Source organism: Poeciliopsis prolifica, unplaced genomic scaffold (assembly GCF_027474105.1).
Source record: "Poeciliopsis prolifica strain line A6 unplaced genomic scaffold, Auburn_PproV2 SCAFFOLD032, whole genome shotgun sequence".
In the NCBI taxonomy this organism is placed as follows: domain Eukaryota; kingdom Metazoa; phylum Chordata; class Actinopteri; order Cyprinodontiformes; family Poeciliidae; genus Poeciliopsis; species Poeciliopsis prolifica.
The window spans coordinates 5,940,959-6,063,193 of record NW_026562407.1 but is presented as its reverse complement, the minus strand read 5'-3'; the positions used below and the strand labels follow the sequence as shown (position 1 = coordinate 6,063,193).

The window sequence follows — 122,235 nt, the reverse complement described above, 5'->3', positions numbered from 1 at the left end:
TCGCCTTTGGGGAAGCGTTCCTCAGAGAGCTGAACGTGTTATGGGTCAAGGCAGGCGTTGGACATGTTGACTTCTGGGTTTCCCAAATGGACCTTTCACCTCTGCATCCAAATATTGGATCAATGGAAGAGAATTGGTCACCAGCGGTGAATAAATTCTGAGTAATCTGGCATCTAAACCTTAGATGATTGTTTTTGAGAGTATTATCACATTGTACTCTTTTTCCTGTTTTAAATAAATAACTAATCCCCGCATTATTGCACTGCTTTGATGGGGAGTTTGCTTAGATAAGGGGTAGGAAAACCTTGGTTTTAATTTTGCACTATCGCTAAAATTTTGATTTATGTAAAGACACAACTTTGAGATGCTTGATCATTTTAGTTATTTAATTTGTTTCATCCATATTTTTGTCCATCCACTTTTCTCACTGCATTGTTTGGATGTTATGATGTCACAGAGTAGCCATACAAAGTCCAAAGATAAACTTTAAAAGACCTTCAAAAAAATTGGAAAAACTATTTATCAAGACCATTTCAAAAAAGAAAAATCTTTAGATTAGTTGGAAAATTAAAGCAATGAGAGGTTGCAGTTTCCTGCTACGTTCATATGCAATCTTTAAAGTCTTCTGCAATATTTGCGAACCTTCAGTTCTTATTCTATGCTGAATTTAAGAGCTATTGATTTTCCAACATCTTTGCAGGCCATGCAGTCTGCCTCTTCCCCGGCCTGCTGTCTGTGATGTTATGTAACAGATTGTAGGGGTTTCTGCAGCAGAGCCCTCTGCTCATTAAGGGGGAGCTAAATCAGCTGTCAGGTTTCCAATAGTCTGCCTGATATATTCCTGGCCTGCTGGGGCAGCTGGGTGGCTGTTTGCCTGCTAGCAATGCAATAGCCCGAGGCCCTGCAGCTCAGGAACTGCTGCTTTTTATTTATCTGGCCTCCGTTCTCATCCACATGCTCTGTTTGATCGCGAGCCTAACCATTAGCCTTCACCTTCGATTTTCCAGAATAATAATGGCCCGTTTTGTTCGGGGAGCTGGCCAAATTGTATTTACCACTTTAATCCCGAAGCTTTCAAAAATGATATTGAGTTATGCAGAAAATGCAAAAGATGGTGAAGGGATCAGAGTTCAAAGGTAAAGTGGAACAAAGGAACAAACTGTGGAAATTATACAAAATCTTTTCAATTATAATCATGGATAATATGTTGTGATTTGCAGTTTTAAAAAAAAAGTAACTGGGAATAAATGTTTTAATCTCTGTACAAAGCAGCACTTCAGCTAAAGAGCATGAAAACATAAAAACGCTGAAACATTGCTGTTCACTTTGGGTCAGACTATAGAAAGGGCTTATGGGGGCCTCAAATTTTAGGATGTTTCTGTAATGAATGAATGTTTTCAAGCATTGCACCTCATATAAAACTCAAAGGTTCTTTAATATGTGGAGTGGAGTTCTAACATTTTTCCATGATTATTAATGAAGACAATGCTAAAATTTTGAAGTTATTTTACATCTTTATGGCACCAACATGGAGCACAATACACCACCTGGGTTGGGGGGAGGTTTGGAATTCGGGTTGGGGTTAAAATGAGGGCTGAAAACTGGATTGGAACGAGGGTTAGATTGGGAACCCTTACATTCAAAACATAATCCTATTAAATTGTCCCAATTAAAGTTCCTAAACTAATCCTTGTTTAGTCAAACATCAAAGTTTATGCTTCCACATTAACTTTGATTGAGTTTGAGTGTTTTTGCCCAACACAGGCAAATTTTCAGTTTCTATCTAAGATTCAGATTTTGATTTTTGAAACGTTTTGAATACGTCTCCCACTGTTTCCAGTTCACGATTGTGTCCTAATAATTTAGCTGTTTATAACACAGCTGCAAATCCTCCTAATCTGCCAGACTGCCTCTATCCTGGCGCTCTGCCACATAATGACATGTGGCTGTTTCTTTTGAAGAACTTTGAGTTTGCTTAAAACCCACAAAGAAACCGATTCGACAGTCTGCAGGACATTAACAGCTCCTCACTTTACCGACTGATCATCATGTGTTAAATGAGTTCTGTGCTTCACCCCACACACAGCGTGGGTGGAAAAATTAGTTTTAGATGGACAGTTATTAAAAACCCACATTAACCCTGTATGATTCTGCAGTGTGTGGATTTTTATTTATTTATTTTTTTCTAACTCCAGTGATGTGCGGCTCTCGATCAAAAAGAAAGAAAAAAAAAAGAGAAGGAGGGAGCGGTGGGAAGCTATCAGCAGGAAAACCAAACACACACGCTCCCCAGCAGATTTTTACACACCTCCATTCAGCACATTAGCACATGAAGGGGCAGGGATGGAAAGTCGTTCCAGTTGAGCGTGGGTGTATTTGTGTGTTGACTCCAAATTGCTAAAAGGGCCCAGAGGCTTTCGATTGCATTAAATCTCAGAGTCAGCTTTGGAGAAACTAGTTCAAGGTACCTGTCCTCTAGAGTGGGAGACAGCAGGGCCTTCGTCTGACTGACTGGTTGACTGACGCCCACCACAGCCCGGCGCCAGTTTCGCTCTTTTGGAGATTGTTTTATAAGCCAGCTCCTTTTAAAGGGAGGCCAGTTGTGGCCTCAGGCCTCGGGGCGGGGAGAGAGAAAGCCTGGCGCTGAGTTGGCAAGACGCAGACTCATCTGACTTCCTCTTGTCTCCACTTTATTCCGATTAGTCACAATGGAGACACTTCAGTCCCAAAACATTTAACAGTTCGTTTTTCTAAACAGCACTAAGTTCATCATAAATTGTACATTTTCATCCTACTGCTGATAAGTTGAATGCAAAATTGTTTGACTATGTCTTGACTTAATAGTCAAGGATGCCCCAGTCCTTACCATGACATGTAATAATATAACATTCGCAATCATTAAATCAATCAAATTGATTGAAACACAATTAATTAAGTGACTAGATGTTTTACAATGCCCTCCACAATGGGCATTTTAAAGGTCTTTATTTGAAAGTGCTCAGACAGGAAAGTAGGTAATCAGAGTGAGAGAAAACATGTGGCAAAGGTCACCAGGCTGGGATTTGAACCTGCAACCACCACATCAAAGACTAAGGACTCCTTATGTGGGTTGTGCTTAACCTCTCTGCTACCAGAGCACCCTGTTTTTTGGCAATATCTTTACTTAATACATGACAAAAGGGTGGAGTCTGTTGGGTAAGTTTGTGTAAATTACCACAGGATCTGGAAAAGACCAAATCACTTAAAACCCTGAAAGTATCCGTGTCATTTCTTTTCATGACTCGTGTGATTCCATCCGGTCGCAGGCAGTTCAATTTGGTCTAATTATTTCTCACAGCATGCAGTTCAATTCAATCAAATTACTTTAAATCAATTTGAAATCCAAATGCAGTCAAAAATTGTTCTAAAAACAGAATCCCATTCAGTCCGGTTAATCTGCTTTGCATGCAGTAAACTTAGTCCAATTAAACTTAGTCAAATTAATGTCTCCAACTAACAGTCTTATTTGGTTATATTAATATTGATTGCATGCATGCCAGTTAATTACATTGACACAGGGTTTATTTCTGCCCAGTTATGGTTAAATTAAATGTAATATCTCCAGATTCATTGGTTGCATTAGCTATAATAAAGTGGGAATAAAACAAGAGTTGTCTAGCAGGGAAGCAAACAGAGTCAACTCTGCAAGAATCCATTCAGAAATGGCATTTTCAATCATCTTAATCGGACCAAACAGTTGAAACCTGCATTTGGATTGAGCTTAAACCAGCAGTGTGTATACTTCAGCATCATGTGCGTCACATTTGACTTTATTCAGCACACTGACATTGTGTTGGGGAGGGGGGGGTGAGAGAGAAAAATCCTAGATACAGATGAACAAAGACTAATATTGACAGAAAGATGGGGGAGGATTAGAAAGACACTCAGACAAGTAAACACCAACAAAGACGGCAGTGCGCAACGACGCTCAAGGGAAAACTGCTCTTTGAGAGGAGGAGAGAGACGGAGGAGAAAACAGTGATGGGAGGAGCAGGCAAAGAGAGAGAAATGCGAAACTGTGAAAGGAGAGGAGGGGTTCGAGGCAGCACTGCCAGTCTGGTAAAGGGTGTTTCTGTATTTGTGCTGTCGTGTCGGCGAACGAGGCTCAACACTTCCCCTGTGGAGTGGATGAGTGTAAGCGTGCCGCGGTTGGAGGCTGGGAGGCCGAGCTGTGATAGCATGTGGTTCGCAGGAGCCTCCTGCAGTTGGCTTCTTTATAGCGAAGGAGGCTTGTGGAGAGGGCGATCAGGGCTATGGACGCCGGCGGCTACGCGGGGGTCTTTCCTTTACTACGTTTTAGAGAGAGCAAAGAATTTCAAAGTGATGCGAAGGCAGTCAAGGACATTTAATGCAAAGTGAAGGATGCAGGCGTCTCCGGCAGGTTGTGGCAGAAAATCTGAAAAATCAGCCAATGAAGCTAGAAAAAATAAAAAAACATGACCGTAAAATACGTATAAGTATTTTTAAACTGCACCGGGAAAACACAATTTTCTTGATTGACACAAAAGGTAAGTAAAATAAAAAAAAATAAAAATAGCTATCGGAAAGAGAACATATGGTTCATTCTTGGGAACGTTTTTCCAGATGTTTGAAGGTGCTGCATTCATCTACAACAAGTAACAAGGACTGTCCAACCGTCACACCGCTTACGAAGGATCACATCGATTAACGTACTTTAGTCCAAAATGTGCAGATTGACCCCAAAGCAAAAACCAAACAGCTCATGAAGACACTGGATAAGGGTCAGCATCCACAGCGTGTACCAACAATTGAAAGAGCGCTCAGTAAGTGGTTCAATCCAGTTGCAGACAGTTCAGTTCAGTCTAAATGAACTAAATTAAGATTAATTAGTTCAATTAAATTAGTCCATTAGAAACACTGAGACAAAGCCAGGATGGATGGTTTTGTCCGAGGCCGTGTGGAAGTTCAACTTCATCTGCACCACTTCATCTGCACCGTGCTCTTTGTGCCCTTTAGGGGCAGGAAGTGAAATAATATTTGACTGAAATCTTAATCAGAAACACGATAACTTTTCAACCGTGGCTTGTAGTTAGCAGCAGAATCCATAAAAAGTGATTCAGTCTAATGTTGACCTATCCGGGACGCTGGATGATTTTCTTCTTCTTGTGTTGTTTATTCAGATTAGTTTCAATTCTGTACACAGCCTGTTTCATGCTCTGGGTTGCAATAGCAATGAGAAAATCTGAGAAACGAAGGTAAAACATAGAAGAATGAAAAGTCACGATCCAAAATATTTGTAAAATATTCCATGTGAAATGTCCAATTTGCAGTTTGTCAGACATCACTGGTCTGTGAAGATACCTTTTTGTCCCCATCCTTCTTTGTAATTCACCAGATAAATGGTGCAAATTAGTCAGGGAACATTCCTGGAGATTATTTCCAGTGTGATGGCTCTGCACTCACTTAGGGTAGGAGAACAGCTCTGTGTTGGCATCTCTAATGTCGCCATAAATGCAAAACATTTTCTGGTTTTCGTGCATGCAAGGTGAAAGAAGATTGCTACATCTGACAGGATGAAAACGGGCGCGTAAATTAAACCGAGGACAAAGTGGAAATTGATCCGAGGTGGCATTCCAGACACTCGCCATGCCCTTCTGTGGCTGCTTCACCCTCTGCAAATTGTTGTTTTTTCCCTCTTGTAGCCCCCATTAGGATGATAGATGAGAAGAGATGGAGAGGGTATGGTTAATCTTCAGGGGAGAGAAAGACTGGGGAGGGGGAGTAGAGGAGACGCAGTTGGGGGGGTAGGAAGAGACCAGCGTGGCCTGTACATAAATAAACAGGGCATTGCAGGACGGATGAAAAATGACTGCCATCGCCCCTGAAAAGATGGGAGGATGGGCGAGCGGGAGGAAAGGGACGGAGCACAGCACGACCGAGTGAGGGGATAGAAAGTGATTAAAAATCGCGAACCGCAGGGAGGATGAAAAGCAGGGAGAGGAGGAGGAAAAGTAACGAGAGGGAGAGCAGCGGGATCTTGGTGGGCGAGGGGAGGGGATTCTGGAGGGCTATATTGAGCTCAGCCTCTCTACAGGAGCTGCTTAATGAGCACAGAGATTTTTAAGTAATTATTGGTTATCAACCTGATAATAGTCATCGCTCTGGTTTTGCGTAGCAGACTCCTTATACTTATTCAATTACAGCCATTTTTAACAAAGCTCAAACTGTTTGGGACCAAGCCAACAATATCCTACTATTTCGTATCGTATCTCTTTCTTCTGTATTTGCTTTAGTGACTCATTGGTTAAACCAAAGACCGCAATGTGTTCAGGTATGAAAACAGAAAACTGCATCTTGAATCATTCAAATAAATAAATATTAGAAACATTCAAATTTTTGGTCAGCTACAATAGAAGGAAGTTCAACTGATCTGGAACTGTTGCGTCACTTGCCATTTTCGATTCCGTTGATTTTAATTCGTCAACAACTGATTGTGCTGGCGAGAAAGACGATTGAGGAGGAGCCAGATGTGCTCAGCAGCCTCCACGTCGCGGGGAAGTCGTCCATTTTAAGGGCCGCAAGCAGCAGGAGACCTGCTAGCTTCTCATTAGCAGGTGAGACACACTGATAGGATCTTGGGATACAGTCGAATGGCTGGCCAGACAGACAGATGGTACTCTGCTCCATTACTCAGGAATACAGCACTGCACTGGATACTTTCCACTCCATACACACACACACACACACACAAAGAGGGAGAGAGAAAGAGGGAGAAAATGAGCACTTTAGTCTTTTAAGAGAATAAAAGAGGCAGAGAAGCATGCAGAGAGGTGTTGGGAAAGTCTATAAAAGGACGAACCAGAGATGTGAGCGCGCTGATGTTGCAGCCTCAGGATTTATTGCCCGAACAATGCCCTGGGTTTTTGTTAATGAAACTGGTCTCTTTAAATAATAAAGCTTGTTTTCTACCCTCCTTTCAAAGTATTGGATTTAAATTTCAGATGAGTGCTGCGAGGGGAAAAGAGGTACGACTGCTGCGCCGCTGGAAAAAAAAAAAAGAAAAAAAAAAAGAGAAGTCAGCGCTGGCTGCTGCAGCGTCTGTTGATTCAGTCATCAATTACAGCAGCAGCAGTCGTGATAAATAAAAGTCAACAACTGACTAACAGCGAAACCCCGTCCAGCTGCTTATTGAGTTCCAGGCCCACAGCATCCGCCTGCCTGTACGCACACACACACACACACACACACACACACACACACACACACACACACACACACACACACACACACACACACACCACACACACACACACACACACACCACACACACACACACACACACACACACACACACACACACACACACCATTGATCTCTATAAGGTCTGCAAAGTCTACACGTTTGATCAAAGCTGGTGGAGGGTGGGGAGCAGTTTTCTGAAGGCCAGTAATGCTACCTGAGGAAGAATAAGAAGGTGGTGGTGGTGGTGGGGGGTGGGGGGGGGTCTCTGATGCCGTGACAGATCTGGATCAAGAGTACCTATCGCAGAATCAAAGTCAGCGGCATCAATATTTCATCAGAGAAAAACCAGCCAGTCGCTGTTCAACCTCTCTCCTGCAACCGTCTCGACCAAATGCTTATTCTTTCCTGTCTTTTGCTTTCCTACAGATTCTTTTGTGGGTTACAGTTGCCTCAGTCTTAGTTGCCCAACCTGTGGATCATAGATTTATATATTTACACCGTATCATGGGAGCTTACAGTGAAGGCAGTGGGAAAATATATATCTGTCTGCTTACTGATTTTTTTTTCTGTCTTTCTTTTTGTGGTCAGACTTAAATGTTTCATGCAGCGAAACGTATGCAAAGATAAGAACAATACAAGAAGCACCTTTTCAAACTATTATTTCATGTATTAAGACAAAAAAGCCAAATCAACTATATGGGGAAAAATACTAGTCCAGCGGCAGTAGAGATTTAATTCCTATTTATGTGCTTACAGATGTCTTCATATTTATGCATTTTTGACAGTATATTGATCGGTTTTCACGTCGACCTTAAGGTAAAGCAGTGTTATGCTGCACTGATCCTTCACAGGATGACTGCAACTGTTACCTCGGCACCACATCATGGTGCAATAATTGAGCTTTTTGGTTCGTTACAAAATAGAACGTGCAACCACATCCTCATGCAATTATCATGACGTAAAGGACAGATCCAAAGACCTGTGGCAAACACAACAGACATTTATTTCTCTACATGTTACTTCTAAATAATCAGCTTCACATAACTTATACTGGCTCACTCGCTCTTTCACCGGTTATTGCGGATTTTCCTGAACCGCCATCGTGCCGTGATAAAAGAAAAGTCAAATATAGATGATGAAGCCAGTCAAATGTGTTCAACAATTTCTGGTTTTTCTCTTGTTCGTGTGGGAAGCTGCAAATTTTAGTCTACATAGATGTGATCAATATTGAAGAAGGAGCTTCTTTCTTGGTTGGTAACCTCTCAGTTAAAGGTTATATTAAACTGCATCACTGTGGATTGTGGATCTGATTTTCTGGTTGATAAACACTGTTATCTACCTAAGGGTGAATATTTTCTCAGCAAGGGACAATAATTAGTGGCGGTAGATCACTGGACATAGGCACCGGTGACCCTGTGAAGGTATGCGTGTTCGGATAATGGATAGTGGGGCTGCGTCTGGGCATGCGTGAATAATTTTGATTCAGTAGATATTCAAACATATCATTTTCATGGTTTATCTCTTGAATAATTGCACCACTAATTACAATAATAGCTCATATAAATCATTAAAAGCGGCAAATTAATATGAGAGTCATGTAAACTTCCAATCTGTCCAGGTTCAACCTGTTGTTCGAATGTTAAAATAGGCTAAATAAAAGGCCGAGCTTATGGGATGTATATCATTATGGAACTTAAACAAGCTGAATAAAAATAATAATAAAAAAAATACTCTTAATCCTGTCAGTGTGTCAGAATCATACAACCTCAATGTGTCACAATCTGGATTCTTCTCCAATCCCAAAACAGGGAGGCAGCAGCACATGCTGTGCAGAAACTAGGCTACAGAGCGCTTAACATGGCACCACGTCGACTAATACAGGAAGAGGTTAAGTTACTCCCCGAAACACGGAATTAACGCAGGAGAGGGGAAATGAAAGTTTGCATTATTTTTAGAAGGAAATTATGTCTGTGGATCTCAGTAATTATAAAGCCATTCAGAACTAACTGATAGGCCTCGGGTTTACTCCAGCAGCCGCGCTCTTGCAGCCTTATCTTTACCCAGCACAACCGCACAGACTCCTACATCCATTTTAATATGGCAATCATCGGGCAAATTCTACACAGCGAGCAAAAGGAAAAGCTGGCGAAAGCACTTAAAATGGGATTCAGCCACCTGTCACCAGTATCAACGCAACTCATGCTTTCCACTCACTTCCTGATGAGACGGGTTTATTCAGGGTATTTATAGACCTTCTCCTCCTTTGTGTCCACTCCCAGGCGAGGTATTTGTGGCGATTCGGCTGCCGTCACTGGGCTGATTCGCAAACGTGATAAACGTACGCACAATGACTGAGCGCCGTCATTTAGAATGAAAACCATTGTCCAAGCCTCTGTTAACAAGGTGCTTTATTCTAGCTTCTATTCATTCCATAGATATTGTCATGCAATACAATGTAAAAGCTGAGCTTCCAGATTCAGCTGGGGAGCAAAAACACAGGATTTGCTTGGCAACTCTGGTGTCGGTTTGTTCGAATTGTGCGTCTTTCTGCTAAAGTACAAGGACAGAGAAAGCGTAAAAGACGGGGTGGGAGACTTCCCTGTAGAGTTTTTCCTTCTCAAGGTTAAGTTCTTCTGGTTTGACTCCGACAACTTTTCTTACTCAGAAGCAGTTCTGAGGAAGCAACAGCAGCCATTGTCTGGCTGTTGACTAAATCTTGTTGGCAGGAAAATCAAAGACGAGCTTCTTTCATCCAAATTCAGCCAGTGAAGAGGCAAACAAAACGTTTTTAAAGGTCGGAGCAGACAAAGGAACACAGCAGACTAATCAGAGGTAAAGTGGAGAAGTTCAAAGCAGGGTCTGGTTATAAAACATCACCTCAAGCTTCAAACATGTTACTGTCATGTATGGTACGACTGCAGCCTTACCAACACATGGTCATCCAGCTGAAGTGAAAAGGCAGGGAAGCACAGAGCTTTCTATGCATCTTTCTAACGCATAAAACCCAAAGTCCTTGGATAGACAATTATTCTATTTGCACAGTGTGTGTTTTTTTAATTTGTTTATGGTAGACAATAGCTGCGTTTTGATTGCCCATAAAACTGTGCAAATCGGAAAAACAAAAATAAATTTGGCTAATGGAAACACGCTGATTTCGGCAAAAAAAAAAAACAATGTTTTTCGATAAAAAGTTTTTGTAGTAGGATGAGTTTTTTACTGTTTTTTTTTTTTGACACTATCAAAATTGGTGTATTTTGCAAAACTGCAAGAGAAACGCTTTTTTCGCATCACACCAGTTTGTAAACAGGAGAGACGCACATGTTCAATGCGCTCATTGAACAATGCACTATTGGCTGCTCTAGAGGTTGCACAGTTCCTCAAAAGTTGAGTTTGTCTTTCAAAAAGTGTTGAGTCCATAGCTCCTCTGTAAAAATAGCTGAATGCAATTTCCCAAAAGTATTATGGACGGACGTCTCTGATGCCTGATGATGAGTGACTTGAACAGGCTTATTCAAAGCTGATTTTAATTGCATGCATATTTTAATGGAAAAACCAAAGTTCTTGGATGGACTATTATCCAACAATTGCAAAATTGTGACTTTTTTTGTGCACTTGTAATGAAGATGCAGGTAAAGGGAAAATGAATGCACATCACATCAGACCTTTGCAGGAGTGATGAGATTTGATGATCTGGGTCTAGCTTGCCTTTTTCGGCAAAGTGTTTTGTCATTTAAAAGTCTCGATTGTTGATTGCGTTGTCATTTAAAACTCAGTTAGTTGATTGCTTTATCGAATCAAATCTGCTGTGGTTTGCTTGCATCTATAAAACCGCTAATTCAGAAGTATCTGAGGCTCTCAGAGATCTCATTCCCGTTTTGTCAGCAGATGTGCAGCCTCTCTCCTTCCACTGTAATAAATCCATCTTGTAATTTGTCCTTTCTTGCTGTCCCCTTTCTTTCTGTCGTTCTCGTCTCCCCTCTTGGGTTGGCTTTGCAGCTTAGCTTATGGTTCCAGGGATGTTGTATTAATTAACTCGCCTCACTGCACTCCCATCAAGCTGCCAGTAATAGGCCCAGCTCCAAGTTTCCCTCCTGGAGTGCACCAAGATGGCAGTATCAGTAAACAACGCAAAATTTATGGCACTGCAGTCCCAGCAGTGAGGCCCCTGCTCCTCCTCAAGCTGAGGGACCACAGGCTGGAGCATGCGGGTTCAAACAGACCCTTTATTGGTTTAATATCTAAATGCAGTTTTTCCGTATTCAAACCTACGCCAACTTTTTTTTTTTTCCGCCTCAGTTACTTCTCTGATACCTATGATTTGTGACTGCTGCTCAGAACAGAGTGCAACCTTTTTCAATGTGCACAGCATCATTGTGCCCGTTGCTCAGCCCTGGAGCCGCAATAAACAACTTTGTCTACCTTCATATGTGGCAGATTTGAAATGGGTGCAAATCTCTGTCAATGCCAACAAGGTTTGACAAGCAGCTATGCAAATCACTCTGCTCCTCTGAGGAAGTGTAATGAGGTACAAAGCAGTGTGTGCGTGCACATGTGTGTATGTGTTACTGTAGCTGGAAATATCAGAAGAGCTTCTTGTGAAGTGCTGAGGTAACTCAAGGTGTGGAGATACAAATACAGCCCACGGTCCACGGAGACTCCCAAATCATATATTACCTTTCAGTAGATGGGTCACCTGATATATATAGTGTTGTTTTTCTTAGAACTGCTTACTCGTTTCGATTCAGAGTATCAACAGTAAAGCATTGAAAGAACAAAGCGATGCAAAAATCACTAACTCCTCCACTGAGGACAGTGAGACTGAAAGTTGGTTAGCGAAGAAGCTTTGCTGATCAAGGACTTTCACTGACTTCTTAGGCAAGTTGGACAGTTTGGGTGTCAAGACATTAACATAACCAAATCATAACCAAAGAAAACACAGGTGAATATTTTTGATAAAAGGTCAACGATACCCAAACTGAACACATAGCTAAGCTAACAACAGTTAGCTGGAAGCTCTCACATTGATAAAGGTACGATTTTGAATCAAAAATCAAAACAAAAGTTAAGAAGTGTCACAAAATAATCCAACTGATGATGAAGTAGTACATTTTAAGTTGATGAAGGATTTACGTAAAGACTTAACTTTCCTAGAACTGGCTCTAGCTACAAGATGCTGCTCCCTGATTGGTATGTTGTTGGTTACTGCTTTGCTGAAATACAACCTTGATCACTATTTCTTCTTCAGCAAAAGACAACTTGACCTCTTCAAGCACGTTGGTGCAGGAAAACTGGTCAATGATTCCAGGTGTGTAGGGCTGATAGCATCCTAATGGCATGATGCCCGAGCAGAATGCTTGCCTGAATGCATCACTATTTCAACAATAAAAAGTTTATTTTTACAATGTTTTGGAGGCTAGAAAACATAAATTAAGAGTGAACTGGTTCTAAGATGTCACGCAAAGGACCAAAACTGCCCATTACCACTGAGAATAACCCAGATTTGGCATTATTTTTGCTAAATTATGTGACCTACAGATAATATCCCTCGACTACTCCCAGTTGCTTCAAAGGCTATGCTTTATAGTCAGATGAAAGCAAAGACACATTGAATGGCATGGGATTTTGCTGGGAAACATGCATAGCAACTCTAACGCTGGCTGTCAGGGTTACATGAGGAAGAGCACAAAATGCGCACAATTGTTTCAGGAGGGTGGTACGGAAAAAAGGAGTTTGTGTTCTTGAGATCCGAGACACATAAAATTTTCTGGACAGAGCTGACGAGGTCTGTGGGAGCGAGGAAGCAAATCTGATTCAGTTACAGCAGTTCGGTCAGGAGGGATGGATGCAGTTTCCAGCAAACTTGTGAAAGGATGACAAAAAGATTTAATCCAGTTCATAATACTGTATGATTTGGGTTTAGTATTCTACCAAATACTAAAGAAATGTATGTTAACTTCTAAAGAAAAAGGTGAAGGGTTTTAAAAAGTGTTTAATTATATTTTTGTAGTATTTCGCAGATTGAACCAATTCAGATCATTCTGAAGTAGTATTCCTTACAGATCTGAAACAGAAAAGGTTTGCATAGCAAAATGGTTTTGTCTTTTTATACAGTGTGCTTAAGCATCTAGTTTGAACTGAATTGTGTGCTATATTACTGAGCAGAACTCCAGCAGAAAAGACACCGGTGTCGTCGCGTTAATGGGGTTTCCCACTTTGTTGTTGAATGTTTCAACCACTTGATCTTCATGTTTTAATAAAGATTAGGAGAGTCCAGTTCAAGGGCGGTTTTAACATTGGCAAAGAAGATTAAGCTTAGCCAAAAATAAATATAAAATAGTGTCCTCTAAATAAGGACAAAGAGAACAAAACAGCTGGAAAATACATGCAAAACACTGTGGATGACAAATTTTTAAATTGTCACAATTAAAAGCCAATGCAGCTGAACATGAACAGTGATTGATCTTATGTGTGGCTTTATCCTCATTTTGGGGGTCTTACGCTTAATTAAAATTAAGAGTGTGGGTTGGCAATGCTGTGGACCCTGCAGTGTTGAGGATCTAAGATGAGTTAAAGAACAGAAGACAAGAAAAAGAGGATGAGTCACTGCACCAGTAGTGCACACGGCATCTCCTTATTCTAAAGGCCAAGCACAGAAATACTCAGCTCTGCTTCATCTATAAACTATGATCTGAGGCTTTTTTTTCTGTTTTATTCTTCTTGTGGATGTGGCTTCCTCAACGGTAAAAATAGACCTCACAGAGGCGCACCCCAAAGTCAGTCGAGTCAACCATCATTATTCCAACGGGTGGATATCAAGTGGACGTACAAACTCATACCGCATGCATGTGTCGACACACCGTAATGATCCAGATGTGCGACACTCAAACAGCCACGCTGAGCTTTCATCAGGGTCTCATCAACACACTCAGTGGGACGTTTCAGTCTGCCAGGAGAGTCTGCTTCCAGGCCCGTCCTCATCTTGGAGACTGCAGCTCTGCTTGCTTTGGGGAAATCAGTCGAGCAACAACAAGGCGAAGGAGAAAATGAAACCAAAACAGTAAACACTGCAATTATCTGCTACAGGAGCTCCACCGTTGCCTGGAGAAGTTGTGAAAGAGTTAGGAATCAGAGGTCCGAACTTACAGGCGCTCCGTGAGGCAAAGCTGACAGTCTTGTTGAATGGAGCTGCAGCTGCTTCACAACTCCAGCGGGACTCTCTTCCCGACGAGATTTCCTGGGGATTTCACTCAAGTGCAGAGCAGAGACGAGTTTCGGGGACTAATTACAGCAGATAATCCCAACTGTGCAACACTCCCTGACATCACTATTTCTTTTTTTTTTCTCTCAGGTAACTGGTAAGATGAGGTTCTCTTGGGAATCCTAACGACATGTTGGTATAGTGAAACTTCTGCAGTTTATTAATTTATACAGTAAATAGCTGCACTGAGGAAAACTTTACGTCAATATTTTTACTGAAATACGTTTATTAAATAATTTCAAAGGAGAAAAAAAAACTCCAAATGATCAGGCTGTAAGTCGAGGTTTAATTCCTTTTAAAATATAATTTCTGATCAACTAAACTCTTTCCAAACAATGTTCTCTAGCAGAACCAGGAGTTGCCTACAGATATCAGGTAGAAATAATATATATATATATATATATATAAATATATAAAATATGTTAGAGTTCCCCCTCATAGGGGAGCTGAATGCAGTAAATGCCACCATATAAAATCTTCAAATGCTACTTTGTAAACTGAAATTAGAAGTGAGACATTTGAATTTTCAAAAAAAGATGAACTGGAATGCAAATGTTGAATGCATTGCTTCAGGAATCAGTTTCTATGTCGTTAACCCACCCGCATGTTTGACCATTGGCTTGACATGGAAACAAGCAACAGAAAACATGTCACCCAGGGCAGAGAGCCTTGTTGCATCTTTCAAAAGCCACTGCTGACACCACAAGCTTGTTTACTTGGGGAGAAGTTTGAAAACATTCCTTGAAGAATCATCCAACTCTGATGAGGGACCAGAACTCTAGGATGCAAGTTCCAAAAATTATAAAAAGTAGGAAAATATCTATTATTCGGAGTCATGAGTCATGCAACTGGTTGTGATTGATTGAAATACCTCCAGTTATGTTAGTTGTTTCCGTCTGCGGCACCAAAAATCAGATAAATGTTCAAAGAAGCCTTAAAAATCTCTGAAAACTATTGCTGAATTGTGATCCCCAGGCAGAACTTCATGATTCAGTAATGAAAAAGTCACCATTTTAACTCAGAAACTACTTCAGAAAACCACTGGGAGTAAACAAAGTTTGTTGTTCCACTGAGAGGTAAAAACTCTGCCACACGAAGGAAAGCAACAACAAAAAAACAACGAGAAACAAGAAGTGGAAGAGCGACCGTCTGCTCAGTCGGAGCTCATTTAAGATGCTTACAGAGTGAATTATGGTAGTAAACATTCCCTCTTTCCTTGCTTTAAATGAGCTCCTCTTATGAAATTCATATGAATTGCAAAGCCTAATTGGACCACTAGGATCTAATGAGCCGATCTCTTTTGTCCAACAGGGGAATCCAAAGTCTCAAGCTGCAGCATGAGCCCATTCCTAAACACCACTGTCTGAAATCCTTGTTTACTCATCTCTGAGAAACAGTTCCTGTCAATAACCATCCATGTCAGAACGTGCCTCATCCAGAGAGGGCTTCATTCGTCCTCCGTGGTTTGTTTAGAGCTGACAGCTCGAAATCAAGAGGCCCAGATTTCTCTTTCTGCTCTCCTCTGCGTGCCGGGGAAGGGCTGAGACTGAGACGGAAACGGTTTGCCGATTGTCGTCCTCGTTCCGGCAGATTGCCACAGCCACTATTCTCGAGGCCTGTTTTGCGTGGGGTGGTTAACGTGGGGGGAGGAGGGCGGTTGGTGGTTGAGAAGCAGAGAGAGGCGAGATTTTGCCGCGGCACCCGCGGAATGAGGAATGACACGGTTTCCCCCAAACGTGGCGCCTCATCGGGCTGTTACGGATTAGTTAAGGCTGTTATTCTAATCTGCGCCCCTTTTTTCTTTGCCGCCTCATTACGGAGCAGAGATGCCAAGGCCTCATGGCGAGAGTAATCTGTTAAGAGTGGTGAGGGTACAGATGATGGAAGCCAGAGCTGATCTGACGGAGGCTGGAGGAAGCCAAGCTCCAACCGTTTGTGGTGTAAGGACTTAAATCCAATCACCGAACATGTTTGACCATGGACAGCGAGAAATGGGAAGACAGCTGAACAAGGACGCGCGTCTTTGATTTCAGACACATGGAAATATGATGCAAAAGAGGAGCATTCAGCATTGTGCGTTCCACTGCATAAGCTACTCGGCTTGTCAGTCACAGGCAGAGACTGAAAATGAGCTCGCATTCGTTTTAGCCTTCAATGTGTATGAAAATATTCACACCCAGGGAGCTTTTCCATATTAACACCAGCAACTTTAGTGCATTTTATTCAGATTTAATGTGACAGACGAATACTAAGTAATGCAGAAAGGTGTAGTGGAAAGATTTTTCAAAGTTTTCAGAAATAAATATATAAGACGCTTGGCCTCCGTTTTGGCTTGAAACGGGGAACGGAATATTTGTATTCCATGCTTTGTATTCGTCTGTGTGTGGCGGCTCTTCAGAAACGTCTGCGGTTCTCCGAGTTGCTGGTGCACCTTGTCCAATCCCTACCACACTTATTTCTTACACTTAATTTTATGTTAAAACTAGTATGATGCTTGAATATGACAAGCATATTGACAACCAGTGGCTTATCTTCCTTTTGAAGAGTGTCCATTATGCTCTTCTGCACATCAGTCAAGTCAGCAGTTTTTCTTGTGATTGTGTTTCAGGCTGACTCAGAGTGAGAGACTGTTTGAAAATTCAGGAAACCTGAGCAGATGTTTTGATTAGGTTGTGACCCCAAAAGTTTCACTAATGATTCACTTTCTAAGACACTGAACGTTTGGTAAACCACAATCATCGAGAAGCAAAAGTTTGGTATTTGTAAATCAGTGCGTGATGACTGGCAAGAAAAGTTGCACTTTTAAGTGAACTGAACTGCCTTGCTCAGGGGCACATCAACATGTGGCTGGAGGAAGCTGGAATCGAATCTACCAACCTTCCAAACATAAGACGACTAGTCTACTTTACTCATAGAGCTACAGTCGCCCCAATATTCTACTCTTCTATGAGACGAATAGAATATTAAATATATACAGAATATTAGCTGATTCTCTGAATAATGTTTTTCTTCTGTAAGTTTAGTTGCGTAGCCAGGACAGCATTCTGTTTTACAGTAGAGAGGTCTGAAAACAATACTTTGTAATTTTGATGCACTGCTTTTTGTTAGTCAATTACAAATAAACTTTATAAAATACTTTTAAGTTTGTGGTTATAGCATGTAAAAATGCTCAAGAGGCATTTATACTTAAGAAGAGCAGGACAGCTTTACGTTTTTAAGACATTGTTATGCTTTGATCTAAACCGTTTCAGTTTCTCAGCCCATTAGGAAGCATGTTAAAAATATAATGCTGGCATCACCATATTTTATAGCACTTTTCTACAGGTTACAGTAGCTATGTATTGAACATTTTAAACTTTAAAGATCACTGATTTGAATTTAAGCAGAGGTCACTGATCATCACTTATCTTCTTATATAAGCGATAGATCAGACATCAGGAACCCTTCTAAAGGCTTGGACGTGCTTAATGAAGCAACCTCACATGTGGAGAAGGCGCTTGTATTTATCTGTGACACCGGGGCCATTAAAGTACTCATCCACTCCACCTCAATCAGCTTCGAGGCCTTTTCATTTAACAGCTTCAAGAGGGTTTCATCTGGGGATGAAAGACAAAGGGTGAACAGCAGTAAATCAACGGAGGACAAAGGAATAAAAAAAGGTGCTCCAACCATGTGGGTCAAAGCAAAACTGAGTTTTCCAGTGTTTGTAATGTAGGAGAAACTGGAAACTGATAAATCTGAATATCTGAATTAAGGTAATTTGTTCCAGTAATTCATATTAAGAGCCAGGCATTGTAAAAAGAGAAAGTTCACCCTCTATGAGTTCTAGGGTTTTCTCTTTCAAACAAAAAGAAAACGTCCTCGGATGTCCTCTGAAAAAGAAGAATTAAACTCAACAGAAGCAACAGACAGAATGAAGCTGCAAACAGCAGATGTATAGAAGGTGGAGGAGTGTAATCACCTGGGGTCAACAACCCAAAACGGCGATGGATTCAAGAGCTGGAGGAGTATGCAGGCAGGACAGACTGGCTGGAGAAACAGTGACATTTTATGAGAGATGTGTAGCTGTAAAACAAACATTGCATGCATGTTTGAATGTATGTCAAGCCAATGTTTATCTAAATGCATGATAATCCACAATTAAAATCCTGTTTTCTTCAACTGCCAATACATATAAGCTCACAGCATACACAGAGGAAAACCCTTTATAATGCTGGAGAATCTGCACAAGAGCGAGGTTCGGATAATAAATGAGCCCAGCAGAACCCACTTTGGGTTATAAATCACAGCAGACAGACCGTATGCAGATGTGTTTATGCACGACTCTGCTGACATCGGCAGCTCTGGACAAACATCTTTTATTTATCCCCAGTCCCATCACGTTACACTACGCTGGGCTTCAGCAGAAGGGCAGACCCAGAAAACATATCGAGGACACAGAGCCTAGGCTCAAAATCTTCATGTAAGGAGCCATGTGGGAGCTGCAGGTCAAAGCTGCATCACTTTACAGCTTTACATAAAGGACAAACAGGACAAGGGGTTTTTTATAGCTTCATAAATCCAACCAGGAGGTAACAAGCCGTCATAAAACAGCTATAAACACATTTCTTCCCAGAAGAATTAGCCTCAGGGTTGGGTGTAAAAGAAATCAGAAGCTGTTGGTGACAGCATTCTGCAAGAATATTTATTCATACCGCTCAGTTTTTTTCCATAATTTTGTCCTTTATGGAAGTGTGGCAAGAAGAAAGCCATTGCTGAAGGAAAAGCATAAGATGTTTCAGTGGTAATTGTCAAAAATCAAGTGAGAGAGATGGACACCTGGATTTTCTGGCCTACATCCACTTTATGCATGGTGGAAAAAACACCAACCCCAAAGTGAAACATAGTGGTGAACTGATTGAACATCTTCAGCAGACAAAGGGAGATAATCCTGAAAGAAAACGTGTTACGGTCTGAGGAAGACTTCAGATTGAAAGACCAGGACAACCGACAGCCCTAGAAACGAAAAGGTTTCGACTAAAAAGACTTGGTGTTTTTAGAAAGTGACAAATTAGTGATGTTGCATGGAAAAATACGCCACAATTTTCAGATTTTTACTTGTAAGAAAAAAAGTGTACATCAAGTCTAAATCTGATGCTGTTGTATGCCATTTTGAAAACAGCATGAAAGGATTATTAAGACTTACCAAACCTTTGCACGGTATGTATTATACAAGTGAGAAAACCATTTCCTGTTGATACAAACCGATCATCATTAAAGCCTTGTTAAGAATTACAAAGTGATTACAGCTTTATAAATTCAAATTTACTTTGTATCGAGTGGAAGAAGAGCTGATGTTTGAGAAGCTCTCCCAGGATCTAAACAGAAGCTGTTAGGTGGCTGTGCACACGACTCTAGAAACAATGTTTTTTTTTCAGGCTTTTTTAAATGAGTATTTTTAAACTGATTTAAAATGCATAATAATGAAGCATGAAAAACTAAATTCTCAACTAGATCAACAGAAACCAGAGAAGTGTCCCCAAAGAATAAATTTAAGGCACTGTAATACGAAACATGGAGGCTCTAGCATTAAGACATGAGGATGCTTTGCATAGTATTTTACATGGAAAAAAAGAAAAGAAAAAAAAAAGAAAAAGATGACTGGATATTTTATCTTGTACTATTCCCACTGCAATAAGTATATTTAAATTTTACTTTCCTAAACCTAACTTTTATTTCAAGGTTGTACCATTCTATTTCAGCGAAGCAGAGTTCCTAATATTGACAAAAAAGTGGATTTTTAAATGCCTCATTGGCTTTATTTTATATTCGTCTAATTTTCAGGACTCCTGGTTATAAAAAGTGATATTTCATCTTTGAAATATTTCTATTGTTTGGAAACATTTTGTTGGAACAGTTAGATCTGGAAGACATTTGCTTTGCCCTGTTAAGTAAAAACTCAGAAATGTTTCTTTGTGAGGTCAGAGTAAAGCACTACTTTCCAAGAACTTGTCAAAACATTTGCTTTGGCCCTGCTGAAGCAGAAACAGAATTTGTCATCAATAGCTAAAAAGATCAGCTTACGGCAGCTATTCGGTGACAGCTCTCGACCGCTAAGGCTAATCTTACTTTAGCCAGCAGAGTGTAATCATTTTATACAGCTCAAACATCTGCCGATCTAAGAGGTGATCCAAGAGCCAAATGTACCATCACTCATCTCCAAAATCATCACAAACTAAACCAGCAGCCCTTCACTTCCAATACCAGTACTTATGGGCTTAAAATCTACAGAAAGTGCTGATATTACAGAAACCTTTTTTCAGATTCAGAAGTGAAAGTTAAATACAGAAAGACTGGAGCAGCTCACAGTGTAACGAACTCTTCCTCTCATGTCACAGTGCGACATCTTCCTCCCGTCTCTAAACAAACCTATAAAGGCTGCATGCGCGTTCCACTAATACCGTTTTCAGTAAAACTGTTCCTGGCATGAGTGGGGAAGCTCTCCTTAAAATCCATTTCATCTTCAGCAACCATAAGCTGAAAAGTGAGCACTTTAATGAAATGTAGAATATTGATTTTTCCAGGGCTTCTACCTGAACTGAGGTCCAATTATCCATTATGGTTGCTTTGGAATAGGGTGTGAACCATCTCATCACCTGCTACACAGTAATTACAATCACCATCATGTCCTGTGTGATTGATCATCTAAACTCTGGACATGCATTTATGGAAAAGAGTTACAGTTGGAAAAGTTGCTCAGCAGCAATCATCGGGCGACCCAAACAAGCAGTGGAAATGAACTGAGAAACTGCAGATTTTGGAGACATTTCCAAACTACCAAATCAGTTCAAATAACTTTTAGTTACTGAAAGGTTTGAAAGATTCATCACCACCTTGTCCAGGTCTGGAAGAAGATGCAAACTGCCAGTCTGAAGAAAGGAAGCATTTTAGCAGGTTTAAGAAGAACTCCAAAGATACCAAAGCCCAAGTCTATCCAGCTGGAAGACATGAATCAGTTTCTACAGTAAAGAGATGTCAAAACAGAGTTTCAACAACCCTGCTGGTACTACATTTTACATTTTTAATGCAAATGTAAAATGTACTACTTTACATTTGTAAAAGTATTAGAGTTCACTATAAAGTTGCAGACTGTAAAGAGGACTTAAATGTAAAGTTTGCACAAAAACAAGAGAAAAAATGCTGAGAGAAGCAAAGGAATCTCTCTGCTTAAAGTGTTGACGATTAGGTTGAGAAAAATGAATTTTTGAACAGATTGCTCGATGGGTGTACGTCACAGGTCTTGTGACTTACCCATTATTTCCACTACTGATTTTAGAAACATCCTGAGGTTTTCACCTGAGGTCATGGATGTGATCAGAAGCCATAAAGTTCATAATTTGGATTTAAACAAAACTTTAGGCAACATATGGAGGTGGAATAACTAACCACCAATATATTGTATCCCATTTTCAACTCCAGGAGAATCAGTTCATCTGACTGACCTAAACAGCTGCTTAATGCTTAAAATTCCCAAACAGAAACTTTATAAGAATCCTGGATTTATTGTAGGCATCAAGTGGAATGGAAATCACCAATTGAAATCTAAAGAATAGCATTTTATTTTTGGCTGCAAAAAAAAAAAAAAGATCTCAAGCAATGCTTTGCCCTTCAAACTTATTTATTGATGTACTGAACATTGAAAAAAATCCAAAGTATCCAAACACAAAGTAAAGAACATGTACATCCTCTTAAATAGTCAAAAGATATTCCTATCCAAAAATGCTGTAAACCAAGTTCGACTATACAACTTCAAATAAATAATCCCATTAAGTAGTGAGATAGACGGGGTTTGGAGGGAGCGGTTTTTCACGCCGGACCATCAGCAAAATTCGCAAAGACCAAACCATCATCAAAAGGTTTCTAAATGAAAAAAGATTAACGGTAGTAAGTCGGGCGTGAAAAATGTGCTCCCCGTCTCCCCCACAGCAGCAAGTATCACAACTCATCTTGACTTAAAGTTTAACTTTTACAAGTAACAACAAAAGGAGGAAATAGATAAAGAAAAAAAGCAGTTGCAAAGAACTCTATAATGCATAGCATACTGCTCGTTCGAGGGGGGAAGCATGACTAGTAACTGGCTGAAACACCAACCAGGATGCAGGTGCAGTAATCAGTGCATCTAGACGTTTGGTCATGATGATCTTGTTTTAGAAAATTTAGCAGCCAATTTCTTTTTTTTTAAATGTTTTTGTCGATGTTATTGCAACTGCTTCACTGTCCTTCCCCAAACACTATAAAGCAATATACACCTTTTTACGATTTTAAAGACAGGTTATATGCATTACATATATATGAGTATGAAAGAAATCAAAGTATTTTCAAACTGTGGTTTATATCCATTCTTTACCACATAAATATATATCTATAATGTTTATATATATTAAAAAAAAATGTCTATACTTTAATACTTTTTTTTTTTCAACAAAGCAAGACTATCTACAGACCAAACAACCAACATATTTGATGCACTGAAATGCTAGTCCATAGGACGACAAATAAAATCTTAACCTCAGGAAAATTAAAGGCTTCAAAAACAATATCTTACATACTCCGGAAAAAAAAAAAAAGGTATAATCACACTTTCCAACAAAGTCTAACCTAGAACCAAAAAAAGGTCTGCTTAATACAACATAAAAAAAAAAAAGAAAAAGACTTATTTACAAAGCTCAAAGCTCAGAAGTTATCCGTTTGATTCTTCGGACTTTCTTTTTAAATGCGGCTGCCATCATCAGCTTATCCACAATCTTTCATACAAAGTATGTAAAAACCCCTAATGGTCGATATTAAGACAAAAATCCGCCTAATGATACCGTAGGTACACCACAAAAACACCATGAGCTCCATCTGAAGGAAATCTTAAGAGGAAGAACTGATTTTAATCCCCCAGAGCCTTTTAAGATCTCTCCTTACTATAATTTTGCATGCACTTTTTTGAAGCAAATAAATCTTTATCTTTATTTTTGTCAGTTTCCAAATCTAAAAATCAGAAAAGCGAGTTTGTAGTCGAGCAGGCGACTAGGATGAAGGAGGACCCACAAGATGATTTACAAATGAAACCAGCACTGGTGCCGATTCTGTAATCTAAAGGTAATACAAAGATCTCAAAAGGTATCTTTTACATCATAAATCTCTCCAGAAACATCAACCACTGCAAACTTTCCATTTAAAGTTCAAAAGCTCGCAAGGTGTCATATGAAGATATTTCTCAAAGTATCCAAGTCAAAATATTTTGTTCCAGGTCCAGTAAAAAGTTTCTCCAAATTTTTCTTTTATAAAAATAGATGCTTTTTTTTTTAAACCCACATCAAAGAGGTTCTTAGCTCTTTGGCAAGGTACTGCTTTAAGAATTTTTTTTGTCTTTTTATCCGTTAGGTTTACAAGAAGCAACATTATGCAGCCAACCAATTACCAACTCAGTACAATAAACTAACAGAAACTGCTCAAAATAAGTACTTGTTAACCACTCAAAGCGTAACGCACCGATGGCAAATCAGGACACAAAGAAAATTCACAACACATAACCTTACGAGACTAACGGTATCAAAAGTAATGTGCAAGAAAAATCAAGAAAACTGTAGTAACCCTGTAGGTGATCCATCTGTGAAGACGGCGAGATTCAATGTCAGGTTTTAAATCCTGCTGGGTTTTTTTATGCTTTAAACTAATTAAAAGATTCAAAGTGTTGCAATGAGGAAAAACAAAAACATTGTTGGACTCTAAATATGGATTACAAAGATGTTTTACTAATGTAGAAAGTTACGGTCAATATGCTTCCATTTTCTTTTCCCTTGGTGAGTTTTCTAGAAACAATCTCAGTGGGTTTTTTTAGGCTTTGTGTGTTTTGTTGGTTTTGAACGAGACTTGCAAAACTCTGTCCCCAAGGCGGTATCCGTTCAAGCTGGCAATGGCCACGGCCGCCTCGTCGTAATTAGTCATGGTGACAAAACCAAATCCTTTGCACTTGTTTGTGTTGAAGTCGCGGATGACCTTGACGTTTGTAACGGCGCCGAAAGGCCCGAACATCTGCCACAGGATGCTTTCATCCGCATCTGGAGCCAAGTTGTAGACGAAGATGCACCAGCCGGTCCCTGCGTGCCCCGGGATGTTGATGCCAGCCAGACTGGTCACCCCGTCAATGGCCATGGGGGAGAACCGGCTGAAAAAAAACAACAAAAAAGAAAAATCCCAAACATTGTTCAAGGCAAAACCAGAACAGCCTGTTTAAACAAAGATCAGTTAATCAAATCTGACAAGTGTCTACAGGGTTCACCCCATCCATCCTTCATCCTGAGTTATCGGCTTTTACCATTCATTGCAATAGAGAAAAAAAAAGTATTCAAAACCTTACTTTTCTATAAGAGACTGTGCATTAGATTGTGAATAATAAAATGGAAATCTTATAAAACCAAGTGAACATCAAAGTTCTGTCGGAATCTCATCCTGCACTTTTTCTTTAAAAACCCTTTAGTTACAAAAACCAACATGTTACAAAAACACTTGTTACCTCTTAAGAGGACCCAGACAGTTGAAATTGTGGACCTATATTTTAGCTTAAGTATAGAACATGAATTGCAATGGACCAAGAGGTCTGATTTTCAGGATCAGCTCTGAAGAGATCTCAACTCCCAGTAAGCAGTCAACAATGATTCTTTGTTGATATGATGGACATGTTTAGTGCAGCTGGAATAATGTAGCATTTTTAAACAGCTGGGCTGTAAGAGATTATTGGATATCCATCAACTACAAATGCAATTCCCCACCAACAGTGGTTGTTGCTGGTCCACAAAAACCATGTCCATCATCATCAATAAACATACTATGACAGCACATTCAAACAACAACAAAATAATCAACCAAGTCCTTTGTAATTGCAAAGAAGTCCACACAAATGAAATTATGAAATTAGATATATCATAAAGTTTGACCTTTAATGTAAATGAAATTAAAATTGTAAGGACTTAAATATCCTTACAATTTAAGATGCTTCATCCTTCACAAACAAAAGATTAAATGAGCATTTTTATTACTTTTTAAACTTTTACATATTGCATCTCAGCTTTGCAACTCCATCTGCAAAAACAAAGCTCAAAGGGCCATGCAGGGGTAAATAGGAGCAGAGAGAAGGTCACTGGTGTATCCTCAGTTTCAGGGCCCTTCAAGTAGCATAATTCTGACTATGGTCAGAAATTCCTTGCAACCTCTTCACGACTTGCTTTCATAAAACTAGTGGTACTGCAACATCAGCTGCCAATTTTAATCTTTATACATAACATTTTATAAGCACGTCTATCGCCATAGAAAGCTCCAATTCATGCTTGAAGTAGAATTACTTTCATGGACAAGTAATTCAAGATATGTTATTCGATAGCCAAAGACAAGCCTTTTCATCTATATTTACCTGAATATCTTAAAGAAATATGACCTAAGAAGCAACAATAAAACAAGTTGCATTTGTGTTTTGAATTTCAATTGTGATTATTTTTCTTTTTCAAACTTTTCATTGGATTTTTTGGTCAACACTGCAACAGTCTTAAACTGACCTTTTTGCTCAAGGCTCTTCAGGCTGAATCTCATACAAGTCAATACTTTATCTCACAAATCAGCCAGAAAATACAGCTTTCCACACTTGTTGTAAAACAGCTGCTTTTCAAGCTGTGATTCCTAAAAAAAAAAATCCTTGAAATCAAAGGCACGGCATAAATGAAAATCCATATCGCATTACAGTTTAAGTTTTTCCTCAGACCAAAAATAAGTGGCATAAAAAAAAGCCTTGGCCATTAGTGAGTGTGGTTTTGGGAAACAAAATTCAGAGTGCTTGGAAAGCCTATGAATTATTGCAGCAAGTGTCACACAGGATTAGCTGCTCCAGTTGGCCTCTCAGGGAACATCCACTGTGACAGGTGTGCTCCCAGCATCAAGGACCCACAGATAGATTTGGCAACGAAGACGTACGCAGAGAAGCGATGCTGACATGAAATCACAAGTGTATTGTTGCTGCTGATGGCCCTTTGAGCTTTCAGAAAGCTGGACTTCAATCACACTTGAGGAAGCAACACCAATACTCTGACAAATCCTGAAAGGTGTCTGATGCAACCAAGTTTAAACAGAACAGGGCTGTCCATAATAGATCAAGGTAGGAAAAGTGAAGCGCAAAATATAGGTATGCAATTTTGTGCAATAGCAGGGATGATTGCAAAATGTAGGTCTTTGTGATGTAAACACAGTAAACCAGATGTGACCTTCATGTGTCATGGTTCTTCATGCCTCGGTTTGAATGAGCACTTGAGGGAAAACTTCGATGGTGCAGTTTCTAATGTACGCTTATCCTTACACACACCAACCTCACAGTGACTTCAAACCAATCCCAGAATGCCTTTTATTTGTAATAAATCTCCATCTTGGGATGAAGTATATGTGAGATACAATGCAAATACTGAGTAATAATGTAATTAAAACAATCTGATACCACAAAATCTTTTTTTTTTTTTTTTAAGAAAACCTTCAGTTAGGTCAATGGTTTTGGATTTTCAAACATTCATCCATAAAAAAAACAACACTAAAAACTTTAGAGTATGAACTGATGAAGGTAAATTTCAAATTTTCAGAAAGCAATTATGCAAGTCTGAGCAGTAGCTAATGTATTTTAAAAATGGCAACATTTCACTATTTTATCTTTGTAACAGTAATAGTACATCAAAAACAAAAGTTGACTAAAAACTGAACTTAAACTTTTTGTTGGAACTGTTGCCATGTTTCTTTGAAGACGAGATGGGACAAAGGGCTGGGCGATATGGCTCAAAAATGCATCATGATCTGAGCATTTCTCATCAGTGACTAGATGATTTAGAGTATTTTGGACAATTAAGTCAAAGGGGGGGAATAATTTTTTTTTTTTTAAATTACATGACTTTTCCTTTTATCCACAATTTTCTCTTATGCCGCTTTGCATTTTCTTTCATTTTGTGGCAGTGTCAAAACTGAAAACTGCTCCCAGATAATTATGCACAACGTGTGTATTCTGTGAACCATTTCAGACATATTTTCTATTGATATTGGCCATGTGCATTGTAATAGCTATTGCCTCATCACCCAGCCCAAGTGGAAGCTTTCTGAGTATTGCATAGGTATACGGGTGGGAACAGGGCGATCTACACAGCAGCTTCACCATTTCACGCAAATTTGGTCATATGAAGGAATCGCAGCAACATGCACACTTTTACATACATTTTTTGTCTGATGCATTGCATTAAAAATTTGCCAACAGCGACCTTATGCACAAGGCCTTATGCAAAAGGCCCATTCTTGTAAAAATTGTGTGAGGAGTTCTCAAATGATACAAATTATTGTAACATTTGAGAAAAAAAATTAATTTATTAAATTTGTAATAATAATACAAAAAAACACTGGCAGTTAATTGTATGTCAAATGTAAAATAATTCAATAATATGATTAAAAGCAGTTACTGTGTGCAGTTTAGTAACACGAATCCCATCTTTATGCGACTGGTATCCTGAAGATAGCCATTTCAAATGGTATAGCTTTTAAGGCTAGTTTTTAAGAAGAGTCCCCCGCTCACAATAGACACCCTTACATCCATGGCAGTGTACTGCCAAGATTTTAACATCAGTTTTTATCAGCAAGTGTAACACCCTAACTGTGTGAAATTTTGGGTTATTTATGTATAACCAACAGAATTTACTCGGACCTTTTGAACAGAGTTTACAGATGTACTAAAAGATAGTCGGCTGGTTTTATTGGGCAGCAGGTAATTTTTAGAGACTTCAATTCAGGGTCCCTTTGATTGTACCCATTAGAGCTTCTCTTCTCACTCCACAAATCAACCTTTTGGTTTTACTCACCATCTTTAAATATTAATATTCACTCCTACTGAATTCTGTGAATAAATTACACTCAGTATCTGTTCATGCATTCTGTCAACGATCCCTTTTAGAATCAGGTAGACCTTGTGAAGCATCAACTACCTACACAACAAATAAGCCCTCCCACATTAGGTCAGTGATCCCTAAAGATCAATTAAAACAGATTTCAAAAGAAAATCTGATTACCTTTTGACTCCATAAGCCATGTTCAGCAAATTGTCCAACCTGAAAGAAAACAGAACAAACATTTCAGTAAGTCCAAAGCTTTGCTGAAAATAATGCATTTTGAAAAGATGACGGACGAAAAACGGTGACAATACAATGATTAAAGTCAGTTGGTCCATTCAAGGGAATCCCAGTACTATTATGACCTTTAATAACCTGCTGACTGTACTTATTTTTCAATAATCAACCTACACAGCTTAGTCAACAGCAGACATTCAGTTTACACAGAGCTTTTAAAAAGGGCTTTAGCAGCATGTTACAAGAAACTCTTTAGAGATCAGTATGGTGAGTGGGCTGAAAATGTTTTTAAATTAACACATCAACCCAGGATTCATGATTTTCTATGTCTGAAAAAAAATAGATAAAAAATGAGGGGGGGGGGAATGGTGGTGAATGTAATCATGGGGTTGAATCATTCGTTCAGGTGGTCTCTGATCAGATTTACTTCTGTTTAGATGTGTCCCTTTTACCTGAAACGTTGTGCCTGCTGTGCGAGGGGTCCTGGGTACCTTCGATTGGGAGACTGATACAGCTGAGACAGCAGCGCCTGACTGGTCTTCTGGCTTGGGTTGTTTGCAAACTTGACTGTAATGGGTTCGGTTGCACCGGGTGGCTTCTGACAGTTCAGACCCTTGATTGCCTCCTCAGCCTCAACTCGCCGGTCAAAACGGATGAAGCCGACCCCCCTGGAAACACCTAAGGAGAGCAGAAAACTTAGGGAACTAACCTTTGACAAGAAAAAAAGGTTATACATCCAGAACCCCATTTCATGGAAACAGGGATTACTGCTGCCAGTGTACACATGCAAAATTTATTTGTTTTAGGGTTTCTTTTACTTCCGTTACATCTTTAATTTATTCATTTTGCATTTACTGCTAAGCAAATACTTCTACAACCCTTAAGCCAAAGGACGTTTAAACTACAAATTTTACATGCTTGCCTTGATAGCAATAAAAAAAATAAATCTACATTTCATTGTCAGCTCATGTACAGTGGAGTTTCCCATTCCTCATGTTATAATTTGACAAACAGATGTATCTACATGAAAAATATATATATTGATATGAAGGGAGCACATCACCCACTCTTTAGTGAGTGATGTGTTGAAAGAGTCTAATCACAATTTTGTCTTAAATTTGCATCTTAGAGGAACTGTCTTGGTGAATTTGTGAATTCAGCAAGAATTTGTGTGAATGTAAAGGAATTAGCGCCGACTCTCAAATTTTAAGAAAAGGCACCAAAAGTTTGAGTTCACTTATGGCACAACCTGCAAAGGAGAACATGTGAACAGCCCTCGAATGTGTAATTTCTTTGAAGAATAAAGTTGCCCAATATGAATGCAAAATGATTCTGCACCCATCTATGGGGAGAGAGAAAAACAAAACAAAAAAATAAAGAATAAATATGAGCAGATCCATTTTGTCTTCTTTTTATAAGGATTCTGCTTTTTAAATGATGTCTGAGAAACTTAAGCAGACCTCGGAGAATGGAATCCAAAAATTTAAAGGGAAATGTGAAGAGAAGAGGCTGAAGTGGAAAGAAAATTTAAAGCACTGACTCCTGCTACTTTACAGCCACCACTTTCATATTCTGTCGATGCATATTTATAAACAGCTCTAGTGGAAAATTGCATTTTGGGGAAGAGTCTCACACCAGCACCTCTGATGCATTTCTCAGCTCAGGCCGTGTCTTTTGATTCAGTATCCCCAAAGGGAGAAGCCAAAAGGAAAAAAAATGCAAAACTTAAAAAACACAGGGGGAGGTAGTCCTATTCTACTCACCGGTCACCTGGTCCACCAGGATACGCGAGGTAATAATTCGTCCGTACTGAGAGAAGAGCTGTTCAAGTTCTTTCTGCGTCATGGTTTTTGGTAAGCCACTGACGTACAAATTTGCATCTCTGATGGAAGCGGAGCTTGGGCGCGCGTAGGAAACCTGCAGTAGGAAAGCTTACATGAACACCACAAGATAAACATCACAGCAGCACCTGGTGATTAACTCATTATAGACTGCCTACCAACTGGGTAGGCTGCTAGTCACCTTTGATATTCAATTGTAGAAGGGGACACCTTCAAAGCAAAGAGCTGATAACATTTACCTGCATCCTATTCAGTCACTAGAACCAGAGAAACAACTAGAACTTTTAAACCAATTTAAACTCTCCAAAATGTTTTAGCCTGCTAAGCCAGTTATTAAACCCATTTTCAACTCAATGACAGTTTAACAAATGCAAAACTCAATTGAAAAGCATTGGATACCGTTTTGAAGCAAAGCCTCATTTAAAATTCCTTTATTACACTGCAGTTTCAGGAAGGTGAATTAAAATTAACAACTATCATAAATCAACTGCTTTTCACCATCAATTGCCAAGTGAAGAAAAATGACAGCTACAAAACAAAGCTATACTGCACAATATTAGGTTGACTCACAATTGCTATAATACAACTAAATATTGTGAATGTGACATAAGTTATAGTTAAGCAACATTGTCTATTTTCTTATTGTGTTTTTTTTTTTATTATTATGACTTGTTTAGTATCTGTCACAAAAATCTATTTCTGTTCTGGAAATCAATTACAGTGAAAGTCCAACCAACAAGCTAATATTAGAAATGGAGAATTTGGTTAGAGACTAGAATCACAAGCTTTTCAGCTAGATCAATCCTTGAGAAATTAGAATTTTTTTTTTTTTTTTCTGACCTATAAACAACAAGGTGCCAGGCCACAGTTGTTGAAATAGATGCTGCAGATGTCATTGTTAGGCTTTCATTCAAGTTACCAAGACCTACAGTTAGACTTCAGAGGGTGCTGCCGTTTTGGCTATTTGGTACAAAAGATCATGCTTTTACTACTATATTTTTTACCTGTCAAAGGTGATACTTAAGTATTATTTGTCAGAAAATATTCTTTAAATAACTTCAAAGATATTTAACATTTTGGACTTCATTTTTGAAAACACCTGTAATTTTGAACACTAGCATTTTATATGTTCTTTGTTTAGAAAGAATTACAAACAGTCATCAGATCAACTGCTTAGGGAATCACTAGAAATGTACCTTTGAGTCAAAAGTAAACAATTTGGGCCACTTCTACTGAGCAATGGTCAAATCAATCTAATCTTTATTAAATTAACAGCATTTAACATAATTTTAAAAAGAAAATATGCTTTCAAGATCCAAAAGCAATAATTGCAGTTTTTAAAATTACATTTTAACATGGCAGTTCTTTATGACCAATATCATCCATTTCTTTCCAAAGTCATGACTTATCTCAATTGCGAGTAGCAATCAATTAATAGTGCATTACAAACACATTTATCCATTAACTGACAAGTAAGCAAAAATGCCTCACCAATCAATATGTCATTATACCCTTCAGTAGTCCAACTCATGATGCTTCGGTTCTCCAGCTCTTTTTTCAGGCAAGCAGACATTTAACCAATAAGTGGCGAGGAACGTATCCAGTTCAAATGCTTTATTTTACATTTTAAGAATGTTAGACAGGACCAATTTGATTACACTGAAACTGAGTGGTGCAGCTATTCTGCATTCCGTTTTAATGAAGTAATAGTGTAAAATGCCTCCTTTTATGATAGGAGAACAGAGTCAAAGCATTTGATGAGCACACCTCAAAATCTGCACTGACACAAATGCAAAAAGTGTAAAAGCTGCAGCTTCATGACCAGATCCAAAATACACTGTCCTTTCACCTCTGCCTCCATCAGCCTCACCTTCACACTTTATTTGATGCAAATGCACAGAGAGGGTATTCTTTCAGCAGACTACGGTTTATTTGCACATCTGAGGTGCAGCAAGAGAACTTTAGACGTGAGACACAAAGAAACATTACCATGTCCTACTTTCAGGGACACAAACTGGAAGATGAAAAAATGTGACTGCTCTGCTTGTGAAAACAAAGCAATATGGTTTCTATTATGCCACAGCGATACCAATTTTTTAAAGCTGAAACAAAAAAATAAAGCAACTTACAGTTTTTTCAAGCAAAAGTCACAAAAGATTTACTTCAGTAAAAAAAAATAAAAATAAAAATGAGTAAGCTTACTCTGCTGTCCACATTCCAAAAGAACTACATAGAGCAAATGAGTTTTCCCCCCACAAGCATGTTGAGTGTCATGTTGTATGATGAATGCTAATGGCAGCTGCCTCCCTGTAAAGGCATACAGCAGAGCTAGTTCACATGCAACCATAGAAACAGTTCTGCTCTACTTGATGCCCAAGCAAAGCCGTCTGTGCCCAGATTAACAATAGGCTCCCTTACTGCCCCACATTGCTCCAGCATTATAATGCCTCGGCTCAACTCAGCAGAGATGAGCAACACACACTGGAGGAGTTCTTTTATACCTTGATGACTTACCTTGATGGTTTTAGTCTGAAGTCTCAAGCCGTTTAAGGTATTGATGGCTTTTTCTGCATCTTTAGGATCCACATAATTGACAAATCCATAGCCTAGGCTCTGCCCTGCAAAACACAGAAATAAAACATTTCAGACTCAAAGTGTAAAACTGGGTAAGAAAAAAGAAAGCCATTACAAAGACTGACATTTGAACATAATGTGGAAACAATGACTTATGAACCATGGGTGAATGCAATTGTAGAAAAAGATCCAATGCCATTTTATGGAAGCCAACAGACTGAGGTAAGTTGCAGAGAACAGCGTTATCTTTGTCAGGTTATATAGTTATTCAGGTCAGAAGTCAATTTTTAAATGATCTGCTTGAAAAACTGGTAGGAATCTCAAATATGCTCAACAACCAAAATGTTTTGTGTTACAATGGACAACAAAGAAATATTTTAATTTATTCAGCTCATCTCAAACAGCACAATAACTCAACCCCCCACAATGCACAAACACAAACTAGAGCTGCCCGATTTTTGAAAAAAAAATGTTGCAATGGCAACTATCTACAGATATTGAAATAACCATGAGATTTCTTCTTTCCTTCATTTCTCATCCGTGTGTCCATCACTCTGTGGCCTTTTGCATTTTGGACAATGTCACTTGTTCGTACTGCTGTGAGAATGCACGTTCATAAGTCTTTGAATACATTAGCTAACAATTATTGTACTCCAAACAGCCTGTTGCACTATGAATATTGCTCACACTGATAGGCTATTGTGCAAACTTAAATCTGAAATCACTCCAGCATTGAGGTGCCCCAGTTTATTTTTTTAACCTGTCAACTATTACCCTGCATGCCAAGATCTAAGGGATCGACTTTTTAAATGTCAAAGGGGAAATGTCAGTGGATGTAATCTCTGTGCTAAAAGCAGGACATAACTACACTCTTAAACCAACACCACAAGCAAAGTGGAAACAAAGTTTGAGTCACTGGTTAAAACCACACAGCTGTATTGTGCTTTCAATCCCAGAGCGTGATTAATACCTGCTCACTCATCCATTCTGCTATACTGTGAAATAACTCCACAGACAGTTAACTCCTAAAACATTTATATTTTCATGTGAACTTTTTTTCTTTCAAGTTTTCAGCGTGATAACATTTCTCGAGCCAAGATTCCGAAATGGGTCTGGATCTTAAGCTGCCATTTGATTACTCTGCAACTGACATACTCCCTCCTGGGTCCTTTGTTAAGTTTGCAACCACAAGAGGGGAAAAAAGGAGAAAATGCACACCAGGGTGCCGTGCACAGTCTGACACAGAAACAATAGACCTCCTCGCCCACCTATTTCTCCCAAATCGTATCAACAAGACATTTGGAGAGGTGTCTGGCAGTGAAAGTCCTTTCCAGAGCCAAGCACATATGAGACAGCTTCCACAGGTCCTTAGTGCACTAACAGGATGGTTTTGGGCAAGTCAAACTGAGTGGGAGTGTATTTTGTGATCAACTCAGCATTGCCCATTGGCATCAGTTTAAAAAAAAAAAAAAAAAAATCTTGGATCCCTGGTTGAGAAGATAAGGACTATTAAAATTTGATTGTTGAACCTCCCCAGGATTTTCCACTCTCACCAGATGTTCCCATTCTACCAGGCTGAGAACTTTTACCCTTTGTCAGTTTTTCTATTATAAAAGTTTCTCCTGAAAAAAACGCAACCATTCTTTCTGCCAGGCAAAAAATTTAACCCTAAATCCATTCAGCAGAATGAACCATCCAAAGTGGAGAGCCGTTGTTTGGAGATATTCAATAACTTCCCGCAAAGAAAGATAAATGAATTATATAAAAATGCAAATCATGTACTTAAAAACAACTACACATAAAAGCAACAACATAAAATTACACTGCAGTCTTCACAGTAGATCAATAAACCAGCTAGTTTAACAGCTCACTATTAAACTAGTGAAAATAAACAATTTCAAGAAAGATTTTATACATAGCAAGAGAAGCCTGAAAATTTTACCATGAGTGTAAAATAACATGTGCTTTTAATCTCTTCTTATAAGTCAAAATACAAAATACTGCTACAACTTCTGCAAAAAATAAAATAAAATGGTATACCTATGATAATAGGTTGATGTAACAATAATTAGTTACATCAACATTTAGTCTACAAATGCACATCAAGTGAATAATCAATGCACAAAAAGTCCAACTGTCTTCAAGATACTTTAATTGTAGCCTTCGTAAAGCAGCAGATCACGGAGCCAGCTACAAAGAAATATGGAGGTTTGCTTGAACCTGAACTGAGGGCATAGATATAGTCAAAATGCTTCTCCCTCAATAATGGATTATTCAACACTTTCTATTATAAAATATGACCAAGGATCACAGAACACATCATCACAGCATCCAACATTGAAGTCACCTGCTGGCACAGGGGAAAAACCTCCATCTACACTGCAGGTATACCACTGGGATATGTTCCCAGTCACCTGACAGCTCACTGAGTCACATGATCACTCCTTATTTGGCATCTGGACCAACTTGGATGATCCGATTCAAAATCTCTAAGTTTCTCAAATTAGGACTAGAGTACATTACACAAAGTACAGATTTTAGAAAATACTCTAGAGGGGTTGAGATATTTAGATTTTATTTACATTATGAAAATGCTAAATTGGAGGCAATTTGATGCTTTAGCAGAACAGAGTTTATATAGAAGTCAATGAGGGGATAATTATTATCCGAGGCTCTATCCCAAATACAGCCAACTGAAGGGAAATTTTTTTTACAAAGTCTTCTATTTTCATAAATTCCCATTTTATGCTCTAGAAACTAACGAGGAATAAAATCCAGAAACTAAGGCAGGCAACTTGTATTAACAGAAAAAAATAAAATCATAATTTAAGGTTTTCAAGGCCACCTGATAATCTTGCATTCCAATTTATTATTAGTTTATCCCAGCACAAATGCAGTATGTGGAACTTTTTTCTTCCTGACATACTTCAAGTGGCTGAGCCATTCCTTCTTCCCAGTACTTTCCTTTGTGATATTGACCTGCATAAACCTATCTCCAATTACATAACTGTAAGTGCATAATATTTACAAGTGTATATTGAAGCAGGAGTAACCAACACTGAAATGCTTTTCCACAGTCTGTTTGTAATGCTGTCAAAGTATTGGAACAAAATGGAAACTTAACCTGTAAGAGATATAACTTAAGATTTTCTGCAATTTTAGCACAAGTTCACACAAAGTAAAGTAAAAACCAAAGTTTTGGGTTCTCATGAAGAATGAAAAAACAAAATAGACATTCAACATATTGTTCCAATTAAAAAGCGTACCTCAGACACTAAACAGGAAACTAATGTTAATGTATCAAGTTGCTTTAAGTATCTCATTCATACTTTATTTCATTTCCGTTATCAAGTTCATGAACTTAATTTCACCTTTCAAGGCTGGATTCAATATAGCCAACAGAAATGCATAGAGCCTTTCAAATGAGCAAAATGACACTTTCATTTAAACCTGCAGGGCATGTTGTAATGTACACGTTAAGCCTTTACTGAACCGATTTGTTTCGGGAAATAAACACCCATATCATCTTTTCATAACTAAGAAGCATTAAAACAAACCATTGACCAATCTTTAGCTGTCGCTAAAGTAAAGAGGAGACTTGCTAAGATAATCTTTCAAACACCCAGTTTTGAGTAAAATGTTAGTTACTCACAGTAGGAGAAAAAAATTTACAAAATGACTGAGCCATCCAAAGCATGAACATTTAAAGAAAAGAGGAAACACACATCTCTGGTGATTACTAAACATCTGATGTAGCACCCGTACACAGATGTAGGCTGGCTTAAAGCTGTCGCCACAGGGCCAAGGGAGAGACAAAAGCAACAGTCTGAAGGGGATAGAGGGTTTTAAGTAGAGCTAAATTCAGAGCACCAATCCAGAGAAATTTTACTTTGAGGCTTTGAATAATATGAAGCTGCTAATTATTCCCAAGTCAATTCAAGTCTTGAAGTAAAAAAGGGAATTTTTAAAAAATGGTACGCGTTGGTAAACATAGTGTTGGGTTCCAGACTGGCCATAAATTCAAAATTACAACACATTCAACAGCAACAGAAATTCCTGCACCAAAATCTTTGAGGGTGGCCTAGCAGCAAAGATCCAGCAAAGACCATTGAGGATTGTTTGTGTTGCATGACACCACCTGTTTATCCCTTTTAAATGTAAAATATAAATCCAACAAGCCAAGTGTTTCCTAGGGTGAAAAAAACATTACTTTGATGCCAGTGTAAATCTTGCTCAAAGTTAACATCCAGGCTACTTAGAGAAGGTAAAACCACATGAAAGCAACTTACAAATGAAAGTGGAATTTAACAGTTTACAGAAGTCAAGTTAAATGTACAAAGAAAAACGGCTGCAAACTGATGTCCTATTATACAACTGTACATCTTTGACCCTGAATCAGATCCAAAAACAGAAGTAGCTAAACCTTCTTCATGACTGACAAGAATGCAGTAGCAGTTTCTGGATAAAAAGTCCACTACTAAACATTTGTCTTTTCCAGCAGTTATTCAGCAGTACGTACAGTAGGAAAACCGGCTGACCAAATGTGCTCAAACTCCGCTTGGGTTGCAAGGCGAGTGGCTAGTCTCAGCTGGAGTTGCTAGGCAATGGCACAGTGGGAATCAATTGTGACTTAATCGAGAGATTTTTGAAAGAAACTCCTTTTCCAGACACTACACATTTTTTTAGTGTCTTAGCAGACTTAATACAGAGATCTGAATAGAAGTACAGAACATGCAAAATGTGAATTTTGCATAATTGGTCCTCTTTAAATGTCCCAAGTGTATAAAAACATACAGTAAAGCTTCCCAGCAAAAAATAAATAAAACAAGGGTGCACTAGAAAACAGACATTACCTGTTATTTTGTCTCGAACTAGTTTGCAGGATTCGATTTCTCCAATACTTCCAAACAAACTCTTCAGCTCCTCCTGGGTCATGTTCTGAGGCAGATAGTTGACTATCAAGTTAGTTTTACTGTCCTCTATGCTCCCCGACTCTACTGGTGAAGAACAGTTGTTTGAAATAGTCGAGGGACCATTGCTCGTGTTGTTGCACGTTGGCCCATTGGACAGCTGTGTTTCCATGGTCGCAATTACCTGCTAAAGAGAGAAGGAAAATTATGTAAATAATACTATCACTGATATTGGTAATAAAACAGTTAAGAAAGGAAGCTCTTCACACGTCAAGATAATGATTTGTTGAAGTACAACAAATATTGGCTGATTGGCATTGACCAAATTTATATGTCAGAATGACTATTGTGCATTATATTTTAAAAAGAAGGTGCGACATTCAGTACAGAACAATTGCATATCTTAAAAAAAAAGGATCTTGACAATTTCACAAGAGAATTTTTGTTGCTGGTTTAAAAAAAAAGGCCCTTATGAGACTTTCTCATATAAAAATTTATAACAAAAAGAAAAACATTCAGCACAATTAAATAAATATAGCTATAAGCAGCATCGTATTACTACTACCGGACACAACGCCTTTGCATGATCAGCGAGACAGCCTGCAACATGTTTATGTATGAAGAGTCATCCTTTATTAACAAATTCACCATGTGCAGAAAGTTGATCTGCATAGTTACAAAAAAATATATATTTCTCTTTAAACATAAAACATACAAATATAAATTGAAAAGAGTGGGACAAAGGTTGAGACCATACCAATTCAAAACATTGACCTTTAAGGAAGTTTCAACCCCAACAGTGAGAAATTTCCCCAAAATTTAAGCAGAAATACTTTGGTTTGAACATCAGAATACAACAATGCCAATATCATTGGTATGGCCTGAGCAGAAAGCAAAAATGACCTTTTGGCCAAATGATTTCAAGATGTGAAAAATGGCCACAGACCCCAGTCCAAGGCTCAGGCGCCCACGAACCACTTCTAAGCAGAGAAGCCACATCGCACAGTCTGACTGCCATGTTAGTTCGGAGTTGTCGTCTGAAAATGTGGACACAAAAAGTATGTCACGTTAGAGAAACAAGGGTAAAAAAAACCCAAAACCAAATAAATAAATAAAACATGATTATTGTAGGAAGGTTGACTGAGAAGGCCATTTTATTACAGGCAGTCCATGCACATACACTTCAATAAGAAAAACAATGTTTAAGTCAGTCAGAAGTTATGCAAGACCTGCCTTAAGATGTCAAATGTTTTTAACTAAGAAAAATCTGATTTCAACAACAGCATGGACAAAAGACAAGTGATCTGCTTTCTACAAAGAGCACACTGAAGCACATAAAAAAAAAACTAATTCAATGGTGATTTGACAAACATTTCAACATCTGCACATATATATCTCTAATTTGCAGACATTCAGAGCACAACTGAATCATCACTGGTAAAACACCAATAGTCATGAGGAAACCAGAGTTCCAATCACTAATAAAGGTAATGCCATTTTAAATTCATGGTTTGAAAGCTAAGACCTTGTCATACAGATAACTGTATGCTCTACTGACATAGATAACTTAAATAACCTATTAATTCTCATTTTACTCAAACAGCATAAGACAAGAAGGTGTAAAAAGCTGCTTTAGTGGAAACCAATAAGCTTGGTGAGCTTATAGTCTGCCTTAAGTTTATGCATCAGAAAATGTGAGTTAGTAAATAATCATATTATCAGCAATAGGAATAACAGTTGCTTTTCTGTTTTAAATAAAAGCAACTAAATGTTTACCCCAGTTTATTATCAGCATGCTGGACTGCCAGACTACTTGCAGTGCTCTTGCAGAGCAGGTTCACCTCTAGCAGTATTTATATGATCCCTCTATGACTACTGCCTTTTCAGAGTACTGTACCCATGTACACTAAGTATAAAAGGCTAAACGCTTGCTCAGCTCACGCTCAACAAAAGCCTCAAAGAGCATCTATGAAGGCTAAATGCTCAGAGGTTTCTGTTGAGCGAACGGTGAGACAGATTCAAGCGCATACATCTTTGTAAAGAAAGAATAATGCGCGTCATATTTCTGCCATGTTTGTCAAATAAGTGGCATGTACTTTGCCATGCCTGTGCTTTTAACTACATAGAGCCGATGTACATGAACCACACTAGCAGTCAGACAAGTCTCTCATCCAAATACTGCCTTTCGCTTGAATAAGTTACCAATCACAACCAGCAAACCAGAACCTGATCAGATAAAGATTTAGAAAATCACAAGACATCTTCAAACACTTGAATTTTGTGCCTTATATTTAGTTAAGCATATAAATACACTTACTCTTTGTTAATAGTAGGTTACATTTCTTTTACTTTTAAATGTGACAGCCATTACATCACTTGTTGCAAGATTCATGATCTGATTAATTGGTATTTATTTTATCAATTTTGCATTTGCCTTTAAATAGTTGGTGTTTAATAGCTGTCGATAACATCTTCTACGTAATAACCTAGTCTTAATTTCAAGTCTCCTGTCAATTTTTCACATTTTCTAACAAAATGCAGTGGGCCGCTGGTGATCTGCCCTACCCTGCCACTGCACTTAAGTTTTCTGCTCAATGTACATCATTAAAGAAACCCTTTAATAATGTACATTTGAATTTAAAATTTTGTGTAATACTACAAACCAGAAGGTGTACTCAAAGCTCTTGTACGATAAACTCATGTGCTAATGTAACATCATTTAAGTGATTTATCAAAAAGTCAAAATCAGAAAACCAGCAAATCAGCCATGAAATAACCTTTGTGAGCCTCATAAAAATGCCATTGTAATTTAACTTCCATGCAACATGCGGATGAACCCTCCCTCAACTCCCATATTTACTACAAAAAGTAACCAATAAGGGGCCATAAAAATAAACTTCTAAAACTGAGTAAAATAAGATCCGTTTTGGAGTCAAGACAGTATTATGCTGCATTAGTGAACTCTGTCTTCAAAGTATCCTTAGAACATTTCTGCCTGTGACTGAACAGCATCCATCTACAAACAAGCACAACTTCATCTCAAGGGAAGCAAATTGCAGAGGTCTCTGTGAATTAAGAGGCCAGAAATTAAATGCATCAAAATGTTAGAAACACTGATTACTTTTTGAAGAAACACAAAGCAGCGACATGTGTCCAAAATCGACTTCATAAAGAGATTTCTGACAATTTAAAAGTAAAATACATTCAGTGGGATGTTTTGTGCACATTGAGCAGAGCCAAATTTAAAGCCTTTATATAGTAGTTGCTTTAAAGTTGTTGGTCTCAAACTTCCAGTCCTTTCAGCTTGGAGGTTAGAAGTGATGAAAATGTCAGCCTGTCATAACTCAAACACCAATTGATTTTCTTTACTCAAGCACAGAAAACAGCTTTTGCCAAGTGAACAGGCAAAAACCAACAATCCTAATCAAAATACCTAAAAAATACCATGAAATGTGGAAAAAAAAAAAGATACGTTTGTTTTTAGTCATGTCAACACTTTTCTTTGGATACTAACAACTAAACAAATGTCTGCTTACCATTTTTAAGCTGCTGGAATTTGCAGCTTAAATTCCAACTAATTTTGTGTTAGAGCTGCACTATGTAACATACATTTTTTTTTTAAATATTTTTTTATGTCTATCACTATGTCATAGCAGTACAACATGCTACACCTCCTTTCCCACAAAAGAGAATACCATGAATGTGCAGTCTAGAAAGAATGACCACCAATGACAGCAGATAGTTTTTCTTTAATCGTAAGTTGTTTCTCTGCTCTTAGCATATTGAGCAGTGTGTACACAAGGATGACTGACAGCACCAAGAGAATGGAAAAAGAAAAAAAATTTCTCAAGTCTTCACATACCAACCCACATTTGCTTCATCATAAAAAAAATAATTCTGAACATAGCTCCATTGAAAGTTTTCCCATGGAATGTCATATGAAAAAGATCATATTTACTGAAATTTGCAGATGAAAACATGGCTTCACAATGAATTCCACCTGGGGAAATATTTTCAGGTGACTGGCATTTAAAATTATACCATTTTAATGTTTGTTCTTAGCATTTACAACAAAGCTCTTAGCTGTTATATGAAATATTCAAACAGATGTACCCATTGCTCTAGATACAAAATGTTAAATATTAAAGCTCAGCTCAAAGTGTGAAGCCTCGAGTGTGGGAGGCATAAAGCTGAAAACATTTCCTCATGTACATCTGTACTTATCTTAATACAGAGGGACCTTAACATTTTAGTGAAATTTGTAGGCATTTGCAAACATGTGTTATCAAGGCAGTAATTTTTGGGGTGTGATAAGTGGTGAGGGTCTTCACACATTTACAAAATCAGGCCATAAACTGTGGGAATGCCACTTTCCAGGATTTTTTTTTTTTTTTATTAATTTAGCAGTCTTTCATACAGTAAGGGAAAAAGTGGCTCAACTTGTAAGAGACACCACAATGCCATTGCATGCAGTATTGCAATTCAAAACATTGACTGGAAATATTTGGTAGCCATAAATGCAGAGTTTGTATGCAAATATTTTCAGCAGGTTGGACAGACTTTTTTTAGTGGCACAGTGGAAAAGTTCAATTACTTTTCCACTGTGTAGAAGGCAGTCAAGAAATGGGGTGAATCACTATCTGAACTTTCAGCAACAGTATCTGTTTCAGTAACAAAATATTATTCAAGTATGTTTTACATATCTCGCAGGACCGGGACCTCGCATTACGCAAATACAATAAAGGCACACCAACAAATAAGCATTTTCAGCATAAAAACTGAAGTCTGTTATAAAAAGATCAAAGGAAAAAGCATTTGTTACTTCTACAGTAAATACTGAAAATAAAAATGGTGTTCTTTTCAATTGGATCATTGGTATACTTCCTCAGAGTGACAAACCTTCATACAGACAATAGAAATAGAAACAATAGAAATTTCCATTTACCATATTTTCCAGACTATGAGTCACAGTATTTTTTTCAGTTTGGCCAAGGGTGTGACTTATACTCTGGAGCGACTTATGTGTGGAAATTAACACATCATTATATCACATAACATGTTACTTTCCCAGTAAACCGCAACAGGGCGCTCTAGGCCTGTGTTCTACTTCCGGAGTTAACGGAGTTGTTTAAAAGCGACACTGAGGAGAAAGATTTCATTGCGTCTAGTGATTTGGAGATGGTTTGGTAAAATTGTTAGCATGTTATTTATGCTATAGTTATCTGAATAACTCTTGATATGTTATGTTAATTTACCAGACACGTTCTCAGTTCCTTGTTCATGTGTCATGTAACGTTAGCATATCGTACAATTATTCAGCCTGTTGTTGCCTCTATTCTATTTTTATTGTCTTTCAAGATAACATGTCTGTTCTTGGTGTTGGATTTTATCAAATAAATTTCTCTCAAAAATGCGACTTACTCTCCAGTGTGACTTATATATGCATTTTCCTTCTTTATTATGCATTTTATGGCTGGTGCAACTAATAATCCAGAGCGACAGGTTTTTTTTGCCAACACAAAACATGTAGATGGCAATTTCTGCAGCTAGGCAATCTCAAATTAGCTCTGTATGCAGAAAAACCAAAATGTCTGCTATTCACATCTGCAACATACTTCATTGACTATGAATATTTAAATAAAAATGCTGCTCATGCTTTATAATCACGTCGACAGGTTTCCAGATAAATTGTAGTAATGTGGAACGTTTGAACCAGTCTCCCTCTAGTCTTGCAAATGGATTGCATTTTAAAAAAATATATACAAATCTTGAAAACCACAGAGCTGCATAATGTGACAAATGTCTCATTTGTCATTAAAAAAACTGAAATGATTGCGCTAATGTCGATGTGACCAAAGTGTGCTTTGGTTGCCTTTATCTTTAGGTAACAGATGTGAGCTAAATCATTTTAGGATTTAAATCTTTCATGGTACAGTGATCCTCAACAAGTCTCTGTATTTCACCACATCCAAGCAGAGATGATTGTCTAGAGCATATGTAAAACTTTTATCTACCATGTTTGAAGTGCAGTGCAAAATATGAAAATGCTAAAGGTCATCACAATTCCTTCAAATAAGTGGCTATAAATCTGAGGCACGCAAGGTATTGCTATTACAAGAGATTAACAATAACTATAAAATCTTAAATGCTTTAGTCGTTTCATTCCATTTAAAGTGATTATCACTTTTTTTGCCAAAGTTGTCAGCATGTGGACAGTGGTTGCAGTGAGAGAAAAATAAATAAATAAATAGACCCAATCTCAGTCTCCCTACGTGTCCACATACTGATTATACTATGTTTTATGAGACTCTTTGGTCTGTCTTTGCTGTTATTAGTGTATAAAACAAAAAAATAAATAATTAATGCTTAGCCTAAGGGTTCTGGGGGAAGAAGAAAAGCCTGGTGGCCTGCAAGTCTTACAATAGAATGGGTGAAACCCTCTTGGAGCTTTTAGTCTGAGCACCAAATGCAGCCAGCAGACTGAAAACTGTTTTAAAGAGCAATATAGGTCTGTCGAGTCAAATGCATGAATGGCAAACAAACCAAATCATTCCAAGACCAAAATATTCAACTAAATGTTTAATTGCTTTAAACATTTTAGCTGTCGATGTAAGCATTACATCGGCATCCAAGATGCATTGATTGAATCAGAATCATTCTTTATTGTTGCAAAATACCGTATTTTCGGGACTATAAGTCGCTCCGGAGTATAAGTTGCAGCAGCCATCAAATGGATAATAAAGAAGGAAAATGCATTTTTAAGTTGCACCGGAGAGTAAGTCGCATTATAGAATATATTTGCTGAACTTCAATCTAGAACTACACAGCACCCTGGGAGATCTAGGCAGAAGAAAGGCTTTAGCCACTCAATCTCTCAGTCAGTTAAGCAAAGTGAGCATCAACTGACTCACTCATTCACTCTTTGGTTATCTAACAACACCCTGTTGGGTAACTTGCACAGCAGCAATTTAAGGTTTCTCCAGCATCATAACTGCTTAACAATAACAAAAAAAAAACAAAAAAAAAAAACAAAGCCCATTGCATGAAAACTGGACAAAAGAGGAAAGGTCAAGCTAGTATGGCAGAATTTCAGTACTTTGTCATCTAAAGTGAGGCTGTTGTAAACAAATATTTTAGTAATCAAGTAGTCTATCGATTATTCTTACAATTAATCAAGTAATCTGATTCAAAAGAAATTATGAAATTTAACATTGGTAAATCTGGCATAACACCGGTGTTACTATCGGATATCAATATCAGACAATTTTTTTCATTTTTGAGCATCCTATCGGTGACATTTTCGTAGCTAAGAAAACCTGTAACAACAAATAGCTCTCTTTCTATGGTAACCAGAAGAAAAGTTATTCAAAGATCCAAAATTATTTCAAATTTAAGAATAAAAGAGGCAGGCTCATAAATATAGTATAGATAGTACAAAATATCTATACTCGAGCTTTTAGTTCATGTATTCATCTTCAGTCAGTTTAATAGATGAATTGTTACCTTGCCCCATAACTGTGAAGCTTTGGGTTTAAGAATACGGGAAATGTCGCCTGGAGCGGGGGGTAGGCAAGCCAACGAATGCAAGTCCGGTAGACCATGGGACCAAAGAATGAATGGGGGGAGCAATACGTAATATTTACGTAATCTTCGCTTGTCACACTGAGAAACTCATCTATCAGCAATGTACCACCAGGATGCACTCCGCTACCCGTTTGTTGAGACTAGAATGATACAAAATGTATTGTGCGGTGTGTCCACAAAGTTACACTAGTACTGTAAACATCAACTACTCAGCCACCCGCCGTGTTCAGTCTATCCGGTCACCTGTATAAATACTCCTGCAGCACTTTTTCTACCGTTCGCTTTGAACCAGCAGCTCCCAGAAGAGAAAGGCTGCCATATTCCAGACATCAGAGCAGTCATTTTAAGGCTACTTATTGGTCCCCCAGAAACAATGAAAACCCGGGCATTATCATCAATCAATAAAATACCCACGGCCGAGCTAGAAAATTGAACATGACGCCGCTAACACTTGGCATTAGACAACAACTCAGAGGTGGAAGTCAGAGCTCCGCGCAACGCAAATATTCTGCCCGGAACACTGTGCGCTAAATTATAACATACATTAACGAAGCTTCAAGGCAGGTAAATTTTCTTTTGAGGAATTTTAATAATCGAGGTACTTGAATAGTTCGAGGAATCATTTCAGCCATAATTAAAAAATATCTATAGTTTACAAAGAGTTTCTTGAAGTAGACTGCTGGAGAGACAGATACCTTAGTCAAGTTAATATGAGCTCTTCAGACTCCCAATGCACCTTCAAAGAGAAGGGACAAAGCAATAACAGTCTTCAATTTATATGCATTAGTACAATAAATCAAACATTATCTGTTCTTTTTAAGATCTTTAATTATTCTTCATAAGTATTTTAACTCAGCATCTCAACCTGCAAACTTTCTTGTGACTACACTGACCTTGATAACAGCGGAACTGTGTCTGGGTGAAGGTGCCAAAGTATAAATGCTCACTTGAATTAGAGAAAGTATGAAATGTTGGCAATTACAGACAAAGAACTGGTTGTAATTATCATTACAAAAAAATCATAATTTACAGAAAAATCCAATGTCCAAACTGTAGTATTCATTGTTCTGCAGTGTATGAATGTAGGCTTCATACACTGCACAACCGACGATGCATTGTACAACATGAGTCATGATTTACACGCATGTCCTTAAACCAAGGTCAGAACCCAGAGAACTACATTCCGTTTACAGCACCAACAGAAAGAGCAATAATGCAGAACACTTTAACCCTAATGGCTTCAACTACAAAAGATTTACTTATGGAGAAGATGAACCTCGGAAAAGCACCGAGAATCATTTAGCCTGATAACACGGAGGCCATCCATTATTCAGTGAGATTAATTTTTCTGTAGGAAGAGGAATACATTTACCACATTATCTGCCACTAATCTCAGATATTACCACAATCTACCCACAATATAACTCCAACAAATTTGATTAAAGCGATTACAAAATTTAAAATGTTGAAGTTGGATAGTAGAACAATGTTCTATCTTTAACCATTGTTTCCAAGTTTAGTTTCATTTCTGAATTACTGTTACTCGACCCTCCACTCTCACAGCTGTAGAACTAAGGTATAGTGAAAGATTACAATCTAGCCGAGAACTTACCCACTTTGTTTACATAAACCTTGTGTTCTCCAATTAATTTCTACATATTTAGCAACATTTTCAGAATATTAAAATTGCAATAAGTGCTTCAGAGTTTTACCATTTCTCGTATGAAACAGATAAAAATTAAGCTATTTAAATTTCAAGAGGTTGTAGACTTGTGTTGAACAGTGGTGCAGACACCATCATGCGTTTTTTTATTTTAACAGACTCCACCTTGTTAATTGCCAAACACCACTGCTGCTGTTGGCGGAGGTGTTTGTAATCTCACCATTTCATAACCATCTCCTGCTTTTCCAGGTAGGATGGCTGCGTTTACTGCCAAATGTGTTGCACTAACAAAGCACCAGCTTTTACCAGTCAAGAGAATGCTTTGCCAGTCACCTCCTTTCTGCAATATCTATGAAACTTTTAAGAACAAGATCCCATAGCATATTGATTCTGCATTGTAAGGGACTGACGTATGCTTTAGTTGAGGGACAACACAAAACTAGAACATTCTAGTTTTGTGTTTTTGGCATTTGAAAATGCCAAAAAGACAAATTAATATTTTTCCAATGTCAAAATAAAGTTTGCACACACCTCACACCTAGGACATAAATTATTCCAATCACTCTACACAATAAAATTGAACAAATATTAGTGTTGCATTTATTATAAACTACAATAAATCTGCACAATATATCAAATTGCAGTATCATTGTGTGCAATGCAGCAAGCAAGAAAACTACTTGGATGCTATTTTTGGTACTTTATTCCATTTCAAGAGCCATGCACTCCTGCTGCTGATATGGGTAACATTTTTGACCAGTTGGACATTCAAGTGCCCTTAAAACCCACCTATGATGCATGGGATGTTAAAGATCAGAGTAGGACAGATGTCATGTAATAACAGAAAAGTGAAAATGTATAATGCAATTTTCAATGATAGCACTGCAAGTAAGTATTTATTCAATATTCTTCAGTCTTGGTAGTAGGTATAGAATTAAGATTCCTTGGCAGGGAATTTAAAAGCAAAGAGTAAGTCTTCAACATCTCTATCCCATATTAAACAATGAAGAACAGATGAAAATATTTTTTAGCATAAGATTTACTATTCTAAGATATTTACTCAAGCAGCTTCTTTCATGTTTATGGTATCTGGTTAATTAGGCAACAAGAACATATTGTTAACTTCAGTCTTCATTATGGTTTTCCTTTTATTCTAAGCACAAACACAGGCCATTGTTCCAATTGATATACTGCCACAAGACAGCAATATTCCATTAGATAAACCCTTGGAACAGTAAGCCTGGCACAACGCCCCTTTCCAAAAAAAATATTTAAAAAAATAAATAACTCAGTCAAGGCTTTCACTTCACAGCATTGTCTTCATGTAGGCATCTGAGTGTAAAGCGTCTTGCTCCAGAGACCGCGTAGTTTACCTCAGAAACCAGGTTAGAAAATAACCATAAGGTTCTTTAGTTATACTCATTATTTCCACCTCCACATTTTCACCCCAATGAGTGGAACATTTCAGGAGGCATTCAAATGTAACATGTTTAATTAGAGATTAGTTCAGATTCCACTGCATCTATGCAGGAAGAGATGGAGGAGGGAAAGATTTTTGCAAAGTCATGTTAAGTATATTTCAGCAAAATATACTGAACATTACAGCCAACTCTTTCAGTGTGACATGCAACTGTCAAACTTTGATGGGCAAGCTGGTAAGCTAAAGAAAACCACAATGTGTGTTCATAAATATTCCAAGATAAGTCATCTTACTTCTGAAACAGCAAGATGTTCATATATTGATATTAATTTCAAGTAAAAAAATGAATAACTCTAAACCTGATTGATGTACTTAAGTTTTGGGGTCAAAGCACCACATCTAGGAGGACACTGAAACTGTCCATATTTTAATTTATCCATACAAGGTCTTAATGCACAATGAATCAAGCATTTTAATAAAATAAAAAAAGACTACTCAGAATATGGTATAGAGTCTTGCAAGATGCATATTTTAGATACAGCCAATGATTCAAATGATTGAATTAACCAACAAGAAGATCACATTCAGCAAGTAATGTGATATGACCTTCACTGAAAGTAGGACTAGGCCATATGTCATTCAGTGCAATACCATTTAAAAAAAACTGAACAAAAAAATGGCAAAACACTTGACCAGGAAAATACATTTTATTGTGATATGCTTATTTCTTGACAAATACTTTACAAATACCATACAGCGATATTCAAGTTGTAAAGGTGAAGGCAAACATGGCTGTACTGCCATAGAAAGAAAGAAGCTGGTTTACACCCAGGTTGGACTAAATGTGACAGGATTCGCTTCCTTCTTGAAGCAGGAAGGGAGTTTTTACCCTTTTTCCAGCTCATGAAAAGAGGGTAAAAAAACCATTTCCCATCTGCAGCTCCACGACTCAACTAGTGAAAAGTGAAGGCCTGCAAGACTGGGGTTAACATATATCAGGGATCCCTAAAGTCGGTCGAGGGCCAGCATCCTGCATGTTTCAGTTCTCTCCCTGATTTAACGCACCTGGATCGAATGATGGCTCTTTAGAGGCCTAAAAAGAACATTGATATTCTGTAAAGCAGGGGTGTCAAACTCCAGTCCTCAAGGGCCACTGTCTGCAGTTTTTTGATGTGCCACAGGTCCAAAACACAGGAATGAAATGGCTTAATTACCTCCTTGTGTAGATAAGTCCTCCAGAGCCTTGCTAATGACCTAATTATTCTATTCAGGTGTGGTGCAGCAGAGGCACATCTAAAAGTTGCAGGACACCGGTCCTCGAGGACTGCTGTAAAGGTTGTCACTACCATCAAGGAGAGAACTAAAACATACAGGATGCTGGTGCATGTTGCATGCACCAGCATGCAACATGAAGGCTACTTCATTCAGTTACCATGAAGATAACTGAATGACAAAGGCCCACCAACCACCTCTGTAGACAGTGCACCTATGGTTCTGCACTATACACCCAAATGGACTGCAGAATTGTAATATTTTCACTTTAAGGATAATGCAGATGTCAAAAACAAAGTGCCTCCTAGGAACATATGTTTGACCAGCAATCCTTTTCAAACCAGGAGTCTGAGGAGTGTTCACGGTTCTGAAAAACATAAACCCGAATACCACAATATTCCACCTCAGGAGGCTCTTCTTCTACACCAAGTTGCTAGTTCTTCTATGGTCGTATTCTAGAATAATTTAAGGTAAAAAAAAAAGTTTTCAGTATCAAGATAAAAGAGTATATAGGTATGAACCACAATGTCACCATCATAAGGACAACACCAAAAGAGATGCATTTTACGGTATAATTGATTTTTTTCTATTAAACTAAGTTTCTTTAGGCAAACTATGCCACTTGCTGGCATAAATAAGGAAGAGTATTTGGCCAAAATCCACAATCAAGTTGTACAGTTTCAGCAGACTTCCGCATAATATCCATTCTGTGTTAAAGAAGCTAATTAATGTATAACCTTAAAGCACTCCTGATATGCCTTCCCCTTCAGATAAAACAGTCAAAAATAGCTATAATCCAGATTATCAATGTTTCACAAATTCTCAGATTTATTCCACAGCCAGATTTATGTTTTTTCACCTGGTGCATCACATCAGAAAACAAGATGAAATATTTGCGAAAAAGGTGCTTTATTTCCAGATTAATACAAGGCAGAAAAATGAAATTACATAACACTACCTATACAATTTTATGCTAAGCATGACAACAACTGAGATCAGATGTACTGATGATAGAGTACTCAAAGTGAAGAGGTACAAATCCCAGCTACTTGCTCCTCAGAGAATTAAATTGACCAAGTATGCGTGACAAGAAGCAGAGCAAAAAAACCTGCCAGAGTGCATACACTGACATGCACAACCTGTCCTTGAAAACTAAAAGCCCACAAGTAACAGTTCAAAATATCTGTTAAAACCACAGATATGACTTGCTTACCGACACACTAAGTGTACCGAGGCAAATGCTGCAGTTTACAGTCCTGCATCAAAAAAAGGTCTAAATTCTGTGACAAGAAAATTAAAGCATTGATGGTTTTTGGCTGCTGGAGCAAAGAGCTTTAAATTAAAGTCACGTTATTTTTACAGCCCATAAACATCCATTTGTATTTTTATGTAGATTATATTTTATTTTCAAGCAGAATAAATTTAATAATTTTATATCTGCAACTTTAATTACATTTCTTTGTATTTTATTACCTTGCTTTATCTACAAGGCAATCAACACAGAATGTACTTAACAGATCTTAAAACTTGCCATTTCAAGCAAATCAACCAGTGACTCAAACTATCCACATAGGTCCTTTAAGTGCTGAAAACAGACAGAGGCACTTCTTAAGACCAACATTATATTTGAGAACCAATTCTAAAGAATAATAATAATAATAATTAAAAAAAACATCCTTTATTGGGAACAAAAACATTACTTCAGTATCTTGCGGAGCCTTTTTGTGGGGCACCACCACATCCAAAAGGCCAATCTTGGCCCTCCACCACACTGTGAAATCACTAGACGGTTTCTCAAGTCAAATTCTGTGCAGCTTGATTTAAGACCGAATGTTTCTTTTTCTTTAAAAAAAAAAAAAAACTTTGTTAGGAGAAAACTGTAGACTCAACAGGTCTATCAACAAAATGTCAAAAGCAAATCTACAGCCCTTTAACACCTTTTACATTACATTGTTCCATAGACTAAATGAATTCAGAGATTTTTTTGTTTAAGATAAAGAACTTGTACATGTCCCAAACCAAAACAATCATTTTGACTGTTTGGGGGAGGGGACAAGTCATGTTTTAAATCCATTTCTTTTTTATGCTGACAGAAACTGCAAGGCACAAAAGCCCATGAGCATGAGATATTGCGTCTGTGGAAGCTGTTGTAATTCACAGAGTGTTTTCAAGGGCAATGCATTACTGGCCTGCAGTGACGATCTGCCCATGCAGAGGGAGGGCCACCCGGTGGCCAACAGACTAAATCTTGTGCAACATCCAAACAAGCCGTACCACACTAGAGGAGGCCATGTTATGAAAAGAAAAGGTTACGGATGACCATTTAGGAAGGACAAAAGACATAAAATTGCTTCTCTTTTCAGCCATCCCCTGCATACTAACCTGGTTCTGATAGCGACACACAATGAAATACAGAGAAAAGTGATGTGTGGCCTCAAAGTCCTACATTTTAGTCGCTGTCAGCAGCCTTTATTTAGAAAGGCAAACGTAGTCGCAATACACAGAGACAGCGACTCTTATCTCATGTCCTCAGCAGTATAGGGGTTGCTGAAGCTGGAATGGTTGCAGAAATACAGCAGGAGGAAACAACTAAATACAGCAGGAGAAAACAACTAAAAACAACAGATATTCATCGCATGTTCATCTGCAGCAACTTAATTAAAATGAGTTCTTCTGCGCTCACAAACGCTAGTTTAAATAACAGACACTATATAACATTTCACAACCATACAGTTACTTCCAAAAATGATTTCAATATTAAGCTGTATTTTATATACAGCTTCTTAAAATGTCCTCAAATTTGGCTTTAAAATGTCCTCAAAAAAGTGCATCTTGGCACTTTCAGGTCAGCATCTTTTCCCAGTCAAAATTACTTTGTCTTAAAAAGGTAAAGTTATATTGAAGAAACTACAAAATCTTTAGACCATAAAAAACCTAACCAAATCCTTACAGAGAGATCCCATATTTTAGTAACCTACTAGTAAATTTTCAGAGCAATATGCAAAAAACTAATTTACTGAAATTACTATCATGTTAAACTCCAAGACAGAGGGGTAAGATCACTGCTGCCAAAATTAGTGATTGAGATCAAGTGGAGTAGATATAAGAAAAACACAACACTAAAAAGTTCAGTGATTACAATGGCCAAAATTAATTACATAAATTACTGTCCAACTCACTGCCAATATAACTTAGCACTGCAATATGAGGGACATGACTAATTTTATTTCCTTTCAGTCTCACTAAAAGTGCTTCCAATGTTAGAAACTACTCGACACAGGTTTTTCCATTTATTTCTATGCATAACGCCCAGAATTTTCTTTAAATATGTCCAAAAAATGACCTGCATTTATTTGAGGGCCGAACAGAATTTTATTGACCTCTGATCCAACTTTGAGGACCCAATCAAAAATATGTAGGATATAAAAAGATGCAAATTCAGAATCAGGAAAGCATCATTGTATTCAGATTTCCCAAACTAGTAATTTTTCCTGAATTCAAGTTCTTGTTTGTGAGTATCACAATTTATTAACATTCTGGACAAAAACTGCTTGTGTGACAGGTCTGTAAAATCTGAGGTCCCCTTCATTTGAGTCAAAATTTACTGCATTACCACCTGATCTGTTTTGGATGTGTTTAGTCATCTGCTGTTCCTCTGCAATTGATTATGGTGCCTTATCGGAATCAGCAGCGATAGGCACCCAGTCCAAAAGAAATATTGTGACTTTATGTGTATAAAGTTACCATATCAAATAATTGATTGTATGAGTTTCAGTCCGTCAAACATCTGCTTGTAAATTTACTGCCTCATGTTTCTTTTCCCCTCCATCAGCTTATTTTTTATGTCAGAAAAATGTACAAAACTTTGAATAAATCAAAACTACTGAGTTGGGGGAGAGGGGACCCCAACTAACTCATAAATATTTTTACTTTCCCTTAAACATTCTCACTAACATGCTGCTCAAAAAAAAAATTCTCAAAAGTACAAATTTAACAAAAAATACTTTAGAATGTTATACATAGGCCTGTCATGATAACAGATTTTGCTGGGCGATAGACCTTTTTACATTGATTTAATGGAAATTACATAATACATGCAATTTTTTGCCAAAGAGATTCACTTTACTTTCAAAAGAACACTTAACACTGGGACTGATACACAAAATAAATAAAAACAAAAACAAAAATAAAATAGATTCTCAGTCTCCATTAACAATAAATGTACTTGAATAAAAACTAAGCAAAGTCAAAGTGGAAATAAATATTACATTCCACCAAAAGAATGCAGATTATGAAGTCTGTATGGTATATTGCCCTTCAGTAATCAGATTTAAATAGTGAAGAATCCGACTTCCTGATGCAATAGTTCAAACTACAGGATTTTTTACCCCGGATGACAATCTTAGAACGTTATTCGTTCTGAGATTGTCACTTGTGTGTTACGGTAGATCGTCGTGGACGCTCCTATCTAAATCAAGGATTTGCCCAGACTGGGAGAGTGACGCAACCTGTTGAATGTGACCGGTAGCCAATCAGAAAGCGCGGATTCTCCTCGTGCTTTCCGGGGTGGAAACACGGAGGAAATCCCGAACAGCTGACACGGTGCAACCCGAAGTCCAGCAACATGGATGTTTATTCAACAGTTCGTGCAAAGAAAGTATAAATAACTAGGGGAGGAGTTGGAGCGAAATTTGTACCAGAAAACCCGGTAACTTTTCAGCTGTTCTTCGTTAACGTGACATAAATAGGTTTTGATTCAATCAGGACTGACACTAGCCACATGCATTGCAGGTAGATTGTAGTAAGGAATTGATTAATGCCTGGTTTCAATATTAGTGAAGTGGACTTATTATTTTGTGTCCATTGTTCTCGAACAGAGAGAATTCTGTCGGCTCATGTGTCTCTCAGGTTTTGATAATGGGCCGACAATCCGCGACATAAGATCGTGCAGCGCGCTGGGCATTACACTAAGAAATAAGGAAGGGAGGGTCAGTGGAGAGCACCGGAGTTGAGCCTTTTTTCATTCAGTGTCATCAACAGTAAGAGGAAAAAAGCAGAAAGAAACGATATAGACGATAATTAAAATGAGGTCGATAGTTTTAATTTATCGTGCGATTAATTGATTTATCGTTTAATGCCAGGCCTACACATGATCTTGATATTTAAATGTTAACTCAGGCCATATCCAGCTGTTAGGATTAGCAGGCACATGACGTTTAAAACAGTATATTGACAAATCGTTTACACCAAAGGCAAAACTGGACAGAAAGCTAAAATTTTGGTTAAAGAGAAAAAAAAATACTTCTATTTTAAAAGGCTTTAGCCGTTTCTCCAAGTAGCTACATTAGCATTTCTGCTCGGCTCAGACTAAAGCAAGGTTAGTACAGGGTGGGGGCTTTACAGTGTGCACGTCGATAATATTGCACAAGACAGTTTGGAAAGTTGTACTTGTTCATTTTGATTTTTAGCCATCTTGAACAGTTTCATGCCAAAAAGCTAAGGCTACACGTTTGGAGTGTCATTGTCCAAAGCTAGAAATAACTCAATATCACAATTAAATGTTCTATAATCATGTATCCAAGCGCTTTTACTTGAGAGAAGATAAAGTCGTTCCTTGTGACAAGCGTTTTCAGAGATTAGAGCTTGAATCAAAATTAAGATAAATATTTTTGTAAGCGACTCAACAAAACAGCAACGACAGGATTTGTTCACAGATTAAACTTGAAATGTTAGCAAACCAACCAAGCAAACAGGAAGTGAAATTGTATTGGGGACTGCAGTATCGCCACAAAACGTACTTGAATTAAGCACAGAGCGGGTTCCAATTCTGAGCTGTATTTGAAAAAAATTAAATACAATTTGGAGTCTGGCGTCCGAAAAGCCGAGAGGATGGAGGCGCCATGTTTAATTAATGCGTTGCAGCTGTGCTCCTGCGACTAAGCTAGTAGTTACCGTTAACTCGAAAAAGAGCCAATAGCGCAAAGAAAAATGTTTAGCATTCTATTTGTTTAAAAAAACACAATTAAAACAACCCTACTCATAAAGCTCCAGGAGCGGATTATATTTATAAGCGGCGTTATTTCTAAAAGTATGGCGAGCTTTAGCAGTACCGTCATCAAAAGCAACAACTCCCGTGTTTTCTGGTTTAAATTCAAAATGGGTTCGTTTGGTCATACTCGAGTTTTAAGTTGGCCACCATTTTTAGGGAGAATCGAGTATAATAAGGCCAAAGCAACACCTTACGATAGGCAGACACAAACTGCTAGCTGCCCTGCTAGCTAGCAAACCTCCTTCCACTTAAACAGCCTTTAGACGGAACAGGCGCACCACCAGAGTGACCATTTCAACTCCACTGTTGCTACGTGTCTTACCTCGAGGTGTTGAAGTGACGCCGCGGGTATTTAATGAAGTCCCTGCAGACAAATGTTTGGTCGTAGTCTTCGTGAAGCATATGGGGGCGGTGGCGGGAACGCTCGCGTCCTAAATAAACTGATCAGGGCGTTAGCCAATCAGCAGCCATGCAGAGGGTCCATCGCGAGTTTATTCATAACTAGATGATGAGCTGCAGCTGCAGGCTCTGCACAGAATGCGTCTCTTTTTCGGAAGCCGCCTCGTTTGGCAAAGTAAAAACCAAAAAAAAAAAAAGAATAAAAAAAAAGATAACTTTGTCGGCTAACAATTCAACATAGCAAAAGTTTAAAAAACAGACAAAAATACAACTGAATTGTTTCATGTTTTTAGCTTGTGTGGAATATATAAACACAACTAGAGATCAATCCGTGTAAGTTATTTTTTTTTAATAAGTTATTTATTTTTTAAATAAAATAAATAACTTCTTTTTAATAAAAAAATAAATAACTTTCACGGATTTTGGATCTAAAGTTAAGATCCTTTAGAGCTTAACTCTAAAGGATCAGAGTTAAGATCTTTTAACTCTGAAATTGCAGATCGCTCTATACTGCCCATCTGTGGACATCGGGCAAAAACTACCTAGTAGGAGCAGAAGTTGCACAGTGGTGCCATGGAAAATCTGTCAGAGGATCGAGTGTCTGTTAGATATTTGTTGTGAACTTACACATCTGCATGATCCTGTAAGTAGTAGCCTACTATCATGGCACTTACGAATAATGAAAAGAATCGTTCCAGCTACTTGTCCGTGCTTGCTAGGCTTTTTATTTCACTCAACACATTTTAAATCATGCTTTCATTATTTATTTTTTCGTTTTTGGTGCCATTTTACACATTACTGTATTAATGGTCTTGTTTTTGTAGTTTTAGAGCAAAGACTGCTATTAAACCTTGACTAAAATGTAAAATTTGTTTTTAAAAATTGATACATCATTGAAAATAAAATAGACTAATATGATCATGTGTAAACATTTGACACATTAAAAAAAGAAATGGGTTGGTTTGCAGAAGCACATCACTAGGTGTTTTTTTTTTTTTTGGGCATTTTGCTTTAAGTTTACTTCAAGTTTTATGACCAACAGCGGAACACCCACTAATAATATTTTTTAGTCACCTACTGTGTATTACTATGAATTACCTTGATCCACTGGCTTTACAAATGTACAACTGCAAGCATTAACTCTAAGCAAACCAGATATTCCTAATATATTACATTGGGAATACATTCTTGAAAGTAGCCTCTCTCCAGTGACTTCCCCCCCCTTCCACAAATAGACTTGACTTGTGCAGTCACACCTGCACGGAAATTCAGAAAGAGTATACACAATGTGCCTATGAAAGCAAGAACTTCATCCAGCAACTCTAAGTGGCACAACATGCAGGCTGCAGAGTGTAACCTACATAGCTTTGTTCATGTCAAGAGTTACACAGGATATATTCATTTTTTAATAAGTTAGTGTTTGAAAATAAAGCATACATACAAAGAGTTGATTTCCAGAGGCTTGTTTTGCACCTAGTGAAGGCCTCTAGAAGATAAATTATGTTTTAAATTAGCCTGTTGTAGAGACCGTTTTCCAAAAATCACTCTTCCCCATGTTTCAGCACTGCACACGATAGAAAAAAAGCGTTACCATGAATCCCTCGTTGATTACCCGAAAGCTCTCCAGTTCATAGTTGAAAATCAGCCGTCACATGAATGCACCACAGTGACTCCCCCCACCCCCCACACACACACATCCCCGTCACGTCTGCATGCAATAAGATGATCTGCTCTGCACACCAAAAAGGACCAACCGAAACAGACTATTCCAATGTCTTGATTTCAAAATGCTTGAAGCGAATGAGCAAATGTGCAGAAAAAGATCTTACCGTTTCTATAAACGAAAGTTAGGGGCGTCCTTGGGGCAAACAATCTCTGAATGAAACACCTGGTCAAATGATGTGGATTCCGCGCTCTCTTTTTTTTCTCTCTCTTTTTTTTTAGTTCAAACTTGGAAACATAACCCCCCCAAAAAAAAGCCAACACAAACGAGATAAAATGAGAAAAATAAAATGTTTTATTAAATTAAAAAGCAAAAACAAAAAACAGGAATGATATCGTTTCAGCAAATGCACGAAACAAAAAGGTAAAAGGGAGAAGGAGGAAGGGAGAGGGGGGAAGATTAAAAAAAAACACAAAGCCAACAGAAGAAAGAAAAAGGAATCAAATAATGAAACAAAAAAAGAGCCCGGCTTTCTGCCCCGTGTCTCGCTCTTTACAGGTGCGCCACACAAATACGCCACATCACTGGAGTGGGAAGCGACGCGGAAGAGGAGGCTGTCTTTAAAAGAAGCTAGTCCTGCCGGGGAATATATGCGGACCGCATCACAGCGCGCCTATATAACTCTCCGCACTCGCCGTTTCGTCCCATTCAACCTACTCACGAGCATGCGTCGGACGCGGAGGTATACCCGGAGTGGCTCCGCGTCCACTGCTCGTTGCGTGCGGCGGCTCTTAATCGCCATTGGCTCTTCGCGCCGCGCGTCTGTCCTGGATCACAAGCTGCAATTCGTCCCCGAGACAGTCACTCAAAGAGACAGCGCGTTTATTCCTCATCCTCTTTTCTTTCTTCTCCCTTTATATGGCATTTGAAGTCAAACACCGTTTCACTGAAGGACGGACTGGCGTCATTCGTTTCACTTTCAACCCACATTCTGCATTGAAATGACCCGGTTGTCATTTAGGGTGCGCTACTTTCAACGTGTTGGCTGTTATTTGTATCCTTGGATTAAAATATTTAAAATAAAATAGAAAAGAAAAACTATCTCCATCGCCCTTTGCCCGCCTCTCTCTGTCCGTCTTTATCTGGTTCATTCACATAACGCATCATCAGAGTAAATAACAGCAGGCATCAGCGTGTGATTCTGCCGCAAACCGGTCTATCCGCTAATCGAAAGCTGCTGATTTCAGCACCACAGACAGCGCCGCGCTCGCACATAGACCGCCTGCAGGGCTCTTCAGTCAGAACCGAGTACAGTGCAGTTCAGGGTCCAGCACTCGCATCAGAAACATGAATAGGCGTTTTACGTTACGAACAGACTGCTAAAAGCTCCAGTTTAAATCACTTGCGAGGCCCTTTGTACAGCCTGAGCGGAGCAACAGTTAGACAGGGAGAACAAAAAAAAAAGTATTTCTGGGCGGGAACCTACAAAACTCCTCACATAGAAATTAGCTTTGCCAATTTATTAATTCCAAGGCATCCTAAAACTCAAACAAATGACAAAACAAATGTCATGCCAATATGTTCATACAACTGACACACCAAGATAAAAACCTCTGCAATCCACACGCAGTGCTAAGTCAATGAATTATGAGTCCACCTGTGCGAAATTTAGCTTATTATAAAATAAAGTCAGGTGTTCTTTGATAACCCAGTACTTTTGTTTAGAGAATATTACTGAAAAACAGCATCATTATGTCCAAGGAACACAGAAGAAAGGCAAGAAGCCGTTAAATGAAAATGATGACAAGTTGCATTCAAATTTGCCACAGGTCCAAACACAAGAAGATGCTATGATCAGGTGAGGTCAAAGTTCAACTTTTTGGCCCACATGTAGATTGTTACGGGTGGGGGGAACTTAATACTAAATATCATCCTAAATACACCATCGACACAGTGAAATGAGCAGGTACCAGCATCATGCTGTGGGTATGCTTTTCTTAAGCTGGTAAGAGTCGATGGAAAGGTGGACATGGTCGTAACAATTCAGGATTTAAACCTCTTGGACGTTGCTAAAAACTTGAGAAAAGGTGCCGGAGGTTTCACCTTCCAGCTGGGGGACTAAACATAACCATGAAATGTTTAGATCATATTTTGAAATGGCCGCAGTCAAGTCCAGACCCAACTAGGGGGACCCTGTAGTACTCACAACAAATCTATGCATGTACACGGAGAATAGAATAAAAAGAGTACATGGTTTCCAAATAATAAAAACAGAAATGTTTGTTATATTTAACATCATGAATCAATAGGGGAATCCTTTAGGGGTATATCTCAAATAGTGTGGCATCTAGAAACTGAAACCTTCACCCATTCTGTTTCTCAAAACACTTCAAGAAATTCAGATGACTGAGAATCAATTAGACAACATCCATTTTCAGTTCTCATTATGGACTGGAGAAGAACTGGTTAGATGTTAGAACCACCATTCTAACATCTAAAACATTTCATGGTGTGCTGGGAGTAATGCTTTGTTTTTGTTTTTTTGCCACTTTTGTAAAGGCCAGATTTTGTGGAGAACATAACTAACAGCTGTCCTGTATACAGATTCTCTCATCTTTGGTGTTGCTCTCTGCAGCTCCTCCAAAGTTACTGTATAGCTCTTGGCTGCTATTATCAATGCTATCCTTGCCCTGCTCATCAGTTTAGATCAATGACCTCGATTGGTTTGAAGTTCTGCCACATTTTTTCCATTGTTAGACTGTGAACAGAACAGTGTTCTCTGAGACTTTCAAAGCTTGAAATGTTTATACTCTCACTGTTTTAAATGTCTCAACTTCCTGTAGGCCTGTCTGCAGTGGCTTAATGATGCTGTTTTTCACCAATGCTCTCTAACAAATCTGAGGCTTTCACAGATTATTAAATTCCAATAAATTACCTTGAAGAGGGTGGCTGTGCAGTGACTAAATGGGAAAGAGTTCAAGGTGTATTAATACTTTTGCAAGGCATTATATTTATTCCTTGACCTAATGCCAAAATTAACCAATGGCAGCAAGCCCAAATCCAGACTGACCAAATCACAGCCAATGTAAAAACAGCAAGAAGCACAGCAACCATAAATCAATTCTCATTTATAAGTAATTTCGTGCTCCTGATTCAGTGCTTTTTGCAAGACTGTATACTTGATTAAACAAGTAATTCAAAAACACAAAAGACACAAAAACTTAAGCGCAAAATTGTTTGTCTTGAGCCATTTTTAATTAAATTTGAAAAATGCAGACATGCAAATTCCATTTTTAATCAAGAATTTTGTAGAAAAACTATTCCAATTGCAGCTAAGATACGTGCCATCTTTGAATGCTATGCTATAACTGCTAAACTTGAGGCCCTGTTCTAGGGAGGAAAATGGCAAATCATACCATATTAGAGTTAGCGTGGATTGTAGTATTCCATAAAGAAAGCAGAGAAGTTGTGATACAGTGTCTGAAAGTGTTGAAAGGAGAATTTGCCTGCAGATCTTCTCGGAGCTTGTGCTCGTCTTGGCAGCTTTGCTGACAGGTACGGACTGAAAAAGGGGAAAAACAAAGATTGTTTAAAAATGCACATATTCCAAGAAGGTGTTACCAGAAAAGATAAATATCCAATCTCTGCTACACCTCACATTCATCTAGCACAACCAAACAAAACTTCTCTTTGTTTCACATAAGGCTGCGAAAATAGTGCTCCACCAGTGCGTTTCAGAGCAATTTTGTTGCTCTGAGCATCACTCTTCATAGTATGATGTAGGTCCAGCTTTCTGGCTCACAGTAGTTGGTATTAGCATGTGATCATGATGTAAAACCTGGAAATCCTTTTCAGATGTCTGCTTTAAAAAAAAATATCTTTTTTTTTCTTACTGCCAACATTAAAGAGAGGTAAAGACAAAAGCAATCAGAATCAAGACGTTTATGTCCAGTCTCGTTCCTGAATCTCCTTGAAGTTATTGTCCCTCACAAATATCAGATCATTAACATTTAGACCTCTTAAGATGAAAGAAGGACCTAAGCCTATTGTCTCTTTTTATGGTACTTTGTGAATATTCAGCACTGTGCAAAAATATTCTCTCATTTCTTCATGTTGTCACACTTGTTGATGCTGCGGTTGCAAACAACCAGCTTATTTGAAACGTTAAACATTTTCCTACCTGCAGCTTGTCGATTTACTGAACTTAATGAGTGGAAAACAACAAGAATAACCAAGTTTGAAGGACAGGAAGTGCATTTTGGCATAAACAAGTTGATTCTTAAAACAGCTGTCAGTTGAAAACTTTACAAACACACTACATAAAGAACATTTTTTCTCATATGTGGCAGGACTTTGTTGGGTCATTACATATTTTTTAAAAATATAAGGGAAGTTTGGATTAAAAAAAAAACATGAAAAGGCAGACCAAGTCAAAATAGAAATTTCAAGAGATTTTCTGGAAGCCCACCAAAAAACTGCTGATCAAGACACAAAAAAATGTCTCATTGAACGCACAGATGCATTTTGGGGGGATCTTATGTGATGGACCAACACCAACAAATAAAAACTGAAAAGCATAGGGGGCATTTGTTTTTGGCACCCTATACGCTGTAATACCCCTAAAAAAAATCCCAACTAGCCTCTGAGGTCACCTAACTCAGGAAGAGAGTCAACATGTGTGTTATTTAACCTCAGAATCCAGCCATTCTATAAACTTCCTCACTGATTTCTTAGGGATTGTCATTTCACAAAAATTAGGTATAGATCTACTGTGTAGATGCTTAAAGAAGGCCAAGCTATTCAACTGTAAACTATATACTAAGCTTTGAGCATTTCAATTGTTGAGCCAATCATCTGAAGACAGAAAGCAAGGCAAACAGGCAAACCCACAGTCATCCACCTAAAGCCATCAAAGGGAGTTTCAGTTACTGAAGCAACTACGGAGGAGCTGAAGCTATCCACAGGAAAATAATTTGTCGAAAGGGTATCATTTATCGGCCATTATCAGAACCTATTTCATTAATTTTGGGAGATCGGTAAGAGGCTGATTTCCATCAAACACCAGGCTTGTTGGAAAACATCCACTGCATATCGCCCTGAAAAAAATGGTAGTGGCAGGCTCATGCTGCTGGAATAATTTTCTTCAGCAGCAACAGGGAAGCTGGCCAAAGTTGATGGGAAGGTGGATAGAATCAAATACAATACTGGAAGAAAACCAGTTAAAGTCTGCAAACGGTTTGAGACACTTAGGTTCACCTTCCAGTAAGACAACCCTAAACATACAGCCAGAGCTAAAAGGCAATGGTTTATATTAAAGCTTATTCATACTGTAGAATGGCCTAGTCAAAGTGCAAACCTCAAGTCAATTGAGGTCCTCAATTGAGGAACTGATGCAAGACTTGAAAACTCACGTTCGAAGACAGTCTCCATCCAAAAAAAACCTTTAACTGCAGCTGAAGATGGCCATGGAACATAATGGCCATACTTCTCAGGTTTTTATTTTCTGAAAACCGTGCATCATTTCCCTGCAACTGTTTTAGTTCATCGTGGAAAGTCAAAATAAAATACAGACTTATGTGCCTTATGTTTTCTTGTTTAATTTTTAAAGTAAACCCTTTCGGTCCAAGTATCCTGAGTTACCTCTTACAGCCTACATTAAATACCCAAACACAGCACCACAGTGTCAGTCTCAGTCGTTCTGGCTTGGGACTGAACAAACAGCCGGCAAGTACTCCTAGAGCAATGGTGTATTAAATGCTATGCTGCTCAGGAGAATTCCCTGCGTGGCAGCCAAGGCAACAATCATTAGCAAATCTTACCAGCTTCCTGCAGCTTTGGTCCAGCACTGTCTTGCTGTCAGGGCCTCGCAGCACGCTCCTGGCCAACCACACCATACCCAGGGAGCTGTAGGAAATCAGCCGTCTCCGTTCCACCAAGGAGAGCAGACATATTAGGCTGCGAGCTGCAGAGAACCCTCTGGGTGAAAGATTAATTAGAGCTGACAAATCGCATACTATTGGAAACAAGCCCAATACATCACATAAAGATGGCTCACATGAAGCAAATGAAAGTGATTCAGTGGCTCCAAGAGGCCTGAAGTATTCCTCCAAGTCCTGTTGAATTATGGTTAGCACACTCCTGCTTCCCGTCTTGTGAAAAAAAAAGTATTCAACCAGGAGTGTTTGGCTCAAGAGCATGCAAATCTAATGCATTTGTTCACCTTTTTTTTCTCTCTCTTAAACATACATACAGGCAGCAGCTGTTATCAGTTTGACACCCAGTTTTGCTGCTTGTATGAAATTTACATACTCTTCTCAGGGGTTCTCAAAAAGTAAAATCATGCTGAGTTACCTGAGAAGTTGAACCTGGAGGCTGGGTTTGACGTTAGACCCAAGGTAACAGCGTTCAAGTTAAAAACTCGGAATTTCAACATGGCGACGCCCATAAACGTCGTTTACAATAGTTCTGGCAACCATACATATTTTTTTTTAACTTTACATTTCATAAGCCAACACCACTTTACGTTTTTTTCACATTAGGGTTCCAGGTGCAACATGTACCACTGATTTTGGACGTGTCTTGTAAAGCTTTTTTTTTTTTCACCACTTCTCGCTATCGTTAATGCGAGGAGCGGCCATTATGAAGCGCGAAGTCCGCCTTACAAGTCCAAAATGGGGTTCGTTGGAGTTGCTCCAGCGTCATAGGGCGTTGCAGATCATTTATCCGACTGGGAAGACGAGATTTCCCAGTTCCGTGCACAACTGGAACGCAACATGAGCTCGCCATTTCCTGGTAGCTGTGTGCTGTCCAAGAGGGTGTGGCCTTAAAGGGACATGACTCCAATAAGCCTTCCAGCATAAGAACAGCAAAAAAAAAAAAAAAAAAAAAAAAAAAAAAAAAAGTGAGTACGTTGAGTCCAAGTAAACATAAACAGGGTGATTGAGAAAACTCTTTTTTATTAACACAAAATAGTTAACACAGGAACTATATTGTGGCATAATGGAAAAAAATATGCAAATGATGTATATTTTTGTACATTCTTAATTAAAAAGACAGATGGAAATTTTAGCTTCTGGAGTTTTTGCTATGTTTTTTTTGTGCTATATGTGCATATAACTTCTACAACAGAAAGAAACTAGTAATATTCATTATTTTGCTGGAAATAATAGGCTTTGTTGTTTTCAATGAGTTACTTTTTTCCCATTTGCATAGGTGTGTACAGTCACAGATGACAAAACACTGAGTTTAATCTACTTAAAAGTTCAAACAATAAAAGTAGGCTTGGACTCCAAGCCTAACTTTAAACAAATAGAGGTCAACTTTATTTTGCAGTCAGAAGAATGAAAACATCTCTTTGAACTGAAAAGATTGCTGACCTCTTGTCTTCAATTAGGCTGTGATTGTTGAAAGAAGAGGGCGCTCTTTTCTGCACCGGTTGTAACAAAATCAACCTTTGGCAGATATTGTAGAATTTTCAGCTAATCTGATGGATTACTGGAGATATTTTCTAACATTTTTCTCCAGCATTTCCTTAAACTTTGTTTCTTTATCTTTAGAGTGTAAAACCTACCTCCTCTCTTGAATATGTGGAGACATTATGTTATGCGAAAAGCTTCTAAAACAATTATCTTCTAAACTAAAAATCCTCAAATTAAGGCAGTTTGCATACAAAACTCAAAAGTCTCAATCGATCCCTCAATTCTTATCTTTTCTCTGCCCACTGATGATCAAAAGAGCTCCTCAGTCCCTTGCATTCCCTCTAAATGTCAAAGGCAGATTCTCTCTTGACCTTGACTCCCTTTCTGTGAACCCGGTGGCATCCTGTGACGATGAGAGGCCGGACATTTCATCACGCAGGCATTCTTTTCCCACAGTATCTGCAGAGGACTGAGATGTCAATAGTACTTCCCTCGAGACATTATTGGACGCCGTGCTGGAGCCTTTTGTGCAATGATGGTCCCAGTGTGGCATGGAGGTGATTATCAAGACTCCCTGCTGTTGCCAGAATAAAAGCATCCCGAGATGAGCCCAGGAAGATGCTGCAAAAAGAGGATAATAAGTAAAACTGCTCTGAAATATCCCTTAGAGTGAGTCATTTTTTGTCTTCGGTCCCAAAGATTGCAGTGATTAGAGAAACAGAGGAAGGATCTTAGATAAGTCTGAGGTTGGTAAGAAGATCTTCCTCTTCTGATTTTAGTGGAGGCCATTTAACTCGGCAGGCAACGCAGGAAGTGTTTCTTTTGGTATGTTAAATCGTTCTAAAATGGAGAAACAAAATGGGATCACTCAGTTGTGCAGGAAATATTTGTTTATTTCTAGATTTGTCAGCAAATGACGTGCATTTGGAAATCTGGAAAAGGGCTTTTTGAGTCTGCTTTTGATATGTCTTAAGTGATTATTTCTGTTAGTTTGGATGATTCTAACTTACAGCCAAGAAAAACAAAATCCTACAATACATGAAACCGAAAAAAAAAAAAAAGATTTTTTGAACCTAATACTTTAAATTATGGCCTATACAGGCCCACAGTTGTTGATACACTACACAAAGAGAGTCAAATAACAATGATTGTACACTGCTTTGTCAAGGATACATATTGAAAATGTACTGCTTTGTTTTTGCACTAAGTGTCTGAGACAAAAATAGCAGACATCTCCTCCTGAAGAACATAATACTGAAAAGTAATTTGGTGATGTGACAATGTGTCCAACTGTAATGCAAGCACACATGCACACACAATGAGAGACAGTACAAAAAGGCTCACAGGGTCTGAGATCATGTTCACATGTTTTATATTTCCCAGTCAATAGCAGAGGTAGATGACGGCGCATGACGTCACAGAGTTAGGTCATCCAATGCTGGTCCTGCTGGGAAGTCGATGGTCCCAGAGTGACTGTTAATGCTGGGTTATATCAGACTGGCTGATGTCATTGTAGAAGCACTGAGGCCACAGGGACACAGATGACATAGTGATGCACCGGCACACCACCAACATGACATATTTGAGGTTAATCGAAAAATATTTTTCTTTTCTTCTTGGTATTTATTTCATTCTGACTCTGTGTCGAGACACAATTTTGCGCAACGCACTAAAATGAGTTTTAGAATGGCTTCCAAAAATACTGAAACCTCATAAATGTTTTCTGGCATTGTAACCAAGAACTGTAATGTATTTCATAGAGACATCATAAGGCAGACAAACACAAAGTAGTGCACAACCATAAAGTAAATGATAAAGAATACATGGTTAAAAAACAATTATCTTCACAGGATAAAAAAATCTGAAAAGCGTGAAGGGAATTTGTATTCAGTGCCATTTCTCTGGAACACTAAAAGAAAATCAACTGACTTTGAGCTTTCCTGGAGCTGTGGGGCGTTTTCAGGGAAGTGGAGTCTGGTTAAAGCCGATGGAAGATGCTGTAGACGACGGAAAGAGAAAACAAATGCAGGGTTGCTCCCTACTATTTGAGAAAGAGAAAAACGGTTCTCCTTCCAGTTGACCGGAAAAAGGCAGTAAACACCAGATAATGGAATTTCATTTTTTTTTCTGTGAAAAAGTTTGAAAAACAATGCATCCGCTAAAAACACAAAAAATGTAATAGTTGTAATGTGATAAAATGGGAAGAAGCTAAAGCAGTGTGAACGCCTTTGCTAAGGCACTGTATGTTATTTATGAAGCATTTTGGTAGCAAGCCATCAGCAGCTGAAGGCATTGTGGGATGCTTAAATGAGTCAAAAAGAATGACAGTGAGCTGTGATCTTTTTGTCAGGGACTTTAACAAGCTATGCATGTGCAGAATGAAACTGTTTTCGTTCTTTATTTTTTATTCAGACAAACCAAATCAGTTTTGTTTATTTTTTGTGTTTGCAACACATTAAAAACACTGTCTCACTAATAAATCATCTTTGGTGTGGTTTATTAAATTGTATTTCATTAAACAAAAAATAAAAAATAGGCCTGAAACAACCAAAAATAAATAAAACCTGAAAACAGTTTCTTTCATCTTGTTCCTCAGAGAAAAAAAAAAACAAACATCTCACTGTGAAGCAGAGGGAAGTTCTGGATCTTGACGAAAATGGGGCATGAAATTTCAATTACACACGTCGAGATCCTGAGTAATTTGTATGTTTTTCTCCTTCTTCCAACCCCCAGCATGGACGAATGCTGAGGAACCCCTGACCATGAAGCGCCTTGTTCTGCCTCTGGAGTAACCCGGTCTAAACAGTCTGATTGCAGAGCAGGAAAAACAGCTCGACTCTGAGCGTAGGACGAGCAGACCCAGGTGAGGCAGCGATCGATTTGGTTGTCTGCAGATAAAATAAGAAATCAAGGGGGTTACGGGGATGTGAAGGGGGAGTTGTGACAGCGCTCCCTGACAGGCCTTCGGAGGCTCCAACAGATCTGAGAGGGAATTTCCCAGAAAACAAACAAAAGGCATCATTAAAGCAGCGACTTCGCACACTTTCTCTCCTAAGTAGAATTTGCTCTTTGCCTCCCTTTTAAATCCAGAAGAGGTTGCCTTTAAGATCTCGTTTGATGGAAAGCCAATTGTCCTTTCCTTCAGTCTCTGGCGTGAGCTTTAACAAGAACTGCCCTAACTTTTCAGAGAAAATAGTCCAATTTAAGGTAGTTATTTCTTTGTATCGCCAGCCAAAGCTTTCTGGAGCATTCTCAACAAAGGCAGTATTTTATTGTGCTTTAAAAGGCGCTGGCTTTTTATTCCCTCACCAACAGATTTTCAGTGCAAAAGGGGTCAAACCAACCAGTGGAAAGTTAACCATGAGATAATTTACCACTGATTCATTGAAGTTCTTAAACAAGGTCTTCTCAGTAACTCTAATGAACAGAACAATAACAAACCACAGGTCAATTTGCACTCCTTGTTTTAAAACTGGCCCCAAGCTGCACAGCCTGCCCGCGTATCTTTCTTGCCCTCCAATCAGGTTGAGAAAACGAGGGACATACAGCAAGCAGCGCAGGGAGAGCGTTCCGTTACCTAAATTAAGGCTTAAAAGCATGAAAAACTCCACTCGCACCGAAGCCACACAGGCACGATTAACTGCGCCTGACGTCAGGTGAAATCCGTTTTAACCTTCAGCTCTCTTTGTTGTGATGTTTTGACGGTTTCCATGTGAGAAAGCAAAGAACTGCCGCTCCAAAATGTCAGCTTTTCACAAACTGAAAATGTCTACCTGTTCTCTGGTTTAAACAACTGAATCCAAATATTTGGAGAGGAACTTGCTTCGAGAAGATCCTCTTCTTTTTCCACATATCTTAATTTTTAAATGATGGACCCTGCAAATAGACCAAGCAGCTTCATACCATATGTGTACACTGTAGTTATTAAGAGATCAAGGTGATCAGTGACAATACTCAAGTAGGGTTATTGTACAATGCTTAATTAGAAACTAGAAGTGCAGAATGTTACGAGGAAAAATATCTCGATACATGACACGACCACTTGCAAGTTTTGCTACAGTTTTAATACATCTGACATCGATCATAAGTTGGAATCCAAATGAATGTATTTTTCTTGTAAGTTTCTCATTTCATAGCATCAAACAATATTTTACTTTGAATTTATTTGTATGCCTTCAGTCTTGAATTTCAGCTTTGGTTTTGTCTTTTTACAAATGTAAGTATTTCTAACATCATTAAACATTCATTTTTTTTATGGAAATTATTGTTATTTTGCACTTCTCCCAAACACTACAAAGTTTCATTTGATTTCATGCTTATCTGTCTGTTCCGAAAAACGGGTCGGCCAAAAATAAAAAACAAAAAAGATTCATTTGATTCCCCTTTCTCACTACGCATTTGGTTCATAAGTAATAAAAACCGCTACACACAAGTAGTGTACAGAATACACAATACCTTGTGGCATACATAAACAATTGAAAAATGTTTTTTGTGCACACTGCACAAGTTGTGTTTGTCTGGCGTTAAATTGAAATTGATAATCTGAGAAATTCTGCACCTGCTATATGTTGTTGCTTCATGCTTTCAAGGCCTCCCAAGGACACCTAATACGATAACACATAAAACTTTGTCAAGCCAGGCATTACAATTGGATGAAACATTTTTCAAAAGACAGCATATTTTTATTTGTGAGAGCATTTGCAAGCATAAATCATTTCTTTTGAAGACTGAAGGGCTTGACAGCTTTGCTGTGCACAAAAAAAGCAAGGACTTCTCAGCCCGTACAAGGTGGAGCAATTTGGGCTAAACTGACCTGGTCGGGGTCACAAAATTACAAAAATGTGCGACTCGATGGCATTTTGTCACGTGAAAAAGGACTGAAACCCACTGACATTTCACAAATTCATTTGCAAGTTTTTTCTCACATCTTTTGAAATCTCCCACTGAAAATGTTAAAAAGGCAGTTTTACCGCAAAACAACTTACAGAAGGCATAACGACAAGACTAAAGGGTTATATCCGTTGAAATGTATGTAAATGTTAAAAAACGTAAAAATGTTGACACTGATTTTCACTCAAATTATTTTCTTTGTTTATTCCTTTTAAATTACAAAAGGCCACTTGCTGTAATTCAAGGTGTTCTTGAGCTTCGCCCTCAAAAGTGGCACATAATTGCAATTTATTATGCATTAGTCAAATCATAGAGTCAGCCAGGACATTGCAGCTCTCCACATGAGGAGCCAACATTTATTCTCAAATTAAAGGGAGGAATAATAATGTTATAAACGCAGGTCAAACAAACAGTTGATAGGATGTTTAATTATTCAGCCATGGCAGTTTGCTGAGATAATGGCTTCTCAGACCTAATGAATTTAACTAAAGAGAAACGTGATGGCTCCTGTTTTGATTCTCCATCCGAGCTTTGATTTGCCTGGGAAGTGTTGCCTTGGTGCATCTCCGCATTTAATTGCTTCCAGCCAAAGACATATTTGTACAAATTCCACAGTGAGGCTTTACAAGATGAATTAATCACCTGCCTCATCTATTATTCCTCCATTTTAATGAGTAAAAACGGATCCAAAGAGGACAAAAAGGACCTGATCACTATTTATAACTTGTGTTAGCATGTGAGTTCAAGCACTTTTGTCGAACTGTATGAACATTGGGTTCAAATCAATAAATATAAGGAACTTTTGAAACTTTTTGAAGGTTTTAAAACTCTGCCTTTGGTGCATCCAGCTGATTTTGTTAAATCAAGTTGAAATTGGACGTACATTTTTATTTATATTTTTAGCTACAAGAAAATATTTAAATCATTTCATTGCAAAGAGAAGTATTAGAATGGATTTTTGTTTTGGTTTTAGGGAGAGACAGGAACGCTGCCACAAAATAAGGAAGTTATAAATCACAAAACATTTTCAATACTGGTCATAAATGAGAAATCGCTTTTTCGTGTGGAAAAAGGACAAAAAAATTGTATATTTTGGTTTTTTTGTATTCTGATTTAATTGTTGTTTTGTTGAAAGACATGTTCCTAGCAGCTGATTGTTCCAGTAGTGTATATATGACTCTGATGACCCATACACTGAGATATCTGTCATTAACCGACACCTGAATCTGCTCAGCTCTTGAAAGAAACTATAACACTGAGCCTTCACAGTATTTTATTAATCTAAGGCCTCCTTAAGATTTTCTGTAATTCAATCATCTGCTAAATACTAAATTGTTAAATCAACAAGAGAAACAGACAAACCAACATACCCTGCTTTGAAGGCGTAAAAAGTTCTCATGAATTTATGATGAAGTACACAAGCTGATGCTGCAGAAACACGTTTGGGTGACAATCAGAATGGCGAAGACGCAAACAAAAATCTATATCCATTACCGTTTCGGAATTGAACATCCAGTAGAAAAGGTAATCTCAGTCTTTTCAAGAGACACAGACAGCAATCATATGTGCCTGCATGTGATTACAGGGAGCTCAATTAATGTTGGCTCAGGGGACAGTTCAGTCACAGAGACAAACATTTCCCTGTCACTGCCTACGTGACTTGCAATCACTGGTCCATCTTAGCTCCACTGATTGAGTTCAACAAGTTTGGAATTGTGGACGTCAAACCTACCTGCTTTAAATCACTTACAGCTGCAACAATGTAAAAACGTTTTTACTTCCTAACGGGTCTCTTGTTTCAGCTTTTTTATCACACCTGTTTCATCAAGATTGTTGAATGCATTTTAATTTTAGACGAAGGCATCCTGAGTATGTGCAAAAGCTTTCAGATGATGATAATTTTATTAATGAATGGGAAACTGTCCGAACTAACCCAGTCCTACGTGAAAAAGTGTTTGTTCGACCACTGATTAAATCATGACCTAACTCTGACCTACAATATATCTTTGTTCAGATTCAAAAGCCACAGCCAGGCTTGATCTAGAAAAAAATGTAACTCATTGAGTACCTATCTGACAATGCGAAGTGGGTTAAAATATCTCAAAAAGCAGGCATGAGAACAGGGGAGTCAGTGTGATGGTACGGGCCTGCTTTGTGAGGATCCGGTCAACTTACCACAGCTGATGTGACCATGAACTCGGCTCTCTAGGTGAAAATCTAGAGACAGGACAATATCCATCCATGAGTTTGAGACCTTAAGCTTAGTGCACTTGGACTACATCACAAGGATTCAAAGCAAAAACTAAAATAAAGGTCTAACCGTATTCTGATGCTGACATTCATTAAACAGGGAATTCGTGCTTACATAGAACAGGAATGGTTTTAAGAAATAAAATTATTATTTTAAAACAGAATTTGAATCTGAATGTTTTAAGTCTGACAAAAAGCAAAAAGTTATTAACCTAAAACGGGTAAAATACATTTTCATAGCACATTAATTCTGAATTTTAGAGGGGAAGATGATTTTGTAAAGACATACATGCGAGCAAGCATACGCGTGTGTGTAAAAATTCCACAGTTTCTCTGAATTGTACACCACAAGCAGCTGTGTGTTGTCCTGTAACGCTCATCTATGCTCTCACATGTATCCCCCATTCTCATGCAATATTAAACATACTTGTGTTTTCACAGTAAAAAAAAAAACAGGTCCTGCGAATTCAACCACGCACATTTTACTATCTGGAAATATCACATTAAAGACACCTCATTTAAAATGGAAGCATAATTGAATATGAGATTTTTAATGCAAGATCCCCCGGCACAAAGATATCAGAAGCATCCCACATTTAAAAGTGTCTCTAATATGATTTTCTGATAATACGGCTAATGCGGTGCGCTTAGGCTGATCAGAATGGGCCCAGTGCCGCCTTGGGAAGATTAACCTCCCAATGGCATGCTTACACTAAAGAGGCAGACAAAATGCTTCGGTTGCTTTGATTTGTTGGGACTGAACCTGAGACTGAATAGTGAAAAACTGTCACTGAAAAGGAGACAAAGCAATTGAAATGCTGTCAAGTTCTAATAAAAACAAATCCCACCTTGCATACCACTTTTTGTCTTAAGCTAGCCAGCACCTTGATTTAAAAAGCAGAAAAGCAGCAAAAGGTTAAATTCAATTCTTCTGTGCTGAGCTAATTCCTGATTTGGATATGAACCGTTTCCCTGTAATACAGCAGCAGAGTCTTTGTTGCCATTGGTAACCTCTTTTAGCACAACCACTCGCAGTCCAATTAAGTGAATGTTAATTCCTAATGCTCATATTTTAAGCCGTGCCTGCTGAAATGTAATTTAGAGCATGTTGCCGGTGCTTGGTGCAGCCTTCTGCCCTCCCGGCAGGAGAAGGCAGGCGTTTTTCAGCAAATCAAAATCAATAGCTATCTAAAGGAGGTGAATCTCACAACATTAATCTCCTGGATCCACCGGTGACTCTCATTGTCATTAATCAATGCTTTAAAGCTTAGAAATTTGGCAATTAATCTTTAATTCTCTAATGGAGAACACACACACAATCGGGTAAACAGTGGGAGTGGGTTACGCCGGCTCTGAGCTTATTCAATACGGGTCTAATGAGGTCTATTATGAGTCAGATCTGGTTCTTTTTGAAACAGCTGAGTGTGCAGGAAGAGGGCCTGTGAAGTGGAGGGTGCAAGTCATTATGCTCTGTATTTTGCAAAATGCACAATTGTAAGAGGGAATATGACTTCAATGAGAATTGAAACTGATGGAGATAATCTGTTCCTGCCCAAAAAAAAAGAAGAAGAAGAAGAAAAACAAGCACCCAAGCTTAAAGGCCATCACATGTCCAATGGCATTTCATGAACTCCAGATGAACTTCGGTACAGTCTTTTAAACATTCTCCCCTTTTTGTATGCATGCGAATGTAATTTAATGATTCTTTCGCCTGCTCAAGTCAATAAATAATCTATTGTGGCTCACTTTGCATCTGTGCGATTTTTTATTAGACAGGTGGATCCAGAGTAGCACCTGCTGAGCAAGGGTCTGAACAGAAAAAAAAAAACAGAGGAGGTAGGAAGGGAGAAATCAGTCAAGCCTGTCGCATTGACCTACTTGACAGTGCTGAGCTGAACAGTGAGAGCATCAGCAGTCAAAGTCTTTCTCTTCTTGCCTCCCTTTGCTTCAGTCCACCTAGTATTTTCAATATGCCAATTGTCACTATGGCATTTGAACAAAGATAGTGCTTAAGAATAAATGCTCCCATTTTGTTCATCAGGAAATGAAATGAGAAATATCGATTCTGTAAGATAAACTTGAGACAATATCAGCCAGGAGAACAAAAATTCTTTCGCGGACCGTTAAAAGGCAGCAGTGTTGGACTTTGTCCAGTTCTCTGACCACTAACAGTATTAAGCAGAGATGTGGTAAAGATGTGGTAAAGTCACATCTCAGGTGAAGGAATTTCTATTAAATGGGCTAAATTAATTCAGCACTTGACCACTTAATGTGCTTCACACAGATTATTCTCCTATTTGTACTCACAAACACAAGCATGTTAATATATTAATATTAAGACAAGTAAACAACTCGGGTTAAGCGCCCATTGAGCCCATAAGCTGCCACTGCTTCTGCTAATTGTTCTCACTTGATCTTCATATCAGGCATTGAGCTCTGGTTTCTTTGTTTAATTGCTGGATTTATTGGAGAGGAAGAATTTTGCGATTGATCAAACTAAAACCATTTAATTTATATTTTTCAAAAATCTTGATTTAATGGTTGACTACAAGAAGAGCAAAATAGCTTATGAATACTGAAATTAGATGCTATGGTTCACTCCACCTTTAGTTTTGTAGTTAAAGAACGGCAGAGTCAATAGTGGTAAATTTTCATTTTTGCTTATTAGGAGCTTTGCTTTGAATTTCCCCAGAGTATGACTGCTTAATCAACTTACGAAGCGATGTATTTCTCAAGCCTTGAGTGTTTATCTATATACTGACAGTAAACTTCGGAGGTGTTTGTATATGTGATTGAAGTTCCCCGGCAAAATTAAGTTTCTAGAGTTATTTCCTTTCCTGATATAAGACAAATATACAAAAATAAATAATAAAAAAATAGACGTAAAGCAGGAAGCCAGTCCTCACATTGTTCGCTTAAAACTTTACATTTCACTCGTTTTATTCTCTGTCATGGCAGCTACTGCCGACATGGGGGAACAGTTTAAAATCAAACTGGCAGGAGTCGACAGCTCCGGCGTTTAGGGAGAGGAAGAGAGACAGAAAGAGGGTGAGAGGAGGAGAGCGTGGAGGAAGAAATGTGGAGGCACAACAGGTATTTCTGTCAAACTCCAGGGGTCTACCTCGCTGATCCCTGCCTCTCATTAGAAAAGAACGATGACACACACGCATTTTGGGTAGAAGAGGGAGGATTCTGGGGATGGGAAAGAGAGGACAGTTATAAGAGAGGAGAAAGAAGAAGAAGAAGAAGAAGAAGAAGAAGGGCAAAGTGAGTTCCAAAAAGCCCTTTCTTTGACAGAGTTTGATATGGCTCAGATATGTATCTGGGGCTGCTAAAACAAAGCTTCAGAGCGGGGTTGTAAATGGAAGCTGCGGCATGACAGGCTGCAGGGTGAATTCCCCTGACCCGCTGACTTACCCCAGAAGGCCGTTTCTGGAAATCATATTAAGTGAAGTGCAAGCTTGGGGAAGCATCGCCCCCACAACCAAAGGAAAAAAAAAAAAAAAAGGAAATGCATGAACAGAAGGAGTAAAAAGAAATCCACCACCTCCACTAATACCATGGAATTACTGCGAAAGTGGGAGTTTGCAAGTCTCACCTCACAAAACTCACTTTTCCGCAGGGTTAGGGGTGTGGGGGTGTCCCGCCAAGAGGAACACAGTCACAGACTGTGTGCTGAAGGACTAAAAGCCCACCAGCTGTCATGAAAGCGCTATCATCAGGAGCAGAGACAGTCTGAGAAGCTGTCAAACACCAGGTAATGTACCAAAGACCCTGCTGTCTCCAACAACACAGTGTTATGCTCCAGCGAGCATTCAAGGACCGCAATGTCACAGTGTGCACACAGAGGAGCTCCGTGAAGTGCAAAAATAGAAAAACTTGACACACACCCAGAAAAAACAAAATGGCCTCCTGTCAAGGTGGGGTCAGCAGGAAGTGACTGCAGCCTTTTTGTTACACCACAAAAATATCAAGCAGAAAGTTCTGTGGTGTGACATTCCATTTGACAATGTAGGAGAAGGTGCTGGGTTCAAATCCCACTCAGGATCTTGCAGTTATGACAAAGAAACGCAGAATATTCATAGTCAGATTACAGCCGGGTGGACATGACGAGTCAGTGAGTGAGCTATATCGTTTTGTATTTGGCCAGCAAGATGTTTTTTGCTGTGGCCTGAAAGCACACAGTCTCACAGCTTTCTATTTTATAGCACAGTCAAGTAAATGTTGTTCTGGTTATGCTGAAAATGCTGAATATATAAAAACTAACTGATGCCTTGAAATTGGGATTTTTTCTCTTTGAGAAACTCCTGCTCCTTCCGACATGCAGCCTTCAGTCCACCATCACAACAGTCTTTCTCTATTAAACCGCCAAAAGCATTGCACTGAGATGTAGTTTGTACGCTAACGTCAGCAGATGTGCAGTTTCAACAGGTGCTTGCTAACTCCTGCTGCCACTAGTCTGAAGGAGCAGAATGGAAAAGGCATAGGGAAGGTATCGCTCTGTGAGGCCGAAGCTCAGCTGGAGACTGAATCTCTGAGAAAATAGGCGGCGCTTTGTCAGAGAAAGTATTTAGCTACTACAGGAGATTCAAGGATTTTTCAAATACACATGAAAGAACGAAAACAACATTCCGGGAATGTTTTTAATGAGGGAATAACATTGTGACGTTATGTAAACATCAAAAAAAAGTCAATTTTGCATAACCTTTTCTCCCCTCTCAGTAAAACGCATTGGGATGCACAAAACTTCAAAAAGTTTCACTTTTTTTTTTCCTCCAGTACACAGAATGTTTTTTCTTCTTCAAAACCTCCGGGGGACTATATGGATGCTTTTCAGAAAATGTGAGACAGAACTATGTGTTCTTTTCAGTCAGCAGTGATTTTCTACTTGAAACTCTCTCGGTGCCATTTTCGCCAAGTCTCTTACTTATTGTCAAACCTTGAACACTGACCTTAGCTGACACAAGTGGGGCCTCTATTAAGCTTGATGTTTGTGCCAGGTCTTTTCGTCAATGCTTGGAGTAATTTTGGTGGGTTAGCCATGCCTGGGATGTTAACCTGTGTTCCATATTTTCTTCATTTTTCAATAAAGGTTCTTAATGTCCTTTGGAGTCCAAAATCCAAAATATGGCTTCTGAATTTTTTTTTTTTTTGAACACCATGCAACAGCATCTCATTTTCCTATGTTAGTTCTGTCCATCATTGATTAAAGCACTAATCAATGAATGAACTGATTGAATGAAACTGAACTAAAATTCAAAGGAAATCACAGTTAACTAGTATTTTAAGAGGAAGATTACTTTTTCACATATTTCACACTGGATTTTCTCTTACTTCTTCCAGAAATATCTGTGTGACGTTAAAATAACTTTGACCTGTTAGATTTAGGCATGACAAAAATAAAATAAAAACAAGAAGAAATCAGTGAAGGGGATAAAAACATTGTCCTACTCTGACCTCTATACACCAAAGTCCTGGAGGTGCTCCACTCTGCTGGTGTCAAACTCGCTCTAATTTTCACATTTCTCTATTGTTCCTGCATGTGTTAAATCATCCTACAGAAGATTCATGTAAATGCATGGTGCAAAGGAACTCCCCCCCCCAACTACTTTTACTAAAATCTGACCTGCAAAATACTTTTCAGTGCCGATCATTGGAGTTCAGCTCCGTGAGATGTATTGAAAGCTCATATGACGCTGATGGCGTAAGCTGAGGAATAGCAGGAGTGTGCTCACCATGTGAGACGTCTCCATTTCACTGTACGTACTGCTAGAGCAGGAGACACACTGCCTAGGGGAAATAAAGGCAAAAGTGGTGACGGTGGTGGTGATCGAGAAGAGGGGGGTGGGGGGGGGGGTTCTTGACAACCCATGAAATTTTTAATCCTTCCACACCCCACTTTTTTAGTGCCAAACTCAATTATTGATGCATGTATGATCTGTCCACAAAGCTGCAAGCCTATAAGAGGCATGTTTCCCTTCACTACTGTTTATCACACTGCGTCTTGTTAAATATCTAAATGAACAAGGAAGTAGCAACGCCCACGTACTATTGGAAGGAATAACATTTGAATGTCAGAAAATAATTCTTGCAGTAATATTTTCTAATATTAGAGACATTGCAAAGGCCAAGCATGGCCATGGGGAAAAAGGAAATGACTTTGCCCATGACAGTTCATAATTCCATTTCCAATATCTTTTCCTTTAAAAGTTTAAGGTCGCTCTTGATGTACTTGGCATATCTCATATATGTCTTTTGAAATGAAGTCCTCCTTCTCTACATTTTCCTTTGTCATTCAGCATTATGGCAGCTGACAGCTGAAGTGAAGTCTCCTTTATTATTTGCCAGCCGCTCTTACACCCCTGCATAATCACTCTGAATGCACCATAATTACAGCTCCCCCTGAAAAAAGGGTATTGGACTTGCAGCTTTATTGAGAATGATGAACCGATGAGCGTCGACTTAAACAGCGGGACCTCGGCTCCTGGCTCGACCTGCTTTGGGGGAAAAATGGATTTTGAATTATCTATGGATGGCATCCCTACTCTCAGACTGCAGGTCTCAGTGAAAGTCAATACCAGTCCTTGTCACACCAAGTAAAACAACTTCAATTCAAATCAGAGCAAACAAAGAAACTCCCAAAGGTGCTTCACTGGTAAAATACAAAGCCGAAAACTCCTGCTTCACCTTAAACACCGACTCCTTACTCTGCAACAATAGAAACATCCATCCTTTGTCTTCCTTTTCTCCGAGATCGAGTCTCAGGGCACCTGGGTCCAGGAACAAAACCAAGATATCCCACTCCCCAGTGACACTCTACAGACTTTCTCTTTTTTTTTTAGTTGAGAAGAAATATATGATCATAGAAAATATTATTTGGGGTTAGTATTACGTCTTTCCTTAGTTGCTAGATCTGCCTGAGTCTTATATTCCAAGAAAAACCTCCTACGAAGCATTTTGACCAGATACTTCAACCTCAGCTGACTCCATCATTGACGGTATGTCTTTATGGATGAGCCTCGTTGTCCTTTGGAGGTATCCAGTATCTTGTTGATTTTTTCATATCTCATGACGACCCTCATAGGCCAGAATCTAAAAGGATAGAAAAACTCAGCGCTGTCTGTTCATTCTCCAATCCAAGCAGCCATTACAATCAACAAGACTACACAATACTTGAACTGCTTCCTCTGAGACTGACTTCCAGCACAGAAAGATCAATCTGCCTTTTTCCATTAAGAATGGTGGCTTTAGGCTTAGAAGAGTTGGAGAAAAATCTATGAAGTTTTTTTGTTTGTTTTGTTTTTACATAGCAATTCTTTACAAGTACATTCGTGTAATCATATAGCAGTTGCTGCTGCGACTCAGACTGCAAACAGAGAGGCTTTGTTCTTGCTGGCTTCCTGTCAGTGGGTATGCCACTGTAATCTATGGCATCCCACCCACACATAGCAAGCTCATGTTGGAGCTCGACGTTTTCCACGTTTTTCTGACGACTTTGGCTGGCCATTTTGAAGCCATTAGTTAAGAAACCTGCCCATGAATTTCCTTTGTCTCCGCAGTATTTATGACCTTGTTTTTATGTCCCCATCAAGCCATTCCCCTCTGTATTCACACTCTGAATCAAATGATAAATGATTGACCCATTCCGAGGCAAAAATGTGTGTATTCATAAAAAACAGTGGGGAACAGAAATCATCTGGCTGAGGAGAGACAACTAAAAAAAGGAAGGCTCAGACACAAATGCCCTTAGGATGAGTGATCTTTCACTGAATGCTGACTCTTGCCAATTACAAACCGCCCACATCCCACTTGTTGTTAAGAGTAATTAGTCAGGGCCTGCCCGTTTTCCGGGAAGGTCTTGGGAGATGAGAGAAATGTGCCACAGGTCAGTCAGCTCAGTAGAGGGTTCAGTGCTTTGAGAGCCCCACTCCATTCAGCTCCTCACTTGGAAATGTGTGGGCTGCACTGAAGTGGAGTAATGGAGTGAAGGTGCAGCACGCTCAACGCCCTGGAGGTCAGCCATGATCATCATCAGACAAGAACCATAAAGGATAAAAACAGGGCTTTTTATTCCCTTTATTATCTGCAGTCTACATTGAAGAGATGAGTTAGATGTGTCAGAGGGTTAGCAGAAAATGATCTACCTTGACATGTGAAATACATTTCACTCTCCTGATATCTGCTGTTGCTGTAAATGTGATAACTATGGAACAATGACCTGATGTTGAATGTATATGTTTCGGAGATAATTTTTATGTTAAGTAATTCATAAGACCAGAACATGAGGGTGGGCACGGAGGTAAGGTGTTGGTGGAGTGGTTAACAATGTAGAGTGCAGAATTTGGGGATTGAACGCCTGCCTTTTCAAAACACAATCCCACCCACAGTGCAAAAAAAAAAAAAAAAAAAAAATCAAATCAAATCAAAAGATCCCTATCATAGAAAACAGGAAAAGGAGAACACCATTCAGAGCAAAAGTTTATAAACTCTTTATTGTATTTTTGGAGCATTTTTGTGAGTCATTATAATGAGTCATTATGTGTCCATTATCTTGATTAGATTTTCAAACAAGCTTTCTAAATCTATTGGTTAAGGGCTTGTTAAACTTGCAGAAAAGTTGAAATGTGTTTCTTCACAGGAAAAAAAATTGAATTTTTAAACAATATTCAGAGCTTTCATTGTGGTGTTGGATAGTGTCCATAGCTAAACAAAGTAGAAGAAATGAGTGAAATGGCAATAAAACTGAAAACAAAAAAGAAACCTTTTCTTGTTCAGATGCAAGGCAATAGCTTGATGACCTGAATTATATCCAAGTTTAATCAGATTAAACTTACTTTGAACTATTTCAAGTTAATAGTTCAGAACTTGCCAAATTTTGTAGTTTGAGGAGTCCAATAAAACAACATAATCTGCTGAAAAACCCACACTTTAAAAAACAGAATGGTGTATTAACGCCATGAATGTCCTACAATCCTGCCAATGGTCACTACAAACAGACTGGTCACTGCGGTGGGAACACAAGTCTAAGTCGCTCCCAGAGCTGAGCAGTCTAGCCAGAACTGTTCAATAAGATCGCTGTTAACAAGTGAATCACCTGATGAAAGAAGGCCAAATACTGTGAGCTGCTGTTCAGTGCATAAGCAAACCCACATCAACCTGGAACTTTCTCCCTGAACAATGTCACAAATGGACATTATGCCCTGAAGTAGGATGAGGTTCTGTCTTTTTCCAGGAGTGCCAAAGCTGAGTATGAACTAACAATTTTTGGTCGATATCCCTTGACATCAGACACCAGCTTTAGCTCATGCGCCAGGGGTGAGGTGAAACTGTCCCTAGAACAAGACTTTGCCACAAGAAATGGGCACACTTAGCCCCCCTTACATGGAACACCACAAAAGGTCTGCTTCCAGGAGTGTGTCCCAGTTTCTTTTTTTTTCTCAATTTTGCCTCGAGTTTGACCTGTCTCCAAAGGTTAATTTGCCATTAGAGACACCATATTTGACCCAATTGAAGTCCAAGACCACACAGACACCAAGATTGTTTCTCTGAATCATGTAAAGACAGATTAAGACTGAAGCAATCAAAATACAACAAAACATGATAAAATAATGAGATATTTCTGGAATATTTGGATATATATAAACTAAACTGAAAAACCAAAAAAAAAAAAAGAATTTATAGAAACCACCAAAAATAAAAGTAAGATATAGAATATATTAAAAATAGAGCGTGTGTTATGTCAACACTCATTTCAGAGAAAGCAGCTGCAACAACAGTGGTGTCCCCTGGCTGTGACCTGCTGTCATCACATGATAAATACCTGCCGGTGGTTGTGGTCGGCCCAAACATGACAAGTACTTTGGGACGCTGTTGAGAGCTTTGCTTCGGCCTGCTGCGAGGCCCTGACTTCCACTGTTTGTCTCTGTTGACCTGTCTATTCAACATACTTACTCCGTTTAAACACGGCAGATGGTGCAGGTCACCCATGTGCAAAACAGGTCATTAAAACCAAATCTCAAGGAGCCACAAGAACCATCTCAAATCCTTAGGGTGTTATTGGGCAGGCGAGATAAATGCCCAGTCTTCAAATGTTTCTTTCCGGTGCTTTTTGTGATGTCTGAGCTTCTGCTGTACTTGCTCGTGGCCTGCGTGTGGAAGAGGAATGCATTAGCAACATTGTGAGCAATTTCTAGTCACCCATCAAAATGCGGCTGTCTGGTAATTGTTGTTTAATTGGCACTGAAATGTTGTTTTCTGGCTAGACAAGTTGCAAAGAACAACCAGGGGGAACTGCTATTTGTTTTGTAAGAAGCCACATTTGATTGCTTTTTATAACTTGATAAGTTTATCTGTTTTATGGAAATGTTTCACAAACTATAGTTGGGGATTTATTTTACAAATTACCACATGTTTTGGTTTTCCATGTTTGCTTTTAGGAACATCTATATCCAAGGGTATAAACAATGATACCATTTGCTTTGAACACTTTGGTTCCACAGGGACCAGATGTATCTGTGATTGAAACAGGAATTCCTTAAAGAGTACCAGGTATGTTTTCTTCTTCATTACTATTTTGACATAACAAAATGCTTCTGCTTCTTCAGTGCCTATTAATGACTGTGGACCATCCCTTCTCACCCACCCTCCCCTCTTGGCACAAGATAGCATATGTTGTGTCAAAATCAAAACTCAGACTCCAAGTCGTCCCGTCTCTCTCGTCTCAGCTGGTGGACTCTTTATCTCTTCCTGCATCCCAATATCTCCTGATCTTACTCTCTCTTACTTTATCAAGGCAGTGAGACCCCCTGGGAGGCTCTGATCTCTAGTGCACATCCTGAAGAATTAATGACTTCTAATGTACCAGTTAATGCAGAGAAGGCGGAACATCCATCATAACTGACAATTTAATGGTGCTTTCATAGATGGGTCACTCACATCTCTCTCATTCTCCTTCAACATTTCCCCCCCCTTACTTGCTAACACATGCTTTTAGTTATATAGCAAATGCACTAGGCAGACTCTTGCTTACTTTTTGCTAAACGGTTCTAAAATGCCCACTCTAAAAGAGAGCATGCTTTGAATGCAAACAGTTGACCTTTTTGTGGTAAGTTCGAACGCCGTCAAAGTTCCCTTTTTTTATTTAGTGTTTTTCACATGTTACAGCCACAAACTTCAATCTTGTTTGGGGGGAGAGGGATGGAGGTTATTTGCAGCTGTAGACACTCAAGGCTTATGTGGGAGAATTTGTTGACAGGACAGCTGTTAGTCTTGTATGCCACAAAAAGAGCCTCGATGGGAGACCGGCAAAAAGGTAATAATAAATCCCCTAAACGGTTTCCTATATAGGCAACCCCAGCAAACATGTGGAAGAAAGAATATCTGGTTAAATAAGACCAAAATAAGACTTTTTGGCAACAATAGAGAAACTTTCTTTCAAGGAAAACAACTTGAATGAACCATCCAGAGGATGAAAAGTGGTGCTGACATCATCATGCTAACCCTACACATTTAACTAGAGATGCTTTAAAGTAGTTAAGGTCAAAAACCAGCAGATGTTTGATTATGGTCCCGTGAAAGTCCAGATCTAAATCCAATTGACAATTTGAGACAAGACATGAACACTGCTATTCACCAATACGCTTCAGCCAATCTGATTGAGCTGTACAAGTTTTGCAAAAAAGAATGTGTAAAAACTTCAACCTAAGTTACGTGTGCAAAGATGGCAGAAAAACCAAAAGACCTGCATCTTCAGTTGCAGCAACTGCTCACAAGCATTTTGTAAAAAGATTGAAAGAGCTTTCATGTGTTATGAAACAATAAAAAATAAACTCCCAGAGAAACTAATTAATAAGGAAGAACTGGCTTTTAAAGTTGAATTTCTAACTGAAAACTCGGTTAAATATAATCTGGGCACTCAACACCTTTTTTAGAGCTCCTTTCAATAAGATTATATTCTGCTGAGAATAAAAATGTCAAAAAGCATTTCCTCCATTTGCAATTTGCACAAGAACTTAAAGAGACTCTGAAATGTCATTTTGGACTAGAAGCCCAAAATTTGACCGACAGTACTTCAACATTTAGTTGTATTTAAGATTTTATAAGTTCATATAAAAATGTAAGCATGGTGAGTACACCAAGCTTATCGAGGAGAGGAAATATTCACCAAGTTGCTCTACAAAATGATCAAAAGTTAATAAAATGCTTGGTTGTTTATTAAAAGTTATACATGGAGTGTCATCAGAGTGTGCACGCACACAGCAGTCTGGATGTGAGACTCAAAGCACTTCCTCTTGCCTGAAGCTTCAAAAGGCAAATAACATTACCATGCAAAACCGTGCATATTTAACTGAAACTGGTGTTTACAGCCAAGTTTAGACCCTAAATCTTCAGAGAAACCTCCATATGTTGTCACAAACTCAACTGGTTGATGCAATGATTAACAAAGTCATGAATTTAGATAACTCTGATTAAGTTCCCACTTCCCTTTTAAATCAGTTAACATTTTTTTTTCAATAGCAATAAACTGGCTCTGAACTAAAAATCTTTTATTTTTAATACTTTTTCTATTCCCTCATCAGCTTTTTTAGACTTGGAAGTTTGCTAAATACAAACGCTACTTTGCATTCTAACGTCTTATCAACCTTTAACATTTCTCACCATTCAGTGAAAACCTGACTTACAAAGTACAGCCTACTCTAATAATATGCTTTTTTTCCCCTTTATGTTCTTTAAGACTATAAAAATAATCCTCAATAGATATGCAAGGTTAAGTCAAAGTCGAAGGTTTTAAAGGGCACCTAATTTCTTGCTGCCTTAGCTCGACAATCTTGTAGCTATTTCTTGACTATACCAAAAGAAATAGGATTCATATGTAGTACAGACTAATTTGGTATTATTTGCTTTAAAAGTGCAGCAATCTCATCTTTCAGCTTCCTCATTAAACAGGTAAGGCACCTTACCATCAAGCTGCTCTAATGCAGATAATTGTCAGTGAACAGAGAAAAGCTTGGCTGCAAAGCCTCTCTGACTTGATATAGAAGCCCAGTATTTCTGGGAACAGATTGCACAGGCAGCTAATGTCCCTTTCAACATGTCTAAAATTATGTTCAGTGAACTGTCCAATCAATGGGATTGTCCAGTGATGGGAGACCGGGCCACATTCCAGCCAAGTGGCTTTGTGGTTCATAATGGCGAGCTAAATTCATCGCAGCTGGACCGAGTCTGCAGGAGGATGACAAAAACAGATAGCTTTCACTTTGCTATTTCCTGACGGAACAAACAGCATTTAAGTGTTGGAGAAAAGGAAAAGGGGATTACACAGAGGGAGTGTACTCAACCTGCTTCCCTGAAAAAGTTAGAAGACATCACAAAAATGGCAAAAGAGAAAAAGATACAGACCTAAAACACAAAAAGATGGAAATACCTCGATGAAAAAATAATAAATGAGGATTCTTCACATGACAAATGGGAATAAATTTGAACGTTGGCAAAGATTAAGGTTGAAACTAATGATTTAAATCAACAGTATGTAACTTTAATAAATAACCAGAGTGAGGAGCAGATTCCTAGTGTTTGCTTTCTATATTCTTTAGAAGTCTTTGGACTTTTCATACAGGAAGGAACTACACTGAGATGTCAGTCATACTCATATGTCTCAGAGGACAACCAGATGCCAAGTCAGACAGTGGTAAGTTACACAAAAAAACAAAACAAAACAAACAAACAAAAAAACACTAGAAAGATAGACAATCCAGATAGTGCAGGTGACCAGTTGTGAACTTGCTGTGTGAGGCCCTGTAGGCAATTTATTCTGATGCAACATGTGGTAAATGACATCTTCCAAGGCTGATGTAACTTAAGTGAAGAAAGATTTTCAAAATAACTCTAACCAATATTATTGAAACATATGCAATATAGGAGATTGATCAATAAATACAAATAAAGCAAAAGCTGGAAATGTAGAAACAAATAATAGATTTTTTGGGGAGGGTTTTTTTTTTTTTTAACAACACAATAACAATAAAAATAACTTACCAAATAAAATAATGCATTCAGTCTAGTTGTGCTCTCTGGGTTTTGGCGAACACGTATGAAACCGACTGGGACGTCTCCTCACAAAAACAAACATGCAGCCTGAAAAATAAATTTGGATACAACTCCAGTGACTGGTGGCTGGTGAAGTTCAGCTACTTCATAAATACATGCGATTCAAAAAAGGGAGGTGAAAAAAAATCTGCACAGTCAAAATCTGCACTAAAAAAGCATATATATATATATATATTTTTTTTTTTTTGGGCATACTACACCATAAAGTACAACCGCTTTGATTTTAACTGACTTTTACATTTCAGTGGCCGAACACACACAATTCGATTCTCATCTCTCTCACTGCTCTGTCTGGGCTTTCACACATTGAAGTGGATTTGTCCAGTAGAATTTCAAGGCTGTTCCAAGGTTATTTGCTGTACGCTTAGCAGAAATGCCATTGTCTTCTGCCTTCTGCCTTTATGTGAGTGATGGACGTATTCTATTAACCTTTTTATTCTAAAAATAAAATATTTGGGTATTAACTTTTTATTCTAAAAAAATAAAATATTTGGGGGTATTCTGTTGTACTTTTTATTCTAAAAAGCAAAATAGAATTTTTTTTCCATGTAGTTACTCTAATTAAATAAAAAATCAGAGAAACTTTTTATTTCCAAAAGTTTCTCTATGTGGAAACAGTTTTTATGTTTTCAATTCTCTGCTTGTATCACAAAAGAAGATGGCAGTTGATGCACTTCCTCCTCTATTTACTGTGTGATAGCCATCAGCTTCTGGATAAATAATCCTGTGCAGACAAAACAAACATGGCGTTTTGCAAGGTGGTAGAATTTAACTTTGGAGCACACAATATGCCAAGAGAATTATTGACCAAACTCTGCTGGAGTTTGCTCAATAAGACTTCTAACACTTTTAGCACAATGTCAGTTCAGAAATACTAAACTATTCCTGTTAGTTATGACTGACAGTTCTTTTGCTGTTGAAGGACTCCATCTTTTACAAGGTTAATCAGGTCAGAAGTAGAATACTAACGTGCAAGTGCTGACCAGCCACATGAGCGGCTGAAAAAATCTTGGTCATTATACATCAGCAAGCATATCGTATTGCAGACTATTGAATATGCAGTAACAGGGCTTGCAACTTAGCCAGGCATTAAATAGGAAACATTATAGCCGCTTTTCAGATCTTTATTTTAGTCCCAATTGCTCTGAATTTCACTATTAGGGGTAAAGGCCCCTTCTTCTTTTACATCTAACCAGATTCCGCTGGAATATCAAGTTGTCATGGGCGCCTGTTTTCCTTCCATTTTTAAACAGCAGCTGGAAATAATATGGAGCCCCTTGTGCTTGGCACACAGAAGATAATAAAAAGGAAGCAGACATTTGTGTGTTTTTGTCCCCATTTTACTTGCAAAGCAGCAATCTGAAGTTAAATAGCCGTCGGTAACCAGAGGCTGATGTTTAGCACAACCTCATTTAATTCCTTTATTTTTTTTCCCCCCTCAGTGAGCTCTCTGCTTCAAAAATCACAGGAAATTGATTCCATTATCTGTATCACTTTTCCTCTGTGCGCAGCACCTGCATATGAAACGCTACGCACCCGCCATCTTAACATCTCTGCCATTGAAGTGACATTACTATTGTCATGGCAACAAACTCCCATCTCCGCTGAGAAACTAGAAAGCGAGGCAGGTTCATTTCTAAATCACCTTTCATAAACCAGGCAACACTGGGAGCTCTACGTTAGGCAAAAAAAAAAAAAAAAAAAAAACACGGGCTGGTGAAAAGGCAAAAAAGACAATAGGCAGAGGGGCTTAACAGAAAGAAAATAAAAATAAAAACTTTATGGAAGTTGACAAAAACACTTTAGGAGTAATTATCATGAGATTACCTACACTGGGAATAATTTAACACCTCAGTTTCCAATTGAAAAGAACTGAAAACTGAAGCACTTCAATTGTTCAAGCATCAGTTATTCAAAAGTGTAAATTATCTTCTGATGCAGCGACTTGCAAAAGTATTCATACCTTTCTGACTTTCCACATTTCTGTCTCTTCATAGTCACAGACATCAACGCATTATGTTTAGTCTTTAGTGAGTCAATAGTGCAACATGATTTAGTGCCTGATTGTGATATAGAAGAAAATTGATAACGTGACATATTTCTTTCAAAAATAAAATCTAAAATGGCGCGATCTGCATTAAATTCAGCTTCCATAAAACAATAATTTAAAGAATAAAATTTTTCTGCAAACACAGAAGTCTGTCTTTGCTAAAAGTCTAGAGACTCAAGTTCAGTCAGACTGAATGGAGATAATCTATAAAGACTTTAACTATTCCATTCAACCAACTGAAGAAGCTTTGATTGTGTGTTTTGACCTTTTGTCCAGCTGGAAGGTGAAACTCTTTTGCAGCTTCTACCCAGCATTACCTCTATTTATTTACCTCTAACCACCTTTCCAACTCTCACCACCTCATGTGGCCCTGCATCCCCACAGCATGATGCTGCCATCACCATGTTTCACAGTGGGACTTATGCATTCAGGGTGATGTAAAATAGAAGAATGTATGATGATATACATATGCTCTGCTATACATTTTGCAAAATGTTCTCTATATATATATATATATATATATATATATATATATATATATATATATATATATATATATATATATATATATATGATGACAGGCAATTAGACATTTTATAGTCAGGGCGTAAGGATTAGAGAAAATGATAAATAAATTCAAATTTGCATGTATAAATGTAACTAATTTTAACAACAAAGAATAAACAGCACAACTTAAAACACCACAGTGGGAGTCATAATTGACATTCAATATGAAATTTGGCAGTAACATCTTCAAAATACCTCCCTGTTGATCATTTTGCTGCTCCCCGCATATTTCTGTCTACATCTGTCACAGAAAGGGCCAAGTGCGAGCGGAACAAAAGGGCTTTTGATGTGCCCGTACTCAAGGACATCAGCACAGCACCTTGCAAAATCTAATTTCCGAGGTGTGAAATCTCCTCATTCTCTCCCGTGATAGCTACATTTCATAGCTAGAGCTAATTATGGGAGCTGTAATTTCTTCAAGCACTCAAGTCTTCAGCCGGCGAAAATACAAAGCACCTCACAAAATGACACGGTATAATTAGTATGGCAAAAACAAACGACTTTTAAGATATTGGTCATTATATTGATGATAATTTTTTTTTTTGTCTGGAGGAGTGGGAGGCTTGTTTATATTGTCTATTTCTTTGCATGTGAATGCCATTTGGGGATACTAAAATGTTTCTATCCCCCTTAATATTCTTGCATGTTGTGCTTTTAACAAGTGCAGCTGCTGTTCTTTCAACAGTAAAACATATAAAATAAATAAATAAATAACCAGAAGACTTATACCAACAGTTTACTTGTAAAACAAACACCCTTTTGACATTGTCTTCTTAAAAAGAGGGCCTGGACATATTTAAGATTCACTGGAGTTGCAATCTGCATGCTAAGGCCCATCAATTTTTCATGGCTCTCACACTATGAGCACTCACAGCCAAAGGGGGGTAATGCAAAATTGATTTGTGTATTAAAACTGCTTAGCCAAGCAGGCATCACTGGGAAATGTAGTGATTACCCCTTTGGGAACTTGAGAAGGCCAGGCGTTGCCAAAACGATTGGAAGGAAGATTCTTCGTTCAATATTTAAAGAATAACTGTGATTTATTTCAGAAGAAAAAGGAAAATACAAAACAGGGTGGCATTTCAAGGCTTCCGCTGGGAGAAATAAATAATTTTCGGCATTTTCTCTTTAATAATGTAAAGCTGCTAAGGGACGGAGCACATAAACACATTTTATCAATGCATAACAAAAACATCGATAATCTTCCTGACAAAGTCGTGTCAGCATCACAATAAATGATGTCAAGCACAAATGGAGTCGAGTTCACAAGAAATAAAGCCTGGCAGTAATGTCACAAGCGCTGAAACACCATTTATTATTGAAGCGGCGCCATTGATCTCACAACTGTTGTTTTAGTAATGCAGGTAGGAATCAAGCTAAGGACATTAATGTGACGGCATAGACTTTGACGCCTATGGTGGGGTCACCATGATGGATGCTTGGTGGCTTGAGGATGATTTTTGTACCAACAAAGAAAAGTTAAGTTTTATTTAATCCCTTAGTATTATTTGTTTTAGAACTTTAGCTCAATTCTAAGCTTATTTGCTCCAAAATTTGTTAGAAATGTATGTACACCAATGAATGTTATATTGATTCAATTTAATAAAAATGATATTATTAGGGAGACGGATAATACCAGAAACAACAGCAATGACAATTAGGAGCAATAATTTGGTGCAAAATCTTTTTTTTTTTTTTTTTTGGTAAATTTTCCTTCTCTACCAAAGTTAAAAAAAATGTTGCAAAATAAATTGTCCTATAATTTCTTTCTGTTTTTGCTTTTTCAGCACTCCTAAATCTCTCAAATCATCCCATTTCAAAAGGCGAAGAAAAAAAAATGGGCATACAAACAAATAGTTTTCAAAGGATAATTTAAATCGCTGGAGGAATCCAAATCAAGACAGACCTGTTTTAAAAAACGATATCCCCTTCAACTTAATGACTGGTCTGCTACTCATCAATCCTAGTTGCTTCCTATGATTCCTTTGCTACTGCTGTGGGAGAATTTTGGCCCATTTTTCTTTAGCGTCTGGTTTTAGTTCGCCTACACCTTGCAAGGTCTGTAACGCACATTTCTGTATTAAAAATATCTTAACTGGTCTGATGTAATATTGTAATCTTAAATATCCTGTTCTCATTAACTCAAATAATCATAATTAACATAACTAAAGGCTTGAAAACCATCAGCCATGGTGTTAATAAGCCATATAATGTGTTCAGCTGACTTTAATTGAAACAGATTAACTTTTCAACAATAATCTGATTTATTATGGGTTCGTATTAAAGTTATGTCATCTGTTTCACCTCAAACTGAAATGTCCGTATCGGTGGAATAGGATATTCACAGTGTACAGTTGCAGGTGTCGTTACATTTCCTGTTGTTCTTTTGAGTCAAATGAATTCTACGTCTCTATGTAGTTTTATCTTGGCTGAGTTTGCCGGCTGTCACTTTGAACAAGAAGCAATCTACTGTAAACAGGTGTTGATTATTTAACTTTCTAGAAAATATATATGTATTATTTTATTTATTTTTTAAATCAGACATGCTAGCACAAAGACTAAAAAGAAAAGACATTCAACATTTGCGAGATCATAGCATCAATCAATAATGTTTCATGCCTGACTAAAAGCTTCTCACATGAATGCCACAAATCAGTGGTGCTGACATTGATGTATGATTTATCATGTTTCATTTAATGGAAAACTCACCCTTACCCCTCAGGCTGTCTTGGTTGTAACAAAGAGGTTCGGTTTCTCAGAAGGCACTTTATTCAGCAGGGTAAAAACAGCCCTTTTTTTTTCTGCTCCTAACAGAATTACCCATGTCTGCTCTGAATTTACAAATGTCTACTTTTGTAAAATAACCTTGCCTGACTGCACAGAAACACCACTAGCACATACATATTTATCAAAGCACATCAGTAGGGGTCATCAAATGAGCAGCGCAGATCTCGTCCAGCTTCTCTTCCCGTTTAAACAGAGTACGTCCTTGAGTGTCAGAGGAGGCGAGTATACCTGCACTCGTAGAATATTTACCAGTCCCTCATTTGGCAGCGTTATCAAAGGAATCCCTAATGTGGGAAAATGAGCTTAAGTTACAAGCTCTGTGCGCTGAGTTGACAAGAACAGAATTATTTTTCAGGTAATCCTGAATTGTTCATCAGAATGATTAAAAATGTAGCTTTTTATCTATTTATTTTTTGGCTTAATGATGTTCTGTGACAAAAAAAATAAATAAAAATAGTGTAATTTGGCAAAAAAAAAAAAAAAAAAAGCTTTCATAGAGGCTGGAATTTGCCTTTTTTTTTGCATACTCAAAATTCACAATGTTCCCGCAAATTACACCCCCATCAGCTCACCCTCCCACATCATGCTTTGACAAGTCTTCAGCAATGAAAAGCACTTAAAGGTCATTTTTAACCCGTGATATGCAGAAAAAAAAAAGCAGCTTAACTCCGATAAAAGTTCCTTAAACATTATTTGAAAAAAAAAAAAGAAAAGAAGAAAAAGGAGCCTTCTCGTGCGATTGTAGCTGCCAAACAAGTGGTGAGTCATCATTGGTTAATGGTCAGCTCAACTAGCTGGAGCTCAACACAAATGGAGTGCCATTTCTTGATTATTGCTGGTGTCGCGTATGCTTAATTTAGTGGCGACCTGCATGTCAAAACATGTCCTCCGCTGAAGACCACCCGGGGAAGTTGAATAGAGACTGAACTGATTTGGTGGGCTGCTGCAGCAAAAGGAAGTGTCGGAATATGACATATTTACCAGTTAATTAGGTTGGACGCATGCATTCACACAAAGTCCTTAAATGATGTGGGCGTAAATCGACTCTCAGAATAAACTGCTGGAAAGTTCCAGCAAATACAGCAATTCACGGCTCTCTTCACCCCTCTCCCACTCCACCCTGATGCCGTATTGTTTCGGCTGAGACAGAGAGAAGGAAGCTTTTTGCTCTCTGCAAAAGGACTGCAACCTGTGGTCGAGAATATGACTGGAAATGGCAGCGCAGCTTTCTTATCCATGTTTGAAAAGCAGCCGCTGACCTTTATGACGGAGAGCCGAAACATGTTGTGCGCTACATCTGGGCTCTGGGTTTGGCAAACTCTGTGCTTTTCAGCGATTATGACAATATTTGTGATTACCCCCGCCTGGGGGAATGATCCCAGGGAGTATTTACCAGGCACGCCTTCAAGGCTTTTCCGACATCTCAGCTCACATTTTGGTGTAGGATTCTTCCTTGCATGGCTTCAGAAGGTCTCTCAATGCCTGTAATTTTGCTACTTAAAAGCAATTAAATCCATTTTTCAGTTATTTTGAATACTATTTTGCTGCTTTTCATGTCCGACAAGAAGGCTACACCTCAAAAGATAATGACAACTGTTCACACAGTGTTGTATTTTTGTTGAGTTTAATGGCGGGAAAAGTGTGATGTAAAAACAAAAAGGCGGAATCAACAGAGAAAAGCATCGTCGTACCTGACAATGGCATAAATGTACCATAATTTCCGGACCATAAGCCACCACTATTTTTCGCATGCTTTAAACATTGTGATGTGGCAAATATGCAGCTCTTTAAAAGTGGCTGAACTGCTGCGTGATGTAGAGGACAGCACAAGCTCAGGAGCGAGACGGAAGCCTTATTCAGAGTGACAACGAAAGAGAGACTGAAAGGAGTGTGCGTGAGGCCACGGATGCCTGCGGGATGTCGTTGGTTGGCATGAGCGAAAACCATCGCCACCCCTGACTCACACAAACACAAACACACATCACCTGCACAATGTACCTGACCCACACAAAAACATGTCACATGAGTGCAATTGTTAATAATAATAATCAAATCACTTGCAGAATAATCCATCCTGCTAACAATGCAGAATTGATGAAGGCAACATTTTAAGTGGCCTTCATTGGTGTAGGATTTCATGTAAAATGAGCCAAGATCATTTATTTGACAGAAAGATATGTTATATATTATCGTTAGTAGTTTGAAAAACTAAGCTCTAGCTTTTCATCAACTGTAAGCCACAATGATAAAAGCGCAAATGCTTGAAAATCGTCCCTCTGTATGTATTGAATTTAATTAAACTGACAACCTTACGAGGAGCACCGGTACAATATATTAAATATGTGCAAATCATTCAGAACTATTTATGCTACGCTTAGAAAGAGGGAAAAGTACAAGAAAGTGTCATAAAACTACATTTTAAAGCTGCCTATCTGCATTTTGATATAATAAATCACAAGAAAAAATATATAGTTTACTAAAATTTCACAATCAGCAACAGAATAAAGAGAATGTAGATTTTTAAGGTTTATTCTATGTATTCACTTTTAAGCAAAAAAAAAGAAAAGAAAAAAGAAAAAGAGGACACATTCACACTCTTGAGCCGTGATGCAAATGTATTTCTTATATCTTTTTCAACCGTCAGGCTGCAAAGACAGATCTGTAAGTGCACTATCTCCAGAACGTGGGAGGATCTTATCTAACCTTTCCTGCCTCATGAAAAATTCAGTATCCTGGCCACCAATCTCCGCGGTCTCAGGATGTTATGTCCGATACAAAGACGGGGCTGCTGGGAAGGGAAGAGGAAATTATTTTGGACTGCAGCGCTGTATGATCAGTGATATCAAGGCAAAAGACCTCATTCAGTCTTATAGCACCCTTTAGAGTGTGCATCCACGGCAGTCGGATCTCATCGACTGTGCAGTGTGTGTGTGTGTGTGTGTGTGTGTGTGTGTGTGTGAGGCCTCGGGTTTGTGATGGGGCTTTGTGATAGGGGTGGCAGGTTATATAACAACGGGGGGGATGGCGGGGGGTGCAGAGGAGTTGAGCGGCAGACCGTGGCTTGACAGCTCTCTGAAAGCAGAGGGAAGGTCTAACACGGGTGAGTGACAGATATGTCGAGATAAAGCTTCCTGTCGGTCCCCAGCAAGTGTTGCCCACTGTCACTGCCAGCCACCGCCTTGAATTTACCCCTGAGGGGACTCACAGACGGATCTTAAATATGATGCGACTCTTCCACATCAGAAAAACCAAAAGTCTAGTTAGCAAAGACACGTCGAGCTTCTCTTTCTTAATTCCCAGTAAATCTTTTCTTTTTTTTCTCCTCGTCTTTAGAGAAACTTTGTTTAAATATTAAAGAGAAATAATTTAACATAGATTCGTGCAACACTTTGATGTTTGCTGACAGAACAGACGTGCAAAAATGGACAATTTGCCCCGGGACAGGTTCGACTCTTAACTTTTTACTCAGGGCATTTTTGTCACAAACGCCAATTTTACTGTTCTGAGTTGTCTTTTGTAGACATTCTCCGTGGTATGAAGAGGTGCAAGATGAATATTTATTCATCTCAGAGGTACCTGAGGAGAACAAAACCAGAATCCTCTGGATAATGCAAGAAGGCAGGTGGCTCGGAGAAAATGAGAATCGGAAAGTTAACCTTGTTACATGATATACAAAGTAGAGTAATTTAAGTCCATGCACGAGACTTATTGCCTTTATTAAAGGTCTGTGTGAAAAAAGAAAAAAAAAAAACCTACATGGTTAATGTTTTTTATTATTATTATTTTACCGATATATGGAAATTTAAATAAAAAAACAAAAAAACTGGTTGATGCCTGTGACCAAGTATCAAGTCCATTGTTTGAAAACCAAATTAGCCTCCAACAGGGTTACCCTGATTTAGTTCCATCCATCTTTTATCAACACTTTGCAGATTCAATGTTCTTCCTAAATGAAAACGTAAAACCCACAGCACAATGCAGCCACCACCATGTTTCACGACAGTTCGTGTCACTCCTTCCAGATTTTGTAGTACACATTTAATTGTCGAGCACCTCTCAATTTGATAAATGGCCGATCGGAATCAAAATGCGTCACGTAAACGCCCTAATCGATCAGACTGATCAGAGGGTTGGTTCATGCCGACCAATCATCCAATGTAAACACTTATTCAGACGTTCAACACAAATAAACTGCGCTACTGTGATCGATACCATCTATATTCAATGCATTTGATTCAAGGTTTGTATGTGAATGTATGTTGACCCTATCAATTGATTCTTCTGAATTACACAAGGATTATATTGTTATCAGTCAGAACAGATCAGTTTAAACATGAGAGGCTCCCATAGGGCTGTGAAAGCTATTTACTTACATTCAAGCAGCAACTGTAGGAGACAAATTTAGTCTTGTGCTGCTGGCGACAGATCTCTTCTAAAGGACAGTTGACATGTGACATGTCAGCAACCCTCCACAGGCCTGTGGGCAGCCTGCAGCAGAACATCACTGTGCAAAAGACAAAGGAGTGGGAGACTGGATTATTGACCAGAAACATCAAATGAACCTGTAGGCTTTGTTGATTGTCTCCTGGCCTGAATTGGCATCTAACTTTGGGTTTCCTTGTGCCTGGGAATCATCCCCAACCCTTTATGTTGACATATTTGTTGATTTATTTGCTCTTTTTGTTGGGTTACAATGTTTTAAAATAGCTAACTAAAAAGAAAAATAGACTAGCTTTGTGTTCTGGTTAATAAAATAGTTAATAACACAGTTCGGGGAACAAAATGGAATGTAATTTTTTGTAGGAAGGGGCAAAATGAAAAATGAGTGACTACAAAGCCGTGGCACGAATTAGCCAAATGGAAACTGACCCAGAGCGCCAGGAGGCGAGAGCAGCTTGACTGGACTCTGTTCTGAGATACAAGTTCGACTCTATTTTCTGTCATTATTGCTTTACAGTCTTTTTTTTTTCTTTTTAGCTTTTTATGATTTATTTATGTTTAGAGCTCTCTGTGGTAGTTCATTCTTTTGCATTTGGTTTCGTCTTTATTACTGTTTGTAGTTAGATTTATGTTTTACTTGTTCCCTGATCTGAGTTACTCTCCCTCTGCTCCTGTCAGGCCATCACGCTCCCTCCCTCAGCCTGCGTGTCTTTTTTTTCCTTTCTCAGCTGCTTCCTGTTAATAATCGACCTCATGCCACTGGTCTGTAATCAAACTCCCCAGTGTTGAAGCCCCTCTCTCTCCTTCCCTACTTGCTGGATTCTCCTGTTTGTTCAGTTCTCTGCCTGTTTAATCCCTGCACTCCTTTTGATCCATGTCTGCTCCTTGCCAGGATACTTTAGATATTGCAAGTTCCTGTCCTCAGATGATTGTTTAGATTTTCATCGCTGATTTTTCTGCCTCCATTTCCGTCTGCATCTTGGGCCCAATCACCAACTAATTCATTGCAATTCCAACTACTCCTTACAAATGAAAAACAAAAGATGGATTTATGAACCTGCTACATCTGGTTAGGTTTTTTTTTTCTAAGTCATTCCAAAGTTAATCTCTCTTTTAAGTAACAGCCCACTGTAGAAAAAGATAGAATAGACTTTAAAATAATGTTGACTGTAAGACATCTTTATAATGTATTTTTGTTCTTATGCGTCGTGACGTAAAACACTTTGAACTGCCGTGTTGCTGAGAAAGATAAACTTCGATTGATTGAAAGGTCTAGTAACAACCATGTTCCGTTTAAAAAAAGGCCACAAGCAGCAGCTACGACACATAGCAACTGTATGAGCAGTTTGAGTTTTAGCCTGAGGCATGATGCATCCCACGCAACTCTGACAGCCGTCAGCTGTAAGTTTGCTTGGCTTCGCGCGAGTGTGAACAACAGCGTCAATAGCACAATCTTGTGGTAATGTCTCAGCCCATTACGGGAGAAGCCCCACTGCTTTTGTTTTCACTCAGAGCTCCGTCGGGCAGATGGACAACCTCTGTTAGAGAGCACCGACCGCAGTCCACCTGCTGGGCTGGAAGACAAGCCGAAGCACCTGGCCGAAGTCTTACGAGGGCGGGGAGGCTTTCGGTCCGGGAGCTGAAAGTCCACCTGGGTGATAAGCGATGCAGAATCTGCTCACCGCTCAGGTTTCACAGCAGGACTGGGAGTCAAAGTGATGTCCTGAGCAAAATCTTTGATGAAAGGGGAGCTAAACATCTATTTTTGTTTTGTTTTGCATATTTAAACAATCTTTGCAATGCCTGATGTGTGGGAATTCTTGAAGACCAACCACTTTTTAACTCGTGAAAACAGACTGCTGCTCTACTAGCTTTTATGCCACTATATGAGATGTAAAAAAAAAATGTGACTGAAAGAAACATCAAGAGCTATTTGACCCAAAGTTGGTTATCTGCTTTGCATCTTTGCAAGCTTTTGTAAACTCTGACACACATTTTACATACATTTCATTAGGTACCTGTGCTCCAGTTTTTAAAGGTTAAAGTCAAAACAAACTTCCAGTTTAAACTGGAAGTTTTGGAAAATCTCCAAAAACTGTTGGACATTTTCAACAAGGAAGAAATGTTTAGCATTAGCAGCTTCCCAATTTTTCATTTTTCATTTTTTTTTTGCTTGGTCTTTGGTTTGTGTAGAAAAAATGGTAGAAATATGAAACGGCCCCATAAAATGTCTGCTGCACTGGAAAATCATAATAAGAAATTCAGGGGACCAAGGTTGATGAAAGCAGCCACAAGGTTCATAATATTTTCAAAATGAGTATCTGGGTAGATAAATTTCTGCCCAGATATTCTATTTTTAGCCTGGCAGGTGAGTTGGAACAAAGAGGGAATAGTCCTCCCCCCCAAAAAAATAACAATCCATGATTCTGGACAAAGATTCTAGAATGGAAACCCACATTTATCCATTCATATCAGAATGAGTGAATAAATGTCCATCAGACTTTATGGTTTATCTCTGTGAATTGTGTTTATGTTTGATCTTTGTATTTTCTGGTGTGTTGAGGAAACTTAAAACGGAAGAAGCTGATAACTTTGATGCTTGCTCAGAAGAACTCGTTGCGAATATTAATTCTCTTAATGTATTGTTTGAAAGCTGCTCCGCTCTGCTTTGTCAAAGTAAATGAAGCCCGTACGCTTTTTGTTGTGCGTTTGATTAATGCCAGTTGCGGTAAAGTGGAAAACGTCCTTAGTGTGACAATAAGACAGATAAATTATCTAAAGGAAATCAAGGTAATGACTTTCATTTACTCAATAAGCAGATATTAATTATCTGTCCAGCAGATTAGGAGCCCTGAATTATTGAGAGTCTTGAGATAAATGGCTTTCTGATCGAGACATAATGAAATCCTTCTTATGTCCTCCAACCAACCACTCGTCAATTTACATATTAATTTCTGCTCTTCCCACTTTAGCACTCACCAGAGTTTAGATTCCTCTCCCCGCGCCCTATCTGCGCCGCGATGTCTTGTTTTGCCTTCAGGGATTTTGATGTTATCACAAACACTTCTTCTCCACTGACACCCTCCCTGCTGCCACCCTCAGAGGGGAAAGTAATGAAATGATGAATTTGTAAAATAACCGCAGGGCGACTATAATGAATTTTGTGGTGTCTTTCTGACTAATAGCTCTGTCGACTAGAAGAACTCTGTAGAGGAGTGCAAATAGTGGTATTTGTGGTTTAATGCACAAAGGATGAGCACGGTGGGGGAAGGTAGAGGGGTTGCAAATCTGAGCAGCAAATATCTCCCAGATGAGAAAGGTTAATTTGGCATTGATTACTGAGGTTTTTCCACCAAGAAATGCAGGTTCCATCAACCATTTGTCTGAATTCATCACTTTTACTTGACTAAGAGGATAAAATGTGCAAACGGGAAAGACGACGTGTTCTCAAGTTCCTTTAGATAAAGAGGAGAATGAATATGTGATCAAAGTGCAAATACTTTGACAAGCATAGGTACCATATATTACTGTCATCGCTGAAAGCTTTAAGCGGCTCGGCTGAATTTGTCTCTGCTGGTAAGGACAGAATGTGTAGGCGAGAATAACTTCTCAAATATATGAAGGAAATTACGTTTTGAAGAAGCAATCTAGCGTTTTAATGCAGTGTGAGCTATGACTAGTAAGAGTGTTACCGCAGCCAGCAAAACCGCAGTTTCAAAACTCATGAATACTTGTACATTTTGTCATGTTAGAACCACAAACCTGAGAGTAATTTGCGACACTTTCATTGTGGAAAAACACTAAATCATGGACAATTCTCGAGTAGAAGGAAAAGCTATTCATTATTTAAAAAAAAAAACAAGTCTAAGTGTGGAAAACATTTGTTTTACCCCCTTTACTTAAACACATCAAGATATATTAAATTAATATTAAATTGTGTTCACTAGAGTGTGATTTAATTTAAATTTAAGTCCAGAGGTTTGTTAGAAAACGTCAGTGAAAACACAGCATAATGAGGAGCAAGAACCGCAGCCGACAGCTGGTCCTTTAAGACGACAGAGGAAGAGTGACAAGCAGAAAGACCTGATGAAAGACGGTCATGACTGCGTGTGCAGTTTGCAACAACCTGCAGAGGACACAGAAAAGTTACTCTGTTTAAAGGGCACCAAAGCAGAACTTTCTGGACAAAGTAACACTGCATATTGTCCTGAACACTGCATCCCCACAGCAAAACTTGGAGACGCAATCATCACGCTGTGGGGATGAGTTTCTTCAAAAGGGACAGGGAAGCTGCAACCAGATTGAGAACAAGCCTAAAAATACAGCCATGGCTGAAGTGGAATGAGTTCAGAGTGCCAAGATGGCCCAGTCAAAGTCCAAGCCCAAATTCAACTGAGAATCTATCGAAAGACTTCCAAATGTCATAGCTGTGTTAGTGAGAGGAGAAGGGAATCTTTTCTCTCTTCACTTATAGTTTTTGTTTGAACACATAATCAGAAATGTAGTTATCAAAAACACAATGCCACTCATAAAACACATTTTTGTCACTCTTCTTTCTTTTTGCTTGTTTCCCAAAGTAACTGCATAATCTACTTTCTGACAGTGAATTTCCAACATATGTAAAATATGTTGGAATTTTACATATGTTCCAACATATGCTAACTAATGGTTAGCAGAGAGCAGTGAGCAGAGACTTTCCCAGACCTGGAGTCTCACTGCTGCCTCTATGTCTTATAGTGCTCTTCATTTTTCAGGTGGAAGAGACATTAAAACTTCACCTGTAAAAGATCGATTGCTTTGGCAATATAGATGTTGCATGTTGTCAGATATGGTGGTCAAAATGACTGAAAAGCTTAAAAATAAATTAATTCACTGAACATATAGAATGCTGCTGGAATATAGACTTTTAGTAATGGAAAACAGTCCTGTATTGAGAAATGTATAATTTCTTTTTTTTAAACAAAGGCACCTACAATACTCTGGTAAATATATTGTCCTAAACGATTTTCCTAAATCATGTTTTACTTTTTTTTTTTTTTTAATTGGTCAGAGTATGCCGAGTGTTAAACAGCAATTCTTTAATTCTTGTTTACCAAGGGGATAAACATGATGTGACCCTTTTCTGTTAGCCAATCTTCAAAATGGGAAAAGAAAGAGAAGTTGCCATTCATGTAAGGCAAACGTGTGTTGATCTGCATGACGCCGTCTCAAATTTATCTTGCCGCTTGTCATGCTGGTGCCACACCAAGAAGTGGCAACAACTACCATGAGGTTGTATCTGGGGAGTTAAAAGGTGACGAGCTATTTTGAAATCTTTTCTCGCAAGTGATCTACGAATAACAGGGTCGCATACAAACAAGGTAGAAACATGTATGCAGGTGCTGTTATCAGTATATCGGACCTTATACTTGCAATTTAGGTCCGTTTCATGTGAATGATTTGTAACCATTCGCCACGCACCTAAGAGCTGCGGGTATGTATTTCAGCTTATCTTAAAGTCGGTACACAGGAACTAAACTGGATAGGATGGGTTGAAAAAGAGACGTCTGAGTGCAACATATCGATACAATATAAAGAGATAAAGTAACACAGAGCTGAAACCTCAACACTAAAGCATAATGTCTTGCCTTAAAACAAAAGAAAGTTTGTCTTTAACTTCCATTGTATATATATATTTTTTTCACATTTTTTTAAGGTTCAATGAGATCATTTCCACACCTACATCTCAGCTCACCCTCAGCAACCAAAACAAAAGGCTGGTATTGTCTTGGTTTTCTTGTTTCTGCCGTTTTGTTACAATGTTTTGCAGTTCTCTGTCATTTTTTGTGTTGTTCTCTTGATTCCTGATCTTCCACGTGAGTTCTGTCGCTGGTTGTCAGTCACTGACCCACAACCTCCGGTTACTGAAATGCCATCGGCTACATGGCTTGTTCTCTCTGGTTTCCTTTGCTGTCTGCCGGCTGTATGTGTGTTTTGTTTTCGTCAGCATTTGTTTTGGTTCCTGCTTTGTCCCTTTTGAACTTATGTGAACTTTACTTTTTTAATTATCTTCAGCACTCTCGGTTTTTCTCTTTGTTAGTAAGTAATTAAACTTTTTGTTTTCAAACCTGCCGTTTTCATGAATAATGCATTTAGGCTCTTTTCATCTTGCACCCCCTGCATGATGGTATGATACACAAAAGAGAAACAGGGCCTCCCTGTGCTTTAGTAAGCCTATTAGCAAGTCTGAGCACCTTTGTTTAAAAAAAGTATAAAATATTAGAATCCAGAATCGGGTATATATGATTCTCAACATTACCACAATTTCTCAGTAGCTAATTACAAGAGATTTTTAAACACAAATATTTGAAATGTTTCACAAAGTAATCAGATCAATTGTACATACTTCAACTAAAACAGTATTTACTTTATATTGTTATATTTTTATTTACTGTAAAATCTGAGACAAATTCATTGAAAAATATAGAATAATAGAGATAACATGGAAATAGATGCTAAATTGTTGTAGTTTTTAAATACCCATGGCACAGCATTGCACCTCTTTGTTGTTCTATCTTTTAAAGAGTTGAATAAAAAAAGAAAAAAAAAAAACAACCCCCAGTGTTGTGCACAAGACACATGCTAACCGAAGCCTGCTGTCTGTAGTTTTAAAGCAAGAGTATTTGATGGCTCTTTAGTTTATTTATTGCATGGAGTCAAATTCATCTTTCTTGTAAGCATCATAAACTATATTGGTTTTCAGTCAGCTTATCAGATGTGTGCAGCAAGTGGGGGTGGGGATGTTCTGTATTTTTCTGTGTTCAGAACAGCCAAAGAAGACTCAAATTATTCCAACACTTTCTCTCGTATCTTATTAATATAACTTGAAATTATGTAACAAAAAATGTTTGCAGTTTTAAAAACGTTTCTTTTGGAATCGTTTGTTTATCCAGGGACTGGGGACCTACCAATTTTATCTTGAATTTTCCCACATATGTAGGTGAAATACTGTCCATAGATGGTTGAGCTTTCATAACAGAGCACATTGACTGCATACATTTCTCATAAGAATTTCCTTTGTTTCCCACAATCCGAATGGATGCTAGCAAGTTTGATGCGCTAGCTGGGCACTTGGCTTTTTCACTTTTCCACATTCATGTGGAAAAGTGTATAGAGGCTTTTACTGCCTATGTCAACTACAAGACACAGGAAGTGTCACTAGTCACCATAAGTGAAAAGAAAGGTTTTGAACCACTGATGTGGGCTCTTTAGCAACTAGCAATTGTACCAATTGTGTAAATTGTGATTTGAGCTGCAGACTTGGACTGATGTTTTGCTCAAGTTGCAAACACAACTTCAGACTTCAAAGATTTAAAGTTAAAAGACTCCAGTAAAAAAAAAAAAAAGTTTAAAAAGTATTTATGAGTTAATTAGGCCATAGGACAGAATGGTAATGATTTCATTGCCTTCCCTACAGCAATGCAATGCTTCAGGCCATACTTATAGAGCAGGAACATTAATTGCAGTTGTTAAAAACTAAAGAATTGACTTACTAGATATGACCTTTGAAAACTTTAGCCTTGACTTGTCACTTAAAGCCTTTAGTTTTGACTCAGACTTGTCCAAAGACCTCTGTCTTGTCCTGATAAAGACAAAGCAAAACAAGAACCAATGGACATCGCATCTGAAACCTAAGATGGAAAATGGAACTTATATTCTAAAAACCTTGTTTTAGCATATTGTGGAAAGCACATTAAATCAAATGGATAGCCATTAATTGTACATGTTCTTTTTAGAGAAAGCAGAACAAGTTTAACATCTTTCAAATTGTCAGCAAAGGAATTAAGTCAACCAGTCAAACAACAAAGGCTCCTTAAATAATGAAAACAGATAATTAACTGAATACAATGGCACCATCTTCCATTATTCAGTCAGATTCATCTGGTTCATCTGGGTGTGTTTGTCTGTTCATGCTGGAACTATACTTTGTTTGCAGATGGCCAGCTGCACAGGTTATGTGTTTTTGGTGGGGGTCTTGTGGTGCTGTCAGCCTGCCCAGCTCCTCCACAAGCTGTTTGTCTGACCACAAACCCATCAGCTGCCTGGATAATGACTGTAATTGATTAGAGTCTTAGTCACATCCCCTGAATTAGAACAAACGAATCGGCCCGTTTATTGCCACAATAAAAAGAAGAAGCAAAGAGCCAACCGAGTGTACAAGAATCTCTGGAAGAGACGGGTCAATTGTTTACCTTCGTTTACTGTGACAGTATCACTGGCCTACAAAGCATTGCCAAGTGTGATAAACAAAGCTCTCTTATTCTTAATTCTATTGAACAGATGTTTCTTATCTTTTCAGTTGATTGGCTTCGACACAAACAGCAGAAGAAGTTATTGCTTGTGCTCCATTGAGGCCTTCTACTACCACCGTGCTTATTATGTCAATTCACCGAGCTGTTGCTCCTCCAGGAAGACGCTCACAGTGGAACCTGGATGGAGAATGTACGCATCGGCTTGATGGCAAGGCATTATTCAGTACCAATTAGGCTATGGACAATTTTGATCACATGCTTGTGCTTCAAAGCCAAATATTTCTCTCCTCATAACTTCATTCTTCAACCAAAACAAATCTCTAAGTTTTAGTTTTGAAGAACTGAACGTACTACCATTGATAGTAGTCCTCGGCAAATAAAGGAATTAAAACACGAGGATTTGCTTGTCTTAGGCTCTCATTTAGAGAAAGATTAATTTCCAATTAATTTGCTAAACTGCTTAGAACCCACCACTTTATCTGCACAGCGGTTTTGTTGGAGCAAAGCACACCCATCTGCCCCTGCGACCTCTGGGCCCATCTGTAATCCTTCAGGATCCTGCAGTCAATACCTTAAGAGTGATTCACCCCTCCAGTCGAATAAACTATTAAATCCATTAGTGAGGCAGCTTAGCATTACTTTACATTTTGATTACAATCAATCGCCATCCCTTGCTGCAAATCTGATTCTGCGGTTCTGTCCAAATGTTAAAAGGCCTGCAACAGTGCGCTCCAACGTCCAACGTCCAAATTGAAAACCCAGCCCATGCTGAATGATTAATAGTTAAAGAGCAGCCATGGCACAAAATGGTCATCTCTACAGGTGGGTTCAGAAAGTATCTCAGTTTCTCATGCATTTTAAAATAAATTATTACAGAGTCTGAGCTACTGCAATACGCCACTCCTTCTACAGGTCTCTGACAGTGATATTTGGAGATTTTTTCTAAAACTCTTGCCATCCACATGTACATGCGGGAAAATCTCGGGTCCTTGTCCTGCGTCATTAGTCTCAGATTCAGTTGCTTAGAACTTTTTAATTATTACTCGTATAGATTAGGGAAGGGCCCTGCAACTTTTACCATCCATAGTTATTTTTACGTGAAGTCCAGATAAATAAGTCTTGTTTAGAACCACAAGGGTTATGGCATTTTGAAAACACACCGCCTATATTTTTTTTGATAAATATATAGTACAGGAAATGTGTTGTCTTTTTTTTTTTTTAAACACCTTTTATTTCTTTTTTGGGGTTTTCTAAATAAATTTTAAAAAAACTTGCGGAAAAGATGATGGAAGCGTTTTCTTTTATGGGATGTTGATATTTGAGGCAAAACAGTTTTCAGCCTGATGACAAAGAAATTGGATCTAAGAATGTTATTGGCACTTTGGGTGTCACCCTGTTGTGGAAATTCAGTCACATTATCCAGTGGAAAAACTGAAAAATGGCTAAAAGCTCCATCTGCTATTACATTGATATTTAAAAGCAATAGTTACTTAAAATTTTTAGTCAGTCATTATGAGGTATTTTAGAGGTCCAAACAGCAATTTTCAGCGCAGCAGGTTGTGTATTTATCATATATACTTCTGATGGAAAATCCTCATGAAAGATTTATCTTTCACCATAAAAGTTGATGTCATGTTTAATTAAATAAAAATTGCATTTAGTAACCTTCAGCTCATGAAGACAGAAGTTAAGGATGACTCTGATGAATTGTTTTGAGAGGCCATTGTGTTTTAATAGCTGCTTAGGTCCAACTGTCTCGCCGTCTCATATTTCATCCTGGCTTTATGTTTTACATCTTGCATTTTAGTATATGTTTAATGCTGCTCCCTTGGCCAAGTCTGCCTTGTAAAAAATAGATTTTCGCCTCAATAAAATGACTTGTACGCGTAAACGAAAGTAGAATAAATAACTTGACCATTTATACCAATTATCAGCTTTTTAGAGAAGCGTTCCTTAGAGAGAGCAGGAGATGGTAAACAAGATTGTGAATTATTCCAAGACATATGTCTAGTAAAAGACATTGTAAACAAAAACAGATCTCGTCTATAAAACCGTATATATCGCCTTGTGTTCAGTATTTTGTAATTCTTGTCGACATGAAGGCACAGACACTCTTGAGCAAAAGCGAGAGAATATTCAAAATCCAATCCACCGATATGTAGGACATACGTGGAAGGTAAAGCCATTTCCCCTCTTGCATGACTGCTTCCTGTCATGTTACTGCGTCTAAATCTTTGAATGTTTGCCGAAAAAACACCACAAGTTTCCTCAGTGAGACACTTTGTGTCTGTCTCCTATATTTTCCACATGATAGAATTTTTAGTAATCCCTCTGGATTAGAAAGACTTCCTCTAATACCTGGAGATGCGAGTCAACCACACTTAGAAGGTAGTGTGTGTAAGCCTGTGTTGCTGCATGGAGAGGAGGGAAACTGAATGTTTGGGATGAAGAGACTGAGCGGTGGAGAGAGGGAGGAGGATAGCGAGGGAGAGAAACAGCTTTAATGTCAGTCTCCCTTTTAGACATGCTTTTAATTCCTCTGCAGGAATATCAGCAATATTTAACTGGAAATGTCACAGAATGTCAAGTCGGAAAATGTCACTGGGGAAGAACTGGAGGGTGACCTCAAACGTCCCCCTTTAAGATGAAATAAATATGCCTCAGTGGTATTGTAAAGGCACGTTTTTTTTTTCTTCTCTCCTCTCCTTCTTTCTTCAGCGTATGATTTCTCCATTTTACAAAGGCTATTCATTTTCATAGCAACAGAGGGGCGAAAAGCCAGAAGACAAGCAGCGGAGAGATAAATGAACTCATCAATCGCCCTGAGTGGGAACACGGGATCAGCGAACGTCTACCCTGTCATTTCCACCAGCCGCCCGGTAATTGTTGACTTGCAGTGCTGAATGCATTGCCGACTCTGGCCTCCTGCATGTGATTATTGCTGTCATTGCCAAAAGGGATGGCCATTTCCTAAATGATCTATTGGTAAACATTTTCTACGTGAAAGCATACATTAAGGAAGCGATTTCCAACCCACTTTATCGTCACTCTGTTTAGTTTCATGAAGAGAAAGAAAATGTTCTGGTCTTCAATGTTTTTTTGTTTGTTTTTCTCGAAGCAGCAAAGAAAGCTACGAACTTTTCAGTTAAATATATCAGTATTAGTTTTGTAGTGTTTTGTATGACTCATTTGTGTAGTTAGGCCAGTTTTGTACTGGCGTTGATCTGTGTCGGCATATGTCATTCTTCATGTCGCTTTTTGTTGTTGGAGCCTTGAGCTTTTGGATTAATTTAAATTTCTTGATTTGTCAATGTTGTGTTTGTATCTGGGTAGTGTGGTAGTATTTTTTTTTATTTCTCCTAAAAGCGCATTTATTTGTGGTAGGCCTGATCTTCTTCGTAACCGCTGTAACTGCCAAACTTTAGAAAACAGTTGTAACTGAGAAAAGTTGGTGTTTATTGTGTGTTGTAGATGGGATGTTTTGTTCAGTTTGGTTATGTTGATTTAGGATTGAATTTTCTCCTTTTTTTTGCATTAAGTTATTTTATTTGTGCATTTTGTTTATTTCTTTGCAGAAACTCCGGATGCTGTTGATTGAATTTGAATTGTATTGTAATTGTATTTTTTTTCTTTAATTGAAAAACGTGTATCAGAATAAACGAGCTCTTCCCAGAGCAACATTGTATCAACTTGCTCCCTCTGTGGTCCACAGATGTTGGTTGCACAGGATTCATCTGCTTGTGCACCTGTTGATCCAGGCTCAGATTCCCCTAGATCCTAAAATAAATTGCTGGTAACAATCAGTTATCTTAAAACATCATGAAAGCATCGGGCAGTATATCAACATGTCTTCTCGCATTACAGAAGTTCTTTTCAATAAACCAAAATATCAAAAAGCCAATTTATTTTGGGAATTCAATTTTTTTTTTTTTTTTTTTTTTTTGCTTAAATGCATCACTGTGATGGAGACCAGGGGCTCCATCCCTGGTAAATGATTATTGATATTATATTTACAGAACAAATGCCTTTTGTTTCAGTTCTTTATTTCAATTATATTGACATTTAGTTAAACATTCTTTCAGGCATTTTGTTGCCTTGCCTCTTTCCTTAATGCAGAGCCTCTGCCGGTCAAAGTGACAATCGCACAGAATAAAATATCTGCCAAGACTGAAATTTCTTTAAAAGCATTTATCTGAAAGAAGGACAGATAACATGCAAACAATTTGTAAACTCTTTTGAGACCAAACATGAGGCATTTGCTACTGACATCAGCATTCGCTTGACATTACCTTATCAGTGAAGCTTCTTAACGTGCAGCTTCCCCTAATAAGGGTCAGCTGCACGGGTCTATTTTCAGGACGTCGCCACTAAATAAAAGATTTCTGAAAACCATGGAGGCAAAAACAGGCACCGGCTTCTCCTCTCTTGACTGCCCTATTTCAAATAATTGCATCAGACTACCGTTGGTGATTTAAGTCCCACCTACAGCCGTGGCCTATCAGTGCCAATGCTGATTGCGACACTACAGGCATGTAGCCAATCATGTTCCAGTCCTCTCAATGTACATTTCATATGAAGACAAACTGAAAACCAGCTCCAAAGCAAACAAACAAGCCAAACAAGTATTTTTTTGAGCACTTCGAGAGAGTTTTATGTTAAAACGTTTATCTACAGCAACAGTTGGTTTATGTTTTCTGGCTTTGAAAAACTGTTTCATCTTTAAATGCTGAAGCAAAACTTTTTTTGTTTGCTTGTTGGTGACGGAAATGTACTTTACTTACATGTGCACAGTGGTACAAAAACTTTTTTTAACTATATTTTAGACTTACATTTCAAAACTCAGACCTGTATATCTGGTGAGATTAGATTCTTAAAGACATTTTAACATTTATTGTATTTCAAAAAGTAGACAGCACTTTTTGCCATTAGGATCACAATTTATGGGTAAAGGCTGCAACGTGAAGATTTATTAATACAGTTTGCAATTTTTGAGAGAATTACTGTAACTGTACAAACAAAGAATATGACTGAAATCTCAACAAAGAAATGAAAAGAAAGCTGTCAAATAGAATGAAAGAGGAGGATGAGATTAGTTTTTTTTAACAAGAGGAAGAGGGTCAGATGCATTTCTAGTATAGGACAATTCACATGTATAGACCTTCATTTCTGTTATGACAAAGCAAAAGTCACCTAGGTCACACCGTTGTGCAGCTCAGCATTGAGAAATCCAAGTTGACATTTGAACCCATGCAGCAGTGGACTATAAACAGCGCTGGGGCTCGATGAGCTGGAATCATGCACAGCATTGAGAGGTATGTCTGACAGTAACAGTACACGAGATGCAGGAAAAACATAAAACAACCCTGATCTGAAATCAATAAGGCTGCAGACAGTGGAGGAAAAAAATAAAATAAAATCCAGGAACAGTAAGAGAACAAGGTGCACAGTTCAGCTAAAAGGCATAAGGATTGTTCAGCTCTTTTTCTTCTATCTCGCACAGAGGGAAGATTTTCTAAGGGGCAGCAATGATCCACTTATGGCCTATCAAGACATTAGCCTGGAGTTCTAGGTGTCAGATTGGATACACGTTCACTCTGCTGCAGTGCTTCAGAACATCTCTTTCCCTTTCCCTCTGCGAGTCTGTCTACTGCATCTCTGTTTCAATTTCCACCTCGGAGCCTTTACAGTTTAAAGATATTGATATTAACAAGGATGAGCCGTCTTTGCTGAGCTTTATAGTGTGCAATAATAGAGCTAATAGAGATCATTACCAACAGAAACGATTCAAATTCTTAGGAGCTGGGGCTCCTAAAAACCAGCAAGCAGTTTGGACAAAAATATTGACAGCATCGAGTGGGAGCCTCCAAGGACATTAGAAAAGAAATTAACATTGGACAATTCACCGATGAGTCACAGAAGCATCTAAAAAGAGATGTATAAAAGGATCTCTGGTATGTTTTGTGACTGTTGATGCTGCAGCGATGCTAACGTTGTCCTCTGCCATGAGTCAGAACAGCACGACTTCACTGACTGGCAAGACAACTGGTTCAACAAAACTGCGGACGTCATTCCTATTGACAATAAAGGGAGTGGCATGGACGGTATTTGTCTTTTTCTGTCCTGTTTATTGAGGGGGGAGGGGGGGCTGTTTCAACAGGATGAGAAAATAAACCAGAGCTCTGCAGACAGGATTAAGTGTCAGGATGTTATCTTTTATACACAGCCAGGAGCTACTCGGTAAAATTCACTGAAAATAGCAGCAGAAAGCTGGCGTGAAGCAGGAAATGAGGTTGAGACAGTACCGGTTTACATTTAAAAAGGATAGTAAAGGAATTTTACCTATGGCAAAACTAACTAAATTAACACACCTTACATACCTTGGAGATTTGTTGACAGAAACACACCATCAGAATAAGCCGTTTACGGTTCGCTTGAAACTTGACATTATGCGAGACCAGTTAAGTATGCTGGTTTTATTGCTGACCAAGATAGCCAACAATAAATTAATGCTTAAGTCTTAAAGTGAGAACAGAGAGCTCAGTAACAGTTGCATGTAATGTGAATCCCAAATTTCTGGGTGAGGTTTTGTATTTCTACTGTTCCCTACTGTGACCTTGTATAACCTAGATTTTCTTTTGACACATTGAACAGGTGCAGGATGGAGGAAGTCTCTTTACTGGGTATTATTGCGACTGGAAAGTCACACATCTTACATTCTCTTCAAATGTTTAAGCTACAGCATCAGTATTCCACTGGGGAGAAATTTTATTCTGTATCCCTTGACCTGATTTTGCCAAGATTTAGTCAAAATGACTTTATTTTGATTAGATTCAAATGTTTTAAGTTTAGCCACTAGAAATAAATCAAAAATGATTGCTGCAACAAATACGCTTCGTTAGAATTTCCCTTTTCACGATTTAAAAGCAAGTTACCAGCTATTTTGATTAGACACCAACGATGAACTCACTAAAAGAGAAAAGGCTTTACTTTTTGTTAGACTAATGCAAGAGTTGTATTGCTATATAGTAACAACTGAAATTGGCTGAAAAGTCTTTGACAAATGTCTCTCCAGTCTACAATACAAACATATGAAAGTGTGACTTTCTTGTAGTGTATCAAATTCAATCTGGAAGTAAATTAATGATTAGCTAATTTAATGTGCAACTGAATAAATTGTCCCAAATTGTATCGGATGACATTTGTTGTAAGTTGATGGTAAATGGATAAATTGAACTCTAATGTAAATGTGCATCAGTGAAACATGAGATAAACAGAGAAATGTAAAATTGTGGGTTTAAAAAAAATAGCATGTATATTTAAAATATTTTGGGAGTTGCAAATAGTTAAATTCGTGTCTATTGTACTGTTATTGTAATACCCTTTGATCCATTTAAAACTCACAAAAATATTCAAGATGAGAGCAAAATTGAACTGTTTTGAATTTAACCGAAAGCTTTGGCTTACCTTTGGTCCCTAAATGAAACGAAAATTAAATTTAGGAAGATAAAATACTTTCCACCAGCAGAAAGTCTAAGTGGCTTAGCAAGGGTCAGGACAGATATGAGGTGACACTCAAAAGACGTGCGCCTTCCTGCGCTACTGGCAGGTAATTTTATTAAATGTGCATTATTTCAAGGTCCCAGTCCTTTAAATGCGATAAACCGTAATCTGCTGTCTGTGGCAGGCGGCAGCTCGCTGTTTGTCCTTTTCCGAGGTCAGCCGGCTCCTCTTCCTTCGCAGAAAGAGAGATGTCCAGCTTGACCGAAAAAGAAAGTTCAAAAGGACCAAAGTTCGAAAGGCATCAAGCCGAAATGCTAAATACTACAATACCTTGCACACCAAAGTTGTTCGATAATTGCTCTTTTTTTTCAGGAAGCATTCCCAATAGCATGTGGTAACAAGTAGGTGGTCTGGAGCTGGCACTGAGGAGCGTGGGATGAGGGGCTTTATGTAATCTGCAAAAAAAAAAAAAAATGAATATGTTATGCAGAGTAACTCTTATCAAGTTTTGTTGATGCAAAGACATACCATCTCTGAGACCTTGAAACAAGAGAAAGAAGAAGTGTTAATAGTATTGCGTGCAGCTGCACTGCACCCATGCTGAATAACTCCAACCCAAGAGGTGCGCATGTTCTCATTCAGACAACCCCCCACCCACAAATAGTAAAAAAAAAATATATATATATATAAATATGAATTACAGAGAAGCTTTTAGGTCAAAAAAAGTTTAATGTGCCTTGACCACCCACATGGACTTTCCCATTATCTCAGTGTATTGCTTTTAGTGCTAAATGATGCCCTGAATGACTCATAAATAAAGCATTTAATCACATAAGAGGAAAACATGTCTTCAACCTGAGTTACAGCATTGAGGTTTATTTAGTGTTGTGTTATTCTATAGATATACTTTTAATCAGTATATGATAAATCCTTGCTTTTAATCTAGATCTAATGTTATACTATAATAACAATGGCCTTGTTCGAATGCTTAGAAAAAAACAGTTTATCATGGCTTAGTTGTGAGCGTGAAATTTAACTTCCCAGGGCTGAGCAATGTGAGGGGGAATGTTGCAACTCCTCTACACGAGGATGAAATTGCAGAGATGTTCCAGGCCGTGTGCACGGCTCCTTGTTCCCGATACTCCAGTCCCCAGACTGGAGTTCTCCAACACGGGCAGAGAGCATGAGATCCACCTATGAGGGCAAGGCTTGAACATGCGTGTATATATGTGTGTGTGTTTATTTTCCAAGACAAAGAAAAATCCAGGGCATCTGTTTCTATTGATTTTTTTTTTTTTTTCCTGTGTGTGCTCTGAGTCAGTGGCCGGGTTTGGAGAAATTTGTGCATTCAGGCTTCCTCTCAAAGTGAATCTACAGACCTGTTTCTCAGACGTCGGCGTGGTGAATAACAGCGCTTTCTGCTACGCGGTTTGATGAGCTTAAAGTTGCTATGCTACAGTCTCAATTATAACAGAAACCTAAACGCAGACATTATTCAGTGAATACAATCGGGTGACATAGCTGTACTTTTCTCTCTAATGAAAGCATTGTTCCCATTTTTATCCCTCTTCCTCCATGGACATTAACTTTTATTGCATAACAGCTCGGTTGTGACAGTGCACTAAGTTTCCCTTTATCTTTGTTCATAAACATTGATCACAGTTCCACGTTATGGCTGGCATTTTAAAAGTGTATAGTAAAACAAGAGCCATGAAGTTTAGTGGGGTTTTTTTTATTTTTATTTTTTTTATGTGGACCTCTGGTCCTCATGGCTCAGCAGCAGATATCAATGACTGGAAAGTTGAAGCTTTGTAATTACAGTCCCTTGCAAAGGTTTGCTTCTCTTCGGACTCCTTTGTTCATTCCTGTTTGTAATACGGCGGAAGCTCCGCCAGACTAGATCTAAAGCATCTATGAAGAACAGTATCAAGATGTGTCAAAGATTCTCCTAAGTCTGTAGTTTTACTAGGCCATTCTAACACATAAATATAATTTAAGCTAAACAATTTTACCGTGGCTCTGTTTAGGACGGTCAGGCCTTTTGTAGCCTTTAATAGAGTTCATTTTGTCTTTTGATACACGATGGAAAAAAAACATATTTACAATCCCCACTGAAACAAATTGAGATGTGAACAAAGAGCACATTTTTAAACATATTTGCTATATTTTCTCAAAGACTTGGATAATTTTTTATTATTTTTTTCCCCTCATGCAGTGACTTCCTTCTCGATACTTTTACACAAAGGTCAGACTTTAAGTTTAATAGGATTTAGGTGACCAGATTTAAGTCTATCCGATTAGTTCGGCACTTTCGTAACTAAGTTCATTTCATAGCAGTCATGTGCATGGAAATGGCAGAAAAGAACATTCTTAAGTCCATGTCAACACTGGCCGTCATTATTCTTACGGAACCAGATATGATTTAAGAGTGTGTGAAAAGAAGAACAACCCTACTATGAAAATATTGTTGCAGGAGGTAAAATTTATTTAAAAAAAAAAGAGGCATAAATTCTATGCCTATTTTTTTAAAACTGTCATTATGTCATCAAACTCATCCCTGAGGTCCCACTGCCATCTGCAGAAATGCACTGAAAGCTACCAATCATAACCAAGAGAAATGTCTTAATACTGTCAATCAGCTAATGTATGAGCTGCTCACACCCTCCAAATTTATCCACCATCATTGCTCGCCATGCTTACTTGCATGTGCCAGGAAGGCGTAGCAGAGAGCAAGGGGCATGGCATGAGCAGTTACTGTCCACTTTCCTTGACAATTAGTGGAGTGGTCATTTGGGCAAGTTTAAAATAAAAAATAAAATGTTTTTATACACAGATTATCTCTTCTGATCAAGACATTTAGCTGTAATCCAGATGTCAGTGAGGAAATTGATGTTATTTGCTTAAATAGGATTTGTAGGTCTGAGGATGTAAGTACTATGAAAACATAATTAGCATTGAAAAATAAGGTCATTATTTTTCAAATAATGACCTTAAAGCTTCATTTCGTCTTCCAACAAAGAAGAATTCTCTCACACGCACTGAGGATGAGACATGAAGGAGAATAAAATGCAAGACACCACTTGTTCCTAGTTACGGTTTCTGTTACTTCTTCTCAACATCACAGATCAAAGAACGCAAGAGAAAATTTATTTCTAGTGACAAACATTCCTGTCAAAAACAACATGTGTTTATGATAAAAGATGAGTCTTTACATACAGAGGGGAATGGTGAAGTTAGGAGTTCAATGTAAATCCTGACTTTAAATGATTAAGGCTGAGAAAAATGAAATCCTGTAAGATTTTACGATTTCTTTGTTAAAAAGATGACATTTTGGTGTTGAGAAGATGACATTTCTTAGATATAATGGGATGTCTTGTCATTCTTAAAGGATGCGACTTGTGTAAAACCAACCCAATTTCATTTTTTATTTACCCTTGAAGTCTTTACCTCAATATGAGTATGAGTTAATACTCATCTATACCATTTTATAGTTGGAGGTCACAAAAGCTGTGGGTTTTTGCTCACCATTGTCCTTGACGACCCGGCTAAGGACAATTAGCAATTCAAACTGAAAGCAATTCATTTCTAAAAATTTCTGCTTTGATATACCACAGTGACCGCTTTACTAGAAGAAACTGGAGTTACTATTGATTTATAGGCCGTAAAACATCAGAAGTGGGAATAAACAGTTTAAGTCTGTAACTATCATTACATTTTATGGACATGGCAGTAATTTTGTACGATAGTGGTTTTCCGAAATACTTTGAGGTCATTTAGAAACCTCTGATTTCCAGTGAAATTTCAAGTTGGAGGACATTTAGGAAAAGCTCTACATATACTGTAATTTCCCTCTGAACCAGAACTTGTTGCTACAGAAAAAAATATTCTACACAGTATCCAGCACCCAAAAACTGTGTTTAATATATGTAATCCATATTTAATAATCAGATGAGTATCTATGAACTCAATGCCAATGTTTTGAATGCCTCCAAGAGGTTAAATAAGTACTAATCAAAGGTGTGAAGGACCCAGCAATGTTTTTGTGACTTAAGTGCAACTGGAGTGAAATTCTGAAACTTGAGTCACCATATCGGATTGATGTTCTGGGGAGGAGCGGTTTGTGAATTTATGCAGTATTTGCTGTAAAGAAAACGGCCAAAATGGCACACAGGCGACAGAAACAGATGTCAGTTTTGTGGTTCAAAGCCTTTTTTGAGTTGGCAAGTAGGAGGTACATACTTTGCATAACACCTCTGTTTTTATATATAATATTGCTATTTTACCAGTCTTTGTAGTAGCACATCACACAAATGTTTGATCCACGGTTTCCTCTCCGTTCAAGGTTGTGAAGCATTTTGGAGACCTTTTAAAAAGTCTTAATATGTCACACGGATTATCATTGACAATCAAAGCATGAATAAATATGGCTGGGCGACAGAGTTGCTGGTTCTAATTTAGTCCTGTTTATCATTGTTTTGCTGTTTCTGCTTTGCTTGTTCCTCTGCGAAGTCTGCCACCTCACATTCCAAAATCTCTCTCTACCTCGCAATCTGCAATTCAAATGGAAAGCCCATGCAGAACATGCCAGATGGTCCTTCACAGGCTGCCATGCCTTGGCCAATCAATAAATCCTCCCTGTGTCTATTGATCTATGCTCACACTTTTGTTTCCCGTGCTCTTCTTTTTTAAAAAAGAAAGACATGCAAACATGTCGTGTTTGTACTTGAATGTGATGTAAATTGTGGCAAGAATGCTGTGGTGGACTTTTAGAGTCAACAATGTTTTAAAAGGCCTCTGTTTGACGAGGAGTGAGTTAAAATAGGATTTTAGATTCTATACGACCAGCATTAGACCATTCAGCGTTCCTTTTGGCTTGCCTCCAAAAGAAGTCAGTCATCCACTGGCAACTTTTGGAACCAGCAAGCAGGAAATGATCATTTGCATCTCTGCTCCTCTGTCAAGTCAAAGCCCTCTTCTCCTAAAATGAACGCTGTCAAATGCTGACAAGATGAGCGATGTTACGCACACGTGCCAAAGTGTGTCAGGAACTCATCTCCCCACCTGTCCTTCAAACACGCAGCAGGGTGCCATCTTGCTTTTTACTCACTTTCACTGATGAGTCGATGTGTGTGCGTGTGCAGGATGGCTGGGGTTCATTTGACGGGGTGCAATTTCTCCTCCTGCGTAACCCCCAAAATAGACCTCATAGTCTTGTTGTCCCTCTTGGCAACAGTGAGTCTTTCTTGTCATGACACGCTGTCAGAGAGCAACGCAAAGTAGCAATTTGCCCAGGTATCCAGATTTCTAAACGGAAGTCAGACGTGCTCCTTCTAAATTTAGATCAAATCCTATTAAAGCTTGCAAACCCAAGTGACACACAGTTGGAGGGTGTGGATGTTTGCAGGTGTCTACGATGTCACCATTTCACCCGGGAAAAAAAAAAAAATTACCGAAACCGATACTTATTCCTACTTCTGTCCAACATTGCATCAATGGCATTATCTAAAAAGAAGCACGCTCATTGCGGCAGCAGCACAAATTAGACCACATGCTCTCTCTTAGTTTATCCACCAACCAGACAGCATTTAGCAGAAAGCCCATAAACTGGAGGCCATAAAATGAGCAGGACTCTTGATTAAAAAGAGTAGATTAAGAGTCTGTTTGGCTGCTCCTCAGACACAAGTCATACTTGCTGGCGTTTTGTACAGGCAACAAGCACAATGGGAAATTCTGCAGTTGGTCTTTCTCCCACTCCCTTTGCATAGATAATATGGCAACAGGGGGCTGTCCTTGTACTTATCATTGCTGCACTCTACAGTCCTACACCCTCTTTAATGAAAAAAGCTCAGCCGAACCAGACACTAATTCATAATCATACTGGGCTTTTATTTCCCCATGATGGCATTTTGGTCAAAGGTATTACTTAGTAATTGTTGTAGACATTCATCACAATAAAGTATCACCTCTGAAAGTTTCATATTAAAACTTAGTCTCCCTTAATAAAATCCCTGCATAACTATGCAACATGTTGCAATAGGGCGAACATTCAGAGACCTCTAAAAGCTGTTTCTAGGACATGTCCAGTGTCCCATTTTCTTCATGCACTAAAGCACAGTGACATGACTGGTCAGCCTACACCTGTGGTGTGATGTGCCATGTCACACCCGGCTCAACTCTCTTCCCCCTTTGGGCTTGCCCATTTGCCTGCCTGCATAACAGAGGAATGCAATTAATGACAGATGGCCGGGCGATGACCACGTCCTTGAGCTGCGAGCCTTCCTGGCACCTACTGCTAATTGTATCACATATAACACAACTAAAAGCATAATAAATCTGTGCGAGAGCGGGATGTTTTATGCAAGCCCTCTCCTCTTTCTCTGAGTGGTAAATTGCTCCACTCTTGAAATATCTATAACCTTATGACACCCATGCTGCATTAGCTTAATTGCCTTTTTCTCTGCCCAGGTTTCTGGGCTGTGAGAAAATGCAGGAAGAAGATGGGGGGGGGGGGGGGGGGGTGGAGAAGAGGTGCAGCTGTGCTTATGAATTGTAGGGATGTTTTGCTGATTAGCAACAATTGAGACCGATTACTTGCCGCTGCATGATGCGACGAGATCCGAGGCAAGAGGGCATGAAATTATAATGTGGGAGAGAAAGTGACATGCTATTTAAGGTTCACTCTGATATCTTAAATGTTATAACCAACCTGGCATTGAGGCTTACAACACCAGCTTAATGGTGGAAAAACAAACTGAAAAAAAAATTGATCTCGGGTTGGGGTGTCATAAAACTCTATTCATGAGGTCAGATGAAGTGTCCACACAGACAGCTTGTGTCACTGCAGGGATTTTTCCCTCAGCATCACGTGAGGCCTCCCCACCCACTACCTGCCGGCCGAACCTTCCCGTCTCACTCAGAGAGCTCGTTGTGGGGAGAGCGATGGCGATGTCTCTGAGCAGCTGCTAGGAGAGCAGCTCTGCCAAGGAAACGCATCAATACCTTCGCATAAGAGAATAAGTACTGTGGAATAAGTACTGTGCTTGTACATAAAAGGTACAAGATGTCTATTAAAACTTAAGATTATGACAAAATAACATTTATCACGACGTTAAGAATCGTATAGGTCCCCTAAATATAAGTAAGGTAAATAATAAAAGGTCACAAGAGTCTTTTCTGTTTCATCTTCCTTATAGGACTAAACAAAGCAATACCTCTAAAAATGACTAAGTGGACTCAGCTGAGTAAGCACAGCAGGACGGCTTCTTCTGAGCGGAACAGCCAAACAAACCTCTAAAGCCGCTGGGGAAATAAGAACGAGGTGGGGCAGGATTCACCACCCCCAGGCCTGAACTTGCAGCCACGTTGATGTTAAACTCAAAGCTCCTCATGTGCTGCAGAGAGAGGAGGTTTTCCACTGAAAGACTGAAGAAAGAGGAGGCTGGGGCGGTGTGTTGGAGCGAGGGAAAAGGGGAGGATGAAAAAAGCAAATAAATAAATAAATAAAAATAAATAAAAAATGCACAGATGGGGAAATCAATAAGGGTGTGTGAGAAATGGTCCAAGCAGCTTGCATTTCCTCGATGGTCATCAAAAGGTTATTTTACACCCAAAAAGCTTGTATTGATTGCGTGCGCTTGGCACGGTCTCTGAGAGAGCAGAGGGATATCTGCTGGGGGAATTTACACGGTATTTATTTTTTGCATTAGGATTAGGGTGGGCGTTGAGGACGATCAATGCTTGTTTAATGTAGCTGCAGGGATCAAACCATGAATCATGAGCTCCAAGGCTATTACATTTTATTTGGCATTGTCATTGACGGGCTTAAGGGCCCAGCCATTCCTCAGTTTAGTCAAGATATGGAATTAGACGTTTATGTCGGCATGACTTGGAAGAGTCATGCCAAAAATATTTGCCGCCAGTTTGGACAAGAAATTGGATGGATTTTGGTACATCACTAAAAAAGGATGTAAATAAAAAATTATTGGCTGGACAAGTGTTTCTAATTGTTTAAATGGCCAAATCAATCTGCTATAGAATAAAAGCCATCTACTAATGGTTGAATGTTCAGTTACATCATTGATATTTGTGGCTAAAATTATACAATTCATTAACCAGATGCTAAATTGGTATATGTGTGTTAAAAATTAGTGGAAATATATTCAGGTACTCTCATTTAAAACACTCTCAGAACTAGTTGAAGAGAGACTAAACTTTCTATTTGACAATAATGTGAATAACCCAAGTTGGATAAAACTACTCATAGCTATTTCTCAAAAACAAATTTTTTGTGTTTGTAAAAAGAAAAAAGAAAAAGTTTTACCTTTACAACTTGAACATGTTAGCTACCCCCAAAATCAAGCAGCTGAAAAACGCTTAAGATTTGTTAAGGGTTTACTTTTGTTGGGAGTGTTTGTGTTAAATCGTCAGTTCTGTATAATCGTGATCAAGTTATTTGTCAAAAAAAAGAGAATATTGTACAATGACAAGCAGCTTCTGAAAAGCCAATCTGATCAGATCAGTACAAAGTACTTAAGTACCCTTTTTACAAAATACCTTTTCACTCTTAATTCAGTAGTTACTTTGACAGCAACTTTACTTGAGTACCATTTTGGATACTCTACCCACCCCTGATTATATGAAGACTGATGTATATATATCCCAACTAGAAACATCACTATCATCCAATAATGAAATGACCTGACTCTATGGCCAAACCTGTTTGCACATTAGTTTTGGTTGGTTGTGATAGGTATGTCTAAAATTGGCTTTTAAAAAACAAGCTTTTTTCTATTTATCCAGGCAACGATTGACTGATTCTGGCCTGCAAAGGTTTAAGAGTGAAAAACCTCCCCCCAAAACAGAAGAAATCTGTAAAGGGCAAGATCTCCTGACATCACTGTAAATATAAAGGCCTTTTAATCAAATATGCCCTCCCTAAACTCTGCTAGGACCAGCATAAACAAGCATTCACAAACACTTCCTGCACTGATTATGCAACATAGCTAAACTAAAACCTTCAATTATGTTCCCTTCATAATAAAGGCTAAAATGATTACCATAAATACCAAAGAGAAGTCTGAGAACAACAATAAAAGCCTTACTTATTTCATATCAAGACTCCTTATGGGCCTTTATGATTTTAGAAAATGGGAGTCATTGAGAGGAAATGGACCCAACCAAAGTTCCCTTTCAAAGACAATGACAGATTTACCTTGTCCAGAACTTTTCCTGTGTCGAGACAACCTTTAGATAGATGTTACTGTCAGGCATCAGCCATAAATTGCCTCAGCCTTGGCGATTTGAGAGAATCAGTTCTACCAAAACATGTATCATAGTGACGTACTGCTGTGTTGCTGCCGCAGAAGGGATCAATTCATCAGCACATATCAGACCATAGAGAAAATGTTTTATTGTGCAATATGGTGGGTGATGAAAACAGCAAAGCTGGATCAAGGCCAGGATCAATTGCACTGGCAGGAAAAAAAGAAAAGTGCAGCATTTCTGCTGATGAAGAAAAGTTAGGAGCGGGGGAATATGGATCATTCTCACTTTCCAATGACTGAAAAGCTCCCAGCATGTCAGCTATGAGACAGTCATTGACACGGACTGCATAGCCAAACAGCAATCCTGTGCTTCAAATGAATAATTCAACCAGAACCAATAAGCCACTGCTCCAGCGTTTGCTGTGTGACACAAAAATGACAGCTTCTCTTCTTATGTCTGTTGGAATTACAGAGATTAATAAGAGCACACAAGTGGTGGTGCGCGTACAAAAAGTAGCAGCAGTATTTGTTTTCTAGGGATTTGGAAGATGAATTTTCTTATGAAGAACTAAAGATCACCAACAAATACAAAAAGTAGCAGACAGCATTTTGATCAGCACTGATAAAAATCTATGT

The 122,235-nt window shown here is 38.4% G+C and overlaps 1 protein-coding gene across 10 annotated transcripts; it reads right to left on the bottom strand.

The window, feature by feature from the left end:
• Positions 1–22,139: 22,139 nt before the first annotated feature.
• On the bottom strand, positions 22,140–109,250 carry elavl2 (ELAV like neuron-specific RNA binding protein 2). 10 transcript variants are annotated; one of them, XM_055051056.1, is made up of 12 exons: positions 109,126–109,250; positions 104,078–104,166; positions 96,479–96,609; positions 63,857–64,013; positions 61,454–61,599; positions 38,934–39,024; positions 37,931–38,174; positions 33,018–33,121; positions 30,426–30,579; positions 29,115–29,340; positions 28,606–28,644; positions 22,140–24,695 (listed from the first exon to the last, which is right to left on the bottom strand). In XM_055051056.1, the coding sequence occupies exons 6-12, from the start codon at positions 39,003–39,005 to the stop codon at positions 24,365–24,367; spliced, it is 1,170 nt and encodes a 389-aa protein (XP_054907031.1). In that variant the 5' UTR covers positions 39,006–39,024; positions 61,454–61,599; positions 63,857–64,013; positions 96,479–96,609; positions 104,078–104,166; positions 109,126–109,250; the 3' UTR covers positions 22,140–24,364. The 10 variants fall into 10 exon arrangements, with proteins under 10 accessions (XP_054907031.1, XP_054907035.1, XP_054907034.1 ...); XM_055051060.1 differs by lacking the exon at positions 96,479–96,609; XM_055051059.1 differs by lacking the exon at positions 104,078–104,166.
• Positions 109,251–122,235: the final 12,985 nt, after the last annotated feature.

Coding starts and splice junctions, on each gene's coding strand:
- elavl2 (XM_055051053.1), bottom strand. CDS start 56,377: ATGCTTCACGAAGACTACGACCAAACATTTGTCTGCAGGGACTTCATT. Junction 38,175..38,933: donor CGCCTGAGCCTTGGACTGGG/GTCTGTGGCCAT, acceptor TTCTCTCTTTAG/CAGGTAATTGCGACCATGGA. Junction 33,122..37,930: donor AGTTCGAGACAAAATAACAG/GTAATGTCTGTT, acceptor TGTGTTTTGCAG/GGCAGAGCCTAGGCTATGGA.